The 137,504-nt window shown below is 52.9% G+C and overlaps 5 protein-coding genes and 1 non-coding gene across 12 annotated transcripts; 5 read left to right on the forward strand and 1 right to left on the reverse strand.

Annotated features, from left to right (window-relative positions):
* Positions 1-3,130: 3,130 nt before the first annotated feature.
* Positions 3,131-40,671, forward strand: ZCCHC14 (zinc finger CCHC-type containing 14). Its single transcript, XM_040075637.1, has 13 exons — positions 3,131-3,139; positions 5,108-5,231; positions 24,919-24,992; positions 27,621-27,692; positions 27,901-28,010; positions 29,974-30,068; positions 30,172-30,226; positions 30,679-30,952; positions 32,195-32,286; positions 33,259-33,386; positions 33,652-33,792; positions 33,862-35,313; positions 36,588-40,671. The coding sequence occupies exons 1-13, from the start codon at positions 3,131-3,133 to the stop codon at positions 36,641-36,643; spliced, it is 2,682 nt and encodes an 893-aa protein (XP_039931571.1). The 3' UTR covers positions 36,644-40,671.
* A 135-nt stretch (positions 40,672-40,806) lies between these two features.
* Positions 40,807-48,661, reverse strand: MAP1LC3B (microtubule associated protein 1 light chain 3 beta). The gene is made up of 4 exons (XM_040075810.1): positions 48,485-48,661; positions 45,918-45,973; positions 43,539-43,645; positions 40,807-42,308 (listed from the first exon to the last, which is right to left on the reverse strand). Exons 1-4 carry the CDS (start codon positions 48,522-48,524, stop codon positions 42,134-42,136), a joined length of 378 nt encoding a protein of 125 aa, XP_039931744.1. The 5' UTR covers positions 48,525-48,661; the 3' UTR covers positions 40,807-42,133.
* An 8,859-nt stretch (positions 48,662-57,520) lies between these two features.
* Positions 57,521-57,593, forward strand: TRNAM-CAU (transfer RNA methionine (anticodon CAU)). Its single transcript has one exon. It is a non-coding gene; the product is annotated as a tRNA-Met (tRNA).
* Positions 57,594-58,029: 436 nt separating this feature from the next.
* On the forward strand, positions 58,030-82,024 carry FBXO31 (F-box protein 31). 2 transcript variants are annotated; one of them, XM_040075013.2, is made up of 10 exons: positions 58,030-58,408; positions 65,036-65,107; positions 66,885-66,971; positions 70,488-70,564; positions 71,949-72,116; positions 72,780-72,854; positions 74,161-74,270; positions 74,909-75,062; positions 75,618-75,982; positions 77,242-82,024. In XM_040075013.2, the coding sequence occupies exons 1-10, from the start codon at positions 58,030-58,032 to the stop codon at positions 77,462-77,464; spliced, it is 1,710 nt and encodes a 569-aa protein (XP_039930947.1). In that variant the 3' UTR covers positions 77,465-82,024. The 2 variants fall into 2 exon arrangements, with proteins under 2 accessions (XP_039930947.1, XP_039930948.1); XM_040075014.2 differs by lacking the exon at positions 66,885-66,971.
* Positions 82,025-88,278: 6,254 nt separating this feature from the next.
* On the forward strand, positions 88,279-111,430 carry KIAA0513 (KIAA0513 ortholog). 5 transcript variants are annotated; one of them, XM_040075710.2, is made up of 13 exons: positions 88,279-88,419; positions 102,607-103,065; positions 104,070-104,169; positions 104,555-104,628; positions 104,731-104,801; positions 105,254-105,461; positions 105,863-105,903; positions 106,373-106,451; positions 106,868-106,945; positions 108,344-108,373; positions 110,755-110,835; positions 111,096-111,190; positions 111,305-111,430. In XM_040075710.2, the coding sequence occupies exons 2-13, from the start codon at positions 102,740-102,742 to the stop codon at positions 111,352-111,354; spliced, it is 1,233 nt and encodes a 410-aa protein (XP_039931644.1). In that variant the 5' UTR covers positions 88,279-88,419; positions 102,607-102,739; the 3' UTR covers positions 111,355-111,430. The 5 variants fall into 5 exon arrangements, with proteins under 5 accessions (XP_039931644.1, XP_039931641.1, XP_058278124.1 ...); XM_040075707.2 differs by lacking the exon at positions 88,279-88,419 and adding an exon at positions 97,780-97,909; XM_040075712.2 differs by lacking the exon at positions 88,279-88,419 and adding an exon at positions 98,185-98,295.
* A 420-nt stretch (positions 111,431-111,850) lies between these two features.
* On the forward strand, positions 111,851-113,343 carry LOC120757967 (keratin-associated protein 5-1-like). Of its 2 annotated transcripts, none has more exons than XM_040075714.2 (2): positions 111,851-112,877; positions 113,304-113,343. In XM_040075714.2, coding segments are annotated over exons 1-2 (1,029 nt in total). In that variant the 3' UTR covers positions 113,306-113,343. The 2 variants fall into 2 exon arrangements, with proteins under 2 accessions (XP_039931648.1, XP_058278125.1); XM_058422142.1 differs by lacking the exon at positions 113,304-113,343 and having other exon boundaries at positions 111,851-112,524; positions 112,711-113,170.
* Positions 113,344-137,504: the final 24,161 nt, after the last annotated feature.

Raw genomic sequence — 137,504 nt, forward strand, 5'->3', positions numbered from 1 at the left:
TACCAAGAGGAAGGTGTTTGCTCAGTCCTGCCCCTCCTGGGCTTGTCTCAGTGGATTTGGAATTCCAGGTCCCTGCATTAGTTGCTCTTGGATTTAGCCTGATGAGCAATCATGTGGTGTCAGACTGACAGCTGAGCCTTAGCAATGCATTTTTATTCAAATTATTTAAAAAACCCTTTGAGTTTGCCCCTTTGGTGGGAATCAGCCTGAGCTTGCAGGGGCCGTGTCCTTGCCATCAAACTTCTCCTGGAGCATTGTTGTCAACAGCGTAGCACCATGTGAAAGACCTTGGTGTTAACCTCAAAGAAGCTGCTGTTAATACTCAGTAATATGAACCTGGCAGGACAGGAGTTGAGTGGTTTTTACCCCCTGGAGTTCCAATTCCTGAGCTCACTCAGATGTTACCTGCTCCTGGAGGGCAGTTTATGGCTAAAAAAACCCTTTTAAAAGGAGAGTTCAAAAGCCATTATGGACAGAAGCATTTCTCTGTGGGACTTTCAATTTATCATTGGCCATTGCTGAAAACATGGAAAAGTTTTCCTGTGTGATCAGTGGGAGAATGTGTTTGTGTGGCTTGGAGCTCCAGGACCTCACTTAACTCACTCATTGCTCGTGTATATTGTTTGTTTTTCCTGTGTAATACGTGACCTAAATTTCTTACCTAACCAGGTACAGAAATCCATATTTTGCTCCCCCAGATCCTGTATCACTGTTCTGTGTGTCCCTGGTGCTTTCAGTAGTGGTTGTGTTAATTTTTTTTTTTTTTAATTTTTTTTTTTTTTTTAGTTTTTTTGGCTCCACTTCAAACCAAGTCAGCAAATACTTTGCTATTAAACCATGTATTTTCTATGCTCTGTTTATTTTTCAAAGGAACAGATAATTGCTGTTTTGGTAAAACTGACCACATTAAGTTTGACTCCTATCAGTCCTGTTATTTTTATGAAAGGCTTTGCTGTATTCAGTGTTAGCAAAGCCAACAGTTGCCCAGCTTCCCAGATTTCCCATTTTCCATAGTGACTCCCACTGCCTGGGACAGAGCCACCTCAGGCAGCAGTGGCTGAAAGAGCAGCACCACCTGTGGGAAGTACCTGTGTTTATTTTCCTGTGTGCTTTTTAATGGATGGAGAGCTCTGGGAAGCTTTCTAGAGCTGCTTTTGGAAGATCTGAGCCTGTTAGGACCTCTCTGGTGCTGGGAAGGAAATCACAGAATTAACTAGGATTAATCATCAACACCAACCTAGCGCTGCACTCCGGGGGGAAAAAAAAGTTGGGTTTGAATGACGGAAGGTGAAAACGGGAAAAATGTGATAATGGCAAAATTCTAGCCACGGATTCTGTTCCCTTGGCACGTTTGTCATCAACCCCTGGGTCACAGCTATTGTTTCTCCTCCTGGTAGCTCCTGGGGGTGGAGGACTCGAGGGCAGCATTTAGTGATCCTGGTGAATAATCTGTGTTGGGAAGGATCCGCTTTTCAGTAGCTGATACCAGTTCTGATCCTGTCATCATTACAGTGGAGGATGAGGCACCCTGAGCCTCAGTCACTAAGCAGTGATCAATTTTCTTTGTTATTTTTGATTCTGGCTTTAACTTGAAATGCAGGAGACAGCAGGGTTTCATCTGGAAAATCAGGAGTCCATCTGTGAGCCAGATGCTTTGCTGTGGAGGGAGCAGATCAAAGGATCCCAGGATCATCAGGGTTGGGAGAAACCTTAAAGCTCATCTCATCCCGACCCCCTGCCCTAGGCAGGAACACCTTCCTCCAAGACCAGCTTGCTCCAATCAAAGATGCAACATTAAAGTGGAGTAAAAAAGAGTTTTAAGGATCTTTTCTCCACCCACTCGCAGCTTTTAGAGGCATTGAAGGATCCTTCAGGCCACAGTGGTGTGGAAGGAATTCCTGAACAATGCAGTGGAACTGTGGAGAGGTGCATCAGAGGGTTTTCCTTCTCCCTGGCCCTCCAGGAAATGCTGTGCTGGGGGTAAAATCAGGCAGAATATTTAACTCTGGGCTTGCTGCTAGTTTTGATTGCTCTTTATGGACTGTTTCCGCTGATGTTCTCAAGTAATTTCTGTAGAAGAAATCCAGTCTTTTATCCAAAGGTCTAATGCTGGTTTCTCTTAGACCTTGAATGATTCATGGAGTTTTTCCCTGCCTTTATAAAATGTCACTCCTGTGGTTTGTTATGATGTATGGCCCGAACATTCCTGGTGCCTGTGCTGCCAACTTATCCATCTTCACTGTGCCTGTTACTGCCTCAGAAAACAAGCCTTGCACAGTTCTGGAGCTGCAGATGTTTATTCCTTAACGTCACCTCGGCTTTCTCAGAGATGTTGCTGCTCCTTAAAGGTCCAAAGCAATTTGCTCCCTGCTTCTCCAACCCTTTATCTCCCTGGAATGCCTTGTTGTTTATTCCAAATCCAGCTTCTCCTGAGTAGCTGTTCGTGCTGAGCCCGAACCAGGGGTTTCAGGAGTGTTCAGATATTGAACATTGCATGGATGTGTTCAGATATTCCTTCCCGAATTTACTCGATGCTGGATTTCTGCAGCTGGATTTGGACAGGTCCTTCCTGTCAAGCTTTTCTCAGTGTTTCTCCCAACCCTCCCAGGACAAGATCTCCTGCAGTTCTGAGCTGATGGGTTATTGTTCCTCTGTTTGGCTTGGCTTCAAGTTTAAACAAAACAAAACAAAAAAAAAAGAAAAAGAAAGAAGGATAAAAAAAAAAAAAAGCTGTTACTATTTTGGAACTAAAACTTTGGTTTGCAAAACCGCTTTTCATTATTTCACTTTCCCTAAACAAACCCAAACCGTCGCCGTATCGTGATGTTTAAGTCAGTGGAAAAAATGATTTCAAAATTTGGAATGGAAGCGCTAAGCAGTGGGATTCAGCGGTTCTAACACCATTCAGCTCTCTAACAAAGTGCTCCATTTGGAACTAATCAGAGCTTTGTGATTTTTCTGGGCCAATTTGGAACCGCTTTGATGTGCGACGGGATCAGATAGTACGAGCTCAGGCAGACAAGACATATGGGCTAAATTAATCCTTAGCAAGTCTAGGAAAATTAAATCTTTATGGAAGAAAAAAATGGAGGTTATGTGTAAACAAAATGCAAATTATAAGCTGCACGCGATGCTTGTTGTAAGGAGAGTGGAGAGGAGGGAATACAAGATAAGAGGCAATAAATTGTAACAAACTGCTTGTTCAGAGCTTTTCTGGAGCTGTGTGGCTGCTTTTACTCAGCTTCAATCATTCGGAGTGTTTATATTTCTGATTATTCCCAGTATTTGGGACCTGGTTGTCCGGGATAAGGCAGCTCCTTTCCCAGCTTGCTCCTCTGCGCTGTCCCTTTGCCAGGAGGATGGTGCTCAGCCCTCTGGAACTTCCTCCCAGCAGCCCTGGGCTGGAGGGGGAGTTTAATGAGCTCCAGGAGAGAGGCAGTGTGAGATAAGCTCAGCTAAAGGCTGACTTTGGCAGAGGAAATTTCAACTCTCCCCCAAGCTGGGAGTTCAATGGTTGGTCTAAGGGAGAGCTTGGCGTTAAGTTTTGTTATTGGTGGGAAGCTGTGCTGAAAAAATCGTGTATAATTAGATAAATATAACACTTTTGCATTTATATGTATAAAATTAACTTTTTTTTTTTTTTTAAGGAACACAGCTACCTGTAATCCTCTTTTTTTTTTTTTTTTTTTCCTGACACCCATCTGCCATTCTGGGTTGATTTCTTTACACATAGAAGCTTTTTTTATGGATGTCAAGTATACAGAGCCTTTCACTTGTTCTACTGCCTTAAAATGTGTATAAAATCTATAAATGTCAGTCTTAAAATGGAGCTTACAATAGGTAATTGTATGGAGTGGGGCTGTGCTATTTCTGACTTGCATTGTGTGTGCTGACTGATGGCTGCATGGAACGGGAGGGCGTGCAAAGTATTGTTTTCAGCAGAAATTATCCCAGCTCAGGGCACTGTGTCAAGTTAGCAGGGTCTGGGGGAGCCTTTTCCCTGGTTATGAGTTACCCTGAGTGAAGGAGAACTGATTTTTGTTATGGCAAGAGACAGGTTTTCTCCTGTGATTCGTGCCAGGCTAAAATCCGTGTGGAATTCTAATTACAGCTCTCCCTACCAGCAGTTCAGCTTGATTCCAGATGTAACAGTTGAATTTCAAGTCACACAGTTACTCTGAGGAGTTACTGGGAGTGTTTTTGTTGGTCTGAGCTCCCCCTTTAAAGCATCTTTTCCTCTTCAAGGTTCTTGTAGCCTTTTTTGTTTTGGTGCTTCAGCCTTCTGCTTGGGCATTGCTAGTAGAGAAGTTTCCATTGAAATATGATCTTGACAGGTTATTTAATAGCAAAGACAAGAAAATCGGGGTTTTGCTAACAATTTTTCCTTTCAATCTGTTGTGGAAATGCTTGGGAATGCCTTGACTCTCATCCCTGGGGAGGTAATGGAGCCCCATGGCGCTCAGCTGGCTGCCTGTGTCCCCATCCCAAATCTTTGTGTCCCCGTCCCAAATCTTTGTGTCCCAACCCAAATCTTTGTGTCCCAACCCAAACCTTTGTGCCCCACCAGCACACAGGCTGCGGTGAGGACCCAAAAAAGGTGACAACCCTGCTCAACAGTGACCAGAACATCTCTGAGTTATCCACAGCATCCAGCACAAATCCAAACCAGCCTCACACCGGCTACTATAAAGAAAATTAACTCTACCCCACCCCAAAGCAGCACAGTGACATAACATAAAAAGGACATTTTCCAGGAGCCCTTTTCCCCAGTTTTCTTGTGGAAAAGTGAAAATCTGTGGTGTGCAGAGGTTAAAGGTCTTGCAATCTCTCTCCAATTGACTTGCTGGGTGACCATTGTTTAAAAAAAGAATTATGCTGTAAGTAGCTTTTTAGATTAGCCAAGATAATCTCAGTTTGTGAATAGCTGCTGACTGAAACCACTTCCCTCAACTGTTACTTGGGGAATATCAAGAGTAACACCTTCAGTTTTAAGAGAAACCAACTTCTCCTGAGTGCCTTTCCCGAGAGATCCCTCACTCCAGAGAAGGTGTGATGTTTGTGTGTTCCCTTCCTTTATTTTAATGGCTTTTTGTACTTTTCATTGCAGGTCACTCCAAGGTCGGAGACCCCCATCAATAGTGTCAGTAACAGTTTGGAAAATGTGCTCCACACATCCACACATTCCATGGAGGAGTCATTACCCAAGAGGCCTTCGGGGAAGCACTCCAAAGGTGTGTCCTTTTCCTCGTGCCTGCTTCCAGTGGGGAGCTGACTCGGATCCTCGGTGCTGCTCAGCTTTATTTTGTTGGGATTGGAGGCTGGAATTCTGCTGCTTTACTCCTGGGCTGGCTTGGGCAAAGGAGATCAGAGAAGGGTTTGTAGGAAGTGTGAGTGTGTCAGGGAGAAAAGGCCAGGAAGAGAGGAGTATCCTGGTTTTTTTTCCATTGGGAAATAAGCAAGAAGGTGCTTTGAGATACCTTCTTTTGAAATACCAGCTTTGCTCTCAAGAAATACTCTCCAAGAGTGTGGGTATCTCGGACATTCCACCTCTCAGCAGGTGTTGAGTGTTTCTCAAAGGGAAAAGGCATTTAAGCACTTTGACTGCCACTTCCACCTTTCTCTTGCTTTCCCAAGTGGGAAACTGAGCGAAGAGTTAAGTGGAAGATAGGAGAGAGGTCTTACACCTTTCTCTGTTACAAAATAAAACTGGTTTTTGTAATGCTGTATTGCCTGCTGACCTTGCTAAGAACGGGGCTTAGCAAATCAGGCTTAATTACTCCATTTCCACACTCCAGGCTCTCTTTGCAAATATGGAAATGTCCGGGCTAAAATGTGACTAACAGTGTTTTTATTTAATGCATTGAAAAAGTCACTGGTAAACGAGGAAAGTCTTTGAACTGGGAGCTGCTCTTTGTTCAGAACAGCTTCTGTGAGCCCTGCAGGGCAAAATTAATCAGGGGAAATATCTGCCCTCGTATGTTGTCTTCAAATGTCGTTAAAAACATCATCAGGCACCATCTAAATTTTTTAATTTGGAATTTATTCTGTTTTCTTCCCTGCCACTGGCTTCCTGCAGAACTTGGCCGATACGGTTTGATACCACAGAAATTCAAGATTTTCAAAGCACGCCTTCACTCAAAGGATCTGATGCAGCTCAGAAAGGGTTAAATGTCCCAAGAAATGTTGATTTTCCTCCACCAGCCCTCCTTTCCAGTGACACACTCCACTGTAATCCCAGAAGTGTGAGGAGCAGTCGTTTTTTACAGCACAGTAATGCTGGAAGTTGCCATTTCTCCAGCTGTAAAAACCATCAGGGCAGAAGAAAACGCAGCACTAAGCAGAAGCATGGCTGGGTTTGTGGCTTTCATCTGATTAAAAATAGGACAGGGTTCAACACTGTTTTCATTTGTACTCAGTGATTGCTATTCCAGTACCATATATGCTAAGATTAGTCATGGTACGCTGTGAAAATTAATTAGGTTTTGCTCTGATCTGTTTTTCTCTTATAGAATACCTGCCTCGTGTTCAGTTTAATTTACAGAGTGCCTCAGTGATGGCTGGGAAAAGGGGGTGTGGAACTAATGCTGATATTCTGCTTTCTGCTTCACCAGCAGTGTTGAATTCTCCTTGAAATTCGATGGTCTGTCTTGGGGTTCTGTTTCTTCAGCTTGGAGTTGCAATTTAGGATTATTTGCCACCTGAATCCACGGTTCCTGACTTTTATTCCTCATGTTCATAGCAAGCACAGCGTTTTATATAGCAGGACCCACCAACTTTTTAACCTGGAGCGCATAAAATTGTCGTGAAAGCACGGGATGCTTGATTTTCATGCTGTTATTTTTCTAGAGAGCCTGCTTTCAGACAGCTTGGCAGGACAGGATTTCTCCTCAGAAGTAATGAGCTGCCCAAGGTCATCATTCCTCTCCTGGCAAAGCCTGGAGCTGGAAGTGTCTCAGTTAAAAAGGCTGGAGCTGAAACGTGAGAAAGAAAAGAAAAAAAAAAAGAGAAAGGTGCTGTATTTGTTGTGCTTAGCTGGATTAGACGCAGTTTGCGTTAACCCAGGGAATGTTTTAATCCCGATTTGGAGAAATGTCAGTAATTTAATTTACCCTCCACAGCTGAACAGTGGCTGGGGTTGTGGTAGCTTGGACCTGAAAGCTCTCAGTGGTTGTGTTTTCCTTAATCCGCCACTTTTGGCATCAAACATTGGAGTTTCTACGCGGGAGGGAGGCGGGAGGAGAGGAGCATTTCGCTGGATGCTCTCAGCGGCAGCGTGTGCGCTCTTGGAAGCGCTAGCTGGGAATGTTGGTACAGCTTCGTGCAGAGACTTGTCAGATACCTGGGAACAATTTCACCGGAACTGTGCTGCCTCAGGAAATGAATTTACAACAGGAGTGTCAGCCTGAGAAGTGCACAGACCTTTGCTTTTACCTCAGAGGCCCAGCTCGCTGTGGGAGCACTGTCAGGCATTAAATCATAAATTAGGGAATGATTTGGATTGGAAGGGACTTGAAAGATTGTCTGATTCCATGGGGAGGGACACCTTCCACTAGCCCAGGTGCTGGATCCATGCTGCAATACCCAAGTGACCAGCAAACTCTTGGTTTTTTATCAAAACGCCTCAATTTTTTCCTGCTGTTTCTCCCTTTGTCCCTGTGTACGTATCAGTAGTAAAATGGGATAAACCAGGTGGACGTTGCTGCAGAGTGAAAGGTGTGGCACTGAGAAGTTCTGTGCCCGCTGACATAAATATTTTGGGGATCTGTGCCCTGTCTGGGCTTTTCTTTTATAAAATAAAGTTTAAAAATTCTCCCTGTGCAAATGGAGAAAAAAAGAAATACAGATGGGTTTTGACAGTAGGATGTGGAGCTCTTGTGAACTGCAACTGTAACATGCTCTGTGAATTGTGATTTTCATTCCTCTTTTGACCAGTGATTTAGGGCTGCTCAAAGCCATTTCCACAGCTGTGGAATAGTTTTAACTGGAGGTAACTGTGGGAAGTGGAGGCTTTCCCTGGTCTCGGCATCTGGCTGGAAGCTGCAGTCAGGCTTCTTCACAGGTACTGAGGCACTGACAGATCTCCCTGCTCATGCAGAACAGAGATAGACACAGAGATTCTTGGGTTACATATAATTAAAATTCCAAGAGGGATGTGTTGCTTTCTGTCCCTCTTCCCACTGTTCCTAGAGTGTAGTCAGGTTTTAATAATGGTTTTAACACCATTTGAACAAAATAAATTCAAATAAAGGTTGAGCTTTTTTTGTCTCCTGAGCCTTTCCCAGCAGCAAGGTGGTTAAAAAAAGTCACGAGCTAAAAGTGCTTTTCGCTATTTTGTTTTGCAGGCAATCCTCTGCTGGTAGCAAAGAGAAATTCAGGAAATTCCATTTTTATTCCAAAGTTCAGGAGGAGCTGTGTGACCCATGGGAAGCCCTGAGCACAGAGCTAATTTTTAACAAGCCCATGGATGTAGAGTTGGGGTAATTCCCAAAAGACAGTAGTTACTGGTTATCACAGCTGACTGAAAAAAATCAGCTTATTTTTATTTGTTAAAAAAAGCAGTAGGAATTTTCCATGCTCCAGAGATGTTGTTAATGACTCTTTTGCTGTAAGGTTCCAAGGATTTGGCCATTAGGTGGATTGCAGCGGAGGCAGTGCTCTCTGCATGTGACATATTTTAGCAATGTATTAAAAATGCTCACTGACCACAGCATATTTTCCAAAAGCGCAGAGGAATGAAGTGCAATTAGACCAGATGTTGAAGTGCAGAACAAAAGCATCTTTATAATAAAGACAGCATAAGTTAAAAACATCCAGGACTGTGCAGGCTTCATGCTGTCACTGCTCTCAGTGCTGAGTAAAATCCTCATTTGTCACGGCCTCTGGGTGAAGTTTCCTGCACTGGAGGTTTAGAAGCTGCTCATCCCTGCTCTGACCTTTTTCAGGTGGCTCTTCCCATGTCCCTCCCCAGAGCAGCCTGGACAGTGATTTCCTCGACTGAACAAGTCTCTCATTTTCTGCAAAGTGACAGAAACTCTCCTATTCTTGTTTTTCCTGTGTATTTATCTTGCCTTTCCTCTGTTGCCACACAAAACCCTCCAAATTGTCTCCACGCCAGCCTGATTTCAAATGAGGCAACTGTTGAAATCTGATCCTTGTAGAGTGAAGCTGAATCATAATTCTTGCAACACAGGATCTAAGCATAGGCACAAACTCCTTCTGGAGAGCGAGGAGTAAAGCTTTGAGATGGAAAATGGGGGCAGGAGGTTTTATTCTACAATCTCCTCTCCATTTAGCTCTGCTGAGCACAGGAAAACTAATTGCTTAATTGAGGGGATACTCTGGATTCCACACACAAGGCCCTGCAAAGCCGTGATGTGTCCCAGGCTTGGATAAATACATGGAATAACACATGGCTGACTGGATAAAAGTCTATGGACGTGAAGGAAAAAGCTCTAGATGCATCTCAGGACTACATTGATTTAATTTTCAGTCAATATTAGGATGTAAACCCGTCCCTGTTTGCAGTATTCCTGCTGAGCCCGGGTGGGATGAGTTGGAGGTGGGTTGTGGTGGTTGTCATGTGCGGCAAATGTTGGTATCTGGATTATTTCATGACAATAGTTAGCAGAAATGTGTGATGTCAGCCTCCCAGAACTTCTCAACACTATTTTTGCCACTCTGTTTTCCTTGGCAAAATGTGTTTCTACGGTCTTGCACCCTTTTTTTTTTCTCCCGCTTCCTTGACTCCTTCTTTTTCCATAAGAAACCAGGCTGCAGGAGCTCTCCCAGTGTAATGGCGATCGACTGCCTTTTCCTCTTGAAATGTTTGCCACCAGTCTGCTGAAGGCAGGCAGAAAATACAGGGGGGAGGGAAAAAAAAAATCTATTTTGTTCAGGTCCAGGCTTGAGACTGCCTTGTTCTGCATCAGTTGTGCAGCTGGATTATTCTATTTTTAAGTGACTGCATCATCTCCAACAATATTGGGTCAGCTACTGGTAGGGTAGGGCTTAAAGAAATATTTAGGCTATGATAATCCTTCAGGAAAAATCTCCCTCTCCCAACTGTATATAATTTTTCAGCTGTTTGTGTATGTCCTTGTTCGTTTTCCCTCTGAAGGGAGAGCTCTGCTTCTAAACTTGAGCAATGTAGGTTGAGATCACACACCAGGCACCGCGTTCCTGACCTTCTGTCTCTGCCACACGAGTTGTTTGAGGAGTATCAAGTATTTAGAGTGAATTCTAGAAGTCAGACCCAAGGATTAGCGTGCTCCAAAACCACGTGTTTTGATGTTGTGTGTTTTCCCCCCGTGCTAGAAGATTATTGTATGTTAAGGAATTTTTTTTTGATGATGCATAAATCACGTTGCTCAATCTGGAGTTGGGAGTTCAGTTCAGGCTGGAGGTTTGATTTTGCAATAAAGACAATACTCAAGTTTAGGGTTTAAAAAAAACACCAGAAATTTTGCATTTCACCTCAATTTTTTACTGATAATTCGGTTGTCCTCTGCTTAGAGAAGCCCATTTTATGTCCCCAAAACCAGGGTGAGTGGGTTGTTGTAGAGATGGGAGTGGAGCTCCTCACTGCTGGGGCTGCACTTGGACTCTGGCAAATTGATGTTGTCAGCTGTTAATAAGTTAACTTTTATCCTCTCTCGAGGTTGGAATGAGTATTTCTTTGGCACCCTCCTTGCCTCCTTTTCCCTGTACTGAGCCTTGTCAGGAAGATCTGGGATTGCTCTGGGGAAGGGAGGAGCACGGACACTCCTGACTGGATGGGATGGTGGCTCCAGGCTGCCTGCTCCTGAAACAACTGTCACAACCTTTTGTGCAGATCTGAAAATGCTCCTGGCCGAGGTTTGGAATCCATTCCCCGTTTCCCTTCCACAGGGAGGACTCCCAGCTCACCCCTTGGCCAGGAGCTGCAGTGGGAGGTGATGCTCTGTGCGTTTGCCAGTGGCTCTTCTTGAGTTCATGTCACAGAGCGCTCTTTAATTTCCTCTGAGCAGTTTTAGTTGTGTCTGCACCATCTGCCTTGAGCCCTTATTCCCCTGAAATGATGGATATTGAGCATTTAACCTGAGGGCCTTACCCTGAAGCTGCTGAGTGATTCTCTGACTTCGGTCTTGTTCGGCCTTCCTGCCTGGTTTTCCTCACTGAGGAGGTGGAATCCCTCTGCTTGGGCAGCTGTTGGTCCCTACCTAATTAACTGCTGAGCCTGTTGATTAAATTCATTCAAATTTGACAAAGGCTATTTAGAGATTTTATTTACAGCGGTGTCAGCATAGAAGAGACTCATTCATGCTTCCTCCAGGAGGTGGGAGAGCAGCTGAGGTGCAGCCTGGATCTCTGGGAAATAAGGCTTTGTTTTGCTCCTTGGTAATCCATAAAATCCCAGAATTTGTGTAGGAGGAGACCTTAAAGCTCATCTCATTCTACCCCTGCCACCTTCCACTAGCCCAGGTCACTCAGAGCCCCATCATTCATCCTGCTTTTATTTATGCTTCTGTTAAATAAAGATCTGTGTGCTGGGCAATACAATTTCCTTATTAAACATTAGGAAATGAGCACTTTTCTGCTACAATAGGATTTGACAAAGAGCACTTAATTTGGAGTCGTCCATTCAGTGTGGCTTCAGTGGGAGTTGAATGACACTTTTGTTTCTAATTAATTTATTCAAGCTACTCAGAAAATTTTCAATTCTAAGAATAAGATGCTGGTAAATCCAGCTGTGCCAAGGATTTTACCTCTCTGTAATGCAATCCTCAGGCACGTTCCTGATCTTGGATAAGGGCAGCGTAGTCATCAATATCTACGGTGAGATTTCAGCTCATATTTAATATTATTTACCTTTTTCCATGGCTCTCTCAGGAGGCCACACATAGGATGTGCATTCCTAGAAGGATTCTCTCATTTCCATGTCTTTGGAGTCCTGGAAGTGCCTTCAGTGGCACGGGAGCTGTTAATGAAGGTGAAATTAATGGTCATTACCTCAACAGCTCCGGAAGCAGCAGCATGACCTTCTCCCCGTAATGGAAACAACAAAGCACCTTCAGCTTTTAATTAAAATCGCATTAAATGGCGAAAAACAGTTTTTCTCGGATCTTAATGGTAATGGCTTCATACAGCCCATCTTCTGAGGCAGAAAAAAGGTGTTTGGGAGAGCTTTTCCTGTGGTGGAACTAATGCTTAAACCTGCATTTTTGTACTGAAAATCCTTAATTAAAGGCAGGAAATTTGAAATGTAAGAAATTACTGAAGGATAACAAGAATGTAATTCAGGACTGAAAAAAAAACCCTCAAGAAGGTGCATTTTAACTGCTGATTTTTGTCTCCTGGCAAATTCCTGCTGCAACCTGAAGGGAAATGGCTCAGTGGGGTTGGACATTCCTGTGTCTTGATGCCTGCAGATTGAGAGAGGGATGTGAGAAATGTTCAGAAATGCTCAGCTGTTCCTCGTGCCTCCAGAATGCAGCACCCTGGAACATCTGGGAATTTCTGAAATAGCCCATTTTGCTGCCATCTTAAACAGGGGCATGCGAGAATTTAGGAAAGAATTTAAAAGAAATTGCTTGCTTATCCTGTCTAGGCCCACATAGCCCTGTCCAACGAAATTGGATAAAAAATTGGCACTTTAGAGAAGAAAAGAGGAGTGATTCACATGTATTCCTAGAAATCCAGCACATCCCTGCCCATTTTACGTACTGTCACCCCTGTACTAATGACTAAATGGCAATTTTCTGCTGCGTGTCATGCTCAGGGAGCTTTTACAGCTGGTTACTTGTTAGCTGGTATATATGTTCCTTCCCTTAGCAGTTTATTCCTAAATCCCCCCCATTTTCCAAAGCACTTTTTTCATTTCCATCTGCCTCTCCATTTAGATGAATTCTTGCCTCCAAAAGCTGAGGAAAATAAGAGCTAAAGTACAATAATTTTCCCAATAGGTAGCTGGAGTTTTTAGAGGTGTCTGAACATACAAGTGAAAAATGGTGTCGTCTCTCACGGATTTTTGGGTCCAGACCTGCAAATTTCTGGGTATTTAAAATAAATCGGAGGTTTCTTGCTTGCCTTTGATGTCAGCATTAGAATTCTCACTGGGGGCTTTTCTCTGTGGACATGGGAGGCTGTGATTTTTGGAAAGAACCAGACTGCAGCAGGGAAAAGATACCAAATACTGCAGGACTGGAGAAATGGGTGATCTTGGGAATTGGAAGTAATAAGTAAATAAATGAAACTGAGGCTGTTCAGGCTGCAGTGAAGCTGGGGAGGGACTTTTCATCAGGAACTGGAGTGACAGGACAAGGGGGAATGGCTTCAAACTGAAGGAGGGTTGGTTTGGAGTGGATATTGGGAAGGAATTCTTGGCGGTGAGCGTGGGCAGGCCCTGGCACAGGGTGCCCAGAGGAGCTGTGGCTGCCCCTGGATCCCTGGCAGTGCCCAAGGCCGGGCTGGAGCAGCCTGGGACAGTGGAAGGTGTCCCTGCCATGGCAGGGCTGGCACTGGATGAGCTTTGAGGTCCTTTCCCACCCAAACCATTCCATGATACAAAAGACCAAATCTGAGAAGAGTCAAAGCAGTGGAATTCTGGCCATTAATTCAGTTATTTTGGGGTTGTTTAAAGGAAGTTGTGTTCTTGTGTTTAATGACAGCTTAATGTAGTTTTGATAAATGGCGTATGTTGGAAAATGCCAGAGCAGAGCCTGATCCTGGGACCTGGATGGAGAGATTGGAAAGCTGTTGGGAAAGGGAAGCATCTGGAGCTGTTCTTGGATTGGTTTTAGGGAGTGAATTGAGACTGAAATGTCATTTGTGGATTGCAGACAGTGGGGACTGAGAGAAGTTTGAGGGGTGATACTGCCCCAAACCCATATGAACGTGGTCCCTTGTATTTCCCTCCAGCATTCCATGGAATTGTGGATCTGATCCACGTGGTTGATCTGTTCCTTTGTGCCACACAAGTAGAGGAGACAAACAGTCAACTTTGGCATTGTTTAGGTGCTTTGAATTTTCATTTCTAATTTCGTTTTCTCTTGTTCTTTTAAGCTGGGGAGTCACAGGTTGTAATTACGCAAGACAATGCTTTTGATTAAAGTAAATTTTCTTTCTTGGGTGCGCAGAAATGCTAAGCTAAAAGGTTAAATGTTTCATTTGCTTTCTGGCTTGTTCTTTTATCTCTCCCTGGAAAAAAAAGAAGGAGAGGACTTGCTGTGCTTCCCTGCCTGGAGTGGATGCATTTCATCAGTGGAGGGTGCGGGTGCTATTTTTAACCATCACTCGGAGGGGCAGCCCTGCTAAAATTACATCATTAATGTCCCCAGCTGAAAGGAAATGGCAGAAAACACAACAGGGCCTTTGGAGTTTGTCCCTGTTGTGTTTTCCACTCCTGGGGGTGAGTTATTCCAGGTGTGTCGTTCCAGCAGAGTTGTTTACAGTCAGCCCCTTGTGAACAGGCCCGAGGAAAAGTGTAATAAGTGAATTTGTCTGCAAAAACAGCAGGTATGAAATAGCTGTTAGCGGCTTGGAGAGCTCCTAGTTTGTATTCCTTCCTGCCCCTGTTGTTAAAGACTTCAGGGATTTGCTGGATATCCAACTATTGCAAAAGAAGGTGGGGACCCAGAGCTTTAAACGTTAATTTTTGCTAGAAGTGGAGTTTGTTTCATTCTGTAGGCTCTGCTTAATGACCTACTGGTGAGTCTGGAGGTGTAGATTCTCAGGGCTTGGAGATTTTTAGTGGCTAGGGTCTGGTGTTTTTTCTAATCTTTTTAGCTCAGTTTCTGTGCATTCTCATTGCTCCGGCAGATATTCATAAAATCTGCTTTGGGCTTTTCCCTTCTGTATTTGCTTCATGGATGTGTTACAGTTGCCCAGTGGTTGTGTAGTGTCTCCAGATCAGTTTAAGTGCTGAATTCGAGCTTTCCTTCCTTTGAGTCACTGGTCAAATCTTGTCTGGGATCCAGAAAGAGGGAACAATGAGTCGTACAGAAGTAGAAAAGGGAACAAGAATATTAAAGCCTGAGAACAGAGACACGAAAATTGCCACAAAAGGGGAACCTCACAGAAGTGGCTGTGCAGGGATATTTGTTCCTCACTGAACTGAGCCCTTGAATGCGTTTGTGGCTCTTGGCAAGACTGTCTGTACTCAAGGATTTTTCTATTCCACATGAGTCCCTTAGTCTGGTGTTTTTACGTAGCGTGCTAAGGGAATTTTTGTTGTTGTTGTTGTTTTTAACAAGGCTGTAATTCCTTAGAAAATAAAAATGGAAGCTGCTATAAAATGACTTTGTCCTTGCTGCTCCTGCTTGTTATTGCAGCCTTAGTCATGAGTTTCCAGTGCTGAGCCTGATCTCAAAAATGCAGCAAACAGCACGTGCTTATTTACAGGAGCATTAAACCCCGCTGGCCTGGAGCAGCCCTTCCAAAGCAGGCAAGCTGCTCGCTTCATCTGCCTTGGAGACCGAAATGCTGCATTTTCTCTGCAGTTGGAATCTCTTAACTCCTTTGGGTAGGGGCAGGAATCCTCGGAGCCATCTGATCCCGGGGCTGTGGTGCTTTAGCACCAGATGCCCTTCGAGCCAGGGCACGTTGGCTGAGCAGCTGCGGCCTCGTCCCCTCCCTCCGGGCTGCAGCCATGCCGATATATGGTTACAAACTGCACCCTCAGGCTGCAAAACAAGCACCCCCCGTGCTGGGAGAAATGGATATTTAGCTATGGAGCACTCCGGCTCCTGCTCTGGACTCCAAAGTTTAAACCGTGCCGGGCAAATCCTCGTGGGGTGCAGCTGGGGTTGGGTTTAAGCAGTGAGGGCTGGGGTGTTTTAATAGAGCAGCGGTGGATTATGGTTAGCTAAGTGGTCTTAAATCAGCTTTATTCGGTCGTTAAGTGAATAAAATCTCGGGTGACAGAGGAAAAGTAGTGGATAGGAACAGCTTTAGCTCAGTTCCCGTTTTCCTCACCTCCAGCAAAGGTGGCTTGTAGTCAGTTCAAGCTGCACCCAAAGGTGCTTGGGCGCATTATTTCACTGGGTGTTGCTGTGAGGCTTGATTTGTCCTTTGGCATTTAGGACACGGCTTCAAACTTCAAAGCAAAGCCCAGCTCAGGTCCCCAGCTGTGGTCACCGCCTGAATATGGTTTTTTTGCCCTGTTCTGGTTTCCTTCCTGAGGTTTGAATCCTCTCTCAGCTCAGGGTAAGCGGCTGCTCCGTGCAGACCTCAGACTTCAAAGCCCTCAGCTGAACTGGGTCGGTTCCTCGGTGATATCTGGGATTTGGGGAAGTCTGGATTTCTGGGCTTTGCTGCACTTTAGCAAAAAATACCCTAAAGTTTTCCATGGAAAACTGACTTTGCATGAGTAATTTTGTAAGTGAATGCAACTTTCGGATCAGAATTAATCGTGAGGCTCACCTTGGGTTGGAGGGGGCTCAGGGAATTTCATGTGCCAGAGAAAATCCTTTCTGGGGAAAAGCAGGAGATTTCTCTATGATGAGCAAAGCTCCTCTTAAGAATGAGAAACAAAGCCAACGTTTTGTTTAAAAGTGCTCTAAGAATAGTAAATAAAATAAGCACTCCATCAGATAAAACCAGACTAAATATACAACCACATCTTGCTTAGCCAGAAAGTAACATTATTTATATCTAAAGTTTGAACATTTCTCTTGATTTCAGAGATGTTTTTGTTAGATAAATTCAACACAGGCAGCTTGCTTATTTAAATGATCTGTACAAGGCTGGATGTTAATGGTTACTGGAGCTGCCCTTCGCCCCGGAGTTTGGGGCTTTGGTCACTTTTGCAGGAATTCTTTTCCATGTTTCTGAGCGAACTGGGAGGAGGAAAATGAGTCACTGAGCAAATTCAAAACTTCACATTTCTCACTTCTGTGCAAATAGTTGGTTAGCTGCAGTTCTAAGTGGAATTAGGCAGTAAATAGAGTGTGCAAATGAAATTCCTGGAGTCCTGTGAAAGTGCAGCCCACAAGGCACAAAATCTGCGCACATGTTGAACCTCACTGTGACTGATGTCTCTGAATTTGTTGTAGGATACCTTTAAACCTTCAGCATGGCACATACTTGCCTAAAATCGTGCTTGACAATGCCATGGTATCAAAACCCATCCTTCAGGATTCCTTTTTCCCTGGATTCTGCCTGATAATCCCAAAGAGCTGCATCTCTGCTTGGTTAGAGCTGCTGGAATTAAGGAATATATTGCTGGGTTATCCCTGATGTCAAACTCCTGCAGCCTTTCCTGGCTCTGTACCCCCAAATTTTCCACCCAGGGCAGCGTTGCACATTTCAGCAGCAGATCCTGGTGGATGTTCCAGGCCCAGCACCTGCCCAGTGCCATGTGTTGGTGCTCGAATTTAGGAGCTGTTTCACAAACCCAGCCAATATTCAGCAGCCCTTTCTGAGTACTTTATTCTGCAAAAAGCTTTTTCTGGCCTCAGAAAAGGAAACAAAAAAGGCAGAACTCATCAGGCAGTTGTGTGCTCAGTGGCCGTGGCAGGAGGGAGCGGGGATGCAAAGTGCTCCTGGCCTCAAGGACTTGGGCAGAAAACCCTTCAAAACACTTTTTGAAGCCATGTCTCAATTTTTTTTTTTTTTTCAGAGCAGCTGTGTGGTTCTTCAGGGTTTTACATTTTCTGTCCAGCTGGGAGTTTTCTCCAGCCTCCAGCACAGGAACTTTGGGGTTTAGAGAAGCTTTTGAATCCAGGGAAGTTGCACAACCCATCTTTAGGTTGATTGACTTTTGTGGTTGGCTGAAGTGCTGACAGGATCATTCAGGATTACTCCAAAAATGCATGAATTCAGTTAAAAGCTGAGATACACAGGCTTTTTTTTTTTTTTTTTTTTTTTTTTTTTTTTTTTTTTTTTAATTTAATATCTGTGTTGGAGAAACATAAGAAGGTCACTTAGTTGGCAGCTTAAATCAACCCAAGTGAGGAAATAGCAGGGCCATGAAAACTCCTGGTTTGATTGGGGTGGGTGATACAATCCCAGTGTGTTATTGCTCCCTCTGGGCCGCCAAAACTCAGCTCATGGCCTCGTTTTTTTTTAAAAAGAGCTGTGTAATTATTTCCTGTGGAATATTGCACTTCATAGGCTCCAGCCTTGCTCTTCGATTAAAGCAGGATTGATTGGTCACCTGAACTCATGGTGCAGGGATGTGTTGGTTGGGATTTAAAATATTCTATATGTTGGAAGAACCCTCATTTTTTTCACACAGGAAAATGCCAGATCTGAGAGCTTTTCCTCTGCTGACAGAAATTTTTCATTATGTCCATGAAACTTTAATTTCCAGGGTTTTCCTGTTGAGGAGCAGCAGCCAGTTGATTTTCTTGCTAGCTAGTAAAACCCTTCTGTTTGCTCACAAGTTTTTTTCCCAGCTGCACTTTTCCTTTTCCATGGAAGAACTGTTATCTGCTCATCCATTTTTAGTTTTAAGGGATACCAGCAGAAAACTGGATGGTGGATGCTGTTACGAGGCTGAGCAGGACCCAGATGTGTCCAACTTGAGTTGTATCTTCACTTTTCTGTAGAACTTCAATAATCTTAATTTTTAATACTTTTTTTCAATCTAAACATTCAGTTTAAGTATTTCTTGGCAAGCAGCAGCGTTATATTTTCAGAAAGTATTTGGGATCACTTCAGTGTCCCAATTAGGCTTCTTCAGGTGGTGTTTTCTCCATCCCTAACCCCTGCAGGATGTGCAAACAGGTTAATATCTTTATAAATTATCTTTCTGGAGAGGTCTGAGATGTCACTTCTCACTAATATAATAACAAAAGGTCATTTTCACGTGACAACTCAATGCAATGAACTGCAGAGAGGATTGCTGCATCTATTCCTACATTTGACTTTTCCAGAAGTAGCAAAATGAGATGATATTAGAAAAGAAACATTTGTTTCTTTGCCCCTTTTCCCTCTCTTTTAAGGGAATATTTGCAACACTTCTGGATGCTGTTGAGTTGGAACCCTTTTGCCCTCTGGCATCTCTATAGACACGCTCATGGCTCATCAATTAAGTCAATTATGCCTTTTAATCGTTTGCTGCAGTTACATTTAAGGGTGTGTTTGATGTTTTTTTGCCTCCCCAGCAGCAGTTTCTGTATGTGCAGCCCTCCCACGGCAGAGAGCACCTCCTGTTCTCCTGCAGCTGGACTCTGGCCCATCAGCTGATGCAGATTAGATATCTCTGGGGAAGGAGGGCTTTGTGCAGGAGTTAATGTGTCGTGGAACACGCCAAGGCGTGTTTCTGCTGGCTCTGCAGTGGAGCAGGGTTCGAGTTGAATGGTCTCAGTGCCATCTTCTCCAGATTTTGAGGGTTCAGAGCGTGCTGGGTGCAAGGTCAGGAGTCCAGAGTGAGGCTTTGGGATGCTCTTCCAGGGAAATCTTCCTCTGAAATCATCTCAGGGACAGCTCAGCAGTGCCAGCTCTTTCTTGGCTTTAGTGACAGAGCCATTAGAAGATAATATTATCATTCTGTGGTTTGTTAAAGGAGTTTCAGTAAATAAACATGAGTGTGACCCGATCTGAGCTGCTGGGACATGGTCCCCATCCCTAGAGGTGTCCAGGGAATGTGGCACTCTGGGCTGCTGACAAGGTGGGGATCCATCACAGCTTGGATTTGATGACCTTGGAGCTCTTTTCCAACCAAAATGATCCTGGGATAGCACCAACAGCAACTTCTTGTCACCCTAAAGATGCTGATCATATTTAGACCTCAGTTCTCAGCCTACACACTCAAACACTAATACTTAATTCTGCAGGTTTTCCTCAGGCCTCCATTATTCCAGTAAAAGAATAATTTAAATTTTGAGAAGTAGGAGTCAGGACAATCAAATTTAGTGATGAGAAAATGTAGCGCTTGTGTGTTTGTTCAGAAGAGGATCAGTGTGTGTGCTGGCAACAAGGGGGTAGCCTGATTTTTTTCTTTCCCTATCGTAGCCTGGATAAAAATCTTTATTAGATTTAAAAAGTGAAAGCAGGAAGTTTTCTGCAAAACAGCCAAAAAAACCCCCTCTCTTTTGAGCAGTCAAAAACCCCACAAACCCCTTTAGTTTCTGGGGTTTTGTTGCCATGAATGTGCTTTCATTGCAGCAAATAAACTCATTTCTCTGTTTTCCTTCCCTCCTGCCTGTATGTATGGGAATATAAATCCTGGCGGGGTTGTGGGGAGCCTCTGTGGGATTTTGTTCCCAGATTTTGGCATCTGATGGGCAGCAGGAATTGGGTAATGTTGCTTTGGAAGCATTTCTGCAGCACAAAGAGGAGGTGCCGTGTGAAAGTGGCGGTGGTGCTGCATTTCTTCCCACTTGTGTGTAAACAGGGATGTGGAAAGGATTTTATGAGTTCCCTTTTGTTCCACTTTTTCAGCACAAACTCAGTTGCTTCTTGTGGTGTTTGTTGCCTCTTTCCAAGACTTAAAATTTATTAAATCTTTCAGTCCAGAGGCATCAGTTATGATTATGGCCTCCTATAGAAAGGATTTTACTTAGGATTTCTTTTTCCAGCTTCAAAATAGCTTGCAGCCTTTCTGCTGTTTTTTGGTCAAGTATCACAATCCAAGATGTTCAACCCAGTTTTGGGAGACTCAGGTTTTGCCACCTGGAGCGTGGCATTTCCATGTTACATCCCACTCAAACTGATCCTGCATCCGGGGATTTAATCAAAAGGAAATCCACTGGGTATGGAGTGGTGAAATACTGGATTTTATGGAGAAGGACACACAACACTCCTGATTTATCTTGAATTACTTTACCTTTTCAGTAAAAGGAGCACAGAATTCTCTGTTTGGATTGAGGCACTGATCTGTCTGATCCTTTTATTAGGATGGATCCGGAAGTTGTAAAGAGGGAATTATAAAAAGATCAGTATCCGATGGGATATTGAGGTGACTTCCCAAAATCTCTTCTGCCCTTGCCCACATCCAGTGCAGGTTTTACCCTGACCTTGACCAGCCAGGAATGGCAAATCCTGAGGGGTTGGAATTAGCTTTTTGCTTAGTGTAGCTGCTGACATTTTGGGAAGAGGAGGAGATCCAAGCTCCTGCTTTTTTGGAGGAGCAGGCCAGAAATCCAGAGGATTTAACACCTGGTCATCAGCAGAGGGAGGGAACTGTGCTTCCCTTCACAGCAGCACTGAGCTGAGCAGATGAGAAATGCTCTGGGTGAAAATCCCCAGCTGGAATAGGAGAACAGAGCTGGATAAAATGTCTTGGAGCTCCCTGGCTGTGTTTTCCCGGGATGCTGGGGCAGGGGGTGGGAGGCAGCGTTGGAAAAGGAGACGAGATGGCGTCGCTCCTGTCCTGGCTGTGATTCCTGGCTGGATGCAATGAAATATACTTCAAAACTGCATGGAAAATGCTGCTCTTGTGTTTAAAAGAAAACAGCAAATAATAATAATAATAATAATGATAATTTTCAAACCCCTTAAGGGATGATGCCAGAAGATACTGGGAGCACTGAGGGTGCCACAGCCTTGCTGGAGCTTCTGCTACAGCCCTGAGCTTCTCCAGCCCCCTTTGTTTTCCTCTCCCCCTTTTTTGGGGAATCTCGTCCAGCTCTTCCACTTACCTGCTGGAATTGCCCAGATATTTATGGATAAATCTCCATGGCAAAAAGCCTTGTGTGCCCTTTTGCCAGTGCAAATAGACTCTGGGAATCTCCTGAATTAGAAACTTTAACTTTTTGTATCCCCTGGGCTGGGAAGTTGGAGTTTTGCTGAATTCAGCATCTTGAAAAGCCATCAGTATTGTGTGTCCTTAATTCTGTACAAAGGTTTTTCTGCTCCTGGACTCATTTATTGGGATACTGGGTAGAGTCAGCTCTTTGAGCTTTTGAGAGTAAAAGCTGTAAATATTTTTTTTTCCTTTGTACTTGGTGAATGTCACCTTTTCTTCTGGAGTTCTGTATCACTGATGGAATAAAGTTAAGCTTCAGGGTAGGTTTAGGAAGGTTCTTTTATTAAAACCAACCAGAAGTTAAACAACACACAGAGTAGGTGAGAGGCCACAGAACACAAACATACAACTTGATAAATTAAACAAGATTTCTTTAGGCAGGTGATATTTTTCATGGTATTTTAGCTAGCTGGGAGAAAATTCCTGGAGCTCTTTGTGTAATATTAGGAATTATCCAGTTGGTCGTCCCTAAAGCCTGTCCTGCAGGACACTGAACTGCATTTCCTGCTCTACAGCAGACCTAATCTTACAAGGTCAGTGCAAAAATCTCTACCTAAAGGTCCATTTTTCTAACTGTAATTCTTTTCCATGGATAAATTCACTGCAGTGGATTTTATTCACTGGGCAGGCTCAGCCCAGACGTTGAGCAGGGAAAGGCTGTGGCGCTGCCAGCACCACAAAATCCAGGGGCGATTTAAGGTTTGGTACTAACCCACAGAGTAAAACGGGAAGAGCTTGATTCTATGTCTCTGGGTAATCCAATTCTGCTGGAATTGCTGGAGATGAAAAATGAATGACTGGGAGAGATGAGATTTGAATCCTTTCGAAATGCCAAACGATAAGAGCAGTTGCAGAAAAGTGATGCTGGGTTTGCTATAAACAACAAATGTTGCGTAACACTGGCTGTGTTTTTCAAAACCAGATGTTGCAGCCGTTGACACCAGGATTTCTGCAAGTTATTTGCTTATCCTTCAGCTGCTTCACCGCATTCCCCCTCTCAATACGCATTTTACACATTCTGTCTCATTACAGTCCTGCTGTACTCACAATTCCAATCAATATTCACTTTAGTTTAGCTGTGAGCACAACTCAGGGGGGGCCTGAATTCTCTTAAATAAATGTACTGAGGAAGATTTTTTTTTTAATTAACCTTCTGCATGTTCAAACCTTGGCGTTCAAACCTTCGTGCCGCTAAATATTGTCTGGATGGCTCAGCCATGTCTGGTGAGCAGATTTATCCCTGTGGTGCTCAGCGTGTGGCACAAAATCATTTCAGAGGCGTGAGAGAAACCCAGTGAAATCTTTTGAAGGGAACAAACCTCTCCAAAAAGCAGGATGTGCAGGAGAAAACAGTAAGTAATGAATTGACATTATTCATAAGCCCAGGGATTGATGCAATTGGGAATTACATGGAGGAGGAACAGTTGTGAGGATCAGAACAGGAATGTTCATTTTCTCCGTGTGAAGACAGGCACAAACATCTGTAGAGCTGAATTTGGGGGCTCTCAAAATTTTCACGGCAAATAAGACTCCAAGAAGAGATTTTTTTTAAGCAGCCAAGCCCCAGGTGGCAACATTTGTAAATGAACAGGATCTGCTGTGCTCCCCTGAGACCCCACCTGCAGAGCTGCATCCAGCTCTGGGATTCCCGGTGGGAGGAACTGCTGGAGTGAGTCCAGAGGAGGCCATGGAGCTGCTCCAAGGGCTGGAGCTGGGCTGGGAGAGCTGGGGGTCCTCATCTGGAGAAGGGAAAGCTCCAGGGAGACCCCAGAGCTCCTTCCAGGACCTGAAGGAGCTCCAGGAGAGCAGGAGAGGGACTGGGGACAAGGGCTGGAGGGACAGGACACAGGGAATGGCTCCCACTGCCAGAGTGGATTTAGATGGGACATTGGGAAGGAATTCTTGGCCGTGAGGGTGCTGAGGTTCTGGCACAGAGAAGCTGTGGCTGCCCCTGGATCTCTGGCAGTGTCCAAGGCCAGGCTGGACAGGGCTTAGAGCAGCCTGGGATGCTGGAACTGGATGGGCTTTAAGGTCCTTTCCCATCCAAATCATTCTGGGATTCTCTGAGGACACAATAAAACATTGAAAAAGCCACAACAAAACCTTCAGGCCACAACTGTTGGGAAACAGAGGGAACTCCAGCTCCAGATGGGCAAGAGGGTGGCTTTGGGTGGAGCCTCCTGGGGACAGGGACAAGGGAGGTGACACAAGCCAGGTCCCTGTTGCAACGGTGCTCTGCAGCTTCACTGCAGTGTTGTGTTTTGGGCACTCAGGAGGAAGTTCCCTGTGATCAACATCGGTTTGGGTCTTCCTGATAAGAAAAAGTTCATAATAAATAGTCCTGAGAACAGGCAAACAGCTTGTAAACGGTGATTCTCTGGAAATAAAGTGGCAGAATTTTGGGCTCTGCTTTGTTAGGACTGCTCGGGAAGAACACACCATGCATGTCCCTTCAGGCATCTGTCATCTGTGAAACTTTAGTGACTCTGGGTTGGGATAATTCTGCCTTTGTAGTTTGAAACCAGTGTAAATTGGCTTTTTGTAAGGGAAAATCCATTTGTGTATCCTCGTGAGTGCAGTCAGAAGGCAGGAGGAATTTATGAGAGACCAGAAAGTCGATGAAATAAAGGTTCTTCACGCTGAGCTCCTGATCTGGGTGTTTTGGGAAGCGGGAGTCTCCAAGAATTCAGCAGATCCAATATCTGATATGTAAGAAGGTGTTTTTAGAGGCAGTGACCTGTCCTGGCATTCCATCCTTTCCACACTCAAATCCTGGTTTTACCTACACCTTATTCTGATGGAGGCTGAAATTTTCTGTGAAACAGCAGGAAAGGAGGGGTCAGGACATCAACAGAGCCGTGAAACCACGCTGAACTTGTAAAAGCAGGCCCTGAAAACATGGAGACTTCTTCCTCATCCCATTTTCCCTGGGAGGGATGGTGTTTATTCCTTGATGTTATTGAGATAATTAATGACATTAATAATGTGTTACTACAGCGATGAGTGGGGTGATAAGAGCTTTGCTTGCAGTGGATTATTTGGGTTGAAAGTGCTTGGAATGAAGTTTTCCCAAGGCTGGAAGTGAAAATAGCGTGAAGAGGGAGGAATTTGGAACTGGGCACCTGGAACACCTCTACAGGTCGTGGGATGCTCTCAGAGCAAGGCCTGGCACTTCCCAAAAATCATCTCTTCTGCCTGTATTTAGGAATATCCTCTTCATTCTCTCTTCTCTCTTTGTTTTTCCACAGTGAGTGTTGAAAAAGTGGAATTAAAGGGGCTGGCACACAAGAAGAATGAAAGAAATGTTGAGTATTCCTTTGAGGTAAGTTTGGGTTTCCTTTCCTATGAAAGAAGGGAGGATAATACTTAGGAAGAGTTGAGGAAATTTTCAAACTTTATTGCTGGACCCCCAGAGATCCTTTGTGAAAACAGAGCTCCTTTGGGACTGGTAGTTTTTAATCAATGATTTGAAAGTTAGAGATGGCTGTGGATGATGCAGAGGTTGGTATGTGGGGGAACTGGCAATTAAAAAAAAGTCATTTTAATATAGGAAATTTTGGCAGTGTTTATTTAGGGGGAAATATGATGCCACACTTAGAGGATGGTTATCCATATCTATATCCAACGTCCATTCTTCTGCTGGAATGCAGAAGGCAGAGAGAATTTAAGTCTTAATCTGAACAAAGAACAGTGTGGGCTCTGAGGGCACAGCTGCTGGAAAGAGGCAGGGAAGGAGCCTGTGGGTTGTGGTTCCAAAAGTTTGGAGGGTTCAGAAAAGCTTTGGAAATCCTTCAGGGCTCGAGGAAAACTCTGTGCAGCAAGAGTTGGGGGGAGCTGACTGGAAGGGGACTTTCACAATGGCCTAAAAGCTTTTCCAAAAGGAATAAAAATCCTTCCCAGCAAGGAGGGGGTGTGAATGCAGCAGGAAGGGCAGGGCAGGAGCTGCTGTCTGTGAGCTGGAGGCAGCCTGAGTGCGAGTGGAAGTGAGAGCAGTGCTGTGGAATGAGTGTGGCTCACCGCACGCCGCGGCAGCAGCGGCTTCCCCCCGCACTGACGCAGCCTCTGCGCCCTGGGTTCTGCTCCACATCCGGGGCAGGGATGAGTTCAGCCCGTGAAGCCTGGGCTGGATGGCAGGGATGGAGCTGGGCGCTGCTCAGGAGCTGACAAACTGCTTTTCTCCCGGCTGGAACGAAGTATTCCCAAAATTTGGGATGCCCAGCCCGGGAAACATCTTTGGTTGGTTTAATGAGCCGAAGCGAGGGGTGAGAAAAGGAGAACCCAAAAGGGACCAGGTGGGAGAATCCCAATTATCCACAATTTCACCAGCTTGTTCCTTAAAACTCCCAGCCAGAGCAGAGCATCAGCTCAGCATCTGTTGGGATTGCTGGCAGGGTTAACTTCAGCAGGATTGGATTCATGGAGAACGTCCCAAATATCCTGAATCCCCAATTGTTCCAAATGTCATCAGTCACAGCCAGGATTTTTCCAAGGGCTTTTCAAACTCTGTATGAAGCCTGCAGTTGTCTCCACTCCAGTTAAGGTCCCGTGAAACTTCTTTTCCTATTACAAATTTTTCTATAAATAACAGAAATTACTGTACCCAGTGTTTGCCTCAGCAGCTTGAACTGAAGGAAGAGCAGAGACTTGAGCTGAGCTGATAAATCACTGTTTGCTGGGTTAAAAACCCAATTATGGGATGGTGGTGTTCTGTTCAGGAGCCTGGGAGTAGCAGGTCAATGGATGGAGCAGTTTAGCGTTTGCAGTGTTATTGTTCCCCCATTTACAGTTCACATTATTGTTTCATAAGTATTGAAAACTCAAGTTAAAGCAGAAGTCGTGGTGATTGTTGGGTTATTACAGAGCTAGGAAAAAAAAGACACTATTTCCTGTACTTTCTGAAATTCCTTGTGAATTCTAAAAAATATTTAATTACCGCAAACAAGCCTAAAACAACCCACAAACTCGGTAAAACCGCTCAAGTTTTTCTGTCTTTTCTTCCCTTCCCCCCCCTCTTTTTCTTTTTCTTTTTTTTTTTTTTTTTTTTTTTTTTTGTGTAACAGCTCTGCTGAGAGGAAATTCCTCCCTTATGTAATATATTTTGAAATCCTCTCCTCTCCCCACTCTTTTTTGGCAGCTTTTTGGATGTCTGGAAAAACTTTGTGTGTGTTTGGGGTTGTCATTGAAACTGATGTCATGTGAGAGGCTGCTCTGTGATCCCTGAACACCCACCCAGCTCCTTCCCTATGGATCCACATTCCTCCCAGACTCCTCCAGTGAATATTTTGGATCCATAGGGATTCATCCCTGGCTTGTCTCACGCTGATTTTCCTCAAGCCAAGAAATCCTGATTTTTGGCTCAGTTAAACTTCGTCTCCCGAGCAAGAAATGCTTCAATAGCCGAGGATGCCGTGACTTGTTTGTGCGGGGAGAGATACTGAATATTCCCTTTTTTTGGGGGGAGCATGGACAAGATGGAGTCTGGAGCAGGAGCTGCGGGTTTCATTGGGAAGGTTTTGCCTGGTTTCTTGTTGCCACCCCCAGTTTCTCGTGGCATATGGAGCTGATCAATTAGCAAGAGGCAGCCTCGTGTGAGGGGAGCCGTTCCTGTTGGACAGCAGATCCTACAAACCAGCTGTTTTCTTTAACAATAACGAGGGGAGAAAATTCCATTACTCCATGGTTGGTTGCTTAACTCTGGATGTCTGCAGTGGGTGAGGGCCGTGCAAACTCTGAGGGGCTTTTCCAGGCATCCAGAGGAGTTGTTAAATGTAAAAGCAGCAGGAATTGGGCAGCAGTTTTGTCCTTGTGCACAAAAAAAGATAAAAAAAGCGTTTCCTTATTGATGTCACCCATCACAACATCTGTGAGGGACAGTTGATAGCAATTATTGAATTCTGAGGGAGCGAATTGAATTAATTACTAAAGCAGATCCTTCTTGCTCCTCCCCAAGGTCCTGTGGTCTGATTCTTCGGTGACGTTGGTAACCAAATCTTCTGCTGAAGTGACTGAGTTTATTTCAAAGGTAAAGACGAGAAGAAAAACACTCGGAAAATGAAAAAAATGTTTTGTCCCTCTCTCTAATTTTCTACAGCGCTACTTTTCAAGATGTGCCAAGATAATTCAGGTTGAATTTCAAAAAAATACTTGATTTATAACTGGCAGCGGCTTGAATCTTGTAGAAATAACAAGACTTCTTTTCACTTTTAATTTGTCATATCCTCCCCCTTTAGCTGTCTCAGCTGTATCCAGAGGAAAACTTGGAGAAATTCATTCCCTGCTTAGCTGGTCCAGATTCATTTTACCTGGAACGGAACCACATGGAGCTGGAATCAGACCTGAGGTACGCTGGGATTTTCTGGGGTTTTTATCTTGACACTTGGACCCTTTCACCAAGAAAAAGAAAAAAAAACCTGGAAATAAAAATATTACCTCCACAATCTAATTGACTTCAAAGAAATTAGAGCCTGATCCTAAGCTTTTTTTTTTTCCCCCTTGATGTTCCGTTAATTCCGGTGCATAACAATTTTTCAGGAATTCTTTCTTCAGAAATACAGATGGTAATAATATTCTGTATTAAGCTTCCTGGAGAATTGATATTTCCTCATTCCTTGTGAAGAACAAATAGAGGATCACTGGCTTTACAGAAGTTTGTTTTGGACTCGGAAATAACCAGAATTGCTTAAAACAACCTCTCAAAACTCGGGAAAAAAAGAGAAGCCTGAATATTCACCCATCTGTATTGGGGAATGAGTTGTGGGGATTTTTATTTTTTTTTTACCCTTTCACAGAGTTTTTATTTTTCCCCGTTGTTTTAGGTCATCATGGTGTTTATTTTGCTTTAATTTTAAAAAGTTCGGTATGTATTTAGATATTATTAAACGAGTACATTTTTTGGAAGCCTTTAACAGCTAAGAAACTTTTGAAGCCTTAGCTTGTATCTCCTCAAATTATCCCCAATCATCTGGCCATTATTTAATATAAACCAGTATTTCAAATGCCATAATCTGTGGCAGATCACATCAGGTTTCTCTTTCTAAATCTGATTTTCCTAGGAAAATTGGGAGTGACTTACATTCTTTTCAGCTGCTACTGTCTTTATCTACTCAAAACGAGATTATTGTAATATTAATATTATTCCGATCCTAATATGATGTTATTATAAAATTAAATGACCCTTTTAAATATTAATTCACTTCAGGGCTGCTTCTTTATACTTTTTTCCCCCCTCAGCCACGGTGGATATTGGTTTTCCGCAGGCAGCAGCCAGCAGGTGCACGCCTGGATTATTTTTCATGGCATTCCCATTCCCTTGCTGTGCTCCAAGGAGAATTTTGGGAGGCTGCAGGGAATGTGTGTGGCTGCTCTTTGGGAACATCAGCCTCTCCAAATCTGGGTTAATGGAGCAGCAGCTGCACTGCCAGAGCTCGGGGAAGGAGCTGCTCCGAGGCGCTGCTCAGCTGTGAAATTCAGCAGTGAAACCCTGGGGTTTCCAGCTGGGAAGCACCTCTGCGTGTGTGGAGGTGCAAAGTTTTGGGAGGTTGGCATTTTTTTCCTGGAATTCCAGAGTGGTTGGGGTTGGAAAGGGCCTCAAAGCTCATCCTGCCATGAGCAGGGACACCTTCCGCTGTCCCAGGCTGCTCCAGGCCCCGTCCAGCCTGGCCTTGGACACTTCCATGATCCAGGGGCAGCCACAGCTTCTCTGGGCACCTGTGCCAGGGCCTGCCCACCTTTCCAGGGATTTCTCCCCAATATCCTGTCTAAATCCACCTTCTTCCAGCTCAAAGCTGTCCCTCCTTGTCCTGTCCCTCCATCCCTTGTCCCAAGTGCCTCTCCAGCCTCCCACAGCCCCTCGAGGCACTGGAATGCTGCTGGAAGGGTTCTTCTCCCTTCCAAGAGGCACAGGGAGAACGTGACAGAAGTTTTTTCCCTAAACTGCCAGACTCTGCATCTGCTGTTTATCTCCAAGAGGAGGAAATTCAATAACAGATCCATCTCTGTTTTATATTCCTCAGGTTCCTGCATTTGAAAGGCAATTTTCAAGTGTACATTTGGACATTTTCTGCCTTAGAAATGTTCAGGGTTCCTAAACGAGGCAGCTCTGCTGAAACACTCACCAGAGTGGAAACAACCCAGGGGTAACAGGGTTTGGTATTAAGAATAAGAATAATCAATTTCCAGAATTCAGAATTTCATGGCGTGTTCCAGCTTTTAAATTTCCAATCTAATTTCCGAGTGTGTTGTGCGGAGCGCAGTCCTGATGGATTTGGGAGGCTCTAACAGAGCTGGGGCTTTGTTTGCTGCAGGTACCTGGCCCCGTTCCCTTCCCATGTGGTGAAAAACGACCACGTCAGGAAGTTCTTCAGCACTTCATCTCCCTCACAGCAACTTCAGAGCTCAAGTGAGTTGAAATAAAGTTTTAAAAAAAAATTTTTTTTTTTTTTTTTTTTTGGTACTGCGTTTCATAAACTGATGCCATTTGTGACTCTGCTCCTTGTTTCCAGCTCCTGGCAACCCCTCCCTGTATAAAGTAGGAACGACGCTGGGAACATCTGGAAGGTGAAATATTTATCTTGTTTACAACTCATTCTCTTAAGAGGAAATTTTCACGTCCTCCAACAAAACCCAGACCCCCTTCAAGTAGCCAGTGTTGTGGCTTCCTTTGCCACTCCCGTATGGAAAGATTAAAAACTTCCATAGGATTATATTTGGTCCTCTTTACTTCTTTTTAATAATGCAAAGGCCGTTCTGTCGGATGCTTTTTTTTTAAACCGCAGAGAGGCAGCAGAATATTCAACATCTGTGATTATTGAAGGAAATTATTGAAGGAAAATCCTGTAAGGTGAAGCTCAGTTCCACCCTTTGCCCTGTTTTACTGAGCTGTGGAACAGGGCAGATCCAAACCCTTGGGTTTTTCCCCCCCCATCCCGATTTCTGTGGCCGCAGCAGCCGAACTCTGGGTGACACAGCTCATCCAACGTGCTGACCCCGACCCCATTCCTGTTTTCCAGGCCAGTCTGTGGGGTGGCTGGAATTCAGTCTTCCCAGACCCACGTGCAGCACTCGGCCGCCGCTCCCGTGTCTCTGCCCCACTGCTCCCACTCCGGAGGCGCCGGCTCCTCGCTGGGCTACCGCTCGCAGATGGAAACGTCCTCCCCAGCCATGCTGATGTCTTCCAGCCCTCAAACCCCTCAGACACAGGAGCAAAACGGGATCCTGGACTGGCTCAGGAAGCTGCGCTTGCACAAGTATTACCCCGTCTTCAAGCAGCTCACCATGGAAAAGGTAAGGGCAGGAAATGGGGGGAAGCAGGCGGCTTTGAAATTCTCCTCGTGTTCTCCAAGCTGGGAACATCTGCGCTGAGGAGCACACGAGTTTTCTGGCACGTGCTGGGGGAGGTTTTCACTTTGGGAAAGCCATAATGAATTGATGAAAAGCTTCTTGCTGTTTTCACTCTCTGTTGTGTCCGGGGCTGTCCAACAGCTGCTGCTTCTCCCGGCGTTCCTCCTGGAAATCTTGGAGATCCGGCTTGGACGCTGCCTTAGGAGCTGTGCTTGGCTCCCTGGACATCCCTTTGTGTGCAGGAAACATTGGTTTCTCTTCATTTCTGCTTCTTGGTTGATTTTTCTCCCCAAAATATTTGGTTATCCTCGTTTTAAGAAATAGATTTTCAGAGACTTGCGGCGTGAATATGAACATGAGTGAGCAAGGTTTCCTGTTTCCTGCAGAAATTCCTGTGGAAAAAAAAAATCATCTCTCTTTGCATTGTGAGAGTCCCAAATAACACCTGGGTTTTATCTAAACAAGGTTTTAGGGCATTTTCCAAGCTCCAGTGGGAGATTCCTTGTCCCCTGTCTTTAGGCCTGGAACGCCCTCCAGTGGAGGGAGGGCTTGGGCTGAGCTTTGTGCTGGTCGTGGAATATTTTATGGATTTAATTTCAATCTCTTACCAGAGACTTCTGATTTCATTTTTTCCATTAGAAGAAGGGAAATATACTGGTTTGTTTTTTTTTTCTTTAATAAAGCAGTAAAACTCTATATTCTGGTATATTTAAAAAAAGCTAATATTATTATGCATACTTGACTGGCTTTCATTTTAATTACATTATAATATAGATGTCCCTATGTTTTATTATTAAATTTACTATTGGTGTGTATTTTCCACTTCACTTCTGTGGTAAATGACACACTGGGAAAACTGGAGCGATTTTCTAAGATCCTTAAATTCACTGATAGCACCAAGTTCTATTTTAATTTAATTCTATTTTAATATGTACACCAGTCATTTCATCTTTATTGTGACTGGTTAATACAAATCACACTCCTAATTAAATTAAAGCTGCAGGTGTTCTTTCTTTCATGCCAGTCCCCCACACTTTCCTTTTACACTATAATTGAAAACTGGGGTAGAGAGTTTCTTTGAATTTAAAAATGGTTTTAAAGTTGACTTTTAGAATTGCTCTTCACTGAAAGTGGGAATAAGAATATTCCAAGTTATAAAACTAAACGTATTTTTTTCTTCCCAAGTTTCTGAGTCTTACTGAGGAAGATCTCAATAAGTTTGAGTCCCTCACCATGGGAGCAAAGAAGAAGCTCAAGACCCAACTAGAGCTGGAGAAGTAAGTGAGGGCTGGGGGAACGTTTTTTAAGGTCAAAAAAAAAAAAAAAAGCAAATTTTACAGTGTTTTTTTGCTTCCCAGACCACAAACCTACCACGATTCCCACCTGGAGATATGGATGATTATTATCTCCATTACTAAACAATATTTAGTACATTCAGGGTTGCGACGAGGACACCAGATTTTTAAATCTACAAAATATACATACTGTGCTTAGGTTTCTTTAAACTTGCGTCACAGTTATCGCAAAGGTTTTGGGCTTCCCATCCACTTGACACTGATGGGAGCTGTTGGCTTTGCAGGCCCAGGGGATGCACTCCCAAAGTCAGGGAGTTTTTTCCTAGGAAGTGACAATCTTTTTGCTCCAGTCCATGTGGATGGAGCACAGCTCCTTCAGGAGTCTTCTGAGGCAGCTGTGACAGCCCTTTGGGGACACTGATGCAACAGATTGTCCTGGTTTTCGCATCTCCACTTACAGGGAAGTGTTTATTCTGCAGCTACTGCTGTTCCTTAAAAAGCAATTAGGAATCCAAATCTCTGCCCATTTATCAGAGCTCCTTGGCAGCGTTTTTCAGCAATCTTAGTTTTTTCCAGAGTTTGTTTGGAAAAGGAAAACTTGAGGCTGTGTTTGTTTTCTCTTTGGGTTTGGTGTGCAGGGCTGGGTTTGGGATGTGCTGGCGTAATATTTTAATTTTAATTTTAAGAGTTCAGTCAGGGTTTGGTGATGTTTTACCCTGGACAACTAAGAGCATAGTGTTGCAATCAGAGGGCAGATAGTCCAGCCCTGACTGCTGCTGGCAGTTCTGGTCAGCACCGATGTGATTTCCAAGTGTTTCCATTTGAAATGAGCACAGCATCAGTGGATTGTTCAACGGGCTTTGTCTGCTTTGGGTTCATTCCGAACTTGGATTTAGTTGTGGTTGTGTTGTAGCCGCTTTCTGTCTCCTCATGCTTCTCTCCATCACCCTGCAGGGAGAAATCAGAGAAACGGTGCCTAAACCCCTCCACACCTTCCTCAGTGACCAGCAGTGGGGTGGCCAGGGTTCCCCCCACTTCCCACGTGGGGCCTATCCAGGGTATCCGGGGCAACCACGCCGCAGGTAAGGGGAGCAGGAGACACTGCTGTGCTCAGCCCATTCCTGGGCTGCTTCTTCCCCGAGCTTTATCTTCCAAAAACCATGGGCTTAATAGGGAGCAAGCGAAAAGTCTGATTTGGGTGATGATAGGGGGCAATAAAAAGTGATTTTTTTCCCCGTGGCTCTGCTGGGAACGGGCAGCTTCTGTGGTTGGGCTGTTCCACCCGTGATGCGGCCGCGTTCTCCTGAGGTGCCGGCGGCGTCACCTCCGTGTCCCCTGTCCCTGCAGAGCTGCGAGTGGACGTGGATCAGCCGGCCCACCCCCTGCCCCGGGAGGGCAGCTCCTCCGAGTACTCCAGCTCCAGCTCCAGCCCCATGGGGATCCAGACGCGGGAGGAGAGCTCGGACAGCGCCGAGGAGAGCGAGAGACGTAAGCAGAGCGCCCCGGCCGCGCCCCGTGCCGTGCCCGGGGCTGCGCTCACGGCTCCTCTCTCCCCAGGCCTGGAGCTCCACCTGGACGCCTCGGACAAGGAGAAGCCGGTGATGCTGCTGAACCATTTCCCCTCGAGCTCCGCCAGGCCCACGGCCCAGGTGCTGCCCGTGCAGAACGACGCCGGCTCGGGCCCCGGCGGCCACCACGCGCTGCCCATGCAGATGCTGTCCCCGAGCCCGTCCCACATCACCCCCATCCGCGTGCTGGGCTCCGTGCACAAACCGGAGCGCGGCTCCGCCGACATGAAGCTGCTCTCGTCCTCCGTGCACTCCCTCTTGTCTTTGGAAGAAAGGAATAAAGTGTCTCCCGGCTCCAGGGGCGGCATAAAGATGGAGAAGGGCTTTGGGAACGCCGTGGTGGATGTCATGGCCGCGTCCTCTCCGCACCAGCCCTTGCAGGTGCTGTCGGGGGGCGCCGAGAGCGGCTCCCCCACGTCCACCATGAACTTCGGGCCTCGGACCAAAGTCGTCCACGCTTCCGCTCTGGACAGAGTGATCAAACCGGCCCAGCAGCCGGGACTCATAGTGGAGACGAGCACCGCCGCCACGGTGACGTCCAGCACAGTCTTCCACGTGGCTCGTCCTCCCATCAAACTCCTGGTGTCGTCGTCTCTTCCCACCGACTCCGCCATGGCCGGGCAGACTTCCTGCTCCAGTAATATGCAAATAACGGTGTCCCCCGCAATAATCAACCCCCGGACTGCTCTGTACACAGCCAACACCAAAGTTGCCTTTTCTGCCATGAGCAGCGTGCCCGTGGCGCCCATGCAGGGCAGCTTCTGCGCCAACAGCAACGCGGCCTCCTCCAGCAGCCACCCGTCGCCGTCCTTCACCACCATGGCCAACCTGCCCAGCTGCCCCGCGCCCAGCTCCAGCCCCACGCTCTCCTCCGGCGCCGACAACAACTTCTACAGCGGCGGCGGCGGCGGCGGCGGCGGCTCGGCCGGGAGCGTCCCCGTCCCCAACCAGAACCATCACCACCACCACCACCAGCAGCCGCCGCCGCAGCCCCCCGGCTGCATGGTGTGCAGCTCCTGCGGCTGCAGCGGCAACTGCGGCTCCAGCGGCATGACCGTCAGCTACGCCAACTACTTCCAGCACCCTTTCTCGGGACCTTCCATGTTTACTTTCCCTTTCCTGCCCTTCAACCCGCTGTGTAGCAACGGCTACATCAACACGCAGCAGTACAACAGCAGCACCACGTTCCCCGTGGTGCACACGGCCTACAACGGCGGCCTGGCCCCCGACTCGGTGATGGCCGGACAGTCCACCTTCGCCGTGCCCCCCATGCAGAACTTCATGGCGGGCACAGCCGGGGTGTACCAGGCACAGGGGATGATGGGCAACGGCAACGGCTCGAGTCACAAAAAGAACGGGAACCTCTCGTGTTACAACTGCGGGGCCAGCGGGCACAGAGCTCAGGACTGCAAACAGCCGCCCATGGATTTCAACCGGCAAGGTAAAGCCCTTGGGCTCTCGCGGCGCCTTCCCTTCTTCGGGCTTGTAAAAAGTATTTTGTTTTTGAAAGCTGACGGTCGGAGCTGTTTTGGGCAGCTCCATTGGGAGGGCCCAGGCGAGGACTCGGGTGTGCTCTGTGGGGTTGGAGCTGTTTTTTAGGGAGGGGAGAAATAGCGAGGAAGGCTATTTCTGTGGACAGGTTGCAGCAGAATTGCTGTTGCTGCTTCTGCCTCGTCAGCCGGATCAGCTTTGGTCACTATTGCAAGTTCTCCTGGAATTCTGGGAACTGCAGTCTCTGTTCCTCTCCCCTTCCTGCCCGACACGATAACCTAAGTGAAGAACTGCTGTTCAAACCCTCCTGGAGGTCCTGTTTGCTGCTGCAATTATTTCATAGCACATGTTGCATACATACTTAGAACAGAGGCTTCTCCAGCAGAGAGCTGAATCCTTAATTCCAGGCTAAAACAGCTAAAAGAGAAATTCTGCTTTACCAGGAGTACTTTGTAGTACCATTTTTCTTTTTTTATTTTGATTATCTTACGTTGAGATTACCTGAGAGTGGTGTGGGTTAAAAAATGAAATGCAAACTCTGAGTGAAGAGCACTGAGGTTCCATTTGACATGGTGCCTTGCCTGTAGCTTTTACCTGGATTCATTTTTGTGTGGTCTCAGCGGTTTGAACACCATAAATTAACGAGTGTCAGGTGTTGGGCAGCAATTTACAGCAGCAAAAAAGTAAATACTGAGTGGAATTCCTGTGGCAAATGGGGCCAGGGGGGAGCAGAGCTGCTGCCTCATCAGTCCTGAGTGGGAGAACTTCAGAAATGCAGCAGACTCTGATTTTTTTTTAAAGTTGGATTTAATTTCATTAATTAAATTCCCATTTAAAGCCTTCCAAATTTTTTTACAAGGGCATGGACTGACAGGACGAGAAGGAATGGCTTTAAGCTGAAGGAGGGCAGGGTTGGATGGGATACTGGGAGGAAACTCTCCCTGTGAGGACGGGGAGCCCCTGGATCCCTGGCAGTGCCCAAGGCCAGGGCTTGGAGCCGGGATGGTGGAAGGTGTCAGGGTTGGAACTGGATGATCTTCAAGGTCCTTTCCCACCCACACCATTGTGGGATCCTGTGACTCCCTGAAACAAAGCCGTGCCAGCCCTGAGTCTCCACCCGGGCTCCAAAGCACGTGCGTCCCGCGTGTAAGAAGCAGCGGGGTCGGTTTGGGAAGCTGGGGGAGGTGGCTGATGTGTAACCCTGTGTCCCTGTCCCCGTCCCAGGTACGTTCAGGCTCAAGTACGCCCCTCCCTCCGAAAGCCTGGACTCCACAGACTGAGGTTTCCCCACCAGGCACCACGATGCTGTAAAGCCATGGAGAGCGACGGAGATCGGACTACAAAAACTGAGACGTCCAGTTGCTGTTAAGCTTAATGTATTTTTTAATCCAAAGGTGCTTTACTTTATTAGACTAGGTAGAAAATCTAGCTTAGGGGTGCAGCCAACCCAGTTCTGATTGCCAAATTCAAGCTTTGTTGTTGGAACTCCTGACTCCGTGTCCTCGGACCGATGGATGGATGGATGGTGGAGCTGCAGTTCCTGCTGGAAGTACAACATCCCCTGTACCTTTTTTTGGCTGGAGAACGTTGCCACAACGGGACTTTTCCAAGGGGAAAGGCCTGACTCCAGGGCAGCTCTGTTCTGAGGTGGAAGGTAGGAGTGGCCGGAAGGACATTGGCACCCCTGGGCTAGGTAAAATGTCTACTTTTTTTCAAAAGTGATCAGGCACTAATCTCTGGGATTTTTAAGGATTGCACTACAGAAGAATGTAAAACTCTTCAAGCTTTCTGCACTTTTAGCAGACAGTGTCACTCTGAGACCAGTGCAAGAGGCAAAGAAGTTCCAACCTTTACAAATTGGCACCAGCAGGCTTACGGGACTTAATTCCACAATAAAAATCCTAAAAAGTCTCTCTTTTCCCTTCCAAAAGAACACACACGGCAGTTTCGGTTCCTTCTGGAAACAAACTCGTGCTTCATTGTCTCACCTGTTACTAGCTAGTGCTGGCTTCCCAGCACTGGAATAAACTTAGTTTCCAAGGGTCCAAGTCCCAGAGACTCCAGAGTCATAAAGGCTTCAAGGATATTTTCCTGTAATACACAAAACCTTCACGTCCTGTTACTGTACATAGGTCTCTTTCACAGAAACCTTATTATTCTGCTTTTGTAAATGAATTTTAAACCATCCTAAAAAAAAAAAAAAAAAAAAGAAAAAAAAAAAGTCAAACTAAGAACTCTGGCAGCAGAGTTGATAAGCTTTTGCTTTACTTTATATAAAATACCCTTTGGCTCCTACCCCAGGATTCAGGAGTGGTGGGAGTCAAAACATGTAAAAGGTAGTAAAAACTTCATTATTATCAAGACTTGGAAGGATTTCTTGTCGGCCTCCTTCGTTGCAGTAGGTTGTAGATGAGTAGCTTTGGTGTTAACTACTTAGTCCATCATTTTGTGGGTGACAAATCTAAATTAGGACTCGAGAGGAAGCCAAACCCATCTCGAACTGCTAATTTGAAACACTTTGGTCCTGTCTGGTTGAAAGAAGATCCTAATCCTCATGGCTCCCCCCCCACACCCCGGGAATTTGACGGCATTGAATGGGTGAGGCCTCCTCTGTAAAAGTGTCTGACAGAGAGATGTTTGCATCCTGTCATTTGAGAGACACCTTTAAAGTCTGAAGCCTTGTTTACACTTGGAGGTATTCCTTCCGCCAGGATGGATCCATAGGATGTGTAGTGGAGCAGTGACGTGGGGAGCCCTCTGGGAGCAGGAGGGTTTGGAGGGTTTGCGTGTTTTGGGGAGCTCAGCCCTTCCTGGCCCGTGCTCAGAGGAAAGGAACATTTTTGGGGCCATCCCTGTGTCCCCGTCTCTCCAAGGGCAGCCTGAGCCTCGGGAAATGTGGGTGGGCAGAACCAAACCCGGCCCAGGGAGAGATCCAGAATCTGAATTTGCAGAACGGTTGGTTTAAACAAACAAACAAACAAAGATCCTTTTTATTGCTATGCAATAAGAACCCCCTGGTTTGTGTATCCCCAGCCCAGCTCCCGCTCCCTGGTGGCTCTGCCTGCGTTTGAGGACGTTCCCTGTGTTCCCATGAGCAACCTTCAGACCTACAACACTAAAGGGATGAAAACTGACAATGCAATTTACTTTGCCTTAATGAGCTGAGACAATGGTAGGAACAGTCTGTCCCACTGCATCATGCCCAAGGAAAACGTGCAGTTCCATGTTTACTATTTGCAGCTTTGAGGGTCTCTCCAGTGGCCTGGAACACGTGCTGAAAGCCAAACTTAGTGTTACTGTTATTATTATTGTTGTTGTTATTATTTTTTTCACTTTTTTTAGACAGTATTTTAAAATTGTATTTAAAGAAACTGTATTTCAACACACATGTGAGTGTTCAAAACCCTCTCGAAACAGCAAAAAAACAGCAGCAGCAGCAAAAAAAAGTCATTTATGTACCAGTTGTGTTTTGTTTTACTGCCCAAGGCTGGACACAGTTGTGTCTGATCTTCATCACAGAAAAAAAAATCATATCAAAAGGACTGTAAAACTGAACTTCTGTCCAGCAAATTGTTTCATTCCTTTCTCCAGAGCTTTCTTTAGGATCCTTTTCCTGTGTGTAGAGTTAAGGCTGATGTTTCCAGCAAACTGTTTCATTCCTTTCTTTGGGATTGTTTCCTTTGTGTCAAGTCAAGGCTGATGTTTCTTCATGTGGCTCGTGGCTGCATTTGGGTGACGCTTTGGAACGGTTGGGTCTGGGTTTGGAGTAAGATCCAATCCAGAAGGACCTGGAGGCAACACGAGTGTCCGAGAGGAAAATCTGGTGAGCCAGCAGCAACCTCAGAGCCTTCCCCAAATCCCAGCGAGCTGGGGCTTCAGACCTGCCAGTGAACACCCTTCACTCTGTACCCAGGACAGCCAAAGTTGGTAAGTCCCAACAGAGCACCTTAATTCCATAAAATTATCCTTAATCTGTTCTTAAAAGGCACAAATCCGTCTTTTTACCCCGAAAAAGCAAGGCAGCTCAGGTTGGAAGTAGAGTTCCAGCTGCCCAGCCTGAAGGAACCAGTTCCTAAACCCTATTTTTGTACCTTGAAAGATGGAGATTTCAAAGAATGTTACTTAGCCCTATCTTTGTCCTGCAAGTATAAAAAGAATTAGTTCTCTAGATGGATTTCAGTGTGGAATGGGAAGGATTTTTCAGTGTAAAAGGGAAGGGAATCCCCAGCCATCTCCCTGCAGGGGCACAGAGAATCAGCGAGGAGCCTTTCCCAGGGGAGGGAGCAGCTGGTAGTGAATTCCAGCTGCATTTTCCATTTGATGATGGAAAGACTCGAAATAGGATGGAATTTCCAGCAAACTCCTCCTCACCCTGCAAATTAAGCATTAATAAACATTCTGAGCTCGACCCTAATGGGGAGAGCAGAGAGGGAGGAGAGGGAAGCAAAACACTGATCAGAGGGTTCTGCCCGACTTTCATTGGAATCTACGTTTGAACCGTTACTAAAGTTGATCAAACCTGGTTTTTATTCGACCCAGCTCTGCCACACTCAGCTTTTTGTGAAAACCTTTTCATACCACGGTCATTAAATCTTGGCAAATTAAGCACCAGACTTCCCAAAGCACCAGTCCGGCGCCAGACCTCGGCCATCCCCCCAAATCCCATTTCCATATCCCGGGATATGCCGGGATATGGCGCCAGGCAGAGCAGTGCTCCCCCCAAAATCCTGCAGGGGAGCAGAGCTGTGCCAGGGGCACCCTCGGAGCGCTGGATTGGGCTAGTCTGGAACACCTGGAAATGGGATGAATGTGAGCAAATCCGGACAAAAATCCACGTAACGGAGCGTTTGTGAGAGTAGGAATCACTCTGGCTGGTTGAGGCCCCACAGCTCTTGTAATAAACCCTTGGAATTACCCATTTGTTCCCTGAAATTTTCCTGATGTACACAAGAACTGTGTTGGTACTGAGGCAGAAAGCAAATCCCGTGTGTTTTCAAGTGCAGATTAACAGCTTCTCTTGGACATAACTTTCCATTAGGAATGAAGGAAATTCCTGCTCCATTTGAGCCATTTCTTTTACTTCGATCACTTCTAGTATTACAAATTCTGCATGTAACTTTATAAATATTTTAAATAGTTTTGTAAATATTTAATATTCAGCTAATTTGATTTTGAATTGTAAATGTCAAGTATTCTGGTATTGGGATTTTTATGTTTTATTATACTTTGTTAAAGGTTAAATTGTACATTTTTAGAATGTTTTTATCTGAGTAAATTTAATGTATGGAAAATAAAGAGTTAAACAGAATCCCTTGGCATTGGCTTTCATTTTAAAGGGATTCAGCTGTGTGGGGGCTTCTCCAGATCGGCAGAGAATTATTTTTAATTCCTTTATAATTGTCTTGCTGTGAAAACGCCTAGGAATAAACCACACGAGCCGGGATTAAGTTGGGATGTAATCCATCCATATCAGCACTGTATTAATTTTAAAAAAGCAACATTTGTACAGGAATATCAGTCGATCACGTCGTAATTACAAGTACGGTTTGTCAGTTACGAGTTAAACGAGTTCTTACACGAACGGAACTAAACAGAGAACAAGCTGCATCGAAAAGTTCACGGAGTAAAAACACAAAAGGACGATAAAAAAGGGGCCGGGGAGGGGGGTGGGAGCCCCGGGAAGGAGATGCATGCAGAGAGTGGAGGAGGTACAAGGTGGAAGGAGGAGGCGCAACGCGTGGTGCCAGGCGCCGCGCTATTGCTTCTGTCCCCGTCAGAGCCGAGCTGCCGGCGACACCGGCGACACGCGGACACCGCGGGGATCCCGCCGCGCCTCGCTGGACAGGAGGAACGCAGGGTTATCCCACGGGACGGCTCCCCTCTGCACGGACACAGGAGCCTCCGGCCGCGCCACGCATCGTTTGTTTGTCAACTCTTCCCGGCCCTGAGCTGCTTCTCCCGATCCCCAGGCGCGGGAACGGCCGGCCTCCGGGGCTTAGGGGGCACGGTCCTATGGGTCACTGGAAGCCAGCTCAGATGAACACACAGGGATTGGGGAATTTGTAACAGACTGGAGTTTTATTTCAGTGTTACCTCTTCGGGTGTGTATTTTACAGTTAGACACTTCTAAAACTACGATAAAGCTGTGGTGTTTGGTATGAGTATTCCAGAAACCGGCACCGCCCCTGAGCGTGCGGTGCCCAAAAAAAACCGGAGACGCAGAGAGTTGTCCTTCCCCAGCTCACCCCAAGCACTTGCCTTAACTCCCTGCAGCGCTGACACGAGTCTGACTGGAGCTGCAGAAGGTAAAGCTCCCCTCTGGAACATTAAAATGCATTTGCTCTCATGAGAAACCTTCCCGTTTAAAACCGAAAAAAAAATTTAAGGAATCGTAGGGAGATTTTCCCGCAAACTCCCAGGAAACGCTTTAGTTCCTCCCTGGTGCCTGTTGGCTCGTTAGGAAGTCAATCGAGCGTCCCTTTCTCTGCAAGTGTCACACGCACAGTCGGGCTCCTTTCGTCAGGTCCGGACCTGTAAATGTGCCTGTGTGGAGTATTATTAGGGCAGGTTTCAAAGCTGGAGGTGCTCGTCTGTACTGTTTAATAGTCACAAACAAGGCAAGGTGAGATGAGACACCCGCTAAAGCAAGACTATGCTAAGGGCTGAGAGCGTAGGTGACATCCGGTTCTTTCCCTGGGGGGTGTGTGGGGAACAGTGGGGGTGATGGCCAAGGGTCAACCCAAATCCTAGGCTAGGGCCGCTGGCGTGTCCTAGGCGGAAGCCGGCGCTCCGAAAGTCTCCTGGGAGGCGTAGACCATGTACAGGAAGCCGTCCTCGTCCTTCTCGCTCTCGTACACCTCAGAGATGGGCGTGGACACGCTCACCATGCTGTGCCCGTTCACCAGCAGGAAGAAGGCCTGGTTGGAGTTGAGCTGCAGGCGTCGCCTGGGGAGGGGACAGGGGAAAGGGGGACAGATGGCAACGGACAGCGCTCAGCGACGGCGGCAAGGGCAGAGCGGAGGATCGGGGAGTGGTTTAGGGTGGAAGGATTTAAATAAAGCTCATCTCGTGCCAAGCTGTGTCATGGGCACCTCTCCCTGCGTGTCCCCGCCCAGCCCTGTCCCTCAAAGCTGGACTGAATTCCTCCACTAAATCCAGGCAGGTGCATCCACGGGCAGAGCCCTCACTGAGGGGAAAAGCTGCGTTAAACGAGGGACTGGGAAGAAGCACCCCTGGCATAACCGGGGACCTTTGGCTTGCAGCTCACTGGGATGAAAACCCAGAGATCCTTGGGAAGATTGGGAAAGATGAGCAGAGCTTCCTTGCAAAACCTGGGCAGCTTTTAAACTCGTTTGTCACCAGCTCTGTAAGGGCCTGGGTTTAACCTCGGAGCATCTCACTCCCTTCTCTCCCAGGAGAAGCGTGGTGGGAAGGGCAGGGAGCCACAGGCTGCACAAACTGCCTGGCACAGGAAACAGCTGATTGCTGGATTTCCCTTGATCATTCCAGCTCAGGGGAAATGGGGGTTTGTGCTAAACTGCCTCCTGCAGAGCAGAGAGCAGCTCTCTTCCCACTTGATAAACCAAGTGAGCAACAGCAGCTCAGGAGTGTGGAGCTGCCACCAAAGCAAGGAAAGAATAGCTCAGAAGAGCTTCCTGCTGCTTCCACTCGCTGCTGAGGGGCAGCAGCGGCTGCAAACAAGGATTTATTTAGCTCCCAAGCACAGCCCTGGACAGGGACCCTTCCAAAGCCAGACTAATCACTCCAGAGACAGCAGGCTGAGGGAAGGCAGCAGCTCTCCAAGGTTTGGGAAGGATGGGCTTTGCTGCGCATCACTGGAGCTGGCTGAGGCCCAAGTCTGGCTGGTACCAAGTTATTTATTAACAGTCAAGCCAGAGAAAAAAGGTGGGAAAATCCTTCAGCCTGCAGTTAACCTCTTTGCCCAGGGCCTTTCACGTTCCTGAGAAACTCTGGAAGACTTAAACAACCTGGTTCCTGTCTCCAAAGCCCTCTCTGCTTTTCTTCCTCCTGGAGGAGCTGGGATGTCCCTGTGACGGTTTTTGTTTGGACACCCTGGACAACTCCCACAGCCCGTGGCCTCCACGAACCAGCTCCTGCTGCAGCGTGACCATCACGAAACAAGCTCTGCATCACAGAGCATCCCAGCAATAGTACCTGATAATTTTGATTAGCTCGCTCATATTGACGTGATCTGGCACCAGGAACTTGGTCTTATCCAAAACTGGAAGCTGCTTCTCTCCCTTGTACCTTTCAATGATCACCTGAGAAGAAACACAAAAAGCAGAAGATGTGAAAGGCAGGAACAGTGTCTGGTGCCCTCACCTCCCCCCTCCCTGCTCCATTTCCCTTCCATCTGTGAATGCAGCATCTCCAGTCTGAAAAGCAGTAATTCATGGTTGGGCTCAATTATCTTAAAGGTCTTTTCCAACTCAAAGAATTCTGCGTTTCCATGAGAATCAATCCTCATCACGTGCTCCTTCTGTTCTGTTTGCAAGAGCCACTGCACAGGGAGGTAACACACGGGGATTTTACAGCACACATCCACAACTTCAGTGCAATTTTAAAAGAGTTCCTGTGCTGCAATCATTTAACTCAGCACTGAATTACCCAGCAACAAGGAAATCCAAGGAAAGATCAAGCCCACTTCTCTCTAACACACTGCAGTGGTTGACCAGGGGTTTGTGCTGCTATAGAAGTCTTCCAGAACGAGCAGTTTTCACTGGAATTTCTCCAGTTTCAGGCCATCTCTTTAAGAACTACCACTCCAGACGACTCTGCTGTTCCATTCACCTCCCATGGTTCCTCTAATACGTGAGAAAAAGCTACTTTGGAAGGGGTATAATCCCTCCCATTTCCAAATTAAGGAGAAAATTTCCTCAAGCATGCCCAGGAACCAGTAACTCTGCCAGCATTGCTGCGTAATAACCCCTTAATTCACAGAGAAACTGCAGATTTCCCAATTTAAGCAACACCCTGCCCAGCAACTGAGGGTAGTTCCTGCTTTTAAGAAGTGATCTCAGCACTCGTGTGCTCCCGTTTCCACGGCCATGTGGCGTTTGTTGCTTTTCAGTCAACAGGAGCTAAGTGACACCCGCCCCTTGGATCCTCTCCATGCTCACGGGGTCTGGCTGTGTTGATCTTAAAAAGCTGCACAGGTGAAGAGAGGTTGATTGAATTCTACCAGAGAAAGAGCCTTACATCAGTTGAAATGAATGCCAGCTCGTTCTGGGTAACAAAGCCCCGCTATTTTTAAGCAGCTGGGCCGTAAACAGTAGGTATTTCTAACAGCAGAATGGAGGATGTTGACAGCACAGGAGGGATTTATTATCTAGTGTGACATTGCCACCTTATCTCATCCAGAGCTGCTAATGACAGTAACGAGGCAGTGAGTGGCCCTGCAGGGATCGCTGGGGGTTTGCATCACCACACCTCCAGCAAGTTCCTGAGGTACCTCTGAATGTTTGGTTGGAACCTGTCCCTGGCTGACTTAAATGTGTTTTGCCATAAATCCCTGGCTTTCAGCCTGTGGTCACAGAGCTCGGGGACTATGGCTAAGTGGTCTCTGAAAGGTGAGTGAAAAAACAATATTTGTCAGGAAACAGATCTGCAAGGAAAGCGCCTTTTGGGAAAAGGAAACATTCCAAAAAAGTCAGAAAAACCCTGCTGCAAAGTATTCCTTGTTCCTCTGCCCAACTGCACAGGGAAGCAGCAGTGGCAGCTCCAAGGTGAAGGAGTTTAAAGCCCAAGGAAAGCTGAAAACCTTTCGGTTTCTGCTTCTACAGCAGCTTCTGTCAGTGAACTTGCTCAGGGAGCAGGCACGGTTGGTTCAGAGCAGAGTTTCCACACACTGGGGTCACCAAATCTCATCACAGAGCCAAAGGCTGAGGGTCCCCTTCAGTTCCCTCTGCTGTGACAGAACACAATCCATGCCCTTTGCTTGCAGGATATTCTCTGCATTTTTGAGCATGCCATAAGTAAAATAAAATGCAAGCTTAGGCAGCATTTGGAGCTGAGCAGCTGAAGAGTGACAGTAAGGGGTGATATCCAGCGTGAGCTGGACAGCCCAGCAGCATTCCTGGAGACCTAAGCACGGGCCCTTTCCCAGGAGAAAGGCATTCCTGTCCTTCTCACCACAGGCTGATGAGCAAATCCGCATCTGCCTCTCTGCTCCTGTCTGCTCTTCTTGGTGAGCCTCTGAAGACTCCTAATTCGGAGAAGAAAACCACAGAGAGAAGAGCTGAGCGCCCAGGAGGACCTCAGAGCTCAGCTGGGGCGTGGTTTTCTTCCAAGTTACAACACACAACTGCAAAACTCCGGAAACACCACATCCTCCAGGCCCTGTGAGCACCTTGCTCCACCACACCAGCTGTGAGAATTACTCCTTGAGAACGCTCCTGAAATCCAGGCTTAGCCACCCTGAACAGCCACAGCTTCATTTGGTCACCTCGGGACAGCTCTTCCACAGGTTTCTAACTGCTAAAAATAACATGAGACTGGAAACTGAAGGAAAAAAATTAAAAGAACCGGACTTACAGGTATTTTAGTGGGATGCTGATCCCGAATCAGTCGTACATCTTCCACTCTTTGTTCTGCAAGGGATTAAAAAAAAAAAAAAAAAAATCAAATCTGTTTAAACATTCAGAGTTAATGCCGTTATTTCCTTATTTCTCCGCCGCTGGAGAGAGGGATCACGTGTCAGGAAAAGCCAGAAGAGGAAATTCAGGCAAAGCAATTTCCAAATGGGCCAGCACTATCAGGAGCACAGCCTCTCCTGTGACAGCTGATCCCCCGCTCCTTAACCCAAGGTGACAAGCGCTGTGTGCACCTGCCTGGCACTCCTAGAAGTGTTAAAGGAGATCCTTTCCTCCCCACACCCCCTCACTTTCTGCCCACATTTAACCTCACACAGTTAAGGCCTCAAATTACACCGCCCAAGTTAACAACTAAATACCCCGTGCTATTTCTGTCGGGTCCCAGAAGAGGAAATGGTCAACAATTATTTGAGCCCCGGGACTGGCCCGAGCCTGGCAGCATCAGCTTTCCTTCAGCGCTCTCGCCTTACAGAATTCCAGGTTTTATTTTGACTCGGCCGCACCCATTGTTGCGGGAGCTGCTGGAGGCTCTTGCCGGACCTGAACATTTTGCCACTCTAAGTGCCAGTTTTCAGGATAAAGTTCACCTCTCCTCAGACAGAAATATTAATAGAACAGATATCACGAGCCGGGCTAAAGTACACGAGGCAGTGTAAACAGCGCGGCTGCTTTCAGGGGCCGCCTCATCTCTGGTCCCCTGCCTACTTTCAGATTCAGTGAGCTCAGTGTTAACCCCTCTGTTTTTCAGCAGGACGGGGCTTTCCAGGCCGTTTTCAGGCTCCAAACAGCTCCGAGAGAGATGATTTAGCGTTGCATCACGGCTTGAACACACACCTGCCTAAGGAGAGGAGCGCTTAGGCCAGCTCCCCGTCGGAATGCTAATGGCAGGACACTCAGCAATAACATCCCTCAGTCTCCTCAGTCCGTGTTCGTGCCCGTGGAATAAATAAATACATCCTCCTCACGAGCCCCGGCGAGGAATGCAGCTCCCGTGAATCACCGCTGGAAGCTGCAGGTGAATCAAGCAGAACTCAGGCAAGGAGCACGCGAAGCCTTCACCTGAAAGCCACCTCACGTCCCGAGCCACATTCCCACAGCCCAGCGGGAGCGCTTCAAGGGCAGAGGGCTCCACCTCGTTAAAATACTTTTTAAGATTAACCAGAAACACAAAAGATACGTGGAGAAAGAGAGTTGAGACCAAGCATCCACCTGGCGAGCGCTAACTTTTCAGCTGGAACAGGGTCTGTTCGCAGCAGTGTTATTCAGCAGAACTCCTTGGAGTAGAAGGAACACAAACCGGGGCAAATCATGGAGATTATTGTGTGTGGCATGTTCAAAATCAGGCCCCAGCCAGCCACAGATAAACACTGTTCTCTGACGACAGTAGTTGCAGTGGCAACTGCTTGGCTGCCATCCTAGCTGAACTTAATACCTGCAACAGAGGCTGCTGACGGGCGACGGGGTCAGCAACAGTTTTGGAAGGCTCCGAGAAAAGGGGAGGCATAAACCAGAGACTTTTGTCAGATCAACATCCTCCCCGCACCACTGCAGGGAACAGCTCACATCTACCACGACAGCAAAGGCAAGGGTGGGCACATCACAAAGCTCCCTTAAGCAGCTTGACTTTAACCCAAAGGCAGGAAGAAAGGAAAATCTGGATCAATTACTTCCACCGATTCCATCTCACGTAGGGGATTTTATAGTCCACGCAGAAATAGGTTACGCTGCCAGTTCGCGTTACCCTCGCAGCGCTTCAGCCTCCCTCACTGACACACATGGGCAGATCCCGAGCCCTCGGATCGCTCCGGTCCCATCCTGAGCACGCACACCAGAGCGGCACGGCTCTGCCGGGGCTGCTCCTTCTCGAAAGGGACTAATCTCATTTTCCCAGCCATCATTACACAGCTCTTTTCGATGCCCTGCTAGTTTTCAACAGCCAAACGGGGACAAGGAGCCACACCGCGGCTGCCCGGGTGGAGAATTCCTCACCCCGCGCCAGGCACCGGCTGCCAGCGGAGCTTTAATTCCGCTGCCGCTGGCGCGGAGGCCGCCGGACACTGAGCAGACACCGGAGGGAAGGGCAGGCCCAGCTCCTGGCACACACGCCGAGGATGTTTCCAGGCTCCTGGGAGTTTTACAGTCGATAATGGATGATGCCACGAAGAGATCTCTCCGCCCCAAGCCCCTCTCTCAGGGCAGAGCCCACCCGGGGCACAGCACAGCTGCCGCCCCGCACCTCCCGACACCACAAAACCCCCCCGTCCCGAAGCGCCGGGGTAAACAACCCCGGAGAACCGCCCGGCCTTTGACTCCGTCGCAGCCCCGAGCAGGCCGGGACGCCGGGGCAGCCCCGCTGTCAGCAGAAGCCGCCCGGGGATCTTCGCAGCTCCCACCGCCGTCGGCCCCCTCCCCTCCCCTCCTCGGCGATCCCCCCTCCCACCGCAGCCCGCCGGGGCCGGGAGCACCGGCAAGGCCGCAGCCCGCCGCGTCCCTCCCCGGGGCGCTCACCGAAGGTGCGGCGCTGCTTGAAGCTCTTCTCCGAGGGCATGGCGGCGGCGGCGGCTCGGCCCGGGCCCGGCGGCGGCTGTGCGCGGCGGCAGCGGCAGCGGACACCTCCGAGTGCCGGCGCCCGCCCCCCGCGCCGCCACGGCCGCTCGGCCGTCAGCTGACCCGCGCGTCAGCGCCCGCCCCGCCTCGCCTCGCCTCGCCTCGCCCCGCCGGCATCTTGAGTGTGGCGCCGCGGCTCCGCCGCCACGGCCGCGCTCCTGATCGCTGACACACGGCCGGGCCGCTGGGGGAGTGACACGGTGCTCTCTGGCAGCGTTCCGATGTGCGGCGCACAGCCGTGGCTGCATGGGTGTCAGGCCGTGTTCTTCCTCAGTGACAACAGCCGTGGCCGCGTCGGTGCCAGGCCGTGTTCTCCTCAGTGACATACAGCCATGGTCGCATCGGTGCCAGGCCGTGTTCTCCTCAGTGACACACAGCCATGGTCGCATCGGTGCCAGGCCGTGTTCTCCTCAGTGACACACAGCCATGGTCGCATCGGTGCCAGGCCGTGTTCTCCTCAGTGACACACAATCATGGCCATATCGGTGCCAGGCCGTGTTCTCCTCAGTGACATACAGTCATGGTCACATTGGTGCCAGGCCATGTTCTTCCTTATTGACATATGGTCAAGGCCGCCTCAGTGCCATGATCTGCGGTGCACAGCCGTGGCTGCATGGGTGTCAGGCGGTGTTCTTCCTCAGTGACACACAGCCGCCATGCGCCCATCGGTGCCAGGCCGTGTTCTCCTCAGTGACACACAGCCATGGCCACATCGGTGCCAGGCCGTGTTCTCCTCAGTGATACACAGCCATGGCCACATCGGTGCCAGGCCGTGTTCTCCTCAGTGACGCACAATCATGGCCATATCGGTACCAGGCTGTGTTCTCTTTGTTGACATACAGTCATGGTCACATTGGTGCCAGGCCATGTTCTTCCTTATTGACATACGGTCAAGGCCGCCTCAGTGACACGATCTGCGGCACACAGCCGTGGCTGCATGGGTGTCAGGGTGTGTTCTTCCTTAGTGACACACAGCCATGGGCGCATCGGTGCCAGGCCATGTTCTCCTCAGTGACACAGCCGTGACCACCTCAGTGCCAGGCCATGTTCTCCTCAGTGACACAGCCGTGACCACCTCAGTGCCAGGCCGTGTTCTCCTCAGTGACACAGCCGTGACCACCTCAGTGCCAGGCCATGTTCTCCTCAGTGACACAGCTGTGACCACCTCAGTGCCAGGCCATGTTCTCCTCAGTGGCATAGCCAAGGCCACCTCAGTGCCAGTCCGTGTTCTCCTCAGTGACACACAGCCATGGCTGCCTCAGTGCCAGGCCATGTTCCCCTTCAGCAACAAAAAAGAACAATCTCCCCAGGAAACCGCTGGATTCCCCAATTTTGTGCACTTTTAAGATTCAGCTGTCTTGTCTAGATGGTGTTTTTGCCAAGAAAGGCTGGTCCAGATGATCCTTGAGGTGCCCTCCAACCTGGTATTCCACTGTTCCATGGTTCCATGAACACACAGCCGTGGCCACCTTGGAATGGCCCACAACATCCCCTTCAACACGAGCACTTAAGCACTTTTCTCCATGCAGAAGTGCAAGTTCAGTGGTCTGTCAGCAGTCTGCCTTCACATTGACACGGCTTTGTGGTGGAGTTTACATTTGAAGAGCAGCATTTTAGGAGCAGGTGCTCCACTTCTCTCGGAAGCCACCCCCCCGGCCTCATGCGGTTTGTGAGGAATTGATTAAATCACAACTTCAGTCACAGATACCACGTTGTGAGTAAAACTGCCCAACTGTTTCCTGCTTAGCAGCTTTCTGACACAAGCTGTTGGCTGGAGCCTTTCAGCTGCATCTCTCTTTCTCTCTCTTTCTCTCTCTTTCTCTCACATACGTTCCCGGCACCGTGTTTTGAAATTTAAGGACGATTTTGCAGCAATAGGGCGACGTGACCTCGCTGTACAATCCAAGGGACAGGGGACTGCGGGGATTGTCCTCAGGAGTACAGGGAGAAGGACAGTTTTCTAACAATCTTAGAGATTTATCAGTGTTCTTGCATTTTTGGGGCGGAGCGATGCATTGAAGCTGGAGTGAATCTGCACTCACACAAAGGAATGAGGGTTCATGACTTAATTTTATGATTCAGGGTCACGCAGTTCCAGTGACCCGTCATTATGAGGCCATTAAAGATGTGACTAACGAGGAAACGCAGCCCTAAGGTGTATGATTGCTCTGCCCATCACATCACTGTCCAGGGATAAGCAGGTGACACACGGGTGACCAGCAGAACACTGATACATCTGCAGCTTAAACCAGCAATCCCAAATTTCTGCATCAGCAGAACTCTTCTTTATTTAAATGCCTGCCTTTTAAAAAAATACATTTTCCAGGCTGAGGAAATTCCACCATGCTCTCGGGATTGTGTCTGAGGGCTGAGGGCAGGAGGATGAGCTCCGGTGGAACCCCATAATGTTAATTTTGGGGTGTTCAGGTGCGTCCTGGTGTCAGGGCTGACATTTCGGGGCTCTGCGTGCCGTGTGGTTTGCATCCACAAGCCGACTGTTAGCAGGGCTGCAGCTCCGGCTGAAAGCATCCATATGGTGCTCGGGGAGAGCCACAATCAGAGTATCTGCTGACAGGCTGGGCTATCACATGTTCCTCTCATAAATAATCCGCAGAGACTGTGAGAAGGAAACTTAGATCCACGCCAAGACTCGCCTGACCTTTCCCTCCTCAGCTCAGCCTTCGCCCGTGTCTGCGTGTCGACAGCACAGACAGTTGGCGAGTCTGGATTTGAGGAAGGTGTTAGGAGCAGTTGGAATGACAGCATGGACCTAGCCTTTGGGATCAGCTCTGCCTCAGCACAGCTCCCCATCCCTGGTGAGAAAATGCTGCTTTGGAAAACGCTTTGGCTTTGGGCTCAGCAACAGTGCTGGAACGGAGCCCTTCAAAAATGGAGCCGCAGAGCGTTTTTATCCTGGCCTTAGAACACTTTGCAAAGCATTTAGGCTGAGGAACAGGAGACTTAACCCAAAGGGGACATTACATCGTCTTCAAATATGCAAAAGGTTTCTGCAGAGCAGGAGGGAATTAGCTCTTCCCTGCATGCTGCAGGACCGGGATGAGAAATAATGAGCTTACAGCTTGGAAAAAGCCAGAGAAATTAGGGACTGGGCTAAGGGTAGGAATTATTGAGCACCAGAAGAAATTCCCTAGGAAAAAAAAAAAATTGAATAATCACCTTTGGATGTTTTTATTTAATGAGAAATTAGTAAAACATCTGCTCTGAAGAGTTTGGGGAGAGTCGTTCTGACCTCGGGGAGAAGGATGGGGTAAATAATCCCCCACAATCCCTCTCAGCCCTAGTTTTGCATGAGGCAAAGGAGATGTGATTTCCCAAATTTACAAAGCAGGTTAGAGCACAGGCTGGGTTTGGATTCCAGCTCAGATCCTCCTGTCTGCACCTAATACACCAGATTAAATACTAAGTATAAAAAAATAAAAACAAAACAGGTTTTCCCAACTGCTCTATCTTCCACAAGGTTGGGTTGGTGTTTTTTTTTGTTAAAAATCCAGTATGAACAGTGACTCCAAACCGTGGCTGATATTCACAACATTTCCCTTGGGAAAAACTCCCACTTTTTCCTATTTTTTTCCCCACACGAGCTGCCTCACAATGAAACGAGTGTATTTCACATTCAGAATAATAAATCATCCCCTCATTTTTCTGGTACAATGGGACTGAAAAGGCTTTTATTTTTTTTTTTTTTTTTTAATCCAAGGGAGAGATGAAGCTGTGCTGCACCCTTCCTGGAAGACAGCACTCAGTGTGTGGGGCTGGGAGCTCAGCAGCTGTCAGCAGTATTAAATTCACCAGGAACACGGAGAGAAAAGCCCCATAAAATAAAAGGAAGGACACCGTGCTGATAATAACTTGCATTTCAACCCGAATTACAATACCTCCCCTCAGTTCTTTTCTCACAAATTGTTCTTATCGATCCAGCTCAGCCCAAGATTAATGTGGGTTTGCTTTTCTTGTAAGTGTGCAGCCATTACCCAGCTGCTATTGGAGATTTTCAGGCAGAATCTGACTGTAGAGAATTGTTTGCCGTGCCTTAAAATAACTCTTCTGGGAAATGTTCATCTTAAATTTGCCTCGAGATGGTGGCTACCCTCAAGAACAAATTCCCACACTTTAAATTTCACCTTCTGAGTTAAGAGAACTTTAAGAAGAGGTGGTGAGAATGGCAAAATATCAGTTTGGGGGGGGGGGGTAGAAAAATGTAATTTGAGAGAAGTGAAAGTAGACAGAAACCCCACATTTTGCCTGGGTGGGTTTTCTCTGAGGTCTAACAACAGCTGAGCCCGTCCCTCAGTAGGAACACAACGCTGTCTTTTGGAATATCGCACGTTCTGGACTATTAGACACGCTTTTTTTGGATGGTAACTCCAAGCTAACACACAGATGTGTGCAATGTCCTCACAAAAAACATCATTTTCCTAGAATGTTTGGTTAAAAACTCACTGCGCTCCCCCTGCACGGAGGATTGCCCAAGACATCATTGCCGGGTACCATAACTGACATCAGCTCCTGCTGTTCCAGAAAACAGCTCTTGGCTCCAGGATCAAGTTTGAAACGGGAGATGTTGCTCTCAGGACGGAACACGGTGAATCAGTTGGTGTAAGCAACAGGGAGCTGTGTTTGTGTACTGCTCTTCGCTCAGAAAATCCATCACGTCTTGGCAAGCGAGCGCGGGAGGCGGAGCGGGGAGATCGTGGAACAACGCAGCGTGGAACAAGGTCTTCCCCTGATTTTTGATACTCCTAGGACTGAAGCAATCCCGCACGTGTTCAAATATTAACTGAGCGCTGCGTCGCCCGTGGTGCAGTAAACATTCTCCTCGCTGGCGTTCTGTGAGCTGCCTGGGACTGCACAGCCTGGAACAGCACCCCCAACACCTGACCCCTCCAGAGCAGGAGAATCCTTCTGCCAGCTCAGCTGCTTCAGGTGTTGAACAGAACTAAAATGTTCAGGCTGGACTGGGGACGAAGCTGGAGGGACAAGAGCTGCTTGTGGTGGAAGGGCTGTGAGGTCTTGGGTGACTCCAGGCGCTCACGGCCTTTGGATCGGCTGATTCCTTGTGGCAAGGACAGCACGCTGAGGAAAGATCATGCCCTCCTCCATAAATCATAGAATCATGGAATGTTTGGGGTTGGAAGGTTGGAAGTGGTCTCAAAGGTTTGGGTTTGGAAGGGACCTTAAAACCCATCCAGTGCCACCCCCTGCCATGGGCAGGGACACCTTCCACTGTCCCAGGCTGCTCCGAGCCCTGTCCAGAGGGCGCTTCCAGGCAGCCACAGCTTCTCTGGGAACCGGTTCCAGGGAAGAATTCCTTGCCAATATCTCATCTATCCCTGCTCTCTGGTGGTGGGGTGTCAGTTAAAGAGAGGGCACTGAGCTCTGCTCCAGAGCAGAAGGATGTAAAGCACTTCCTGAGCCATCAGCAGCTTTCCTGCAGTGCTCCGGGTTTTCCCTGAAGAGCCCAGCCTGTCCAGTGGTGTTTATCCTGCAAAATCTGGTGAGAACAATGTCCACAGAGAAAGCTGGGAAGTGGGAAATCATAGACTCAGGTCAAGAAGAGCTGTTTTCCAGCTTAAAATATACCCATTACAAAAACCAAAGCAAAACTCTTCGGCCTTTCTGTTGGGATATTCTCTCTTTGATGTGTCCTCCCACCAAGGAAGGGAGCAGTTCTGTAGGAGGCAGGAGGGGTCTTTGTTTTTGATTACAGAGCAGAAATCTCAGTGCAGGCCCATGCCAAAAAACATGCTGCAAATACTCTCTGTGGCAAGCAAGGCTTGCAGAGAGGGTTTGTTCATCTGTCTCAGTCTGCCTTGCCATACTTTTCCGTCCCTCTTGCCAAATGGAAAATAAATCATTCTCTCCTCGCCGTTCTGGTTATAATTGGCTGGATATGCCCATCAGCTGGCTCATCCCCTCTCGGAGCCTGGGAAGGCGTAAACACTTCCAGGATTACAGAAAATGAGGACACTAACTTTGGGACCCATCCAAAGCCCTTTAGTGAGCGTGAAGACTAATTGACTACAGCGAGAGCTGCATCAGCCCCTTAATTGCTGAGGGGAAATGAAACAACAGCATTTCCCCTTTCGCTGCATCCTTTGTCGAGAGCCCTGTGGTGAGGGCTGCGAGCTGCCTGCCCGAGACGGCAGCACTGCAAAGCCCTGGGCCATTACTCTGGGAGTGTTCTCCAAGGAAGGTGCTCAGACACCGCCACAGAGGATGGCAGATGATGATAACGCACTTCTCCTGTTTTCCCTGCTGCCGCAAACAAAGCTGGGTGATGCAGATAATGGATTTGGTAAGATGGGGGAGAAAGCAGCAATTTTACCCTTTGGTGACCCAAGTTGAAGGTGATATTCAGTTATAACCACCCTGTTGTGCACCAGGCCTCCACCTTCTGGGCCTCAAGGACCTTGGATGTGCCCAAGGCTCCAAAACTATTGTGTGTTGCTCCACAAGAACAGCACTGGAAATTGGAGACAGCAGTTTCTTCTCCTCTCTGACGTAAGGAAGGGCTGGGATTCCCTCACTCTCTCCCCTTAAACTTGGTCACTGGGAGCACTGGGAGCTTTTCCTCAGGCTTTGCTGGGCTCTGGGTGACAGCAGTGTGGGGTGGAGGTGGGCACTGCCAGACTTTTCCCTTTGCAATGGAGCTCCGTGGGAATTGGCATGGATTTGTGATGGGCTGTCCATCACAGCCCTTTCCAGCCCTGCCTTCTGCTGGCTTGGACTGGAAAGGAGGTCAGTGGGCCAAGGGAAGGTCTGATGGATGAGAAATGTGGCTCAGCACCCACGGAGCCTGTGGGTAAGGTTACAGGGGTCAGGTGGGTGAGGGAAAAGAGGAAAGGTTGTAGGGTGACTAAGCAGCAGGAGCATTCAGTGGGAAAGGAGAAAGAATAAAGTTCAAATAAAAAATATAAAGGCAAAAGAGGGGGAAGTATGTGTGTGCTGTAGACTGCCGTGGTTCTGCTCCAGGCAATGTCACCCAGGACACCTTTTGCTTCATTCACACGAAAATCCTTGCCATCAGTACTTTCCCCTGTCCCCTCCATGAATCCATCAGTTCCTAAACAAACACACGTGACAAGGCCTTCGAAAGCTGTGTCAGAACCTTTAATTACCAGCTGAGCATAACGTGACATGTGGGAAAAGCCATGTGATTCCCTACAGGTGGAAAACAGCTCTGGCCCTGTTTCCAAAGATTTGATGTTTGGTTTCCATGACTCACTGCCCATGTGCCTCGGTTTAGATGCATGGAGCAGCTTTTTGTAATGAAATCAGAGCTGTAGGCACTAAATTTGTCCATCACTGAGGCTCCAAAGGATTAGCACAGCACTAAAAATGACACCTCATCCTGCACGCGGGCACTCGGAGGGCGGAATGCAGCGGTTCAGCCTGGGAGGAGCCGAGCATTTACTCATCCCAGGGTTGGAGTAATGCTGTTTGTACCATGAGCCAGGCAGCCTGGACTCGTCATGTCATCATCCCATATCCATGGCCACCAGATCCTTGGGAATCAGGGTTTTCTGGCCCCAACAACCACCGCTGTCCATCAGACCCTTGGCAAAAGTCAAGCATCTCGTCTGGTCTGGTGAGACAAAGGACTGTGAGGAGCAGCACAAGGAGGGTGATGCTTGCCCTCTTCTCATGAAACTTAATTGGAGCTTTGTGTCCAGCCCTGGAGCCCCCAGCACAAGGATGTGGAGCTGCTGGAGAGAGTCCAGAGGAGCCAGGGAAAAGCTCCAAAGGCTGGAGCCCCTCTGCTCTGGAGCCAGGCTGGGAGAGCTGGGGGTGCTCACCTGGAGAGGAGAAGGCTCCAGGGAGAGCTCAGAGGGGCTGGGGGCAAGGGCTGGAGGGACAGGACAAGGGGGAATGGCCTGAAGGAATGCAGGGATGGGTGGGATCCTGGGAAGGAATTGTTCCGTGGGAAGGTGGCAAGCCCTGGCACAAGTGCCCAGAGCAGCTGGGGCTGCCCCTGGATCCCTGGAAGTGTCCAAGGCCACGCTGGACAGGGCTTGGAGCAGCCTGGGACAGTGGAAGGTGTCCCTGCCATGGCAGGGGGTGGAATGAGATGAATTTTAAGGTCCCTCCCAACCCGAACTACTCTGGGATTCTACGGTGTCCAAAGGTCTGTTCCTCCTCCATCCTCTGCCAGCTCCTTGCTCTGCAGAGCTGCTTCCCTGCACGATTCTCGTGGGCGATGCTCTCAGACTTTCTGCATCAATTCAATCTCTTTTTTCCTGTCTTCTGCCAGTTTGGGGATTTGTTGCTCGATTGTCATGGCGACTGCAGCCCTGGGACCTTCGCCGAGGGTGAGGCCCCTCCATTAGGATTCAGGGCAGCACTTCAGCCAGCATCACTGGGGACCCTCTTGTGCTGAGCACTCTCTGAGAGCACGGAGCTCATTCCACTGCAGAAATCCCAGCTGAACAGCGTCTCTTCACAGCGAACGAGGCTGGCTGTAATTTTTGTTAATTATGTGGAAGCAACTTGATTTCCTCGCGAGCCTGTTGTCAGCGCAGCCCTCACGGTCTATTCCTGGCCAGCAGAATGAGGATGCTTAGGAACCCCAAAGGACTCTGCAGCTGTTTTGCAGAACAAACATGGAATAAAAAGGAGCCATTTCCAAAATAAATAATATTAAAAAAAAGACAACCCCCAAGATGTTTCTTGCAGAACAATGTGAGTAAGAGGAGCCATTAGCACAAATTGTGAGGTCTGGCTGGCAGAACAGCAGGAAAAGGAACGAATTGTGGAGGAGGGGGGACAACGAAACAATTAAACCAGGTGCAGGAAAGGAGATTTTTTGTAAGGAAAGGGGTTTCTCAGGCAGCAGCCCGGGAATGGCGGTTGAAGACATGGGCGGGGGAGGCAGAGGCACAGGGGGAAGAACCCTGCGCGGGGAGCGTTTTTCGAGGAGCCTCGTTAGCGCAGTAGGTAGCGCGTCAGTCTCATAATCTGAAGGTCGTGAGTTCGATCCTCACACGGGGCAGAGATGGTTTCCTCATTTTTTTTTCCCTTCCCCTCTCCCGCAGCTGGACTTTCCCAAGGGAAGGGACTGTCTGGTTTTTTTTTTTTATGGAATTGGAGCAGGAAGCGGGACGGGACGCAGCGAACGCTTCCGCAGCCCTGCACCGGCCCGCAGCGCGGCCCGTTACCGGGCACCGGCCCCGCCGTGCGCGCGGTCCGCCCGCCCGCTGCGGGGCGTGCACGCTGGTTGTGTCGGTTAAGGAACCGTGTCCGCGCAGCGTCCGCTACCGGCGGGGGCGTGGCGCGGCTAGATGAGGCCGCGCTGATTGGAGGAGCGGCGTGATGGGCGTGGCCCGGCGGAGGGGTGGGCGGTGCTGATTGGCGGGGCTCTGCGGTGGGCGGGGCCAGCGGCGGGCGCGGTGGCGCGCCCCGGGGCCGCGGTCAGAGCGGCGACAGCTATGGCGGTGTGCGCACGGCTGTGCGGCGTGGGGCCGGCCCGCGGCTGCCGCCGGCGCAGCGCCGCGAGGGAGCAGCGCCGCGGCGCCGCCGACAGCGAGCCCGACACCGATACGGACCCCGAGGAAGCGGGAGGTGGCGGCGTAACGGAGGACGAGGAGGCCGCGGAACGCATTGAGGGCGGGCGGCCCCTTCCGCCTTCTGTCGAGGCCGGCCCGGCCGGGCGGGCCCCGCTATCACTGTTGGAGCTGCCCCCGGAGCTCCTGGTGCAGATATTCGGCTCCCTGCCCGGTACTGACCTGCCTAACCTGGCCCGAGTCTGCACCACCTTCCGCCGCATCCTCCGCACCGACACGATCTGGCGGCGGCGCTGCCGCGAAGGTACCGCCCGCCCGAGGGGCTGCGCGGCCCGGGGAGCAGAGGGAGACGGCTCGGGGGGGGGCAAGGACAGAGGCCTCGAGGGTACAGGAGGACAAGGAGAGTGCCGGAGGGGATGGACTCGGGGTCCTGAAGAGCTGGGGCCTCAGGGTGCAGAACAGAAAGAAGATTTCGGGGTGCGGGCTGTGGGGCTCGCAGCGCTCCATGTGTGCAGGGTGGAGAGGTGGGCACATCTCGGGGCCCTTGGGACACGGTCTCCTGGTGGTGGCACTTGGCTTGAGGCAAAGGGCATCGAGCTGGGGTTGTCGCCCGGAGGAATGGGATGGGAGCGGGGCCTGGGAGATGATGCCTCCATGTAGTGTGTCCTTGGGGGTATCCTGAGGACAAGGAAGAAAGGGAGGACCTTGGGATTCCATGGAGACACGGGGGGCAGAGAGCCCGCTGGGTCCGGAGGTGGCCAGGCCCGGCTAAGGGCATCCTTTCAGGAAGTGCAGAGCCAATGTGGAGAGGTTCCAGGTTCGTGTGTGCGTTTTCCAGGAATCCTCTGGTGCCAGGATGCTGTGCTGCAGTAATATGAAGGCCTGGGAGGTGTTTTTTCCTCCAGAGCTCTGCTCTCTGAGGCTGCAGTTCTCCCTCGTTACTCCTCATCCTCTTCCTCGCACCGCTGTGGCTCTGTGTCCTCTGTTATTTCGATCCTGTCCCACCTCCCAAGGTCTGCCTTGCTGTGCTCATCCTCTCTCCAAACACTGCCATCCTGCCAGGTGCTCCTGCTGCCAGCACATGAAGTCATGTGCATTTTCCCGTTTGCTTTCCGGTTTTTGTACCAGTGAGGGCGCGGGGATGAGAGATTTGGGAATGTCGGTGCCTGCCTGCAGTGGGGTCTGGTGGAATGCCTGAAACCTTGCAGGAATCAGTTCGTGCCTTATCAGCACTATCCAAGAACCTTTGGACTACACAAAGGCTGCACCTGGGAATTGTAAACCAAAGCATTATTTTGCAATTTAGCATTGTCCCAATAATTGAACATTTATTTTAGGAGACAGGCTAATGAAACGGTGTTAATTCTTTTCTTTTACTTCTCTAGTGACGTGGAGCCCTCGTGGATGTTTGTGTGTTTGATAAATGGTTTGCAAAACTTCGCTGATTAATTATTTTAGTAGGTTATGATCCTGGCAAAATGTGTAAATAGAAATCTATGTCGCTTTTAACTCTAGGCTAGGTGTGCTTGTAAAAGAGCCACTGAATTAGGCCTGATGGGGATTTACATTTATTTATCAAATTCATGTCTGCTCCTTGGATTTTCTTTCTAATGGATAAAGCAGTGTTCAAAAGCTCAGCTGGAAGTTAAGGAAACATTGGAATTTGTATGGCTAAAACTAACCTGGACAGGAAGGGAAGGTATCAAGACAACACTTTTGTCTATCGCCCTGAGCTAACTACCAGGTGAGAGGTGTATAAACCCAATTTTGATCCTTTTTGCATGTAATTTCTTCAGTTTCCCAACATATCCATTCCAAGCAGTGCCACAGAGTGCTTTGGTGGCTGCTGGTGTGGCAGAGGAGGATGCTGTACCAAGGGCAGGTGCCCAGGCTGTGCTGAACAGATAAGGGGCAGTTCCTGGCCAAAATCTTCCTGCCATGGTGAAACTGATCCTGAATCTTTAAAGCAGCTCTGGTTTTCCGAGCAGTTCCTCAGCTGGACTTCTCAGGCTGTTTGTGGTTGCTCTGCTGAGGTAGGACTGTGACTTTGAGTGGTTGTACCCATGAATATAAAATTGGGCGTTACTTTGTAGGTAAACATCAGGTGTTGGGAAAAAAAATTCACGTCTAAAACTTAAAATATTCTGTGCTGTGTTTCTGCACAGCCTTACACTGCTGACTGTGATAGTTAAACATAAAGTGTCATCACTTTTTGTAATCTTTTCCAAAACAAACCAATTCCCATCTGAGGTCGGTGTTTAAACGTGTGTTTGCGTCTGCCTGAGTCTTGTTGTGAGGCTGCATGTCCTAAAAACAGAATGAGAGCACGTGTGCCTTGCTGGTTTGTTCCCTCTGAAGCCTGCTGGTGATCATGGAATCACAGCATACCCTGAGCTGGAAGGGATCCACAAGTATCATCCGAACCCAGCACGACGTTCCAGCAGCAACTGGGAAACTTCAGCTTGGTGTCAGCTGCCTGTGCAAAACCGCTGCTGTTTTTAGGGATGCACGGAGGCAGGAAAGAATCCTGAGGTGATCAGGACAGAGAGAAGCCTCTCTGGGAGGAGCTGTTGTTGCAGTGCTTTGTTTTGGCCGTTTTTTCCCTTCTCCTTGGACAGGAGCAGCGCTGGGTGTGAGGAGCAGCCTGGCTGTGCCCCAGGTTGGATGGAGCCCTCAGTGCATGCAGTGTTGATGTCTTGCTCTGGGCCAGCCCAGCTGTGGATTAGTCTGAAAACACGCCGTGATTATTCCAAGTGTCCAGAGGACTTGTGTGCCTGAAAGTGGAGTGGCTTTTTGCTGCTGGTGGAGAGCTGGGAGGGAATTGTGTAACACTGACACCACTGTCAGAGCTGTTGTCCTTTTATCATTGCAACTGTTTGGGGTAAACAATGTCTCTGGATTGCTTCCTTGGCAGGGAGAGGGTTGCAGTCACTTCCACGTTTTCTATAAATAGGAGCTTGCTGATCTCTGCAGCAGGAGCAGAATTAAAGCTCGTGTCACCCTGGCTGGTGGCCTGACCTACCTTGATTAACACCTTAGAGTCCATTTTTAATTTTCATTTCTTTCATCTTTAAGCAGAGCAGGGCAAGTGCAACAGAACACCTGGGAACAGACCAGTAATGCAGAGTAACCAGTTCTAGAGCTTGGAAGAAAAGGCTTTTGTTTGCGAAAACAACCTCCAGCAGCTTCTGGGCCTGCTGGAAAATGTCATCCGAGGTGCTGAAGTTTGTGATCTTCAGGTTGTGTGGAAGAGGAGGGAAAGAAGGGTGGGAAATGCGGTTTGTACACTCAGTGAGGAGACTTTGGGGTGGGGTTCAGCTCTTTAAAGACTCCAAGGAATCCATGCAGGAGTTTGATGTACAAATGCTGCCACAACAGGAGCCGTTTCTTGGTGTGTCTGTGCCCTCGTGCAGGTGGCTTTCATAAGTCACAAGGCTCCAACCCCCCTTTGTGTGAGGTGAAAACATTGTGTGGTGTGTTGGTCTGTGGCTTTTCTTCATCTCTGAGGACCTTTGCTGGCTTTTAAACTCCAGCTTGGCCGTGGTTGGCTGTTCCTCACAGGTGCTCAGCACTCAGCCACGCTTCAGAGAGTCTCAGACCTGTCTGCAAGGGCTGGAGCTGCCCACCTTCTGCTTCAGGGTTTCCATAAATGTTTGCATTTGTAGCAGATCAAATCTCCTTTTCCACAGTGGTGACCCCTGGAAGAAGTGTTTGGGAGAGGACTGGGTGTGTTTTAATCTGATTGCTCAGCCTTTGGAAACAAGAAGCCAATTCCAATCTTGTCCACCTGGTATTTCAGAGCTGAGGATCTCCCATTTTTTGTGGTCTCTGGAATATTCCAGTCAGTTTTTATCCTCTCTGTTCTGTGTCCAGCCTTGTGAACGTGCATTTACCCGGGGCTAAGTGGAAGATTTGATTAGCCAGGACAGAGTGGAAGTTCAGTAATGGTGAAGGGGATCGAGCTCTGCCAGACATCCTCATTTCCTCAAGATGATGACGTGCACACACAGCTTCCGTGCTGGGAAAAGCGGCAGGAAAGCAGGGATTTGAGCTTTGATGTGAGCACAGGGGTTCTTCCCGGCCTGGGATGGAAGAGCCTTGTCCGTGCAGGGCGCAGGTGACGCAGCTGCTCCTGGGGAGGAGCAGGGAATTAATGCCCCTTGCAGAAGTATTAGTGTAGCTCATACTGAATGGAAACTGCTTGTCCAAGTCCTTTAAATTGCCGTGCACGTGACCACGGGAACAGCGGCGTGTCCCCGTGCTTGGGAGATCAGCCCTCCTTACAGACCAGCAGCCTTTCCAGCTGGGCAGCGGGAGCTTGGAAAACCAACTTCCATCCTTCCTTTGGGAGCGGGATGAAGTAGCCATTTTCCAAAGGTGTGAATTTCCGTGGCTATTAACTCCTTAAAATAAAAATACTTTACTCGGTGAGCTGTTGCACTGAGATGCGTTTCCTTAAAATAGATTTAATTGCACTGAAGTGGAATTTTCCAGGAAGCTCGAGCCCTTCAGATCCTTTTTCTTGGAAAGGGATTTCTGCTCTCTGTAGAGAAAACCTTACCAGTTTTATTTTTCCCTCATTATCTCGAAGCTCTACTTGCTGTGAGTTTATGTCCCTCCTGCCTTCTGGGTTAAAAAGAGATGGCCTTTCTTGCTTATGATATTTGGAGGGGAGGTTTTTTAGGCGCTGTGAGCCCAAAAATTGATTTTTTCCCATAAAATGGCCATTCTGCTGTGAGCAGCTGGGTCAGAAGAGCTGCAGTAATGCACTTATGGAGCTCAGCCATCACTGTGGCATTTTCACTCTCTGTAGCTCTTTGCTGACCAAAACAAGATAAGAATTAGCTATAAAAGGAGTGTTAAAGCACAGTAGGATGAGATTATTATTTTTTTTTCTCGATAATACTTTTTAGGATATCTAATTACAAATAACATGTAGCAATATAGAAACCCTAAGTTTTTGTATTATTTAAAGGGATTTGTTATTTGAATCTTCCCAGGTAAGACTGGAATTGCACCCACTTTTATAACGGTTTGGCTTTCATAAAATTTCGCTGCGGGTTTTCAGGGGCCCTTGCATGAAGCTTTGACATCAGAGCCCTGTTATTTGGAGGTAACTGCTGGGGGGGGATCTCCCGTGGCACTCCCTGGAGTGATTTATGGATTAGGGAGACGGCTTTGGGAAACATCGGCGCCTTCTGTGGGAAGAGGGGATCTCCTGGTGCTTGGAGGTTCCATTTGGGATGGATCCTCCAGATCTCCTCCCTTTGCCATGCGGTGTCAATCCCTTCCCTGACTCCCTTCATTCTGCCTGCAGCGGCCAGGGCTCCTCCCAGCTGTCCTGGGGCCGGGTGAGTTTTATTTACCTGCACGGGAGCTGCCTGTTCCCAAGGCACGCTGTTCCTGCCCTTTTCCAAGGGCTTTCCAGTCAGCTGGGGATGTCCCACGCTGTTCCCTGCATCCCCTGGATGTGTTTTCTCTCAGGTGCAGGGCTGGGAAGCCGGGGGGGCTCTGCCAGGGGGGCTCTGCATTGCCAGGCTCCCGTGGAGCTGTGGGTTGGTGGATGTGCAGCGCTCAGCCGGCGCAGCCCCAGCGCCGCACGGTGTGTTTGCGCTGGGCTCTTCTTCCTGCCAGCTCAGCTCGTCTGCCCTCTGCTAGTTGTGCTTCCTCAGCCCACCTCGGGCTTGAGAACCCTCTAGGAGCTTCCTCTGGCTCTGCCTAGGGAAGTCAGCAGGAATTCTGCCGCTGCCCTTGGCGTTTTTTGTCAGCAGGAATTCTGCCGCTGCCCCGGCGTGTTTGTTGTGTGCTCCCCTCACCTTTGCTGCCCCTGTCGTGTATTCCCTGCAGACAGGCTGCCAGTAAACCCTGGGCGTGCACTCTCATCGTGTGCTCGTATTTATAGACAGGAGAAAGCTGAATTAATTCAGGGAAACTCTTGCTTTTCTCCCGTCTGAAACCTGAATTCCCTCCTGCAGCGGGTTTCCGGCGTTAGGTGGTGCTTCACAGCCACAGTTGTTAACTCAAGGACGCTCAGCTGAGGATAAATTTCATGTTTAATGGCGTGCTGAGGGTCTGCAGAGTTACAGTTTTGTGTCAGATATCTGGCAGGTGTTTGTGCTGCTGAGGAAAGCCGCTGTTTGATCTGTGCCGTTGATGTCTTTGAAGTCAAGGAGGGCACTTCTCTCTCCTGAGATCTGTCAGGGTCACCGCTGCAGGGTGGCATCGTCACTGCTGATTTTTTGGGATCTCCCTGCTCTCATTTCCTCCCTCTGCTCTTCTGAGAATTTCTGGCATCGAGACATTAGTAAATGCTTTTTTTTTTTTTTTTTTTAAATAGTTTCTTAGAAGTTTGACATCGACTTCCTGAAAATAAAAGGAGAGAATCTCGTTTTCTGCTTCAAAGCTGCTCCGACTCCCTTTGTTTTTGGGGGGTTCTGGAAGCAATCAAAGGCGTCTGACTGTACAACAGCCCTGTCTCAATCTGATCTGCTTTAAGTGTAACCATATTTGTCCATGCTGGGGCCTGTTTTATGTCTCTATTTCATTTTTCCAGTCTGTGACCTTTCCTTTAGGATCCTAATAAGCAGTTTTCCCCGTCGGGTACCTCGGTGAGAGCAGATAATTGCTGCGCGCAGCGGTGATTTGCTGGAAGCAGGCACACAATCCCAGCTGGAATGGGGATGTCTCCCACATTTCACACCCCTCCTGAGCAGCTGTGCCTTTGCTGGCTGTGTTTGTTGCAGGCATTCCTCGTGAAACGTCTTGGAACCTGCAAAGAAATCGCATCCGGTTTTTAAAGCAAAAATCAGATTCTTGGTCTGCTTTGGCAGCTTCAAGAAAGCACAAATCAGATCTCAGTAGCTGATGTCCAGGCTCTGGGTCCAAACCTTTTTGTGCCAGAGCTGACCCTTTTTTTCCTGTGTTGTTGCAGAATATGGAGTGTGTGAAAACCTGAGGAAGCTGGAGATCACAGGAGTGTCCTGTCGAGATGTTTACGCCAAACGTAAGTGGCAAAGCCAAGCGAAATCTTGACTAATGCCAATTTAGAGAGCACAGAAATGTTGAATATTTATTCAATTTGATGGCAGGAGTTGTTCAGTCTGACTTGCAGGGGTTTCATGGGGAAGTTGACGTGTTTGGAGATTTATTTAATGCCAAGAGTCAGCATTTCTGTGCCTCCCAGTCCTTTGGTGGGAAAAGAGCGTGGAATTTAATTTTTTAAGGAAGGCTATTGAGGGTTTTTTCATCCTGTTTTGCCATTTTCAGACCTTGCTAAGGAATTAACAGGTATTTTTTTTTTAATCCTTGATCTCAGTGAAAGGGAATGGCTGTAGGAGAGGGATGAGCATTCCCTGAAGGAAGAGAGCCTGGCAGGAGATGTCAGTGTGTTTTGGGAATGTCTGGGGGTGTGGGACCCTTCAGAACCTTGAAGCAGCAACGACCTCAAATGTTGATCTTAAAGCTGGGAAGAAGAACAGGTAGAAGGGGTTAAAGCCCATCTCTAATAGACTTGCTGAGCATCCACAGGAAAATGATTTCATCACCTAGTACCTCTCTTTTCCTGTTATACACTACACCAGGGATGGAACTGCCTCATTTTCCTGGCTGGGAGGGCTGAGTGATGCTGAGCCAGCACACAGATGTCCCCAGAGAAGCCCCATTAACCCTCGAGGCCTCCCTCAATTCCCATTTATCCCGTGTCTTTGTGTGGCCCTGGTGTGGTGACAGCCACCCAGCACATACCAGGTCAGATCCCCGCTCTTCATTGCCATTTTTGTGTGGGACAACATCCCCTCACGACCTTTTCGCTACATAACTCCCATGGTTCAGAGCTACTGAAGTGGTGTTTAGTGCTTTTAATGCACAAGCTGTGGGTAAAAATGGCTTTACTGGCTCAGGACTGTGGTGACTCTCCAGCCCAGTATCTCCCAGCCATGGCTGTGGGCAGGGAGGCTGAGAAGAGGGCAAACCCTTGGGATATTTTCCTAAACATTCCCACTGTTCCCAGGTTTCCAGAGTGTAACCAGTTTATCTGTTTAATAACCTGCAATAAATCTGTCTCACACGTAAGTTCCCGTGAGTAGTTTTCAAATCCAAGGCATCCATCAGCAAAGGGTCACACTTGGTGCGTGAGGACCACCCTGTGGTGGTCCTTCCTGCACTTCTGTGTGACGTGTTTGCATCCAGCAGTCCCAGGCAGTGATGGCCACTCCAGAGCGGGAATGCTTGGCCGTTCCTGGCTTTCAGGATGCACCATCTCAGCTCCTCTGCTCACATTCTGCCCTTTGCCCCGTGCCAGGAGCAGTTTCCTGGTGGTGTCACCCCGTTTTCTCTGCTGTCCCATAAACCTCTTTAATTGCAGAGGAGTTAATTTGGGATTGCTGCATGGACTTTGCCATTCACCGAGTGGGCTCCTGTGAGAAGCGGTGTGGGAAAATGGGAACTGAGCTCAAGTGCCTGAAAGCAGAGCTGATCCGAGGCCTGGGCTGCTGTCCGTGGAGTGACTTGGTCTTCTCGAGGCAGCAGTGCAGAGTTTGAGGAAGGGCTTTGATTCCACTTGGAATTCACTGGGTGCCGTTTATAAATAATGTCTGTGGGAATCCGGGACGAGTTCTGTGTGAGAAATCCTGCTCCCACGGGGCTGAGGGCGACGAAAACAGCTGGAGGCAAAGTCAGGAGGGAGCTGGGCTTCCCTGCGTGGTTGTTCCAGCTCCAGGGAAGCGTTTGCTGGTCCCAGTGGAGCAGAGTTTGCTGGCACTCACCCTGCTCTGTCTGTTCAGGTATAAACCCACGGGTGAAGTCGGGGCGTTTTATGAAAATCCTGCCCGACTACGAGCACATGGAGTACAGAGATGTTTACACCTGCCGTACGTACCCCCGCTGCCGCTGCCGCTTCCTGCGCCCAGCACGCCCGGGATGCTGCATGGAGTGTGCCCTGGCTTGGAGCAAAGCGCTGGGGCTCACCTGGGGACAGCAGGGAGGTGCCACCAGCGGTGGCTGCTGTGTGTTGGAGGAGCCCTGCGGGGTGGCAGCGTGAGCAGGGCAGGCGCTGAGGTGTGTGGGTGGGGTTTTTTTTTTTTTGAGGATCTCGTTGCACAGAGCAGGAGAGCTCGCTCTGCTCCTTGGGAATCGCTCCTTTTTTCCAGGGAAAGAGTTCAGATACTCTGGTGAGGCCTCCCAAAAGCAGCTCTGGGCTGGCAGAGAGCTTTGTCGTGATTCAGGCGAGGCACAGTGAAATCCACAGCCCCTTCCAGTGAGAAATGCTGAGTGTTCCCATAGTAATTCCCTCCCTGCACGCTGAATCCCTTTAAGCACCATCTCTGTCTCTAGGAAACGTCCTGTTAATGTTTTAAAGATGGGGATTTACCTTCCTCACTTTGGGTAACCATTTTTTTTTTCCCCCTCCTCGTGTTGCGTTGAGGGAGGAATAGTTAAACCCTTGGAGTTGAGTGTTCAGCAGGAATTGAGGGGGAAGGACTGATTAGTTTACATCAATTAAGGAAGCCAGGAGTATTTGGTGTTTATTTGGAGGGGGTGTTGAGCTGTCTCTGATGCTCCTTTGGGCCTGCAGGGTTTGGCAGACTGCAGTGGCTAACTCACCGCTGCTTGGGAGCGGAGCTTCTCACACGCATTGATGAGCGAGTGGATGCTGCAGAGTTCCCTGTGCCCGGGGAAGCACCCGAGCAGGGGAGGTGGGGACTGCAGCGTGAGCCAGGACACACCAGCAGCAGGGTCACAGCAGGAATTGGGACAAAATTTAGGGTTTGGCAGCCTGGGGTGCCTGTCAACACCAGCTGTGTTCTGGGGCTGGGCGGGAAGGAGAAGCAAATCCAAGCTGCAAGATGGATTCCTTTGGAGATTGGATGTTTGCTCCAAGCTTAAACAGCATTTAGTGCTGTTCCCTGAGTTCTTATTCCTTCAGCTGCCAACTTCTGATGTGCCCCTTTTCCCTTGGGCTGTGTTTTCCTTGGGGAAAAGCTTGGATGGTTGGAGTTGATGATCTTAGAGGTCTTTTCCAACCTCAGTGAATCTCTGGTTCTGCCCCCTGTGGTTTAAGATGCAGTGGCCCATTTCCCCTTTTACCCCTCCTGTGTTGTCAGGACTTTCCATGGAAGTCTTCCCGAATTCCTGCTCGTGCAGGGTCAGCCAGGTGAGCTCAGATCACTTTCCCCAGGGGTTTAAGCTGACCTGGATTACTCTGAGCTCTTCCCACGAGCAGGTCAGGCGTCACCAACCTGGGCACTGCTTACATTGTTCCAGCTCATTTTGCTTCTAGAGACCTTCCTGCATCCCGGGAATCCGGGAGAATTGCAGAGGATGGGTTCTTTCCTGGTCAGGACATTCCCCAGGCTGCCTTCTGTCAGTGGGAGCTGGGCATTCCCTGCTCTTCCAAGCCCATTCCCAGCTGGATTCAAGCCCCCTTCCCATCTGAAGGGTGTGCAGAGCTACTCACGGAACGTGGGGAATATCCAGGCTGGGTGAAGGTTGTCCTGGAGCATCCAGTGGATGTGGTTTTGCTGTTTGGCAGGATGTGGACTCAGAGATTTGGACAGGCAAGAGGCTTCTCCAGTGCTGAGCACAGGCAGTGGAAAACCTTGGAGAAAGACCTGAGTGCTGTTTTCTTTCGAGGAGCAGGAAGGGAACCAACTGCCAGATCCGTCCTGTCTCCTACCAGGAGGAGCCAGAGCTGGAATTCATCAGGTTTTCCCTGCAATTAATATTCGCTGTTGTTTTGCTGGAGCTCAGAGACAGCCCAGGCTGGAAAATTGAGCTGTGTTTTGAGTCTTGTTTGGGCTTTTGGCCAAGCACCAGCATTTTCCCCAGTAAGTTCTGGAAATGAGTGGATTTTTTTTTTTTTTTTTTTTTTTTGGCCTCCTGTGTCCAGAACTCAGCTCTGTTTCCTGAAATTGCTCCTAACAGGAGCTGGGCTAGGAGGGACATCCTCACCCCCCCCTGCCTTGGATAGCTTAGTTTTCTGTCCTAAAAAATATGAACACATTAAAAAAGGCTGGGTTTTATCAGCTCTGTGGCAGACAGGGTAGAGGGCAGGGTGTGGTGGGTGCAGCAGCTCATCCCATTAATTAAGGTGTAATTACTGAGCTGGGAATGGGGTTTGCCTGCTTGCCTTAGTGTTGTTGGTGCTGCACTCGGTGAAACCAGGCCATCAGTCTGACACTCTTTACTGCCCAGGAAAAAGGCTCCTCCAGGCCAGTTGGCAGCAGCTCTGGGCATCCCTCCCTGCCATCCTGAACTTCTGTGGAAGTTCTCGCTTTGGTGGAATAAAACCTCTCCTGCAGTTCTTGCTGTCTGAAGTAATTAATGAAACAAACAAAAAAAATATTAATGAAACCAAGCTGCTGCAACAGCTGCACTGAAACACGATCCTTCTTTCAAATTGATGCAAACCCAACCCTATTATTCAAGCCAGTCCTGGAGGTTAAAATGAGTTATTGTGGCCTTCCGAGCTGGAAGTGTGAAATATCACTGCAATATCTTCTTGCCGTCTCCACGGAAAAAACCGCGCGTGCCAGGCTGCAGTGCCATCCTGTGAGGGTTACAGGTCGTGTGAGGAAACCAGGAGGACGAAAGGAAATTAGATGGGCAGGAGGAACGGCCGTGTAAGGGCTGGAGGCAGGTCCCACCTCTGAGCTTTCCTCACGGCAGGAGCTTGAAGTTCATTCTGTAAAAGCCCCTTTTTCCTGCTGGCTGAAAATATTCCTCTCCTTAGGTGGGGTTGGAGGGACAGCTGGGCTCTGAGACGAGAAACAGGGAAGCCTCAGCTGCTGGAGTAGATTCTGAGTGGGTTTTGGAAGCGGCTTTTGGGCACTGCTGAGGTGTAGCTGCTTCTGTAGGATTTTTAACCACCAGATTCCCTGGAGCGATCCATGTGCTTTGCCCGTGCTCCCAGTGGCTGTTTCTAAGGATGCTTAACTCTGGAGCCGAGTTTGTGCACACAAGGCGGTGAAATGCTTTCAAAATACTCAAATTTCCCCGTTCCTTCCTGCCCTCCCCTATTTTCTGTTGCTTTGCAGTGTGAAGCATCGAGCGCGTTTTTGGTATCTGGAGGCGGCAGATTGCTTTTATTTGTTTTCAGCTCTGGTTATATCGTGTGATTTGCATTAATGGGACCGTGTTGCAAAAGTTTTTTGGGAATTCCTGCTGAGGTAGGTGGTTCTGCCTCTCCAAAGGGAAAGAACAGAGAATATAAATGCGCGTGAGCTTGGGGGAGGCCTCAGCTTGGACGCAGTCACTTTTTCCTGAGTGAAAGCAGCTGTGGGTGCTCTTGGTCAGCGCTGTGTGCAGCCTGGTAGCAGGGTTTTCCTTCCCAAAATCCCATTTTCTCGGCTGGATGTCCCTCACTTGAGTGTCTCCCTGTTCCGCAGTGCTGCACCGGTACCGGCACATCCTGGGATTGTGGCAGCCGGACATCGGGCCCTACGGGGGACTGCTGAACGTGGTGGTGAGTGAGCGCCTCGTCCCAGGGCTTTGGGGCCCTCAGAGCTGCATTTTTACCCTTTGCACACCCAGCAGCCATTCCCAGACCGCTGAGAAATCTGAACAGTCGGGCCTCAAGGGGGTGATTTGGACCCAGAGGGTGCTCCTTGGTTCTTCCTTGGTTGCTCTCAGGTTAGACGTCAGGAGGAATTTCTCCGCAGGAAAGGTGGTGAAACACAGGAGTGGGCTGCTCAGGGAGGTGCTGGAATCCCCATCCCTGGAGGGGGATTGCTCACAGGTTGGTCTTGGAGCTCTTTTCCAGCCTGAATGGTTCTGGGATTCTTCTCATCATCTCCACCTTTCTCCAGACAGTTCTTTTATATTTCAGCTCCACGCCAGACAGCCCCAGGAACAGGTAGAAAACATGATCAGTGTTTGAGGGAAAGGCTTGAGTTACACCTTAACACTGATATTCCAGCGGCTGGCACAGGAATCTGTTCATTTACATCATTTTCTTTGCCTGCAGCTGTTATTTTTTTTGCAAAGGGCTTTGCAGTGGTGTGGTTGGCAGACCTTTTCCACCAGCCCTAAGGCTCGTGCAGCAGATGCAGGGTGACCCTGGTGCGAGGTCTGTGGGGCCTGGCAGCTGTGGTGCCGCTGGCAGAGCAGTTAATGGACAGCTCTGAGCTGCTGAGAGCTGGGGCAGGAGTTTGCCTGGAGCCCTTGTTCTCTGCACCGGGGTTCAACAGCTGCCGGGTGGAAGCGGAACAAATTTGGGTTTTGCACGGTTCTGCTGCGCGAGCTGGTGGAAGAGGGAATCCAGCTGCATCAACGCTTCCCCTGGGACCTTATAAAGGCTTTGTGGCTCTGCCCTGGTCTCGGATCTCTCTGTTTGGAGAATGTCCCGCCTCTGGAATTGCAGGCCCCGAGGGGAAGGATTCTGTTAGGTGTGCAGGAAAGGGGCTGGCGCCTGTGCCTCTCGGGAGAGTGTTGTTTCCTGTGTTCTCTGAGAAATAAAGCCAAATGATTCCTCATCTGAAAAGCAGGGATAGCCGTGGGAAGCAGAATGCGTCTGCTGGAGTATCTGCCAGCAGGAGCTCTCAAACCAATTAGAGTCTGGCTTGCTGTGTGGTCCTTCCCTCTGGATCCTGCGCTCCTGGCAAGTCATTTGCAGCAATAAAGGCCTGAGCTTTTTCCAGTGGTGCAGGAAGCCTCCTAAAGAAACCCCCTTCAGCCAGGGAGTGCTGGGAGTGCATATGGCCCGGGTTAATGGCTGGAAATGTTTGGGAATGCAGCAAACCTTTGTGCAGCTCCTGCCCTGGGCCACGAGAGGCCTCGGAGGCTGCTGCAGCCCCGTAAGGAACCACGCAGAGCTGATCCCGTGGGCTTTGTGCCCCGTCCCTCTGCAGGTGGATGGTTTGTTCATCATTGGCTGGATGTACCTGCCCCCTCACGACCCTCACGTGGATGATCCCATGAGGTTCAAACCCCTCTTCAGGATCCACCTCATGGAGAGGAAATGTGCCACGGTGGAGTGCATGTACGGCCACAAGGGACCTCATAATGGCCACATCCAGGTGAGCTCCTCTGCCTCCCTCAGCGCTGTGTGGGCGCCTTGGCTCTGCAAATGGATTCAGCACAAAGCTGGGAGCCTTTTATTCCAGGGGTATGGCTTTCAGCACCCTGCTGTGTGCGTGGGCACCGGCTTTACACTCGTTTTGTGTCTGACAAGTTGTGTGGGCTGTTCCCTGCTCTGAATTTATTCCCTGGCGATGGCGCAGCCAGGCTGTTGTGTTGTTTTCTGTCGGGCTGGGAGCGCCAGGACGTGCACAGGCTGGGGAAGGGATGTGTAAACTGGCCTTGGGCAGCTGGTGAGTGTGCCCAGGCAGACACAGACCTGTTCTGCAGCTCTCTCCACGCTGAGACCTTGAGAAGGTGATGCAGCATCCATTGGATGCTTTGGAAAGCTTCCTGACGGGTTGTTTGTTTTTCTTTAAAGGAGGAAGCTGAAACAGGGAAGCAGCTTCAAGCTGTTATTTTCATTAGAGTGCACTGAGGTTTTATTGCTTTTATTTGTCTGTTCTGTAGCAGTTGCACTCGTGAATGATTTCTCTGTTGCAGCAAATCCGGTAGTGTTTGTTCTGTAAAGCATTTACCGTGAGCAGTCTTAGCTGCATCATGCAAAGCATCTCCATAAACGGGTGTGTGACCTGTTCAATTCTCCTCCCTGCTAACTACAGATTGTAAAGAAGGACGAGTTCTCCACCAAGTGCAACCAGACGGATCACCACCGCATGTCAGGGGGCAGGCAGGAGGTGAGTGCTGTGCCAGGGCTCTGCACTGAGCCTCTCTGTGTGCCCTGAGCTCTCCGCTGGGCTCTGGGAGGTGCTCTCCTGATTCCTGGGCGATTGGACATGTACGAACCCCCGGGCTGGGAGCTGCTGGCTGATTGATTCCCTGCTTTAGGCAGTTTCCTGTGTCAAGGTGCTCTTGGAGCCCCAGCACCTTCCTCCTGTTTCGGTGCAGAGAGGGTCAGCAGCACATCCTGGGCATCGCCAGCGCTGCAGGCGCTGACCTCGGTGGCACTGCTGTCTGTGTAATTAAGATCTTTTGAGCACAGCGAGCGCCAGCTGCGTTTGGACACCTTCCCACCGCTTGCCTTGCTCGAGGGATTAAAAGCTTCATTTGGTTGTTTCTGTCAGCTCTGCCCAGCGAGGCAGATCCCTGACTGAAATAGCTGTGTTTTAAGTGCAGGTATAAATGTCAGGGTGAATACCTGTGCCAGGTACCGCTGCTTGCTTGCAGCTGGTTCCACGTGACAAAGCTGATATTTCAGCTGCTTCCGAGGAACGCTGTAAAATGTCTGTCTGCTAATGGGAAGCAGCTGGGTGAAAGGTTTAGTTAAGTGTTTTCTGCTGCTGGAGCAGATGAGAAATGCTTTAATACTTTCAAAGCACGGCGTTAAGTGTGCGTGGCATTATGGAAATTGGAGGATCTGGCTTGGGAAGATAAAGGAGGCAGGTTTGGAATATCACTGGGCAGGCTGCTATCTCAGTGTAAGCTGTTATCACACCAACTCATGGCAGGGTATTAACTTGTCAGAGCTGCACTTGGGGTACTTCAGGAGATGCTTTCAAAGCACCCTTTGGATTTAGACGCATCAGTATTAAATCAGCAGGGTTTAACCTCCCTAAACCCTCAGCGCTTTTCAAAAGCTTTTTTTCTTTTATGTTGAGCGTGTCAGGACAGGGCACAGGAGTCAGCTTGTGGGCACACAAAGGAGTTACTGTGAGAGAAAGAGCAGATGAACTACTTTGCAGTAACAGGCTGTGCTCATGCCTTTATTCTGAGGAGGTTTATGCTTTTCCCTGGGATTTATCTGAAGGGGAGCTGTTTATTGTGTGATCACTGCCAGGTACCATAATCACCATTTATTAAGCATATTTCCAAGCCAACACCTGCTTGTTCCCAATGCAGCCACGTTTCCCTGTCTTTGGCACAGGATGTGCCCTGTCTGTGCTGTGCCAGTGAAATGTGCTGTCACAGGGTCACACACTGAAATCATCTTGGGGCACATCACCGAGGCGAGCTCATCCTCCCCCTTTTCTCCTCGTGCTGCAGGAATTCCGGACGTGGCTGAGGGAGGAGTGGGGTCGGACTCTGGAAGACATTTTCCACGAACACATGCAGGAGCTCATCCTGATGAAGTTCATCTACACCAGCCAATACGAGTAAGGGCTGCTGTAGCTTCACAAGCACACTGGAGCATTTTTTTTTTCCCTGAGATGGGGTTTTTCCTGGGCTTTCACAGCCAGAGGAATGTTGTGTCTCTGCAGTGCTTCCCATCTGTACAGGGAGAGGAGGTGGAATGGCAGCAGTAGGAATAGGATTCCAAGTTCTCCACAATAACTATGCACAGTAAGGTGCTTTTGAGTCATTTAACTCTGTTTAATTTGAGGACAGAGCAAATGCCTGTGATCCCAAGGAGTGCCTGGTTATTATCCGTATTAGTCAGTGTGCTCTGTAGTGCAGGAATTAGAGAGTCCCTGAGAAACTGGGGATTTTAACCATCTCTCCAAGCTTCCATCAGCAGCCACCTCACTGTAGCAGATGTTTAAATACGCTTCACTCTCAGGTTCTCTGGGAATCTCAAGGGCTGAGGAAGTTTCCTCGCAGGAATCTCCTGCTGTGCTCACGAGGATGGTGGGGAAGAGAAGCGCAGAGCTCTGAAGCAAATCCCGAGCTCGCTGAAAACACAGATCCTGCCTTGGCAACATCCCCGAGCTGCTGGAGGAGCAGAATGCAGACACATTGCTGCCGGGGAGGGGTTTTTTCCCTTGACTTCTCTGACGTTTTTCCTCTTGCACAGCAACTGCCTGACGTACCGGCGCATCTACCTCCCCCCCAGCAGCCCCGAGGACCTCATCCAGCCAGGCCTCTTCAAAGGCACCTACGGGAGCCACGGGCTGGAGATCGTCATGCTGAGCTTTCATGGGAGGAAAGCCAAGGGCACTAAGATCACTGTGAGTGCCTTTTCCTTTCCCTCAGGCGCTTGTGAAGGTGTTCTCAGTGCCGTGGATGCGCAGGGGAGATTTCTGTCTGGGAGCCGGCAGCACAAACCCTGTTCCCTTGTGGGGGGATTGGTGGCGCTGGGTGAATCTGAGCACATGCAGAGCAACCAGAACCTGCTCTGCAAGGTTTCTCCTGGCTCCCCTTTTCATTCCTCTCCCTTCCAGGGTCACTGGGGATCCCCTGTGTGTGTGTGAGGAGCAGGTAGCGAGTGTTGGCAGCTCCTCACTGCAGTCAGGCAGGGAGCTCCTTCCTCCCTGCAGGGAGGAGGGATTCTGGTGAAGTGTGCAGCTGCAGCTTTGACATACTTTCACCCTTGCAAGTACAGCTTTTGATTTAAATTTCTGATTCTGGGAAGGGGAAAGCAGAAATGTCAAAGAGCAGCAGACAAGGTCCAAGCAGGGTTTTTTTTATTTCCCTGGGTAGAATAGGGTGAGCTATTAACAAGTTCAGGTGGTGTCTCTGTAACACCCGGTGTCTGCAGCTGTGCCGTTCCTTCCTGTCCCCAGGGAGATCCCAACATCCCAGCTGGACAGCAGACTGTGGAGATAGACCTGGCACATCCTCTGCAGCTGCCTGACATCGAGAACCTGCACGACTTCAGCGAGCTCTCCCGCATTGTGCTGGAGGCGCAGGAGCAGGTCCGGCGGGAGGAGCAGGAGCGGGAGCAGCGGCAGGAGGAAGAGGAGCATTCCCAGCAGGCTGCCTCCCCGCCTGCCAGTCCCCTGGGAGGAGGAGAAGGTGCTGAGGGGGAAGAGACTGCAGCTGGGGCAGAGGGGACGACCCAGGACAAGGCCCCAGCTTCCCAGCCCTTCGTGCTGCCCATGGGGGTGATATCGAGGAATGAGGATTATCCCCGGACCTGCCGGATCTGGTAACTGCTGGTTTTATGGCTGATCCGTTTCTGAGAGGGAAGGGGCAGTCTTTGAGGTGTGTCCCCTATTTGTGTTCCCTTTTCCTGCCTGTGGATCTCCCAGCCCCTTGGGCTCAGATTTCACAGAATCCCGGAATGGTTTGGGTTGAAAGGGACCTAAAAATCCCGTTTTGTTCCACCCCTGCCATGGGCAGAGCCACCTTCCGCTAGACCAGGCTGCTCCAAGCCCTGTCCAGCCTGGCCTTGAACATTCCCAGGGATGTGGAATCCACAGTCTCTGGTTCCTGTCTCTGCTGCCCGATTTCCCAGGCTTTGCTTTGTCCCCTCTCTCACCGTGCTGTCATCTGCCTTCCCACTTCCTTGCTAGATTTACTTGAGAAGCTGGCATCTCTCCTGAATTCCACACCCCCACCTCTTTTTTTTGTTGGTGTGTTTTATATCCCAGAGCTGCTCAGCTCATATATTTAGGACTGTTAAAGCTGCTTCCTGTTGCCATGTGTGTCATTCGTGTTCCTTGGCTGTGGGAGCACCCTGCTCTCCCCCACCTTTCCCTGGTGCCTTGGGGCAGGTGCTGAGCGCCCCAAGCAGGAGGTGCAGGCGTGCAGAGAGCTCTGCTGAATGGGAGCTGGAGCTGGTGAGGCAGCACACTAAATGAAGTGTGGAAAAAGAGCCCAGAAGCCGAGGCTTAGGCAGGTGACCTTCAGCCAAACATCTGTGCTCATGGAAAAACCTTCCCAGAGCTGGTTAATCCCAGAAGGCTCCTGCTGTCACAGCTCAGTTGTGTTTGGATCAAGCCCTGCTCCACCTGCTGCTTGCTCACAGCTTTGACTGACCTTTATTCCTCCTCAGGTCCTGGTAGGTTTTTGTGCTTTTTAGGTTTTTATCTCCCTTCCCTTAGGTTTTGCCTTTCTGGTCACGCTGTCAACATGCCTTTGACTTTCCTGGCAGGATTGAACCCGTGCTGATCCTTGATTTGCACAAGTTAATCTCAGATGGGTTTGGGGGCTGAACGACCCAAAACCCAGCTTTGCTGTGCAGGTGCTAATTAGGATAACCCAAAGCAGGAACCTGCAAACAGCAACGGGCAGAGTTCCTTATCCCAATAGAAAAACCCGAGTGTAAAACTCGCTGTTGTGTCACACCCCGCAGAGTGGCTTCACCAGAGCTCTGAGCTGATTTTTTTTTTGGTTGTTTTTTGTAACCAAAAGCTGGGTGATGCTGGCTGTTCTCACACCTGCTTTGTCCTCACCCCCTGGCAGTTTTTACGGGACGGGGCTCATCGCTGGGCACGGCTTCACCAGCCCCGAGAGGACGCCGGGAGTGTTCGTCCTGTTCGACGACGACCGCTTCGGCTTCATCTGGCTGGAGCTCAAATCCTTCAGCCTCTACAGCCGCATCAAGGTCTCCTTCCAGAACGCCCAAGCGCCTTCCAGGGAGGCCTTTGATGAGATGCTCAAGAACATTCAGTCCCTGGCTACTTGATGAGCGGTTGGTGATGGATGGGGCTCGGGGTGGCAAAGGCTGCTGAGCTCCCCAGCCGGGGCTGGGCTGGGCGCTCTCCTGGCTCTGGGTACCTCTGGATAGAAGCATGCACTTTGAATAAAGCCTTTTTACCCCAAATGTTACACACACATCCCAGATCAGACGTGCCCTTCCCTCTGTGCCGCTCCACGCCGCTTCCCAGCGGTTCCTTTTGTTTCCCAGTCTGCGCTTTGGAGAGCTGAAGGGATCCTGCAGAGAAAAAAAAAAAAAAAAAAAAGGATGTATTGGGACTAAACCAACTTCTGGACAGAGGAGGACAGGCAGTGAGAAAGCACATCCTCCCCTCCAGAAACCTTTCTGTGGGTGCGGCATTGCCGGGAGAGGCTGGTGTGATAATCATCCTTGGCTTGCTAATTGCAATGTGTGGTTTCCTCTGGAGAATTCCCTCAGCAAGGGCAGGACCCTCACTGCAGATTGAGGGTGTGCAGCGCTGTCCTGGCTCCTGGGGCTTGATGGACCTGCTGTCCCTGGAGCTCCAGGTCTGGCTGTCTCCCTGAGGCCAGAGATCATTTTTTTTTTTGGTTCCTTGCAGGAGCTAGGTGTGGGACTGGAGCTGGGTGTAAACTGCAAAAAAAAGCTCTGATGTGTTCAGCTCTGGTTTATACCTGAAAGGTTCTCTCAGATCTTTAAAATGGGTCTGAAAAAGCACGGGAAGGAGCCAAAAGAAACCCAGCTGTGAGATGAGCCCAGGAGGCTCCAGATGGGCAGCAGAAGGTGCCGCATGTCACACGTGTCACTGTGTGACCCCAGGACTGCCATTCCTGTTCAGGTTGCCCTTGAGAGTCCAGGGTGACAAGGGATTGTCCTTGTGTGCCTCCTTGTGGCTCCTGGCACTCCCTTCTTTCCCGTTCTAGTTGCACTTGTTTCATCCCAGAGGATTTTGTGGGAGCTGTGTGCTGCAGGCAAGGGAGCAGATTCCCTTTAGCCTGTGCTGTGCAGGGAAGTCCTGGCCAGTGCTCATCTCCAGGCTGGGAGTTGTGCTGCACTAACACAACCCTTTGTTGCAGCTGCCCTCTGGCTGTGATGACAAACTCCAAGTCCCTTCTCTTCTCCCCAGATCGGTGTCTAACAAAACCCTGCCTTCACATCTCTGCAGTTTCAGGTCTGTAAATGTTATCTGTACCTGTGCTGGGGAGGCTTCAGGCGCCTTCTGTGGAGAACTTTCAGTCCCTGCCTGGTTCCAGTGCCTGTGAGCAGCTTCTGTTCTCACTCTCGCAAGGGCTTTTTGCCATTTCTGCCTCTCATGTGTTCCCCAGCTGCGTGAGAAGCCAGGCTCCAGCAGAGATGAGGAGCAGCAGCTCGTGTCACTCACAGGATTAATTCCTGTCTCTCTGGATAGAGTCCTCCAAACCTCTGGGAATTTCAAGGTGGTTTGGGGCACTTTTTGCTCTGTTCCCTGCAGGTTTGTGAGGAAAGCCTCAGAATTGAGGCTGAGGAGCTGTTGGAGGCCTGGTGGATGAATGAGCTGGGGGAAGCAGCGTGGTTGTGAGCAGCCTGTGGAGGTTTTCCTGCACAGGGAGGAGCCAGCTGGGATCACACAGGGCTGGCACAGAGGCGCTGGCTGCTCCCTGCCCTGCGCCTTGCAGAGTGGGCAGAGAGGGGACCTGGAGCTGAAACTGGGCATCTCAGCCTCGTGCTGCAGCTGCTGAGCTCTGTGCAGAGCTCCTGCCTGATTTGCAGAGGTTTCCAGTTTGGTGCAGGTTTCTGGGACAGCTGAAGATGTTCAGTGCTGGCTTGACGGTTGGACTCCATCTCAGATCTTTTCCAACCTAAATGTTTCTATGATTAGGATTTTATTGCCTGTTCATCTTGGAATTTGCTGTTAGGCTGCTGCAGTTCTGCCTTGTGTTCTCCCTGACGTCCCACAGGGATGGGAGATGTCCTCTTGGGCAGCTGTTCCCATTGCCTGTCCCTAAAACCAGCTCTTCTTCAGCTGGATCCAAAGCTGTGATTGCAGATTCCTCCCCGCTTCAATATCTCCACCAAAAAAAAAAAAAAAAAAAAATCCTGAAGTTTCACACCACTGGATTGATAATTTTTGCATTTAGCTTTTAAATTACGACAATTTTTTTTTTTTTTTTAATGGAGATTAAAATCCAGATTGCACTGATTGCCCTGCAAGTACCTGAGGCTGCAGTCACTCTCCCAAGCCTTGACCTGTCTGTAGCCTCTGTCACCTGTTTGCCGTTGGTTTGTGCATCTGCTCCTCCCCGGGCTTCTCGTCCCTTCTGAACCTTTCCAGTGGCAGTGCCAAGGCTCTCCTGAAGGCCAGACCTGCTGGGCTGGCTGGAGAGAAGGGTTTTGGTGGAAGCTGATGCCTTGTGGGATTTTCCCAGCTCTGCCTTTGCCCCCTGTAGTGGCGTCTTTTTATTTATAACTCACCTGGCTGGCCTCAAAACGTCAGGATAATTCCTGATTAAAGGCAGAACTGCTGATTCCCCCCGGCTTCGTTCTGTCTGGAGCAAAGGAAATAGCAAGTTTTGTATTGATACTCCTCCTCTGATGCCTTTTCTCCCCTGCTGCTGCTCCAAGCCGGGCAGGCTTTTGTGGCATTTCAGCAGAAAATCCCCTGTGGTTTGGCTGAGGGCGAGGGGAGCTGTGAAGATGGATTTGGGAATGTTCCTGTGCCCTTTCCTTCGTGCCTGGCTCTGTCAGTGCTTCCAGCAGGGTAACACGGAGCTCAAACTCCCAGCTCTGGAATCGCTGGGGACGGGGAGACAGATTCAGGAGCAGGGTCTGGATGTGCTCACCCCGGGCTGAGGGGGTGCTCCTGCTTTCCCAATCCTGCCTTTCCTCGTGGGAAGCTGTGCTGACACCCAGGGCTTGGCCGTGCTGACACCCAGGGCTTGGCCGTGGTGACACCCAGGGCTTGGCTGTGCTGACACCCAGGCCTTTGCTGTGCTCGCTCGTGTTTGCTCAGCCTGCCCCACCCCCTGCATTCCCCACTTCCTTCCCAAATCCCGGTTTTCCAGCCCTTGGGGATCTCTGTGCGAGCTGTTGGCAGGGATAACGTGTGCTGGGGCCCTGCAGATGGTGATCAGTCTCCGCTGCCGACGTCTCCTCGTCCCTTTGGCTCCGCGGGAAATCTTGGGGACAGTTGGCCGGATTTCTTCATCCCAGATGGATGGGAAGTGCTGGCGAGGGTGGAAAACAGCTTGGCAGGGGTAGGAACGCTCTTGGCAGGAGCCTTTTGGATTGAACAAAGCCTTTGCAGGGAGGTTGCAGAGCCCCAGTGGCCGCTGCAAGACCTGGAGCTGAATTCTGGCTCGGGGACAAGGAAGCGTCTGGTTCACGTGCTGGGGATGGGTTCTGCTCCTCCATCCTGCTCCCTGTGTTGTCAAAACACATGGATTTGGCCAGCTGGAAAACAGGAGCGTCGGAGCTCCAGCTTGTTTGCCTTGGGCGTGGTTTGAGAGCTGTGAACGTGGCTGTGGGAGGTGTGTCAGGCTGGATTTTACTGACGAGGGAAAAAGGATGGAATTGTTTGTAAATTTGGGTGTCAGCCCCGTTGTGGAGGGGACAGCAGCAGTGTTGAGGGCAGTTCCTTAGGAAATGTGTGCTGGGGAGAAAGGGAATTCCGTGCAAACGTGCCCGGAGGTGTCAGCTCCCAGGAAAAGCCCAGCTGGCTCCGTGGTTACTTTCCAACGAGGACGGCTTTTCCGTGCTTTCTGTTAATTTAAACCTAGTGGAACGTGGTGGGAGTCTTGGGTGTCGTGTGGGAACGGGTTGTTCAGGCCCACCTTGCTAGTGTAGGGAACGGTGATGTGTTAGCTCTGTCGTGTAGCTGGCTGCTCACGTGGCCGGTGATCCCCTGTGGTGTTCAGCTGCCGAAGGCTCGTGCTGCCCTTACCGGTGAGTTATTTGGGATGTGGAGTGGAAGAGAGAGAGGTACCGAGCTGCGAGTGCCACCGACCTTTGGGTGCTTTGTGTGCTGAATTAAAATGTGTGGTTCTGGTTTTTGTTTTGGATTGATAACCTTTGGAACTTTGGAGGCGAAGAGCACTTGGCTCGGCTGCGTTCATTAGCTTAATTAAAGCGACCTGCACTTTTGTTTGGTCATTGATTACTCCCCCTTCCCTGTCCCCGTGTGTATTTTGCACTCACCACTTTATCATGACACTGATGGATTAATCTGGGCATTTCCTGTATGTTTTGAGTGTGGGTAAGTCTCTATAATATATTAAAAATGAAGGTGAACCATAAATCCCTGCTTTGTACAGAGGGCGGTGGGGGGAAAAACCATTGGGAATCCACCACCACAAGGATCCGTGTGGAACATGAGAAGTTTAATCTCCTCACCTCTGTCCAAGGGCTGGGGGATTTCCCTGTCCTTTCCTTGGGGGCTTTGAGAGGGATTGGGATGTGTAAAATCAACACCTGGCCTACTTCCGCCCAGGTTTTGGAAAGCTGAGCAAGCTCTGTGTGTTACTTTTACACCTGATCATTGTTACCCAAGGAGCCTTTTCCAGTTTCAAATAATAAAAAGCGAAGTTTTGTGAACTTAGTTCTGTTTGCTTCTTTTTTTTTTTCCCCCCTCCTTGTCCCGAAGGAAGATGTTGGGCCAGTTCCACCCTCCTGTCGCTCCAGCATGGGATGAGAAATGATTTTCCCTTGTTTGGGTACACTTGGTGAGCAGTTCTGCATTCCTGAAGATGTCAGACACACATCCCACACCTCAGGCTGTGAAATCCCGGTTCTTGCCTTATCCCTGTTGGCTGTTCCCTCCTCCTGCATCTCCCCTGGGCCGCCCCTGGTGCCCTCTGCAGATTTGGGGTGGCAGAAGTGACACCCCCAGCCCTGCCAAAGCCCCCCTGCCCGCCCAGGCCCCGCTTTCTCTGTCTCAAAGGAAGCCTGAGGCAATCCTGGATGTTTTTTTTCCCCCATTCTTCCTTCCCCTTGGTCTGGAAGGGATCAGCTGGCACCGAACCAGCCTGAGGGATGAGGAGGGGGAGGCAGCTCCCTTCTCTCTGGGGTCAGGCTGAGCGGTCTGGGTTTCCTGCCCCCCGGGTTCACCCGCTCCAGCTCTGCCCTGCTCCTCCAGGCGCCTCTGTGGGAACGGGAGAACTCAGAACCCGTGGCACCGGCTCAGCTGTGCCAGGGAGCTGCTGCTGCTGCTGCAGGCCCTGGGCCAGCCCCTGCTCCCTGCCCTGCCGGGCCTGGAGGGGATGTCACCTCCCAGTGCTGCCGGGGACTTCCTTGGCAGCTGATTCTGGGAACAAACCCTGGGCCCTGGAGCGCTGAACTCCCCGAGTTCAGGCGTGAACTGATCTGGAAATGGCTCTGCTCAGTGCTGCTTAATCCAGGCTGGAGCGCTCTGTTACAGCTCCCCACTGCCGCCCTCTGAATGTCCGGCATCTTCCATTTCCCCTTCTTGATGTATTTTTATGTATTTATTTATATCATTTTTTAATATTTATTTTTATATTTTACATATATTTAGCTATATAATTTTTAATATTTATTTTTATATTTTACATATATTTAGCTATATAATTTTTAATATTTATTTTTATATTTTTACATATATTTATTGATCTAATTTTTAAATATTTATTTATATATATTTACATATATTTGTTGATCTAATTTTAAATCTTTATTTATATATTTTACATATATTTATTTCTATCATTTTATGTTTGTTTATATTTTTACATATATTTATTTCTACCTTTTTAATATTTATTGATCTATTTTACATATATTTATTTTTCTGTTTCATACATTTTAATGCATTTTATATATTTAGTTATATATTTGGTATATGTTAATGTATTTTGTATATTTGTTTCTATAGTTTATATATTTAGTTATATGTTTGGTATATGTTAATGTATTTTGTATATATATTTTATGTATCTTTATATACTTTATATATAAAATATGTTTTTACATTCATATATATTCATATATATATATTCACACACACACACATATCTATTTATATTTTTACACACACACACACACACACACACATATATATATATATATATATATATAATATATGTGCCCCTCTCTGACGGGACGGGCACATCCCACGCTGGTTTGGGGCCATCATCTGCTCTCAGGGATGTCTCCAAAAAGGCCCCAGAGTTCCTGCACAGCATTCCTGCCTCTTCCTACCTGGCTTGTTCCCCACAAGGATTTTTTTGCTTCCAGGCAGGAGGGAAGGTGGGTCTCCATTCTGAAAGCCACAGACAGGAGCCTGAAATCCCTTCCCAGCGTGAGCCCGAGGCCTGGCAGCAGCTGCGGTCATGCCCGGGTAAGGATGGGCTGTGTCAGCTTCAGGCTCTGCCCCTCCCTCTCCCTTCTCCCCACCTCGCTCTGTGATCCAAGAGCCGCATTTCCCAGCTTCCAGGACCTCGGGAAGCGCCCGAAGAGGAGCAAAGTCCGCGCTGGGTTCTGTCCTCTGCTCTCTGCTCGGCCTGGAGGAGGCAGAGCGGGCTGGGGGGTGCTCCACTCAGCCCAGGTCCCAGCAGGAATCGCCTTCCTCCTCCTCCTCCTCCTGATGGAGAAGGTTAATTAATAGCTAATTAAAGCCTCCTTCTGTAGTTCCTCGGGGCTGTCACTCCTTTCCTCGCCCAGTGTCTGATCCAGCCATCCTTAACCTCGGTGGGTGATGGGCTCTGCTCCTGGTTTAACGTCACCGTGTCCCTTCAGAGTCCCCGTGGGATCGAGCCCGTGGGGTCAATCCCGTGGGATCAGTCCTATGGGATTCACTCCCGTGGGATCAATCCCGTGGGATTCACTCCAGTGGGATTCAATCCCGTGGGATCACTCCTGTGGGAATCAATCCCGTGGAATTCACTCCCGTGGGATCAATCCCGTGGGATTCACTCCAGTGGGATTCAATCCCGTGGGATCACTCCTGTGGGAATCATTCCCGTGGGATCAATCCCGGGGGATTCTCCCCCAGCAGCCGCTGCCGGGCGAGGCTGGGCCGCGCCGTGTCCGCCAGGGGGCGCCTGGAGACCGGACACGGACACTCGTGGGACCGGGATCGGGATGGACATTGGGACGGACACGGACACGGGGATGGACACTCGTGGGACCGGGATCGGGATGGACATTGGGACGGACACGGACACGGGGATGGACACTCGTGGGACCGGGATCGGGATGGACATTGGGACGGACACGGACACGGGGATGGACACTCGTGGGACCGGGATGAACACGGACATGGGGACGGACACGGACACGGGGATGGACACTCGTGGGACCGGGATCGGGATGAACACGGACACGGGGATGGACACTCGTGAGGTTGGGATCCACATGCGCACGGACATGAACATAGACACTCGTGGGATCAGGATCCACACGGACATGGACGCCCGTGGGACGGGGATCCACACGGACACCAGTGAGATCAGCACCAAATGGACACGGACATTTATGGTTCCAGGATCCCGCGGGCATGGGCACTCGTGGGATCAGGATCCACGTGGACACTGGTGGGACTGGGAGCCACAGGGACGCGTGGAATGTGGCACCCTGAGGCTCTGGGGTCAGGCCGCCTGCTGGAATCAGAACCCCTGGGGCGTCCCCCGGGTGGGACACGGGGGCACGCGTGGGGCTCGGCCCCTCCTTCCCTGCTCCTCCCACCCCTCTCCAGCTGATCCCAAGGGAACCAGTTCCCATCATCCCACCTCCGGTACCTGGGGGACAACCCCAAATTCCCTCCCCTCCCTGTCTCCCTTCATATCCTGCCTCTCTTGAAAGCCTTTTCCTCCATGGGCGGCTTCTCCCCGGGGTTTTCTATCCTTGTCATCCCTCTCCTCACCTCCGGGAACCCAAATTATTCCTGCCCTGGGACACGCCGCCCACCACGAACTGCAGTCCCGGCTCTTCCCGCGGAGCCTCGTGCGATCCCATCCCCGAATCCCGGTTTCCCTCACCCCTGAGCCCTCCGAGCGAGCGTCCCCTCGTTCCCGGCCCCGGTGCCTCCATCCCAGCCTGTGCCGGCGGTTCTCCCGATACCCCGGGATCCCGAGCTCCCTCAGCTGCCGGGCTCGGCCCCTGCGTGCTCCCGCTAATTCAAACCGAACGAGGAGATGCCGGTGAGCGATGAGCTGAATGGATCCGCTGCATTTCGGAGTTCTTGGATAAATAACGTGGAAATTTGATTTCCTGCCGCTCTGGAAAGGAGAGGCTTCGGGGATTACTCGTGCACCTCTCCAAGTGTTTTTGCTACGGAAGGGGAAACTTGGCTTTGCTTGGGACCGTTCCCGAATATTCCCGCATGGATAACGTGCTTGTTTCATCCGTGGCCGGTGCTATATTTTTTAGGGAGAAGGCGCCGAATTGTCCCTGTGCTGGGCCTTGGCTGCCACGGGGGCAGCTGGAGGGGAAACCTCCTCTCCAAAACAAGCGGATAGGGCGGCGATGGGAAAAGCCCCGGCCGGGAGCCAGGAAGCAGGAGCTGTCTCCCGGCCCCCGCCGCGCTCGGCGCACAATTCCCTTCTCCCTCTTTGTTTTCTCTAATTGCACAGCCGGGCCTCCGGGCACAGCGTGTTTCTCCCTCCGCAGCCGGGACAAAGCGCTGCGGAGCGGGGCTGGGACGCGCTGACCCTGGGACGGGGAATGCGGCCGAGCCGGGGGAGGGATCCGGCGGGTTCGGGCTTCCCCGGGCAGCGGTGCTCGGCTGCTCGGCCCCGCGGGGCTGTGCTGCTCCCCGGGGAGCGGAGCGGGACGAGACCCCGCAGCCCGGAGCATCAGCTGGAGCTTCCCCTGGGATGGAGGGAGGGAGGGAGGGAGGGAGGGAGGGAGGGAGGGATGGTGGATGGAGGGATGGAGGGATGATGGATGGAGATATGGATGGATGGATGGAGGGATGGATGGAGGGATGATGGATGGAGATATGGATGGATGGATGGATGGATGGATGAAGGGATGGAGGGATGATGGAGCGTTGGATGGATGGATGAAGGGATGGATGGATGGATGGATGGATGGATGGATGAAGGGATGGATGGATGATGGAGGGATGGATGGATGGATGGATGGATGAAGGGATGGATGGATGATGGAGGGATGGATGGATGGATGATGGATGAAGGGATGGATGGATGATGGATGGATGATGGAGGGATGGATGATGGATGGATGGATGGATGGATGGATGGATGATGGAGGGATGGATGATGGAGGGATGGATGGATGGATGGATGATGGAGGGATGGATGGATAGATGGATGGATGGATGGACGATGGATGGATGGAGGGATGGATGGATAGATGGACAATGGAGGGATGGATGCAGGGAAGGATGGATGGGGGCGCTGGGGCAGCTCCCCAAACAGCCGGAGCGGGGTCCCCGCTGTGCTCACAGCAGGTTTAACACTTTCCTTGAAGCCTTTGGGGCGGGATATCAGCTCCTCCCGCTGGGCGCGCGTTCCCTCCTTTCCCCGGCGCTCCCCTGCCCGCCGCGGGCTTGTTTCCCGTTGGAGAGGGCTCAGGGAGGCGAGGTGGAATTACAGCATTACAGACAAAGCCTTAATCTAATCTTCCCTGCATGAACAGCGTCGCAGGGGGAACGTTTCGCGGGGCGGGCCGCAAATGAGGCGCTCGGCGGCGCGGGAGGGACGGGGGATTGCTCCATCGCCGCTCCTAATGGCCTAACCAACAAAATCCATATTCATAAATCAAGCCAGGAGCGGGAGCCGACCTCCGCTCAGCGGTGCAGCCAGGAATAAAGGCAGATTACGAATTGCACAGAGCTGCTGCAGCTCAGCCTTGGCGTTAAAGGGAGCCCAAGGAGAGGAGATACAATCAAAGCTGTCTGGCGGCAGCTGAAGGATTAGCTGAGTCAAGCAGCGAAGAGCTGAGCTCATTTACTGGGTTATTTTCAGGACCCTGGGATGGAATTTCACCCTCAATTACCGAAGGGAATCATCAAAAATGGGTTTGGGCATTGCAGGGGTGTGGTGGAGCTCACCGAGGTGAGGCTGGGGAGCGGAGCCAGGGAGAGAGGGAGAAACGGATGGAGCTGCTCTCTTTGGCCGGGGGAATTGTGGTGCAGGGAGCGTCACGGGAGGGTTGGCAGAAGGACCCTGTCTTTCACTGCCACACAGGGCTGTCACCAGCACGGGCTCAGGCCAGCTGTGGCTTTTTCTGTCTCCCCCCCAGGGACACGGGGTTCATCATTTTCCAGCCTGAAAATGACCAACGACCCCTAAAATGTCACTGGGAAAATCCAGCACCGAGTCTGGCTCTGCCCCTTTGGGTTATGACAGAATCCCGGAGTGGTTTGGGTTGGGAGGGACCTCAAAGCTCATCCCATTCCACCCCCAGCCATGGGCAGGGATCTCCAGGGTGCTCCAAGCCCTGTCCAGGGGACACTTCCAGGGATTTGGGGGCAGCCACGGCCAGGCCCTGCCCACCCTCCCAGGGAACAATTCCTTCCCAATCTCCCACCCACCCCTGCCATTCCCTGCGTCCTGTCCCTCCATCCCAAATCCCTCTCCAGCTCTCCTGGAGCCCCTTTAGCCACTGGAAGAGGATCCAACTTCTCCCTGCAGCTTTCTCTGCGAGCCAGCTGAGGGTGGATTCTGCAGCTTGAACCAAACCTGCCTCTCTTTGCCCCGAAGTCCGTCCCTTCCCCGGGGATTTTGGCAGCGGGAGGGAAGGGGCTCTGCAGGGCTGGCTGCTCTCCCAGCCCCCAGCGGGTGCAGGCAGCAGCTCCCTGTGACGGAGGGGCCAAAAATAGAACCCTTCCCGGGCGAGGAGAGGAATTATACTTTTCCTGACACCCTGCAATAGCCTTGAGGCTGCCGACGCGGTGATAAGCAGTTGTTTGCGTGCTCGCTCCGGAGCAAACGTGGTTTATCTCTTCCTTGTTCCAGCCCTGCAGGGAAAAACCCAGCGATTTCACTGCCTTGGAACCCCCTCAGGTCTGTATTTGATTATTTCTCTCTTCCAGCAGCACCTGGAGATTTCACTGGAATTCCCAGCTCTGGCAGAGCTCAGGGCCCCGCTGTGCTGTTGGATTAAAAGAGCAGGAGGTGCAGGGGAGCTCTGCAGGTTTTAGGGGGCTGAGCGGGTCTGATTCCTGATTTTGGGGTGTTTTGGGGGCTGGGGAGGTCAGGGGTGTGAGTTCCCACCCGGGCTGCTCCCTCCAGAGCTTTTCCGGGAGGAGGAAACGTTCGCAGCCGCCTGCGCAAACAAGAGGCCCCGAGGAGGAAACACAACAGCCTGGGGGAAATCCTGACCTCCTGCTGCAAAGCTCAGGGCTCCAAGAGAGGATCCAGCCCCAGGGAAACCCGGGGTTCCCTCCTGCCTCGGACTCCTGGGTTTGGGAAGGTGATGCCAGTGCCCGGTGCAGGGCACGGTGACGCTGCGTTCAGCGCGCACGAGAAAACCTCGCCGAGGCCCTTCCCAAAGGATTGATATTCCACACGAAGCTGATTTCAGGTGGTTCTTAGGAGCAGCTCCCGAGGGGGATTTCTCACCTGGGCCATCACAGCCTCCTGCAGCAGCAGCAGCAGCGCTGCCCCGGCTTCAGCCGAGCTTTTCCACCCCTAAAACTCCTCAAATCCCGGGTTCAGCTGAGCTTTTCCACCCCTAAAACTCCTCAAATCCCGGGTTCAGCCGAGCTTTTCCACCCCTAAAACTCCTCAAATCCCCTCCTTTGCTTCCACCTTCCCTGGGGCATGGTCGATCCGAGCGGAGGCTTCTCCCAGCTCCAGCCCCTCTCCGGGAAGCGGGGCGACGTTAAATCCCAAACAAATTACTCTGTGCGTTCGAGTGAGGCTGCTCGGATGCGTTTTCCTTCCCTAACGATGGAGGCAGTGGGAATTGCAGCACCATTACTTCCTCCTTTTGCCTCCTGCGAGTTGTCAGCGCCTCTCCCCCGTGCCTGGTAAGCGCCTCATCCGCTGCCTCTGCTCTGCTGCTTCCCTGGAATCTTCTGTACAGCCTCGGTGCTCAAAGATCTTCCCCCAGAAGCCCGGGAATGCTGCGGGGAGGATCCCGGAGCGGCGGGAGGCAGCAGGGGTTTCTGGAAGGGTCACCTCAATCCCGGCACCCCGCAGCTTTTCCCCCTGGTTCGGAACTTTTTGGGGTTTCTGGTGCAGGGCGAGGGGACGAGGCAGCTGCCAGGCCCCAGGGCATTCCCAGCCTGGAGGAAAATCGGCTTTTGGAATGGGAAAACTGCTGCTCAGAGGGCAATAAATGTTATTAAACGTCGGGGAGAGATAAAGCTGCCTTTCCCCCCAGTTTTTTTTTCCCCTGTTTTCTCCCCCTGGCCGCGCCGTTGGCAGGCGCTTTGTGGGAGGTGGGAACGGGGAGGAGCCGCCCCAGGGCATCCCCGCGGGTCTGGATTCGGGATTTGGGATGAGGGATATGGGATTTGGGATGGGGGATTTACCTTCTTCCCGCGGAGCCTCGTGCGATCCCATCCCCGAATCCCGGTTTCCCTCACCCCTGAGCCCTCCGAGCGAGCGTCCCCTCGTTCCCGGCCCCGGTGCCTCCATCCCAGCCTGTGCCGGCGGTTCTCCCGATACCCCGGGATCCCGAGCTCCCTCAGCTGCCGGGCTCGGCCCCTGCGTGCTCCCGCTAATTCAAACCGAACGAGGAGATGCCGGTGAGCGATGAGCTGGATGGATCCGCTGCATTTCGGAGTTCTTGGATAAATAACGTGGAAATTTGATTTCCTGCCGCTCTGGAAAGGAGAGGCTTCGGGGATTACTCGTGCACCTCTCCAAGTGTTTTTCCCCCCTGGCTGCGCTGTTTGCGGGCTCTTTGTGCTGCCGCGGGAGGTGCGGACCGGGAGCAGCCGCCCCAGGGCATCCCGCGGGGCTGGATTGGGGATTTGGGATGAGGTGTATGGGATTTGGGATGGGGGATCACCGGGGTTACTCCCGGGGCATTTGAGGGTCCCAGCCGCGGCTCAGGCTCCTCCAAGCCCAGCCTGACTCAATTAACAATTAAATGTGTTCATTCCCTGGACAGGCAGGGCCTCACGGGGGGGGGGTGCAGTAAATTTGGGGTCCCTCTTTGGGGATGTGGGATTCACGCGGCCGGCACCAACGTGTCCCCAACCCTCTGCCAGGCGCAGGGCGGCGGCGACAGCCCGAGGGGAGGTGACAGCAGCGCTGTTGGCCTCTGCCACACCTCTCCTGGCAGCGCCGTGGCTCCGGCAGGAGCACCGACAGGTCCTTCCAGTCCCGCCGGGAGCTGCCGGCGGCGGGCGGCACCCGGGGACAGGGAAAAGCAGCGGCCGCATCGCCGCCTCGCCTTGTTCGGCTTCTCAGCCTGTCACCCGGAGCCCGAGTTAATCGTCGGGCAGCGGGGAACGCCGCAGGGAGCGTCCCTGCCACGCCAGGCTGCGCCCGCCCGGCCCCGGGCATCGCTCTGCCCGGCAGGAGCAGAAGGTAAAGCGAGTTTTGGGGCACCCTTGGGTGCAGGAGGGTGCGTGGGTGCTGATCCCACCCGGAAAAGCCGCTGGGAGGGAATATCGGGCTCTGGCCTGCAGAGGGGAGGCGCGGAACGGAAAAAATTGGGAAATTTTGCTGTAGTTTGGAAACTTTTTGGCAGTTTTTTGGGTTTTTTTTTGGGGTGGGGAGCAGGGCGAGCCTGGGCGGGAGGTCTCTGACCAAGGCGTGGCTCCCACGAGATCCCAAATGGTGGCACTGCTGTGGCACACCCAGCCCCTGTATTGTCCCCCCCGTTTGACAGATGGCTGCAGTGACAGTCGCTGCCTCCAAGGTGACACCTGGAAATTCCTCCTTGGGCTGTCGCCCACACCCGGCCTGTGGTGGAGCTCGACACAGACAGAGATCCGGGAGTCGCTGCTGGAGCTGGAAGGGGAAAAAACAACACGCAGAGAGCCCAGGGAAAGCGGCTTGGGAGGGTGAAATCAGGGAATCACGGAATGGTTTGGGTCGGAAGGGACCTCAAGGAGCATCTTGTTCCGCCGCTCGGCTCAAAATGAGCTCGGTTTGGGTAGATTTGGTGTGTGTTAAGAAAAATTGTCGCTTAGGGGTGACTGGCACTGACATCTCCTCCCATTCCAGCCCATCCCAAGCTGCCCCATCCCATTTATCCCATCTGGTCCCGCTGGAAGGAGCACACCCCACCCCGGAGCTGCAGGACCCTGAGCCGAAGGCGCTTCCCGTGCCTGGAGCTCATTTAGCCGCTCTCGTTATTCTCGGTTATTTGCTCGTGAATTTGGGAGATCTTTGTGCAAACCGGTCAGGGATGGGATTCCCTGGGGATGGGGAGATTCCCTGCCTGGAGGTGCAGTGGTTCTTTTGTCCTCCCTGTCCCTTGTCCCTGTCCCTGTCCCTGGCTGCTGCCCAGGACGGTCGATGCCCAATCCCCTGGGATTGCAGAGGTGACGTTGGGAAGGACGGGCCGAGCAGGGAGGTGACACCTCAGCAGGGTGCTCAGGACAGGATGGGTGAGGTGTCCTGCTCAGGGATTTGTCAGGATTTGGGAATGAAAGCAGGAAAAGGCCGTTGATCCCCTGCCGTTGTCGTGCCCCAGTTTCCCCATTCCCGGGCTCTGTTCCCCCCGTGCTGGTGACATTCCCTTCGGTGCCGTGGCCACCGAGGTGTCCTGAGCACCCTCTGCCCTCGCCCTGGGGGCTGCAGGGCTCACAGCAGCTCGTTTAGGGGAGGCTGGTGGGGATCTGGGGGTGGTCGGGGGTTCAGCTGTGTGGCCTTTCCCTGTGAATCCCGTTGTCCTGCCCGAGCCGAGGTGGATCCCGCCGTCCCGAGGCTGCTGCCGCCGCTCCGGGTGGCTCCTGCCGCCACGCCAGCCCCGTGACACTGTGACAACAGAGCGTGGAGCTGTCACCTTTGCCCTCCCAGCAGCCCCACGGCTCCCCCTTGCCCTTCCCGCTGCCTGGGATGGGTGGGAGGGAGGAGAAGCGGGCTCCTTCCTGCCAGCTCCAGCGCTGCTGGCGCTCCAAGGGCGCCTTTGCCACGGGCTGAATCCCTCTGGAGCTCTTCCCCGGGCCCACGTGGACTTGCAGGCGTTGTCAGGGGATACAGATCCCTGTGGATGTTCCCGTACCGAGTTTGATGGATCCAAACAAGATCCCGGCTTGTTTGGAGGGGAAGCAGAGGGGAAGGAGCTGCTCCAGCCCGGCCACCCGTGTCTCCCTTTATAAACGGCTTCGGCTTTCCTTTCAGGCAGGATAAATGAGGTTTCCTTTTCCGTGGCACGACTTTCCCGCAGATCCCAGGGAGACTGAGGGGAACGAGAGCGCTTCCATCCTGCTGGCTGCGCTGCTGTGCCACACGTGTGCCGGCAGATGTTTGCTAACCGAGAGGACCCCGGGGACACTCGGGCAGGGTTTTTTTTTTTTTTCCTCCCCGAAGGAATCAGCACCACGGAGGAGTGTGGATGTGACAACCCACAGGTCTGCGTCCTCCTAAGGCGGGATCCATCTGTGGGATGGCCTCAGGGAGGGCAGAGCCTTCCCAGCCCCGAGCAGTGCTGGGGAATGTGGCTCTGGCATCTTCCGTGGGGATAAAGCACCAAACCAACGTGGGCTGGGGTTTGTTTCCCAGCCTGGATCCCAGCTGGGATTTCCGGGGGGTTTGCTCCTCCTTATCTTCCCTTGTGTTTGGACAAGGTGGGGAAAGCTCTGCTTCCAACCCAGCGGAGGAGAACTCCCGGCTGCCTCACCCTGGCACAGAGGGAAGGGTTTCCAGCTGGGATGCAGGTGTGGCCCTGTCCCCAGACACCTCCATACACGAGGAGAAGGAAGCTCCGGCCACTTTTCCATCAGAGCTTCAACCAGCACCGAGAAAAGACGAGGATTTTCCCGGAGCGTTGAGCAAACAGGGGCGTTCTGCATGGGAGGGTCCAGCTTAATGCCACAAACAAGATTGGATTAGGAGGGATTTGCAGAGGGTCAGTCTGGAAGGAAGAGCGGCTTATTTAGGTTTTTAGCAGCTGTGTCACAACCGTCCGTGGTGTGGCAACGTTCGGTTGCGTTGTGCCCGCGTTGGGTGCTGGGTTTGAGGGCCCAGGGAGCAGCAGGGAGCTGCAGGCTGGGAGAGGGCTCTGGAGCAGAAATCAGCACCAGGAACCCGGCACCTTCCTTGTCCTGGGAGGCTGAACCAAATCTTCCAGCCCATGAGATGGTGGAGGGTGAGTGTCCTTTGGGGCTTGGGTGGTTTCCTGTTGGGGTTTTTTTTTTAATGCAGATTAATTCGTCCTCGTGCAGGTGGCTCAGTGACATTGAAGCCTCTGGTTGTCCCTGTCCCTGTCCCTGTCCCTGTCCAGGTGCTTTGGCTCTGGTGGAGCCCTGCCCAGAGCAGCTGCCCCTCTTTCGGCACGGGGTCAGCCTGGCCCTGTGCTGTTACAGGATTTGGGGTTTTTATCCGAGCTGTTAGCTCGTTTCTCCCCAGCCCTGCTCTGCTGTGCTTCCTCACAGCAGGATTTGACATCGCGCTGGGAATGGCAGCACTGGCACCTCGGTGGTGGCCAGGGACAGGACCCAGGGAATGGCTGGAGCTGTGCCAGGGGAGGTTTAGGTTGGATTTAGGGAAAGGTTCTTCCCCCAGAGGGTGCTGGGCACTGCCCAGGCTCCCCAGGGAATGGGCACAGCCCTGAAGCTGCCAGAGCTCCAGGAGAGTCTGGGCACTGCCAGGCACGGGGTGGCATTGTCGGGGTGTCACACGGGGACTGGATGACGCCTCGGGGTCATTTCCAGCTCAGGACATCCTGTGATTCTGGGATCCTTCTGCCATCAACCCCCCTGGCTCCTTCCTGGCTCCACCAGCTCCTCCCCTGGCCCTTGAGCCCGATCCTGCCGCTCGGGGTGTGAAGCAAAAAAACATAAAAATTACCCAATACCTCAGTAACTTCCACAAAATTTGCTTCCCCTGAGTGGAGGGGGTGTCACCCTGTGCCTGATGAGGGTGACACCCTGTGCCTGATGAGGGTGACACCCTGTGCCTGATGGGGACGTCACCCTGTGCCTGATGGGGACATCCCCCTGCTCTGGGCACCCACCCCTGGCAGATGCCACTGCTGGAGCGGTGCCAGGGTGGGATGGGAAAGGGAAATCAGGGCACTCGTGGTGTGTGACAGCCGCTGCCACCCCCGGAGCCTTCGTCTGGGGAACATCCACGTCACAGGAGCAGCTCCCCGTGCCGGCGCTGCAGCTGCGGCCCCGCTGCCAGAGCACCCCTGGAATGTGGCAGGGAAGGAGCAGGGAGGCCTGGAGGTGGCAAAGAGGGGTGGGAGATGGTTCTGGAGCTGGGAGAGGGGTGGCTCTCCCAGGAGGGCGTTTTTGGGGGCACCACCATGGGGAGGTTTCCACTTGGGGAGCTTGGAGGCCCCATCTGGGTGAGGAGGGTGAATAACCCAACCTGACCCCGGGTGCTGCTTCCAGCCATGGGATGGATTCTCTCCCCAGCCCCTGGGGCCTCTCCTTTCCTTGTTAAGGTGAAGAATTCCCGGGGCAGGACTGGGAGCTGAGGTGGAGGAGGCACAAAACTTCATAGAATTTTAGGAATTTTAGGTTTAGGTTGGAAGAGGCCTTAAAGCCCATCCAGTGCCACCCCCTGCCGTGGGCACCTTCCACTACCCCAACCTGGCCTGGGACATCTCCAGGTGCCAGGGACGCGTGCACTCCCAGGATTCCCACCTCCCATTCTCCAAACCCAGGGCCAACAGCGGAATGAACAGAGCAAAAACAACCGACCAAAGGCCAGGCATCCACGTGAAAACCCAGCCAGCCAGAGCTGCCGATAGCGGGAGGCACCACACCCCTCCCCGTGGCGTCGTGTCAAAGCTGGGGAGCCGGGAGAGGTGTTTTTTCCATGTCACTCGCGATTCCTGGAGTCTGCCTCAATTGTGATAATCACCCTGGGCAGAGAGTCAATGGGGGCTGCCCCGGGGTTTCTGCTGAGCTCAAGCCTTGTGTCAGCTCTTCCCTCCTCCGTGTGGGGACCGAGGGGACAACGAGCACTTTCACGCTAAATTGGCATCGTTTGAGCTCTCCTGACGAGGAGTGACTCCCCCACCGCCCACCACCCTCCCTCCTGCCCCAGAGCACTGAAAACCCCACAGCTGAGGCTGTGGGATCTTTCCCGAGGGCGCCCCTGGGCAGTGGCACTCGGGTCCAGCCCAGGCTGTGCCAGGGATGCTGCGTTCCCCAGCCCAGCAGCATCCCCCTGGCATCACCCAGTTTGCTGCTCCTTGGCATCTCCGGAGGGGGAGGATGCGGTTCTTAGGGGTTTTGGCTCTTCCCGGGGGTCAGAGCAGGAGTGTGGGCGCTCCAGGGCTCGGCGGTTCCTGTCTCTCTGTCCATGGGGATGCTCTGAGGCGCAGAAAAGGGGTCGGGGCGGTGCTGGGGCAGGGAGGATGAGCAGGAGCAGGGATCCTGTGCTGATACGGGGGTTTCCAGCCTCCCGTCTCCACCCGGGGCTGCTGCTCCCCCAAAATCCTCAGAGAGACCCCTCTGGGTTAATAATGGGGGGGGCTGAGGTGCCCTCTGAGCTGTTTCAGTGCTTTTCTCTGTTTTATCTCAGGGTTATAAGCACATGATGGTTTAAAAGAGGTGTTATCTCAAATCCCTGCGATGATTAGTGCTGCTATATTGATTGTACGACGTGAATTTGCTAATTTTCTATATTTGTTGCTGCTTCTTACGCCCCTTAACATCTTTTTTTTCTGATTTTCCTAAGGACACGTGTCGTTTCGAGATCTTTCCTCTTGTTTTCTGGTTACTCAAGCATCTCTTAACTGCTGTTGTTTAGAGCCTTGCTTTAAAAATGCATGAAGGGACATCAGTTTAGGGGCAAGGCCCTGGCCCTGCTGGCAAGGGCAGGGCTGCAGGGATTGCTGAACTCTCGTTCGCTTCTCTTCGTGTCAGAGGCTCCCTGTTGCTGAGAGCACCCCAAAATTGCCCCCCAGGCTTGTAACAGCCCCTCTGGGACACCCAGGGGGCTCAGCCTCGCCCTATTTCCCTTCCCTCACTGTGAAACTCCTGGAGTTTTTCTCTGGGGGGTCAGGGGAGAAGGCAGACCCCAGCCCTGCCCTCGGAGTGGGCATCGATCCCCCCGGTTCCTCCTCCCCACTGGGGTTTTCCCCCGTCTCTGATCTCACCTGACACATTTCCCCACCCGAGTGCCTCACCTGGGGAGGGGCAGAGCGGATAATTCCCGATCCTCAGGGGGCTGAGCGGCGAGGGGGCCTAAAAACCAGCTAAAGGTGAGGGGAAAGGGCTGAGGAACCCCCTTTGATGGGGATCCTGCCTGGTTTTATTTAATATTCCTGATATCAGGGCGCAGAGGGACAGGGAGTTTTGGGCTGGAGAATCCCCCTGTTATGGGAAACCCGCCTTATTATAGCTAATAGTTGGGATATCTGTATGTGCCAGGACTCAGGCTGGTTTGGGCTGGAGAATCCCCCTTTTAAGGGAAACCTGCCTTATTTTAACCAATAGTTGTGATATCTGTATGTGTCAGGCTGGTTTGGGCTGGAGAATTTGTCTTTAATGTGAATCCTGCCTAATTTTGCTCTATATCCCAGATGTCAGGGTGCACAGGGGCTTGGGCAGGTTCCTTTGGGTTGGAGAACCCCCCTTTAATGGGGACCCCGCCTTATTTTAATTAATATTTGGGATATCTGTATGTGCCAGGATTTAGGCTGGTTTGGGTTGGAGAACCCCCCTTTAATGGGGACCCCGCCTTATTTTAATTAATATTTGGGATATCTGCATGTGCCAGGATTCAGGCTGGTTTGGAGAATTCCTCTTTGATGCGAATCCTGCCTCATTTTGCTTTAACATCCCACATTTCAGTGTGCACAGGGGCTGTTTCAGGCTGGAGAATCCCTCTTTGATGGGGACCCCACCTTATTTTAATTAATATTTGGGATATCCAGGGACTTAAGACGCCTTGATCCCCCTTTTGATGGGGGAACCCCGCGTGGTTTCGGGTTGATATTTTGCATATTTGCCTGTGCAGCTAATTAGCCCGGAGAACTCCCCTTTGATGGAGATCCTACCTAATTTTCTTTAACCCTCCCGCTGCCAGAGCGCACCGGAGCTGTCGTGGTTTTTTTTTGGCGGGGGGGTGGGGGGTGATGATGCCGGGCGTGGGGGATCCCTCCCCAGGCAAAACGCCTCGGGAAAAAGCTCTGTGGAGGCTCCGGCGGTGCGAAGCGTGTCCGGGTGACACCGGGAGCTTTTTTCCTCGGCGTTTTTCCTTCCTCCCCCCGGAGCCGGCGCTGTGCGCGCAGCCGCGCGTGGGCACCGCGATGCGCCGGAGCTCCGCAGGGAGGGAGGGACGGACTGACGGACGGACGGACGGACGGACGGACGGACGGAGGCAGCGCAGCGTCGCCTCCATCGCCCGTTCCCCGGCGTGCGGGGCCGGATGGTGCCGAGCCAGCGGCCAGGATCCCGGCTGCCAGGTGAAAACCGAGGGAGGATGAGGATGGGGATGAGGATGGCGCGGTGACCCCGCTTGGGGACAGGCCTGGCTTTAATCCGTCCTGTGTCCCCGTGTCACACGGGAGGTGACATCCCGCTGGTTTGTTTTTTTTTTTTTTTTCCCGGCTGTCTCGAAGCTCGGCACGTCCCGGGGGATTGCGTTCACCCTCCCCGGGAAGGGTCCCCGCCTGCTCCCGGTGTTCCCCAGGCTGCTTCCCGAGCCCCTCCGCAGGGGATGGAGGCAGAATTTCCCCTGGGAACGAGGGGTGGTGGCGGCAGGGGAACCCCCCGCCCCCCGCGTGTGCTTCTCGGGGGGCTCATTTCCGAAACGCAGCCCGCCGCGGCCGCCGGGAGGAATTTTTGCCAGGTAAAAATGGGAATTTCGGGACAAATAACTGCCATTTTTGGGCTCCCTGCGGATGTGGCCGTGGCCGAGGGGGGTGTGCGGGAGCTGTGCCGCTGGGAAGAGTGAAAGGAGAAACCGCTGCTCGGCACAAAAGCCCGGCTTACGCAGCTCCGCTCTGTTCGAGAGACATTTAATTCTCCTCGCAAGCGCAGGCGAACGGGGAGCTGCCATCTGGTGAGTGATGGCAGCGAGGGGAAAGGAAAAAGCTCTCCGGGAAGCGGGGCAAGCTGGGAGCTCGCCGGGCTTCGGATTCCCGGGAAATGGCTCCGGTTTAAGGGCTGAGCGTCGGTTCTGTCAGCACCGCGTGTGAGCTAAAGCCGGGCTTGGGAAGGGGCAGGATCCACCTGGAAGTGCGGCAGCGCCCCGGGGCCTGGGGAGGAGATGATGCTGGGGAAAAGATCCCCCAGACCCGCACACATGGCGTGCCAAAAAAAAATCCTCCCCCGTCAGGGATCGGGATCGCGGAGCGGGCTCGGGGGGAGCTGGGAGCTGACTCTGAGCGAGCGTGTGCGGGCTCTGCCCCAGCTGAGCGCCGCTCTCAGCATCCCCCCGGGCGCCAGGGAATTGTTTTACCGGGCCGTGGGCAGCGCTGCAGCACGGCCAGGGCACAGCTTGAGCCTCCCGGATAAAGCCGGGTGCCGGCAGCGGAGCGGATCTGCGGGCACGGCCCGGCCCAGCGAGGAGGAGTTTCGGTTTGCTTTAAACAACGAGGTTTGTGCGTTTCAGCTCGGTGGGGCGCTTGCGATGGGGGTCAGGGCGGCAGCTGTGGATTTGGGGTGCGTTTGGGGACCTGGCACCGAAGGGCTCCGGAGCAGTGACCCGGCGTTGCTCTGCCCGGGGGAGGCACGGGAGGGAACAAGACTGACCAGTTCCCCGGCAGGAAACAGGCCGTACCTGAACTCACGGCACGGGGAGTTCTCTCAGCCGTGCCAGGCTGTCCTTGCGGAGCCCGGGCTGGCTCCGTGCCCGCCGAGCTGCGGGGCAGTGCCCGGGCGGTGCCGGCGCCGGGAGCGGGCGGCGTTCCCGTGCCGGGGCGGTGCGTGGATGGGACGTGGCGGGGTTTCCCCGGAGGGATGCGGCGTGGAGCAGTGCCAGCGCTTTGCCGGTCCCTCAGCAGCGGTGACTCCCCAGCGTGTCCCCCCGCAGCAGCGCTCGGACCCCTTCCCGCAGGACGGGGAGGACTTTTCCCCTGGGAGAGAGGCCTGGGATGTGCTGAAATCCCCCCGTGCTGCAGCGCAGGACACAAACCCTGCCCTGGCCAGGCCCAGGCGCTGCCCAGCGGGCATCCCCTGGCACGGCTGCAGTGCCAGAGCTCTCTGCAGAGCTCCTGCCTGTGTCCAGAGGAGCAGAGCTGTCCCCTCCGGGCTTCCCTGAGTTGTGGCTTTTCCCCTTTCCCGGAGCTGAGTGTCCCCAGGGGCTCTCAGAGCTCCTGCACTCCCTGTCTGGGTGCCAGACTGCAGGGATGAGGCTACGAGGAGGCAGCCAGAGGTTTCTTTTCTGTAATTACAGTTTTTAGTCATCCCTGACAGCTGCAGGCTGGAGCTCTGTCTGCTGCAGGATTCAGCGAGCGTGGGTTTGAGCTCTGTCATCGCGTGGGATGTCACCCACGGCCCGAGCTGATAACAAACAGGGATTATCTCTGTTTTCCCTCCAGCTCTGGGAGCAGCGCGTCGGGACGCCGTGCTTGCAGGGAGAGGAGGGCTGGGACACAGCTTGGCCGAATCCTGCTCTCCACTGGGGATTGCATTGGGATTGGGATTGGATCCCGCTTTCCCCCGCAGCAAACCTGACCTCAGAGCCCGGCACACCTGGAAAAAGCCCCGAGGGGAAACTGCGTGCAGGGCTTAGGGATGCTGGGAGATCCAGCCAGGAATGCTGGATTCAAGGGCAGGTCACGGATAAAAGCTGCTGCACGCTGCTGTAGGTGAATCATTCACATCTGCCCCAGCATTTGTTTTTAGTGAAAACAGGCATTTTCCGAAGTTTCGGGGCACCGTGGGTTCCCTGTGGCATTCCCACGCGTGGCTTCACCTGGGCTGGTGTCTCCACCTGTCTGGTTGAGCTTCGTGGTTAAAGTCAGCCCAGGAAGTGCGGAATTTCTGGATGATGCTGAAGCTCACGGTGTTGTATCAAGGCTCCCAAGCAGCCCAAAAGTCCCTTTTGATTCCAGAGCCCCCATTTGCTCTCAAACTTGGCCCGGGCAGTGGTGGGACGTGCAGCTGTGCCGGTGTCCGTGAGTGGACGGTGCCAGTCGTGGCACCTGAGGCTCTCGTTCGGTATTTTGGCTATTCCCTCCCTGGATTTGTCCTGCTGGAGCGATGGGCGGGTTGTGGAGTGGGGACAGGGCTGGCGCTGCAGCTGGTTTTGGTTTTGGAGCTCTCCTGGGCTCTGTGCTGAGAACCCAGCCCCTTCGGAGGTGCCTGGGAATGCTGGGCACCCCCAGCAGCTGCCAGCACCTTGGAACACCTTTGGTGGCCTTCACTCAAGGGCAGGGCTTTACCACGAGCTGGTCAGTGAGGGATTAAATCTTTTCCATCCCTCTGTGAGCAGGACGCACTCCCTGTGGCTCCTGGGCTGAGCTCCAAGCCTTCTCTCCTAGAGGGTCATGGAGCACCCTGTGCCAGGCCCTCAGCACCCTCACGGAGAACAATTCCTTCCCAAAATCCCATTTAACCCTGTCCTCTGGCAATGGGGAGCCATTCCCCATGTCCTGCCACTCCGTGCCTTTATCCAAAGTCCCTCTCCTCTCTCCTGGAGCCCCTTTAGGCACTGGAAAGGGCTCTGAGCTCTCCTGGAATCTTCTCTCCATCAGTGCCAAAAGGGAACTTTGCAGCTGCTGTGGGAGTGGGAAGGGCTGGGGGCAGAGGGAGGGATGGGATGGATGGATGATGGATGGAGGGATGGATGGAGGGATGGATGGAGGGATGGAGGGATGGAGGGATGGATGATGGATGGAGGGATGGGATGGAGGGATGGAGGGATGGGGGTCCCTGCAGCTGGAGGGGTGGTTTGGGATGCCTCACACTGCCGGGGACACGGAGCCAGGCTGCAGCTGGCTGGATCCCCACGGGAACACCGCCAGTCCCCGCTGTGCCGCAGCCCTGGGCTGCTCCTCTCCCAGGAGCCAAACTCTCCAGAGCTCCTGGAGCGCAGCAGTGCCCCTGCAGCTCCAGGGAGCCAGCTTTAGCTGTGTGCCAGCGGGCTGGGACGGCAGGCAGAGGTGGCTGCAGGAGTTCTGCCACCCGAGGTGACTTTCCTTTCTGTCCCTGCTGTCCCTGGGGGACAGGGGCTTTTCCCAGCCATGAAAGGAGTTGTGCTTCTCTCACTGTCCGGTGCCCCAAGGGGTCCCTGGAGGAGAGGAGGAGGAGGGGGATGCTGCTGGAAGATTGGCTGCTCCTGAGGCCCAGGGGCTGTTTTCCCACTGTGCTGTGCTTGGTGAAACTCGTCAGATTTGGTTTCAGTTTGAACTCCTGTTTGCCTGATGAACCGGACATTGGTGCTTCGGGGGATTCCTGCTCTGGGGGCGGCCGCCTGTGTCCTGGGATCGGTTCCCTGGAAGGCAGCGGGGCTGTGACCACGCTGCTGTCGTGCTGCCCTGGGTTTGTCACCGTTACCTGTCACCTGTGCTGCTGTCCTGCTCCTGGCCCACCCTGTGCCCCGATGCTGGGTCTCAGACACTGTCATTCGCCACCTCCTGGGGCAGACAGGCCCTCACTGAGTTCATCAGTGACTCTCTGACGCAGGGACAGCTTCAGGCACCGCTCGAGAGGGTTTTCCATCCTTTAGCCCAGAAAAGGGACAATCGGAGCCTCAGCTCCACGTGTCACATTCAGGATGTGACATCTCGTGGCCTGACGGGCAGAGCCGGGCTGGCAGGAGGCAGCAGCTGGCAGGACACTGGTGGCTCTCCAGGGCAGCCCTGACACCTTCTGTCCCTGCCCTCCCTCTGCTCACGGGCCTGTCTGACCCCGTTTGGAAACGGGATCATCTCCGGGGCCAGCATCCTGGAGTTTCACACGTGGAGTGGAAAGGGGATGCTGGGCACCACGGGAACCGGGCTGGGATGAGGACGCAGAGCTCTGCGCTGCAGTTAAGGGGTTTTGGCCCCCCAGATCGCAAAGGTCCTGCCATCTCGAGCGTTCCCTGGGATTGCTGATTCACGTGGCTGCTGGAGAGGAGCCAGCTCCGTCTGTCCCTCTGCTGCTGACGGACGCCCTGGGGACACCGTGGCTGGTGGCCTCGCCTCACTTTTGTCCCCCTTGTGTCTTTCAGATGTCCTGTGGTAGCCCCCGGGAGGTCCCGCCTGCCTTAGCCCTCCTCCTGCCAGCGATGGCCTCGATGCCCCAGTGAGGGGCGCGAGGACAAGGAACGAGTGTCCCCAACACTGCCACACCCCCGGAGAGCCATGGACGTGCCCGTAGGGAACCTCATTGACTTCGACAGCGAAACGCCCGCCTGTGACCCCTCGGAGCCCGCTGCTCCCGCTGCTCCCAGCGACGGCGGCCACCCGGGGGACGCAGGGGAGGAGGCGGCGGAGGAGAGCGATGCCACCGAGTCAGCGGACAGCGAGAATGACATGGGGGACTCTCCCCGGCACTGGCGTGGCTACCGCCGCTCCTCCTCCAACGAGTCCTTCTCCTCCAGCCACAGCACGGAGTCGGCGCAGGACGAGGCCACGGCCGAGCGCCGCGAGTTCATGCGGAGTTACGTGGAGAAGATCTTCACCGGCGGGTGAGCGAGAGCGGGGACGGCGGTGCCGGGGCCATCCCGCGGGATGGGGTGGGGTCTGGCTGCTTTCCCACTCCGGGAGCAGCGGTTTGCGCCCTTCCCCTCCGCGGCGTCGGCACGGCTTTTGCCTCGCGCTCCTCTCCAGGCTGCATCCCGGCTCATCCTTCACTCCCGGCTTCCCTCCCTTCTTCTCTCCGCCCTCTCCCGCGGTCCCCGTGTCCTCTCCCCGCTGATGCTCGCTGAGGGGCTCACACGTGCCCGGGCTCCCCGCGGCTGTGCCCCGCGAGCTCCGCGGGTCCGTGTCAGGCTGGATGGAGCGAACGGAGCGTGAGGAGCGGCGGCAGGGCTGAGTTCAGCTCTGGGGCTCCGTGCCTGTCTCCGGAGCTCAGCTTCTGCTCGCGCTTCCTTGGCTCTTCCCTTCTCCCTCCGCCTTTGGTTTTTCCCTCCTGCCGGGGGCGGGAGAAAAGAGCGGAGCAAGGCGAGGGGTGACAGGGTGGGCGCTCCTCTCCTCCTCTTCCTCCTCTCCTCCTCTTCCTCCTCTCCTCCTCTTCCTCCTCTTCCTCCTCTCCTCCTCTTCCTCCTCTCCTCCTCTTCCTCCTCTTCCTCCTCTTCCTCCTCTCCTCCTCTTCCTCCTCTCCTCCTCTCCTCCTCTTCCTCCTCTCCTCCTCTTCCTCCTCTTCCTCCTCTCCTCCTCTTCCTCCTCTTCCTCCTCTCCTCCTCTTCCTCCTCTCCTCCTCTCCTCCTCTTCCTCCTCTCCTCCTCTCCTCCTCTTCCTCCTCTTCCTCCTCTTCCTCCTCTTCCTCCTCTTCCTCTTCTTCCTCCTCTTCCTCCTCCTCCTCCTCCTCCTCCTCCTCCTCCTCTTCCTCTTCTTCCTCCTCTTCCTCCTCTCCTCCTCTTCCTCCGCCTTCCTCCAGCGCCGCAGCTCCAGGGGGCTGATGCCCAGAGGGTGCAGCTCACATCCTCGCCTTTAACAGATTTTTTTAAAAAATTTTTTTCCCCCGTTTCAGAGAAGATCTGGACCAAGAGGAGAAGGCCAGGTTCGGGGAGCTCTGCAGCAGCGAGAACGGCAAGGGCAGGGAGTGGTTTGCGAGATACGTGAGCGCCCAGGTGAGGGGAGCGGTGGGGAGGCAGCGGGGATCCTGCGTGGGCTTTGCGACAGCCTCAGGCTGCTATTTATATCCCAGAGGAGTATTTTTGGAAGGCAGGAACTCGAGGAAAGCGAGGAACCACAGCAGAGGGAGATAGAGGAGCGAATAAATACATTTTGAGCGGTTAAACATGCTCTTGGTGGCAACGTGGGAGGGAATTCGCTCGTTTTTATTTAAAATTCAACCCCACCCGCGCTCAGACACACAAAAAAACACAGCCTCAAAACAAACAACCCAGACAGGCCCAGCTGTGGGTGGGATTTTCCCCCCTGCCCGTGGTGGGGGTCCCGGGGGGCCGAGGCTGTTCCTGCTGCAGCACTGACCCCTGGGCTCTGTCCCTGCAGCGCTGCAACTCCAAGTGCGTCTCGGAGCAGACCTTCTACCGCCTGATGCAGTCCTTCGCCCTCGTGCTCTTCGAGTAAGTCCCGGGGGGGCACCCTGGGCTTTGGGACCCCCAAAAGGCCCTGAGGGCGGAGCTGTGGTGGGGTTCTGCCCTCCCTGAGGCCTCCCTCTGTGTCAGGTGTCACCAGATGGACGATTTCAGCCCCGCCAAGAACCTCATGACCATGTGTTTCACCTACTACTACATAGGTAAGGGGACCCTGGGGGGGGCTCTGCTGGGGCTGGGGGCTGTTTGAAATGTGTCCCGTGCATGGGAAAGGTGCTGGAGCGGAGTCCCAGGCGGCAAAGAGCCCGGAATCCGTGCAAACCTGGCAGAGCTCCTCGCTGGGGTGGTGATGCTGCTCCGTCTGGGAATATTTGTGACAACCCCTGGGTGACCCTGGCCTCTGGGGGTGGGATGTGAACACCCCAGCCCTGAAGCACCTTGGTTTATTGTTTGGGGTGCGGTGACCGCTCCTCCACGGGGATTTTCTATCCAAAATGGGAGCGGGGAGGACAAAAACAAAACCCTCCCAAGGTTGGGATGGGATCTGGGGTGTTTCCATCTCCTGGTGGTGCATCGTGGAGCTCCGTGCAGGTCCCCAGGAGCTGGCAGCACTCAGGGTCATGGCCCCACTGAGCTCCTGGCACATTTTCCCCAGGGAAACCTCACTCCCTGCCCTTGGAGGCCAAGGAGAAGCCCATGGGCAGCATCGACTCGTACCTGAAGTCAGCGAACACCTGGCTGGCCGAGAAGAAGGACATCGCAGAGAGGCTGCTGAAAAACACCTCGGCCAAGACAGAGAACGTCAAGGGCTTCTTTGGGGGCCTGGAGACCAAACTGAAGGGTCCTGGCACCAAAAAGAGCGAGTGGGTACCCTGGGGTGGGCAGGGGGCTTGGGCACCGTGACCAAGCCAGGGGTGTAGGGCCACCACGGGGCTGCCGTGGCCGTGAGGGGTCACCTCTAGCCCGGTCCCATGCTTTGGTCATTGTCCCCTCGTGGTCTGGCAGTCCTGTTTCCCTTGGCCATTGTCCCAATTCCTCCGGATTTGTCTCAGAACCGAGGGAGCCGTGGAGTTCTGTGGCTGTGAGCTCGTGATTTCGTCTCTGTACTGGGGTCCCAGGGGAGGGACCTCGCTGTCTCTTTGTCTCCTTTCTGGCCCTGGGGACGGTGGCATGGGGTCAGGGGGTCTTTGAAATGAGAGGGGGGCCGTGGGCTGTCGGGGTGGGGCAGGATTTTCGGAGCTGACACTGATTTCTTGTGCCACAGCGAAGGTGAAGACAAAGCAAAGGAGAAGCTGAAGAAGACGGGTGAGTGCAGCCAGCATTGCTGAAACAGGCACGGCCAAAGAGTCCCTGGGGAGGGGGAGAGGGTTGGAAATGCTGGAATTCCCTGGGGCTGGGTTTGGAATTCCAGTCACCACTCTTGTCCTGCGAGGATCTGGTCCTCGGTGTCACAGGCTGCAGAGGTTTGGGCACCTCCGAGCTTTGGTGGTGCAGCAGCCTCCCCCAGCACCTGTGTGTGTGCTCCCAGAGCAGCGGTCCAGCCCCTCCAGGATCCTCCTGGCACATCCCTGCCTCCATCAGGGCTCATCCCTGCCCTCCCAGGGCGCTCCCAGCTCCTCTTCCCGTTGCTGGGGAGGTGTAGAGGATGTGTTTGGTTTGCAAACCTTCGCGGCTGCTCAGCCGCCAAACCGGGAGGGGGCACAAAACCCACCCGTGGGTGGGAAGGTGGGAGACACCCCCCAGACCTGGCCTGTGACTCCGTGTGTCCCCACAGCGTCGCAGCAGAGCCCGGAGGAGGAGAAGAAAGGGGAGAAGATCTACCTGTACATGCACCTCAAGCAGCAGCCCATCTGGTAAAGCCCCGGGGCGGGCTGGCTCCGGCCTGGGGAGGGCATGGTCCTGCCGGCCACGTGCACCCACACGGCCACAAGTGCCCCTGCCAGAGCTGGCCTTGGCTTTGGCACGTCCCTCGTGCTAATGGGAGTGTGCTTGCAGCCGCCAAAGGGCCGGTCCAGAAATCTGCCGGGTTTGTTCGGCCCATCCTGACCCTTGGGAGTTCGGGCTGGGCGAGACTGTGGAATCCCGGAATGGTTTGGGTTGGAAAGGACCTTAAAGCTCATCCTGCCACGGGCAGGGACACCTTCCCACCATCCCAGGGTGCTCCAAGCCTCATCACAGCTTCTCTGGACACCCTGTAGGCGTTCCTAATTACAAAATCCCATAAAATCGGCCATTCCCATCATCTCCCTCCCTCCCTCCCTCCCTGCAGGCACAACCTCCGGTTCTGGAACGCCGCCTTCTTCGACGCCGTGCACTGCGAGCGCAGGAAGAGGTCCCCCACCACCAGGTAGGACATGTCCCCGTGTCCCCAACAGCCCTGAGCTTGTCCAGCCCCGGGGGAACGCTCTGCCTTCCGTCCCCGCCCGGAAAGCAGCTGGGAGCAGCGGGCTGGGGCGATCTGCGGCCCGGCAGCGTTTGGGAGCACGGAGGTTTTCTTGCTTGTTGTGCAGCATTTCTGGGGGACCCAAACTGCCCAGAAACCCCAGCCGGGGCTCAGGCTGTTGGTGCTGAGTTCGCCTGCAGGTCTGGGAGGTGCTCGGTGCAGCTGTGGTGGAGGGAGGGGATGTCCCCAGCTGTCCCCAGCTGTCCCCAGGTGGGACAACCTGCAGCCAGCAAGGAGAGAGCCCGGGGCTGGCGGCGCTGCCAGCCCCAAAACCTGTGCTAAACCTGCCGGGGAAGGGGCAGCTCGCTTCGAGGGGATGCAGAAGGGAGCTCGCCGAGCTTGTGCCCACCCCTCGCTCCACCGCGGAGCCGTGTCGGGGCTCCAGCCGCCCCTCCCGCTCCTGACCGCAGTTTCCCATTCCCAGCTGGGAGCGCTCACAGCCCTTCCCAACAGCCAGCCCCCCTCTGTGTCCCCCCAAATCCCGAGCTCCGCCGCAGCAGCCCTGGCTCACCCCGGGATGCTGTGCCAGGCTCAGCTCACGGATCAATCCCTGTTTTCCCCTTTATTGCTTTCCTTTCTTTTTCATTTTTTTCCTCCCGAGCGAGCACGGGAAGAGCCTATCGAGCAGCAACGCGACCGTAACTGCATTTGCTTTGATTAAGCCCCAAATTAGCGGCAGCGAACGCCTCGCGGGGACAGACGCCAGCGGCAGCTGCTCCCAGCGCCTTTCCCAATTAATCCCGGCGCTGGCACTGCCCGGGCTGCAGGAACAATCCTGCCTGACAAAGGAGCTTTGGGAGCTGCAGCCTGGAGTGTCCTGAGCGTCTCGGGGGGGTTGGGAGGTGGCCGTGCCCTCCCCGAGTCCTCTGGAGAGGATGAAGGCTCCTGGCAGTGCGCCGGGATGCTCCGTGCTGCGCCGAGGGCTGGAATCCCTCCCTGCAGCGAGGACGCGGTCGGGGCGGGCTGGGTTTGGAGTTCCAGGTCGGTGCAGATGTCCAGAAGGTCCGTGGGGATGGGGTTCAGGTGACCAGGACATCTCCGGGATGGCCGGGCTTTGTCCTCCCGGGGCCGCAGCGAGACCTGGGCGGGTTTTTCCTCCTCTGGGTGGGGAGGGCAGGGGAGAGGGGAGGGAGGAAGGAATCAGAACTAAACTCCTCTTTTTCTCTCTCTTTCCTCTCTCTCTGTGCCTCTAACAACCTTCTTCCGTCTCTCCTTCTCTCCGTTCCCCTCCCATCCCTCTGCCCTTGCATGAATCTTTTCACTCGCCACTTTTGTCGGCCCCCGTTTCTGCCGCCGCTCCAGAGGGAACCCTGGGGAGGAAGAGGAGAAGAGGTGTGTCTGTCCCTGTCCTTCCTTAGTGCCTGCTGCTCGCTTCGGGCCCGCATCCTGCCCTGGCCGCGGGGGGGATGAGTTTTGGGGGGTCTCTGCAAGGCCCTTTCTCCGCGGAGGAGGAGAAAACCACCGCGGGAGGCTGGAGCGTGAGCGTCACCCTCCCAAAGGGCCGGAGGGGTTTTAGACCGGCTCCTCTTTCATGTGGGTTCTAAAAAGGAGCCTGAATGGTTTCAAGCTGTGATATTTTTGCTGGGAACGTCCCTCTGGGCAGGTTTTGGGCACGAACTGAGTCTCTTTGTGTAGAGAGCATCTCCCTCTCCTGTCCTTCCTGCTTCCTCCTGGCTTGTGCTGCTGCTTGGAGGTGCTGGGGATCCTTTGCCAGCTGGAAAAGCTGGGCCCTTCCCGTTTTTAATGCACTTTTCCGCCGGCAGCCCTTAACAAAGATAAAATTGCAGCTGTGGGAGCGTGTCCTCGGGGCCACGAGCTGGCATCGGGGCAGGGCAGCAGTCACTGCTCTCTTGGAGAGCGGGATGTGGGAGCAAATCCCGCGGGTGGTGGCATTAGCGAGAGGAGGAGGATTTTCTGGAAGCCTGGCGGTGAATTTTCTGTGAGGCTGAGGAATGTCCCGGCTAAGGGATGGTGTAAATATCACTGCCGGGGTTCGGAAAATCCTGCTGCTGCTGCTGCTGGAAGAGGAAAGGAGTGGGAATTCTCAGCACTTCCAGGCACAGCAAGGAAACCCCAAAATACAACCCCTCACCCCTGTGCCTGTCCTGCTGGGCCAGTGTGGAGATCAAAGGCTTTCAGTGGAGCCACATGTGGGTTTTCTCCCTTCCCAGGCATGTTACTCTCCGGTAATAAGCCAGAAACACGGCCAAATTTTTTTTTTTTTTTGTCGGGGGGCACTTTGATAATGTTTTTTCTCCCTTCTTCCTCCCTCCAAAAAACATAAAAAGGCAGGAAAAAAAAAAAAATAGTTACAAACGTGCTTCTTCTGTGAGCGAGCCAGTGGGGTCTGTGAAGATTTGCTTCCAGATTTCAAAGCCCCTTAATTCGATTCTTCCCCTCTACATTTGGCTGTGGGCTTTATTTGGTTTTATTTGCTATCCTAAGCTTTAGCTGAGAGAAATTACACCTTCTTTTCTTAAAAAAACAGAACAAAACAAAACAACAACAAATCCCCTGAAGCACGCTGTGCACATTTCCGGAGCCCTGTAAACAGTGAGGTGCTGTCTGGAGGCTCAGCTCAGCAGCTTTGCACGTTCGGGTCGGGGTGATTTAGTGGGGACTGCCTCCCTTTGTGGGGTCAGCCTGGCTGAACACCCCCCCATCTCCCAGCTCCAGCCACACTGGGGCTGAGCCAACCTCCCCAAATTTCGGGTGAGACCCTCTCTTCTATCCCACTTTCCACCCGGCACAGCTCCCCACCCCTGCTTGGGATCCTGGCCAGATACGAGCATCCCATTCTCCTCCTGCTGTTCTCCTCTTCCTTCTCCTCCATTTTTCTTCTGCCTGTCCCTGTTTTTTTTTTCCTCGCTTTTCCTCCTCTTCTCCTTGGCTGTAACCTCCCCTGGTTCCCTGGAAGGGGCTGGCCTCAGCGTGGAGCTGTAGTTCCCCTGGCATGCGTGCACCGAGCCCTGCTGCCACCACCCCGAGCGACACCGCAGTGGCACGGGCTTTATTCCCCGGGCTGGGCACTCTGCCACTGCCTGGGGCTGCTTGTGAGCACCCAGAGCTCAAAGCCCTCCGGCCTTTACCGCCGTGCTGCAGTTGCAGGGAGTGGAGCCGGGGCAGCCTCAGGGATTTTGGCCCGTGGGGAGGGGGAGGTATGTTTGGGGAGCGCCTTGGTGGGGATTTCGGGGAGTTGGAGCCTGGCTGCAGACGAGGGACGGGCGCCTGGTGTCCCCCTGTCACCCTCCCAGGCTGGGGGGCTTCAGCAGAGCCCCCTGGGTTGGCCACCCCCTGCCTCCTCCTCCTGGCACTGAAGGTGAGCTCCGTGCTGGAGGGATCGATGCTATTTTTAGCTCTTAATCTTGGGGCTTTCCCAGGCGAAGCCAAGGTTGGATGAGGTTTTCCCTGGGGCATCTCTTGCTTTGCTCCAGGGCAGGAGCTCTGCAGGTGGATCCGCGCTGCGAGCTCATCCAACACCCAGCACCACGCCCAGGGGCTCTGGGTGCCTTCCTGCCCTCCCAGGGGCTCTGGGTGCCTTCCTGCCCTCCCAGGGGCTCTGGGTGCCTTCCTGCCCTCCCAGGGGCTCTGGGTGCCTTCCTGCCCTCCCAGGGGCTCTTCCTGCCCTCCAGCCCAGGGTGGGAGGAAGCAGACGGGGGCCCCTGAGGTGACAGCGGTGACAGAGTGGGGCCAGACTGGCTCGTTCCTTGCAGGGAGAAGTGGTGCCACATGACGCAGGAGGAGCGCGACGACAGCCTGCGCTTCAACGAGAACATCACCTTCGGGCAGCTGGGGTGAGCAGGGCGCGGGCACCGCCCCTGGGGGGCCAGCTGACACCTGCCAGGTGTCCCCTCGCCGAGGAGGGACACCCCTTGTGGCGCAGAGGCTTCTCCCTGGGGCCTGCTCCCGCCCTTTCCGTCGAGCATCCGCAGGGTACGAGCTGAGCGGCGCCGAGTGCCGGCTGCGGGGGGCTGTGGAGAAGGGAGAGGAAGGTGGGGGGGACGCGGGGCAGCCTGGCCACTCTCTCACCCAGAGCATCCCTGTCCTCCCCCAGCACCTTCATCCACAACATGCTGGCCTTCGGCCTCAGCAAGAAGCTCTGCAGCGACTTCCTGAAGAAGCAGGCGACCATCGGCAACCTGGATGAAGGTAGGCGAGAGCCCCGGGGGACGCGCAGCCGCCCTCGGGGGGTTCTGGAAGGTTCTGGGGCGTGGATGCCATGGTGCAGCATCCTCCCTGAGCCCTTTTCTCTCTCCTCCCCAGAGCAATACAAGCTGCTCAGTGACCACATCGAGCAGATGGCCGCCGAGTAGCCGCCGCGGGGAGGGGAGGGGAGGGGAGGGGAGAGGAGCCCACCTCCGGGGCTACCTGGGACCGAAGCTGGGCTACCCGCGAGCCGAACCACGCACGCGAGCTGCGATGAAACCTGCATGATCGCCCGCCCAACTCCAGAGCTGCAGACAGAGCAGCCAAGCAGCCCCTGCCCTGGCCAGCCCATCCCGCCTCTGGGCTCGGACGGGGCCCCAAAGTGAATTTTGTTGGTTAAAAGGCGGAACAAAAGGCGAGGGAAAAGCAGGAGGAGCGTGGCTGTGCGGGCGCTGTGCCCGCGGCACCCCCGTGGAACGCCGGTGGGGTCTCCGGTGGTAAATCCAGAGGTGTCCAAGGCTGCCTTTTCCCTGCTGCCATCCCCTCGATGATGCTGGAGGTGACGGCAGGGACCACAGCCGGGAGCTGGGGCTGCAGCCGGCCGCCACTCGGGCTGTGTGGTGTCCCCAGGGATGTCACCAGGGCTGTGTGGTGTCCCCAGGGATGTCACCAGGGCTATGTGGTGTCCCCAGGGATGTCACAGGGGCTGTGTGGTGTCCCCAGGGATGTCACCAGGGCTATGTGGTGTCCCCAGGGATGCCACAGGGGCTGTGTGGTGTCCCCAGGGATGTCATAGGGGCTGTGTGGTGTCCCCAGGGATGTCACTCGGGCTGTGTGGTGTGCCCAGGGATGTCACAGGGGCTGTGTGGTGCCCCCAGGGATGTCATAGGGGCTGTGTGGTGTCCCCAGGGATGTCCCCAGGGCTGTGTGGTGCCCCCAGGGATGTCACCAGGGCTGTGTGGTGTCCCCAGGGATGTCATAGGGGCTGTGTGGTGTCCCCAGGGATGTCCCCAGGGCTGTGTGGTGCCCCCAGGGATGTCACCGGGGCTGTGTGGTGTCCCCAGGGATGCCACAGGGGCTGTGTGGTGTCCCCAGGGATGTCACAGGGTCTGTGTGGTGTCCCCAGGGATGTCCCCAGGGCTGTGTGGTGTCCCCAGGGATGTCACTCGGGCTGTGTGGTGCCCCCAGGGATGTCATAGGGGCTGTGTGGTGTCCCCAGGGATGTCCCCAGGGCTGTGTGGTGTCCCCAGGGATGCCACAGGGGCTGTGTGGTGTCCCCAGGGATGTCACAGGGTCTGTGTGGTGTCCCCAGGGATGTCCCCAGGGCTGTGTGGTGTCCCCAGGGATGTCACTCAGGCTGTGTGGTGTCCCCAGGGATGTCACCAGGGCTGTGTGGTGTGCCCAGGGATGTCCCCAGGGCTGTGTGGTGCCCCCAGGGATGTCACAGGGGCTGTGTGGTGTGCCCAGGGATGTCACAGGGGCTGTGTGGTGTGCCCAGGGATGTCACTCGGGCTGTGTGGTGCCCCCAGGGATGTCACACGGGCTGGGGACCGGGGCAGGGTGCCTGCCCTCGGTGCGCAGCTCCTTGGGAGCCGGAGGGAAATCCTTCCCTGGGGAAGGGGAAACCTTCCCCTGTGCTGCCTGCGTGGGTTTGCGCCTCTGGGCAGAGAGACAACAGTCTGCTCCACATCATCAGCCTGGATCAGTAGGAAAAAAAAGCCATGGCCTCGGGTGGGAATGTGGGCAGGGGAGGCAGAGCAGCTCTGCTGGGCTTGGGGGACGAAAAAAGCTCCTCATCCCTCTCCCTGCCGCTCTGTCGGTGTCGGGATGCTGCTGCGTTGTGACATTTCCCAAAGCCCCCCGGCGCCCCGTGGCACCGGATTTAATTGTCCTCCTTCCCCCGGGCTGCTGCTCTCCGCCCTCTCCTTCGCCAGCTCCTGGCTGCGGCTGCTGATCCATCAGACCTGGACCAGCCCTGGCTGAAGGACAGCTCCTGCTGCAGCTGCCACCAGGCAGCACCTCTGGTGTACCCCTTGGACCTCGGCACGGTGTTTGCAGGGAGGCTGGGGGCACGGGGACATGGGGACAGGGCTGGGGGCACGGGGACAGGGCTGGGGACACGGGGACAGGGCTGGGGACACGGGGACAGGGCTGGGGACACGGGGACAGGGCTGGGGACATGGGGACAGGGCTGGGGGCACGGGGACAGGGCTGGGGACATGGGGACAGGGCTGGGGGCACGGGGACAGGGCTGGGGACACGGGGACAGGGCTGGGGACATGGGGACAGGGCTGGGGGCACGGGGACAGGGCTGGGGACATGGGGACAGGGCTGGGGGCACGGGGACAGGGCTGGGGGCGCAAGGACAGGGCTGGGGACACCGGGACAGGGCTGGGGACACGGGGACACGGCTGGGGACACGGGGACAGGGCTGGGGACACGGGGACAGGGCTGGGGGCACAGGGACACGGCTGGGGGCACGGGGACACACGGTTGGGGACACGGGGACTTCGCTGCTCCCCTCTTCAGGGAGCACTCCACAGGGGCAGAACCCCCCAGCCCTGCACAGCCAAGGGCCCACCAGAGTCTCACCCCAAAAACCCCACCCTGAACCCCGAGGCCGGGTTTCCATCAATCCATGTTCCCTGTGCTGCCAGCTGTAGCCCACAGGAAACAGCATAAAAGGATATATATATATATATATATAGTTTTTTTCCATGTAGCTCTTGGCTTCTGGTGTCATTTCCAAGCATCAAAGTGATGCTTTTACCTAAGCTGGGCTCCCCTTGCTGCTGGGGATGGGATCCATGCTGGCTCTTCCAGCACAAACATTTCCTCAGTCACCCCCAGACCTGGGCAGAGATAGGAGAAGGGTTTTTCTCGGGGTTAGGGGGTGGTGCTGGTCCCTCATCCCAACAAACACCTTCCTGCTGGATAAAACGTGCTTGAGCAGCTCAGCATCCCGGAGCATCCCACGGCTTTCCCTGTCTCTGTCTCCACTCAGGTCTTTCCCGAATCCTCCCTCATTTATTAATCAATGTTGTTGTTATTATTATTTTTTCCAACGTGAAAAGAAAAGTTCAGCGCTGAAGTATATATAGATATATAATTATTTGCATGTGTATTTTTCTATAAAAACAATTAAAATCCAATAAAAAATAGCCATAAAAACCCTCGTCCTTGACCGGGTGTGTGTGAAGGATAGGGTGTGTGTGAGAGAGAGAGATTGGAATAAATTATCTTAAAAATGAAATCGTTTTTTTTTTTGCTCAATTGTTGTTGTGTGCTTTAAGCAGATGGATTTTTCTCCACGCTGCCTGTTCGACCTCCGTGGCCCCTGGTGCCTCCACCAGCTTCTCCCTTTTGATAAATCTATTTTTTAATAGAGAAAAATCGTTGCACCTTTTACAGGGAGGTTCACATTTGCCCCCGGGGCACATGAAGGAGATTTCATTTTTATTTTCTTTCCCCTTGCACTTCCCATCTCCGCCAGCGGCCTCGGAGCTGAGGGCAGAGCTGGGATCCTGCTCTGGCCTCGGGACATTCGATTTCGGTGCATTTAAAAATCAATTACTCGGGATTATCTTATTAAAGAAAAAAAAAGAAAAAAGAAAAACCAATTGTTCCCTTAGGTTAACAGGCTGGGAACATCATATTCCACCCAGGATTCGGAATCCACGTCCCCTAAGGTCTCTGCATGGCCAAGCTGAGCCTGGTCCTTGTCCTGCAGGGCTGCTTTCTCCCCTGGTAGCCCAACACCTCTCTTGGTGGCCACGTTTCTCTCAGGAAGGAACTTTCCCTGCTCCTTGTTTTGATTTAATAATTTATTTAATTTATTAATTACTTTATTTAATACTTTATTTAATAATGATTTCATTACCCCCCACTCCAGCCCCAAAGCTTGGACGTTTTCCCTGGTGTTTTCCCTGCATGTGGGCTGCTCCGCTGGGGAAAACATGAGGCCTGGGATCAGCTTTGCTCCCTGCACCTGCTGAATTCCTTATCACCTGGCTGTGCCCGATAAGTTTGTGTGTGTAAGAAAGGAGGGGTTTATTCCTGAGCTCTTTGCCCGGCTCCGGGTGCCCCTTGCAGTGGGTGCTCCCCTTGGCACCTCCTTTTCCCTGGTTCTGCTGGCTGGGTGCTTGGAATGCTTTTGGGGAGGCTGCAGGGGCAGTTTAGTGTCGGGGGCTCCTTTTCAGGAGTTTAAATTCCCCGGCATTCAGGTGGTTTTAGAGGCCTGGCCCTCTGCAAAGCTCTGTGCCAAACGCAGGAAAAGACGGAGTCTTCAAGGTTACGCGCTTCATTTATTAGTTCTTATCTTACAATTTTCTCAGTGTCCAAAAGATGTTTGCCGCGGCTCGGACATCTGGTGACTCCTCCTGTCTCTGGGCTGTCCTTATCTTTTATACTAATTGCTACATATTCTTTATTTACTATTTCTTACCAATGTCTATCACTATTACTAAAAAGGTCATCTTTACTCTGACCCAATCCTCACTAACTACTTTGTGCCATGTCACTGCAGAAATGGAGTGAGGGAACAAGAAGGAAGAAGAAGGAGACAACGCCCCAAATTCTCCATCTTGCCCCATTCACTTCAATGCCAAAAATCCCAAACCCACTGTTTTTTCACCCTGTGAAATACTAAACTACTATTTTTACACTCTTGTGGCCTGCAATGCTTCCTGCAGTGCAAGAAGCCTCTCCCATGGACTGAAATCAAAGCCAGTGTCTCTCTGAGCTCTGGGCTCTGGGCTGGTGTCCCAGACCCCCCTGCCCAAGTCCCTGACCCTCCAGGGCAACCAAAGGAATGCCCTGGACTCCAACAGTTTAGGAAGTGGGAATGAGATTTGGGGCTGCTTAATCCCAGCCTGGGAGGGAGTGAAATCCATCACCAGCTACCCTGGAGCCGGGAGACCCCCTGAGCTCCGGGGAAGCGCCAAGGGACGGTCCCTGTCCTGCTTGGGAAGTGCCAAGGGACACTTTGGTGCCGATTTGCTCATCGGCAGGTTCAAAAGCGGTGTCACCGCCCCCAGCAGGGACATCGGAGCAGCTGGAAGCAGCCTCCCTTTGACCCCCTGCAGGTGGGGCAGGCCAGGAGCTGCAGGAGGAACCCCTGGAGAAGGTACTGGATGTGCCAGGCGCAGCCCGTCCCCGTCCCTCTGCCCTGCTGGGTGTGAGTTACAGCTTCAGGACAGCTGATCCAGCTCTGGGATGTGTGAGTTACAGCTTCAGGACAGCTGCTCCACCTCTGGGATGTGTGAGTTACAGCTTCAGGACAGCTGATCCAGCTCTGGGATGTGTGAGTTACAGCTTCAGGACAGCTGATCCAGCTCTGGGATGATTCCACCCATTAAACCCGGGCTCAGGCCAGCGGCTGCTCCAGCTCTGCTCCTTCGAGCCCGGGCACTGCCAGCAGCTCCCAGCCCCTCTCCTTCCCTCGGGAGGGATCACAGGACGGCTGTTGGAGTCTAAAGCATTCCTTTGGTTGCCTTAAAGGGTCAGGGACCTGGGCAGGGGGGTCTGGGACCCCAGCCCAGAGCTCAAAGAGACACTGGCTTGGATTTCAGCCCATAGGAAAAACTTCCTACACTGAGAGAAAGTTTACAGGCCACAAGAATGTGAAAAAATAGTAGTTTAGCTTATCACAAAGTGAGAAAATAGTAATTTTAAGTTCCTAGCATCAAAGTGAATAGGGACAAAATGGAGAATCCAGAGCGTTGTCTCCTTCTTCTTCTTTTTCTCCTTCTCCTTCCCTCACTCCATTGCTGCATTGACGTGGCACAAAGTAGTTAGTGAGGATTGGGTCAGAGTAAAGATGACATTTTTAGTAATAGTGATAGACATTGGTAAGAAATAGTAAATGAGAAATACGTAGCAATTAGTATAAAAGATAAGGACAGCCCAGCTCGGGGGGAGACGTGAGGAATCCATGCAGCTGCGAACATCTTGTCAAACTCCAAGAAAATTATAAAATAAGAGAAAATAAACAAAGTATGCAGCACTGAAAAATCTAAACCTGAGAACTCCGTCTCTTCCTTCAGCTTAGCTCGGAGCTGTGCAGAGGAGCAAAGGACCCTGAAACCACCTGAATGTCGGGGAAAGGCCCCGACAGACGGCCGCTTGCCCGGCTCCGGGGCGTTTTATTGCGTCTCTATTAAAGCTGATCAAAAAACCCTCCCCTTTGTGGCAGCGTCTGGGAGCGATAAGTATTCACAACAGAGGGGATCCAAGATGGGCTTGGTTGTAAAAACACCTCGAAGCCGGCTGGATTTATGGCCGTTAAATCATCCCTCCTCTCGTCTGCCGCAGCCTTTTCAGACGTTCATCACCGAACGGCAGCGAAGTTGGGGCCGTGATGTGGTGATTTGTGCCTCAGCGTGTGCAGCAGGAGGAGGGGAGTCCTCTCCACCCGTAACTGCCTCAGGATTTATGGACGCTTCTCCCAATATATTTATTTTCGTTTTCCCCCGAGTAGGAGAGGCTTTGCCTGGCTTTTCCAGCTCCTTCAGCCAGCTGGAGCCAAGGCGGCCCCGGTGGATTCAGAGCCCCGCTGGGAGCGTTGGGAGGGGCTCTCAGGGAGTTTGGGGCTGGCCCTCGCCCACAGCGGGATCTGCAATGTGGGGCTGAGCCTCTCGCCGGGCTCAGGGCTCCGCTTTGGGGATGGATCTTCCCATCCTCACCCGGTTCTGGGGACGGATCTTCCCATCCTCACCTGGTTTTGGGGACGGATCTTCCCATCCTCGCCTGGTTCTGGGGATGGATCTTCCCATCCTCACCTGGTTTTGGGGATGGATCTTCCCATCCTCACCTGGTTTTGGGGACGGATCTTCCCATCCTCACCTGGTTTTGGGGACGGATTTTCCCATCCTCGCCTGGTTCTGGGGACGGATCTTCCCATCCTCGCCTGGTTTTGGGGACGGATCTTCCCATCCTCACCTGGTTCTGGGGACGGATCTTCCCATCCTCGCCTGGTTTTGGGGATGGATCTTCCCATCCTCACCTGGTTTTGGGGACGGATCTTCCCATCCTCACCTGGTTCTGGGGGCGGATCTTCCCATCCTCGCCTGGTTCTGGGGACGGATCTTCCCATCCTCGCCTAGTTCTGGGGACGGATCTTCCCATCCTCACCTGGTTCTGGGGACGGATCTTCCCATCCTCGCCTGGTTCTGGGGATGAAAGATGGGAAAATCCCACTGGAGCGGCCAGCAAAGGATCCTCGGGTGGTTTGGGGTGGGAGGAAACTAAAGATTTGCTGGCTGGCTGCTGTCAAGGTGAAAGTCTGGGCTGGGGGGGGTTCACCGGGATTTGTGCAACTCCAGGCTGCCAACCAGGAGCTCCCTACCTGCTCTGGCAGCCTGGGGGGGGAAATTCTGGAGATCTGGGATGATATTTAGAGAGATCTTCTCACTCTCTGGAGGTTGGAGCCAGGCTTTTTTCTTTAATCTGTGTGAAAATAAAGGACGGATTGAAAGCTGAGTTGAGGAGTTTGCCCTCACAAATGGAAAGGTGGGAAGGGCATTCCCTAATCCCGTGGGAGTTCCAACAGGACACCTTTATACCCCTAATGATGCACTAACTGCCACCAACACTAATAAATCTATTTATCCTAAGATATAATCATAGTTCTAGGTTGCAATAGGTGATCGTACTGCCGCATCCTAAAAGAGAATATTGTAAATGGGATTTAATGGATGCCAGCAGTGGAATTCATTGATGATTGTATTAATAGCTAACACCAATGCTAGAGATGCCAGTGCTTACAGGAGATGATAATAACCACGAATGAAATAAACTAGTACCACTAATTAATAATAAATGTTAATGAAGCTAATAACCAGCCCCTGTCACTATGCTGAGAGGACAGAGGGCAAAGGATGGGCGACACCGCCGGCCCCTGGGTGCCCCCGAGGCCTTGGGCTCCTCTGCTCTGCACTGGCAGCGTTTGATCCGTCACACCAAAGTGCCACAGCTTGCAAGAATTAACCCCTGTGTCCTCATTTGACCCCACAGTTAATTAATGGAGACTCAAATGACCTCAAGTAACCCCAAACAGGGGCTCAAGTGACCTCAAGTAACCCCTGTGACCTCGAGTAACCCTGATCTGGGCCTCAAATGACCTCAAGTAACCCCTGGCTCGATTTAAAAATACTCCAATGACCTCGAGTAACCCAAATGACCTCAAGTGACCCCTGTGACCTCAAGCAACCCAAACCTGAGCCTCAAATGACCTCAAATGACCCTGATCAGGGCCTCTAATGACCGCAGTGACCTCAAGCAACCCCAAACAGGGCCTCAAGTGACCCCAGCTAACTCCTGGCTCAATTTAAAAATACCCCGATGACTTCACGTGACCCCAGTGACCTCAGGGAGAGAAAATGAAGAGTTCAGTGCATCAAATCTCCCCGCAGTGCTGCTGCTGAGGGAGGTGTGGTAACAATGCTGACACGGATTCGCCTTCTGAGCCGCCAAAGGGAGGCTGGGTCCCCTCCTTTCCCCGACTTGTGCACCACCCTCACCCGTGCAAGATTCCAAACCAGTTCTCCCACGATAAAAGACACCTTTAGGGCGCAGCGGTGTTTCTATTGTTCAGTTTATTGGGGAGTTTCGTGGGGGGATCTTTATTTTCTCTTCACCTGAGCAGGTGATTCTCTTTGCAAACAGGAAAAAGAGTTGGCAGCCACTGAGGCCGAGTCCTGGGTGGGATTTGCCCTGGGGTTCTGCGCCCCGAGAGCGGGCTCGCTCTGCTCCGTGCCATCCCTTTAGCAGGAATGATCTGGAAAGAGAAAGAGAACACGTGAGGGAAAAGCCTTGTCTGACCAGGATTCGGATTCCTCGCTGCTGCTCTGCTCCGTGCCCAGCTGTGCCCACCCACGGCACCCTGTGAGCGGAGCTCGCCCCTCCCTGCGCCCCACCTTCCTCCAGCCCAGCCCAGGCGGCTGCAGCAGTAATGGAGCTGCTGGCCCTGCTCCAGAGGGGATGGGAGAGGTGGTGGAGGTGCAGGAGAGGGGAAGGAGCAGCTCCCCAAGGGATGGGCAGCAGAGCAGCCCCAGCCGGGCAGCGCAGAGACAGGGGCGGCACCACAGCGAGGCTGGCAGCGACACTGCCACCACCCCTGCCCAGGCAAAGGGACTGGGCTGGCACGCTGCCCTGCAGAGGGGACAAATCCGTCCCCAGGCAACAGAGCCAGCCCAGGCTGGGGCCGAGAGAGGCTTGGAGGGAGCGATTGCGTCAACGTCTCCCTTGATAGCACCTGCCTGGTTACAGCCGCCACCGAGACTTCAAAGGGCAGCGCCCGCAAAATGCTCTTTGTTTGGAGTGGCTACGTGGTGGCACAAAGCCAAAATGCAGCCAGGGGCCCTTCTGCCAGGGCAAAGGTCCCAACACACGGGATCAGCCACCTCAGAACCCCCCACCACACGGGGTTTGGCCCTGGCCCATGCCCTCAGCGCGTTACGGCTGGCACCGAGCAAAGAGGGATGAGCAAAGCACGGCACAGCAGAGAAGGTGCTGGAAAAAACAGGTGAAAGTCCCGGAGGGCAGCACACACCATCCAGCCTGGCCTTGGACGCTTCCAGGGATCCAGGGGCAGCCACAGCTTCTCTGTGGGGCCACCCCACCCTCACAGGGAAGAGTTTCTCCCCGATATCCATCTCACCCTGCCCCCTGACACCATGAGGCCGCTCTCTCCCGTCCTGCCACCCTGTGCCCTTGTCAGTCCCTCGAAGAGCTGGGATTCGGGCAGGTGGGAGGCAAGAACCTCATCCTGAGCAGCAGAAATCTCCACCAGCACCTCGCCAGGCAGCAACTCCCCCTCTCCCTTCCCACCGCCGCGCTCAGAACGCGGGAAAGCTTTCGGAGGTGGCGAAGGCTCCAGCTTTCCCCGGGCGCCACCGGATCCTCCCTCAGCATCCAGGAGAGGTGGAGCACGGATCGATGCCAGGCCCGGCGTGCCGCCTGGGCGGTGGCAGCTGTGGCACGGCCAGCCTGGCACGGGGCCGGAGCGAGGGTCCGGAGGGACCCCCGCACATCTGGCGCTGCCCCCGGGCCGTGCCCGCTGCGCCGTAACCGGTTTCGTAGCGCCATCCGGTGTCTGCCAGGAGAACTGCACCGCCGGCTCCCGGCCCGGGCAGCGCTCGGCCCCCGGGGGATGCTCAGGGAGCTTCGGGGCCGTCAGGGCCGGGGTGAGGCTGGAAAAGGCGCCCGGCTGATGTGATGTGCTCCACCTGCTCTGCCGCTGGGAAAAGCGCGCTGTGAAGGGGGGGGTCTGGGCAGGGCCGTCCCCCCCCCCCGGCGTGTCCCTCGGTACCTGGTGGCAGTAGGGAAATAGCGAAGGCGAGCGAGCCAAAACCGCCTCGGGGGTCGATGTGGAAAGGGAAGCACTTCCCAAGGTGGGGGAGCTGTGTCGGGGCTCCACGGGAAGGCCCAGAAGGGGTGAGCTGACCCCGGCTGGCTCTGATGTCTGACACACGGTGGCTCTGCCCGTGCTGAGTTTCCTTGGGATTGCGGGAAGGAGTCCTGCTGAAATCCCCTTATTCCTCCCTCCAGACATGGAACATCTCCAGAGGTTTCCTCTTGCCCTGTGGGACGTGTCCGAGAAAACCCAGGGGACTCCTCACTGTCCTTCCCGCTGGGATTGGGGCATGTTTGGCTTTTAAGTCTCTAAATGCAGAGAGACGAATCCCGCCACTAAAACGTTTGATTTCATCCTTCTCCGAACGATTTACAAGTGAAATTGGGAGATTCCCATGGAGAAACAGAACTTTGATTTGTTTTAATTTATTTTTTTTTTTCCCCTTTGCAAGGAGCCTGAATTTCCCCAATCTGTTTTACTGCAGCAGAGGGAAGCTGCTGGGAAGCGCTGTGCCGTGGCTTCTTTAGGAAGAGCCTGAAGGCAAGGCTGAGTCACTGAGACAGAGCTGCAGAGAGGGGATGGACAGTAATAAAACACATCTGTCCTCTGTGGCCACGTCCCAGATGTGAGTCACATCCTCTCCTTCCTCGCTTCCAACTCCAGGCCATGTTTGGACAAGGTCACTGCAGCTCCTTGTCCAGCTGGGAGACACGGGGGGTGTCTTGGCTCAGCTGGATTTTTCCCCTGCCGGTTTCCCCAAGGGATTTTGAGCTCATCTGCCAGTGGGCTCGGCCAAGCTCGCCCCTCCACAAGCAAAGAGGGGTGGGCAGCTCTGCAAATGCTGGATAAGCTGGAAAATCCCAGAAAATCAGCAAGCTTCCTCTCCCTCCGGAGCTGGTTGGATATGGGGCTCAGGGATGGAGCAGGATGCAGGACTGAGGGGGGCCAAACCCTCCAGGCAGTTCCCTTCTCTCCTGGTGCATTTTCTGACAGCGCTGCAGAAGCTCTGTGCAGTTTTATCCCAGCCCTAAGGCTTTTCCATGCACAGTGGCTTCCCAAGGAAGAGGAGGAATGCTGAGCCGGCTGGCTTGGGACCGGCAGGCTCTGGAGCCCCCACCAGAAAGAAATTCCAGCCCTGATGCTGGGAATGGAGACTGAAGGGAGGTTCTCCTCCTCCTTTTCCAGCCAGGATGGAGGCAGGTGTGCTCTCCCCCAGAGCACGCTGTCTTTATCTGGCAACTGATCTGCTCAGCTGCATCCCCAGCCTTGAGCTTCATGAGCCATTTCTGCACTTTCTCCCTGAAATGGGACATTTTGGGCTGCAACCCTGCGATTAAAACCAGGTGGGACACGGATTCTCTCGTGTCACCTCTTTCTCAAGGTCACCTTGCCCAGCCTTTCGCGTTTAATCGAGGATAAACGCTTTTCCTTCTCCCTGGGGATTGGGAATTCAGCGTGTGAGCAGCCCTTTCAGCAAGAAATCCAGGGGTGTGGCTCGAAAAAAAAAAAAGGGAAAGACTGAGATCCTCGGGGGATTGCTGTGGGGCTGGCAGCCAGCAAAGCTACTTCCTTGCCGAAGGGAGGCAAAATTGAGCAGTTTTCCTTGGCTGGCCTCTCCTGCCACTGCGTGTGCCGCTTCCAGGCAGGATGCTCGGGGACACGAGGGGACAGCAGGGCCACTGCTTGCTTCCCGCAGGCTCCCAGCTCTGCTGTCACTCAGGCCGTGCTGGAAGTGGGTCTGAAATGACCTTTCCCCCGCTGCAGCCCCGGGGGTTGTTGCTTCAGCCTGTGGGTTTTGGCATCCAGCCCCTCACAGAGGGGATGGCTGCTCCAAGAGGAGCCGCTGAGGAAAAGGATGCTGGAGCCGCTTCTCTGGGAGGTCAAGTTTCCCAAGATGGCACTGTGGTGGCTTTTTTGAAGCTGTCGCAGCCAGCAGAAAGGAAAAAAAAAAAAAAACCCAAACAACCCTCCTGGATAATGTGGGTCTGCGCAGGGCAAATATTTGACGTGCTGAATAAATGAGCAGGAGGGAGACGTCAGGGAGAGCAGGGAGCTCTGACTCATGTTCCCACAGCGCTCCAGACACCTTCCCGGCAGGCAGCTGCCGAATGTCCCCGTCCCTGCAGCACGGCAGGCAGAGGAGAGCGTTCCCATCTTTGCAGATCTCCAGGGGGGGCCGTGGATACCCGCAGGAGTGATGATGGAGAGGCAGCAGCAAGGCGGTGTCTGGGATTGGGATTTTGGGCTGGGCCTGCTGGTTCTGCCCCCCCTCTCCCCTCCTTTTTTGGGGCTGCAATCCAGCCTTATTCCCACTTCGGATGCTCCCGTGGAACAAACAGCCTGGGGACGCTGCAGCCATCTCGCTGGCAGCGCCGTGGGTTTCACCTGCGGTGTGAAAATAGCGCCAATGAAAGGTCTGGGGTGAAAATAGCGGCCAATTTCCTCCCTCCCGACACGCAATTTAAGCGTGCGGCGAAGCAGCGGCCTTTCTCCGGCTGGAAAGCTGCTCGGCGTGAGCGCTCGAGCCGAGCCCTGTGCTTTTCCTGCCCGGCCGCCCGCAGCTGCGGGGAGAGGGGGGGGATAAGCGGAAGATCTCCGCTGAACTCCGGTTTTCCCATCAGGGCAGCGCTTGTGCGCAGCGGGGAGGGCCAAGCTGCAATTCAATCTCCGGCTCTGGGGACAATGCCGCCTGTGTCCTGCTGCCGGCATGCGCAGGGACAGGCTGTCCCAGCCTCGTGCTCACGCTGGTGGCACCGGTGCCCGGAGGGACAGCTTGTGCCTCCGAGGACACGCAGTTATTTTGTGATGCGACGCGGTTTTGCTGCCTGCGTGTGGCTGGGAAACGCTCTCTCTCTCTCTTCTCCCCCCCCTCACCGGCTGCATCCTGAGGTTTGTGGATATGAAAGTCCGCATGCCTCTTTCTTCTTTTTAATTGCTGTAATTTGTCTGGCTCTTGCCCGTGGTCAGGAGCGAGGCTTGGCTCTGAGCTCCCTCCGCGGATTTATTTTGCTTTCGATGCCGCGCAAAGCAAAAAAAAAAAAAAAAAAAAAGAAAAAAATAAAATAAAACCCCAAACCACCCCAACCCCTCGCGTGGTGCCCCGGGTGTGCATCCCGTGCCCGGGTAATTTTCCTCGCCGGAGTAATTTCCTTGCCCCCAGTGGGACTTCTCTTGAGAATAAAGCGATGTGGGCTAAGAGGCTGAAAACCACAGCCTGGGAAATTTATGCAGAGGAAGGGAGGAGGGAGGGAAGGGAGATTGTTCCTAGCAGGCGAGCGGCGGCGCTGATTGCTGTTCTCATGGCAGGAGGACGGGGCTGGGGCTCATTAGCGGGCGGCGGGAGGCAGGGCAGGGTTCGCCGGCTCACAAATTGCCTCGGAGCAGAGGTTGGTGCCTCCTGCCCTGAATGCCCAGGAGGATGGGGACGGGCTGGGAGTGCCTCCCTGTGCCAGTGCCGGGCGCGGGGTGCTCGGTCCTGCCCCCGCCTTCCAGCAGCCTGGAGCCCGTGATGCTGTTTCCTCTCTTGAGCAGGAAGGGAGCTTTGGATGGGGTCTCTCCGTTTGTGGCGTCCGGGGTGGGGTGAAGACGAGGGTTTGAAAGATCAGGAGAGGGAGCAGATGAGAAAAGCAGAGGGTCCCGGGCAGAGAGAGGTGAAATTTGAAATCACGGGCAGGGAAAGGTAAAGGCTGATGGCTTTTGATGGGGAGGATGCCAGGAACAGCCTGGGCTGAGCAGAGGGCACGGAGCAAGGGAAGGGCTGAGCTCTTGTGGGACACATCCCAGGGGACAGGGCTCGTGGTCCTTTTCCTGCCGACACAAGCAATGTCCCCATCCCTGTGGCGCTTCCCAGGAGCGGCTCCCACACCCAGGAGCACCCATCCCTGCGGACAAGGAGGGGATCAGCACCATCCCCCCAGACCCCGCCGTCGCACCGAGCCCCGGCAGAGCCGGCGAGCTGCGTGTCCCCACGCCGGCACTGCCGCCCCAGGTGGCCTTGTTTTCCTCGGCAAAGGCGGATGGGAGCCACCATCTTCTGAGCAAAGAGCATTTTTAATCTCCTGCTCCCGCTCCGTGCAATTAATTTGATTCCCTCCCCTCGTTTCCTGCAGAGGTTTAATTAAAATGCATTGTTCGCCTCGCCAATTATTTGCTCTGTCCCCCGGATAACCTCTGTGCAGCGGCTGCTTCTTGGGGCTTTTTTTTCCCTTGCTTTCTTTCTCTCTCTCTTTTTTTTTTTTTTTTTCCCCCCTCCCTTGTTGTTACTGAGGTTTCTCTCCTCTCCCCCCTCGGAGCAGCTCCAGCAGCGTTTACCTGCCCGGGAGAGCGGGATGGGGGAATTCTGGAAGCGCTGCAGCCCCGCACGCACAGGGGGGAGCGCAGGGAGCTCCGTGCCCCCGAGCAGCTGAAACAACAAGACCTTGTTGACTCGCTTTGAGTTCCCGGCACTCGGCAGCTGCTGCTCCAGCAGGTGATAATTGAAACCGGGAGCGAACCTGGATGGCGGCAGGGGTTGAGATGTAGTTCAGCCTTCGGCCCCCTCCCATCCTCGCCCTGCCGCCGCCGGGATGGGCGCAGGGTGGGGACCCTGGGGGCAGTGAGTGACAATCCCGAAGGAAAAGGGCGGCGGAGCAGGGTGTGAGCGGCCGCCGCTCCGCAAGGTCACCCATCCCCGGAGAAGCCGTTCGGGAGAAGGGGGTGTTCAGCGCTTTCTAAAAATAACCCCGAAGCAGGACCGAAATAACAAGCTGCTCTCGAGCGGTGCTGGGCTTGAAGCCGGGCCAAGGCAGCTGCTGCCGGGCCGGTGGCGGCCCCTGGGCTGTGCCGTGCAGCTGGACCCGGCGGGGGAAGCACGGGGGATCCCCACACCGGCCTCGGGGCGAACAGCGGATACGGCACGGCTCGGAGAGATGCTGATGGTCAGCCTGGAAGTGGGGGAGGAAAGGCAGAGTCTGCTTCTGGGAAGGTTCCTCAGGAAAAGGGGGATGATCCCCTCGGAGGAGCCGCGTGTAGGGAGGAGGGACACGGCGCTGTGGTTTCCCCCTCTTCCACGGGGGCCAGCTTGGAGAGCAGGACTGGTGTCTGGATCTGCTGGAAAATGCCGGGTGTCTGCGGAGTGTCAGCAGCATCTCCTCCTCCTGCAAAGTCTCCTTAACGTGTCCCCAGAGGCTTCCCTGCTCCTGCCTTTTGCAGATCCTGCCCCGCTTCTTGGCTCTCCTTGCAGGGGCTCTGGCAAATGTCACGTTCCTGGTGGTCCCACACACTGGGATTTGCTGGCTGGCTGATATCGAGGTGAAAGTCTGGGCTGGGGGGGTTCATTGGGATTTGTGCAGCTCCAGGCTGCAAACCAGGAGCTCCCTGGCAGCCTGGGGGGAAATTTCTGGAGATCTGGGATGATACTTAGAGAGATCTTCTCACTCTTTGAGGTTGGAACCACGTGGGGATGGTCTCTCCTCTCAAGGAACAAGGGACAGGACGAGGAATTGTGGGATGCTGGAGCTGGGAAGGCCAGGGTGTGCTCTCACGTTCCCTGAGATGATTTTGGGAGTCAACACCGCTCTTCCCTTGAGTGATGGGTTTCATTGGAATTTACAAGGATGGGATGGGCTGGGGATGGGATTCAGCCACTCGTGGAGCTCTGCTCCAGCAGCCTGGCTGGACCTCAGAGAGCCATCCCTGAGAGATGCAGGTGGAGATCCCTGCTGCAGGACATTGGGATGAGCTGCTTTTGGGGCTCCAGAGCAAGCAGACATCCTCAGGGGGTGTTGGCTGGGCACTGCACTCGAGCCCAGCAGTGCCAAGCTCCCGTCTTCTCCCACTGATGAAACTTGGAGCAGTTTCCAGTCTAATTGCAGCTTCAGAGTGGGAATCCCCAGCCCTGCAGGGAGGATAAATCCTCTTTTATCCCTCTGGAAGAGGGTACAGCAATAGCCTGGGGGAGGCAGCCCCACTCACGCATCCTTCGAGGGAAAGGTCCAAACCTGCCTCGCCTTCCTGCTGAAAACCTGGCCCGAGCTCAGCCCTGGCACCTCCCAGGGCTGATTTTTGGGAGAGAAGGGCTCAGCTCCCTGTCACAAGCTGTTGGCACTGAGGTTGGAGCGAGCACATCCATGGGCTGACCGTGCTCCCTGCTCCCCCCAGCCGAGCAGCAACCGGTCCCTCCCGGGGCAGCCTGTCCTTCTGAGTGCCTCTCATTTTTGTTTTTATTTTTTTTTTTTAATTTATTTTTTTTTAGGCTTAAAATCCATACTCCTGGCTGTTCCTGCCCTTGTATGCAAGTGCTCTATAATTGAAAACTCTCAGTTGTGCGCTTCTCCCATGCAAAGCGGAGGCTTCAAAGCAGCAGGTGGAAATTGAGCCGATTTCTTGGCTGCCGAAGTGAAAATTTGAATGAAAATTTAATTTTTCCTCCTCAAAGCAGGGAATTGGGTTTCCTGGGGCCCTGGCCAAAAGCCTGATGTGACCTTGACTTGCAGAGGCAGCGAGGGGAGCAAACCCCAGCTCTGTCCCAAGGATACAGGAGATGCAGTGAAGGAGAATTTTCTGGGAATTCTCTTGGCCAGATGGAGTTTCAGCTTCTGTGTAACAATAATGTGATTTCCTGATGGTTTTACGGGTTTAGTGAGTTGAGGAGAAGGGACTGAGCATCTCCTGGGTTTTGAGCATCACCTGTGGGGCTCAGTCCTTTCCTCCAAGGACACTCAGCAGCCTCGGATTCTGCTGGTGGTGTTGCGTGGTGCCCCCAGACTCCGGCTGTGCTTCCTCCAGGTGCTTTCCTGCAGCACCGAGCTGTCCTCGATCCTCTCTGGCACCCCGCTTTTCATCCCCACCCACCTGGCGGCCCTGTGCTTTGTGCTGCTGTCACCAGCGACGACGCTGGCATCGTGCAGGATGTAAAACATCACCGCGAGCATCTCCTCCTGGGCTGGGGGGGCATCCAAAAGCTCCTGGGGGGTGCCAGGGGCTGGATGCACTGCGGAGGGTGCAGGGCAGGAGCTTCCCATCCCCATGCCCGCACTTGGGGTCCAGAGGGAGGGAAGAGAGGAGAGGGAACGCGGCTGTGGAGTCACCGCCCGAGCTGGAGCTGTGCCACTGCCGGATCTGCGAGGGAGGAGTGTTCCCCCCGAGGGGCCGGGGGCTCTCGAGGGGCGTGTGGCCCCTCAGGAGCCTTCTCTGGCGTCCCACGTGGATTTGATTTCCCAGCTCGCGGATTCCTTTGGGCTGAGGAAAGCCGGCGGAGCCGCCTGTGCGAAGGAGCCGAGCGGTCGCAGCGGGCGGGTCCCTCCCGGCTCTTATTTTGTGTTTGTTTTTAATTGAAAGACAAAAGGCCGCGTGCTGGAGGCAGCCTGCCTTTCCCTTTGTCCTACGTCTTCATGGGATGAGGAGAGGGACGCGAAGGGAACACGGCAATCCCGATATTTCCCATCCCTGTTCCCATGAGACCCCCCCCCCAGACCCCACCGAGCGGCAGCTGCCCCTTTCCTGGGGGTGAAGGGGGAGCAGCTGCCGGGTGATGCCACAGGCAGGTGTGTCCATCGCTCCTGCTCTCCTGAGCTTTGGTACTTTCTTCTTTTATTTATTTTTCTTTCCCCCCCCCTTTTAATCCCTGGAAACAAAGGCAGGGAGCAGCTGTGCCCGGCAGCGCATCCCGCCGCAGGCAGGGCCGGGATCTCGGCTTTGCAGGTGATTCCCGAAAAATCCCCTTGCCAAATCGAACCTTCCGGCTGCCCGGGGGTTTGCGGGCAGGTCGGAGCGTTGGCCGGAGCAGGGATGATTTGGGAGTCCAGGAGAGGAGCCCACCTTGCGGCACCCGGGGCTGCTTGGCAAAGGGATGGCTATTTCTGGGCTGCAGAAGGAAAATTGTCCAACTGCTGAAATTGGCAGAGAACCCCGGGACTATAATAAACAACTTCCCGGCCAAGGTCCCCGGCTATTTTCTCTCTGTTTTGGCTTGGAGAGGGAGATTTATTTTGTTTGCTGCTTGGAATTTTTTTTCTCTTGTCTTTCCCCCCCCCCCTCCCCCCTTCCTTTGGAGGTATTTAAAGCCAACAACCCCCCCTGAGGCCAGGCTGGGGTTGCTGCTCCCCTGGATGTCTCTGTGTCCATGGAGGTGTCAGTGCCACAGGAACCTTTTGGGATGTGCTCCAAGCCCATCCCTTACAGACCTGCAGGGCATTTTTAGCCTCCAGATGAGCCTTGACAGTAAAAAAATGAAATAATAAAAACCAAAGAAATAAGCAGGAAAAAAATTCCACCGGCTTCCAGGAATGGTTTTCCTGGCTGTGGGACTGAACAGTCCTGCAGGAAGGGGGATCCTCTGTCCTCATTCTCCTTGGGGAGGTGTGGGCTGCCAAAGCCCGGTTTGGGAGCTCCCAAATCGCTGTGCTGCCCCTGGGTGCCCCTTTCCCCATCCTGCAGAGAGCTCCCAGGTGCCACAACTTGTTCCTGTGGGATACAAAGGGCACCGAGCTGGATAAATCAGGTGATGGGGGTGCGCAGCATCTCAGTGTGGTGACAGCTTCAGCAGTGCTGCAGCTTCCCAATCCCCGTGGCTGCAGCACTGCAGGTGGGATTTTAGGAGCTGTGATCCGTGTTTTGGGATGGCCCTTGCTCTGCACAAGGGATGGAGCAGCGAAGTGAGGGAGCACCGGCACCCAAACCCCCTGGGAACAGGGGAAGGTCTTGGCACAGGGTTTTCCTTGCAGGTGGAGTGGGAGGATGCAATTGGAAGTTTGCTGTGGAGGGGGTTTGGTAGGGGCTGCTCCCGTTCGTTTATTGATGTAAACTCTCTGGGAATGACTTTTTCCACCTCAGTTTTCCACCTCCAGCCAGGAGCAGGGTAAGTCCAGGTGTGTTTTCCCTGATACCAAGTCCTCAAGGTGCCGCCAAGGATGTGAGGATTTGGGCAGAGTGTGATGTCTCAACCAGCTCTGTGCCACAAAGCCACCAGCTGTGGCAGAGGGTACCCCCAAGAGGGATCCTTTAGGATTTTGCATGGAATTTCTCCCTTTTCCCACAGAGCCAAGCTGGCTGGGTGTTGTCCAGCTGAGTGTGGGCATAACCAAAGTCTCTTCCCGAGGGAGGAGCAGTGTTTGGCCGCCAATTCCATTACTCGGTGATGTCTGGGCTGGTGAATCCTGGATTTACTGGGGGTCATTCCTCACTGGAGGGGAAGGGCAGGGCAGGATGGGGCAGGTGGGGTTGGCAGCACTCCCAGACGTGCAGCACCTCCCTGCAGAGAGCCCCGTGGAACACGAGGTGCTATCCACAGCGGGATCCCGTGGCATGACCCACATCTGGCTGGAATTTCTGGGATGCTGGGAGCCAGCTGGGAGATGCAGAACGGGGCCAGGATGGAGCTGTGCAGAGCACATGGGATGACAGGGCCAGGGAAAGGCTCCCCAGGGATGAAGTTTTCTGGGTGAGCTCAGAGCTCTGTTTTCACCTCTGTTCCAAGTGGATTTGGTGTGTTCACACGGGCAGCTCATCCCTCAGCACCCCAAAAGTGTATCTTCTATCCCTATAGCTGGGATGGGGAAATGGATGGGATTTCCATCAGGGGTGAATGGGGGTCTCCCCTCATGGAAGCAGGATGAGAGCTGGGCTTCAGCTCTGCCCTTGCTGCATTTTCCTGATGAAAACGAGGCGCTGCCCTTCTCTGAGCCCACATCCCTGGATCCCTGCATGATCCACGCGGCCTGGGGAGGCTTTGCAGCACCTCCTGGGTGAGCTGCAGCCCCGGGGAGCCGATGCTGACATGAGCCAGATTTGGGAGCCGGGCGCAGGAGGCTGGCAGGGCCTCGCCTTGGCAGAGCAGCCAGGGGAACAGCTTGTGACACCCTCTCTCCTTCTCCGAGAGCCTGCTGGGGAGCGTTCCCTAACCTTTCCTGCCTCCATTCCACTCCTGTGTTTCTCTCTCTCTCCTCTTTTTTTTTTTTTTCTTTTTTTTTTCCTTCCTTTTCCCCTAACTGTAAATGCGCCATAAAAATGGATCAAATTGCTTAAATCACTGTCATTAAATCAGTGTGAGTCCCCCCTCCGCCCCTGTGCTCGAAGCCTGGCAGAGAACATTTGTTCCAAAGGCTGAACAGCCGTCTTATTGCTCTGAAAGCATATTTGCTGCTTGATGGAAGGAGGAGAGGAGGAGAAAAACAGCCTGCAAGGGAAGGAGGGGGGGTGAAACCACCGGGGGCTGCTTCCCCTTGGACACAGAGCGGGAGCGGGGGCTGCATCCTGCGGGCTGCACCCATGGGAGGTGATGGGGTGACAGGGATGAGGGGACTGGGGACACCCCCGGGGTTGGCTTTGATGGTGAAGCTGGGGTTTCATGGCACAGGGGATCCCAGCGCCAGCACAGACGGGCGCAGCCCCATCCTGCAGTCCTCCAGAATGCTCTCCATCGGAGCCCAGCGGTGACGCTGCGGAACAGCTCAGCCTGGAGCAGCACAGGAGAGCAAAGGAGTCCCAGTAAACAAGGCAGGTTGAGCTGCTGAACCTTCCTGAGGCCCGGGGTTGATTAAGCCCTGCCAGTCCCAGCTTAAAGAGTGGCTTTACACCCGCTGGTGTTTGCACATCCGAATAAAAAGCTTCTGCAAACCCTCACCGTGGTCCCCGGCGGCTCAGGGGAGCTGGGGAAAAGTGATTGCTCTGGAAATGGGGAGTATTTTGGGAGTATTTTGGGAGCCTGGGTTTTGGCACAGCAGAGCAAGGCAGCGATGGAGGCAGAGACCAGGCTGACTGCAGGAGGGTTCCCACGCCGGCACCGGGCCACACGGGGGAACGCAGGAATGCTTCTACCCAGGTGGTCTGGAAAATCCCTAGGGAGAGCAGGGAGAACGCCGAGGAGAGCCGGGAGCTGGAGGCGGATCAAAGGGCTGGGGAAGGGGCTGCCACAGGTGGCAGGTGCTGGCAGGGAGAGCACATCCCAAAGGCACCGCTGTGCCCAGCCCTCCTGGATTTCCAGAGCTCCAGTCTCTTGCAAAGCTGTGGCGCTCACCGGCGGCTTCCTGGCGCTTTGTCCCCAGGAAGGTCTCCCAGAGGATGCTGGTTCCCTGCCCATCCATCATCCTCCACCCCGCTGAGCCGGGACGACGCCTCCTGCCCCTGTGACCTCCTGCTGCACCGATCCCGGCTCCAAAGCCCCGAGGAAAGCAGGAAGATGAGGCGTGCTGCCCGTGTGTGGGGCAGAGCCAGGGGGCACAGCCCTGCTCCTGCCTCTGCCCCGGGGTGCAGGAGCTAAAAGCCAAAATGCAGAACAGCTCCGAGGGCTGGAGAGCTGCCCGAATTCCCACAGCTCGAGATTAAAAATGCGCCAGCTCGGAAAAGCTGCCTGGAGGCTGGGGAAAGGCTCAGCCTGCTCCGGATCCCTCCGGGTGCTGCTTTGGGAAGCCAAGGTAGCCCTGCCCAGCCCTTTGGATGCCCCGTTCCAGCTGTTCCAGCTGTTCCAGCTGTTCCAGGCGAGCGGGGACTCCCACGCCCTTGAGGACCCCCTAGATGGTGAGCAGGGACCCCCTACCAGGAGATGGGATCCGACTGGAGCTTTTCCAGGGTCCCCCTTGGAAACGGGAGCACGGGGAGGGCGACGCAGCCCTTCCCTCCTCGTGGGCTTTGCAGATTAATTATTCCCAGGGTAAGGAGCTGCTTAATGGCTCTCCCCCTCCGCCCCTCCTTCCCATGACAGCTTCTCCTCGTCCCTCAGGGGCCGGGAATGTCAGGCTTAATCCCTGAGCATCCCTGCTGCTCGTTGGGGACGCCCAGAGCTGATCCTTGGCCCTGATCTGAATCAGGGATGACTCCCTTGAAGGCAGCAGCAGTGAGTTAGCATCTCCCAACGCTGTGACACGGGAATGCTCCATGGGGGAAAGCAGGATTGATAGGAATAATTAGGTTTTGTTTAACCATATTGAACTTTAGGGTGAGGTGCAACTCCCCCGTTTCCAGCTTTTGGTCTTTGCTCTGGTTTCTGAGTGCCTGAGGGCAGCAAATCTGTCTCGACGGAAGTGCTAATGGAGAAAAAGAATGGATATTAATTCAGGAGAAGTGTTTCCAGGCAGGGATTCATCTCTGTAAGCACCACTGAAGTACATGAGCTGCTCAGCTCAAAGCGTGAGCAAGGATTTTTTCCTGCTGCATCCTGGTCCACAAGGATGCTGAGGGACAAAGCTCATTTTTGGCTCATTTGGACCAGATACAGACCTGGGAGTGTCCCAGCTGGTGGTGGCAGAGCATCCAAAAATCCACTTTACCTCCATGTTCCACGTGCCATGGGGCAGTACAGAGGAGAAGCGGTGATTTCCCTCCTTTCCACCCCAAAACCCCTCTGAGAAGCAGAGATGTGTCATCATCTCAGGCATGGTCCAACCCTTGGCTTGATTTCCCTCGGCCAGGCGTCCCAGGAGCAGGAATTTCTCTCCAGGGACGGTGAGGGAAGGAGGGAGCAGATCCCTCCTGGTAAAGGCAGTGGCTGCCACAGAGCCCTCGCAGCTCCCGTCACTGCAGGTGTGTGTTTATTGCTTCCTGCCAGGAAGGGCCGCAGATGGGATCTGTTTGCTCAGGACCTTGTTAGGGGCTCGTGGTCTCAGCCGCTCTCTGCCCCAGCCTGCCTGGAATCCTACAGCAGGGATAAATCCTGGCAAAGCTGTGCTGGCACAGCCTGTGAGCTGCTTCACCGCGAGATCCACCCTGTTCTGGGGGCTGGTCACCTTCTGAGCTCAGGGAGCCACCAAGGACCTCTCTGCATTGGCCAAACTCTCCATGAACTTCATCCAGCTGTGCCTGGGAGCGACTGGAATTGCCAACAATGGTGTGAAAAACTGAGCCATGATATTCCTCAGCATAAGGAACCAACTTTTGTACCTCCTCTATGGCTGGACTGTCCTTCTCCTTGGGCACTTGCTTTCTGTTGGGGGTTAGGATTTTTCCATCTTTCCCATCTGTTGCTAAGAGAAAGTAACAACGGGTATTTAAGAGACAAAAGAGACGGCCAAGGTGGGCAAAGTGTGCAACTCTTTTACCTGCGGGGTTTTCGCTTTGGCAGGGCAAAGATACCTCAAGATTTTTCAGGGGCTGGGCTTGTCCCCTCTCGCTCTCAGCATCTGAGGGGAGATGGCCTGCGGTCGCTGCGGGGAGAATTCGCCACCGCTGCGGGGTTCTGTCTCCTGCTGTCTTCTCCTACCGCGAGTGAAGCTCTGCTTGTGGTAGCAGCCATTGCACTGGGATTTTATTAACGCCTGACCTCACTAGAAAGACCCTCACCATCTACTCGGGTGCCTTAGGGGAGAATCCGGGACCCTGAGCTCTTTTCCCATCCATGGAAGTCTCTCCTGGCCATGTTCAGGAGCCTGGCTGCCGCCACCCAGCCCGGCTGTTCCTCCGCCACTCCTCTGGGTTTTTCGCTACACTGCCTGCTGGGACACTCCTGCTACAGCTGCAGAGTTTCTGATACACCTCGTTTCCTCCTGCAGGACATGCCCATCCCCGCCCTCCATGTCGCTGCTCCGAGGTTCCTGCTGCAGCCCCTTCCGCCCACCATCACCGCGTGAGGGAGAGACCAGGCCAGCCCCACGGCACAGCGCCCCCTGCTGGCTCGGAGGAATCATTGTGCCCGGCCGGGAGCCAGCAGCGCCCCCCGTGGCTGTGAGCAGAACTGCAGCCGAGGGAAGGCTGCGGTCGGGTCTCCGGTTCTGTTCGTTGTTTGTTTGCCTTCTTATCCACACTAGTAAAGAACTCTTAGTCCTTTATTCCCCTTCTCTTTGCCTGAAAGCATCTTAATTTCAAAGTTGTAATAATTCGGAGGGAAGGGTATTGTTTCTTCCATTCCAAGGGATGTTTCTACCTTCCTGTCTGTCAAACAAAGACGCTTTCCCAGGGGTGGTATCCACCTGTCAGACGGACCCTGAGGCCAAGAATCCAGCAGAACACACCTGTACTAGGCTGGCAGGGCTCACTCCTCCAGCCTCTCACTCCTCCAGCCTCTCCGTGGTTTCTGCCCTCCCCAGTGCTGGTGGAGCTGGTGGGCTCTGGGTTGGTGACTGCCAGGACCTTGAGTTCCTCTATCCTGGTGAACTTCTGCTCCCCACTCCTCTGCCAAAACCAAAGCATTTCCAAGCTGCTCTGGTGCTCCTAGCCAAGTGGGGTCACATCCATTCACCCCGATGAGCTGGAGACCAGTGAGAGAAGGGAACTGAGACCAGTAAGGAAAAGGTGGGAAGAGCTGACACGGAAGCAAAGAGTGAGGGAAAGCTGTGGGGCCTGAGGGCACGTCTGGTGATGATTTTCTCCAGAGACTAGGGATGTTTTGGAGGATGCTGAGTGGATTGTGATGCACAGCTTGAATCCATGGACTCTTGGGAACATCACCAGAGCCAGCAGGTCCCCACCAGAGCCACCTGGGGAGTGAGAGAGTGGTGGGAATGAAAGGGACATCTCTGCTGGGAGGAACACCTGGGGCAGGAAGGAGGATGCAGCCTGGTCGTAGCTGCCTGGGAACCTCTCGGGCTCTGGAGCTTTTTCCTGGCGAGGCCCCACAAATCCCACGGTGGGATCTTGGCTCCGATTGCACAGAATAACGTATGGATCCAATAGAGCACAAGCCCCGCTTGTCAGAGCAGCCGCTGAGCTCCAGCAGATGCAAAGTTTCGAGGAAATTGTGGTTTCTCCATGTGTCTTTAAACGCCGGATCCAAACAGAGTCCTTCTCCTCCACCTCCTGCTCTTGCTGGGAGGTAGCAGGACAGCAGGATGCTTCTGTCCTTGCTTTCCTCCCTTGGAAGGGATGCAGGAGGGGCTGTGATTCCCTGCACATGGCTTTCCTTGGGGAGCTGTGCTGGTGGAAGGATAAATCCTTGTGTATTTGGAGAGCAAAGCTGTTGGTGGCAGCCTGCTCCAGCGTCCCCACGCAGGTAACTGTGCCCAGGCATCATTACCGGGCTCGTTTTCAATTAAAAACCGATTTGCTACAGCCCTTTGCTGACCTTCAGCCTGGCAGGCTGCTGCTCTGCAGGGGAAATCAGCCCTGCTCCCCACCTCCCTCCCTCCCTCCCTGCTCTTGTTTCCTTCCCCCATGCCCGAGATAACTCCCTGTCTTGCTCTGTCATCATGTCTTTATCTTAACCCTACAGATTTTTCCCTTCCCCAGTGAGCTGGATGATTTCTTAATGCTTATTGACAGGGGTTTGTGAGCATGATACAGGACCCGAGCACAGGAACCTGGGGGAGGTCCGTGCTCCTGGGGGCAGGAGGGGCCAGGCACAGACAACACCCTCGGCTCGCCTGACAGACCCACGGCTGCACCCACACCCAGCGCCTGCAGCTGATGCTGCTGCATAACCAGGATCCCAAAGGATTCTCCTTCCCCAGAGCCCTGAGACATCTCCCACTCCCATAGCCCGATGCTGCTGCATAACCAGGATCCCAAAGGATTCTCCTTCCCCAGAGCCCTGAGACATCTCCCACTCCCATAGCCCGATGCTGCTGCATAACCAGGATCCCAAAGGATTCTCCTTCCCCAGAGCCCTGAGACATCTCCCACTCCCATAGCCCGATGCTGCTGCATAACCAGGATCCCAAAGGATTCTCCTTCCCCAGAGCCCTGAGACATCTCCCACTCCCATAGCCCGATGCTGCTGCATAACCAAGATCCCAAAGGATTCTCCTTCCCCAGAGCCCTGAGACATTTCCCTTCCCCAATTTGTGCCAGCACTGCTGCTGCATAACCAGGGTCCCACGAGATTCCCCTTTCCCGGGGCTCTTGAGGCATCTTCCCTTCCCACTGCTCGTGGAGCATCCCTCCTCCCCGTGTGCCTTGGAGCTCTCAAGGCCGTGGCGTGGGCAGGAATTGCCGGGCAGGCTCTGCCTCAGCAGCTCTGGTGCCAAGCCCGGGGACCCGCAGGCAGGGCAGCTTTGGCCGGGCCCTCTGCCAGTGCTGGGACTGCAACGACAGCTTTGGATTTAGCAATCTGCAGACTTT

Source organism: Hirundo rustica, chromosome 11, assembly GCF_015227805.2.
Source record: "Hirundo rustica isolate bHirRus1 chromosome 11, bHirRus1.pri.v3, whole genome shotgun sequence".
Taxonomy (NCBI): Eukaryota; Metazoa; Chordata; class Aves; order Passeriformes; family Hirundinidae; genus Hirundo; species Hirundo rustica.

Bases quoted from the DNA above. Each gene is read 5' to 3' on its own strand.
- ZCCHC14 (XM_040075637.1), top strand. The intron at 30,227-30,678 runs GTGAAATATTTA...CCTGTTTTCCAG, and splicing joins ACGCTGGGAACATCTGGAAG to GCCAGTCTGTGGGGTGGCTG. The intron at 33,387-33,651 runs GTAAGGGGAGCA...CTGTCCCTGCAG, and splicing joins CCGGGGCAACCACGCCGCAG to AGCTGCGAGTGGACGTGGAT.
- MAP1LC3B (XM_040075810.1), bottom strand. From the start codon at position 48,524: ATGCCCTCGGAGAAGAGCTTCAAGCAGCGCCGCACCTTCG. The intron at 43,646-45,917 runs GTAAGTCCGGTT...GTTTCTTCTCAG, and splicing joins AGCATCCCACTAAAATACCT to GTGATCATTGAAAGGTACAA. The intron at 42,309-43,538 runs GTACTATTGCTG...TCCCCTCCCCAG, and splicing joins GAGCTAATCAAAATTATCAG to GCGACGCCTGCAGCTCAACT.
- FBXO31 (XM_040075013.2), top strand. From the start codon at position 58,030: ATGGCGGTGTGCGCACGGCTGTGCGGCGTGGGGCCGGCCCGCGGCTGC. The intron at 72,117-72,779 runs GTGAGCTCCTCT...TGCTAACTACAG, and splicing joins CTCATAATGGCCACATCCAG to ATTGTAAAGAAGGACGAGTT. The intron at 75,063-75,617 runs GTGAGTGCCTTT...TCCTGTCCCCAG, and splicing joins CCAAGGGCACTAAGATCACT to GGAGATCCCAACATCCCAGC.
- KIAA0513 (XM_040075710.2), top strand. From the start codon at position 102,740: ATGGACGTGCCCGTAGGGAACCTCATTGACTTCGACAGCGAAACGCCC. The intron at 103,066-104,069 runs GTGAGCGAGAGC...CCCCCGTTTCAG, and splicing joins GAGAAGATCTTCACCGGCGG to AGAAGATCTGGACCAAGAGG. The intron at 106,946-108,343 runs GTAGGACATGTC...CCGCCGCTCCAG, and splicing joins AAGAGGTCCCCCACCACCAG to AGGGAACCCTGGGGAGGAAG.
- LOC120757967 (XM_058422142.1), top strand. From the start codon at position 111,851: ATGTCACCAGGGCTATGTGGTGTCCCCAGGGATGTCACAGGGGCTGTG. The intron at 112,525-112,710 runs CCCCAGGGATGT...GCTGTGTGGTGC, and splicing joins TCCCCAGGGCTGTGTGGTGT to CCCCAGGGATGTCACACGGG.